The sequence below is a fragment of the Chlorocebus sabaeus genome, chromosome 11 (assembly GCF_047675955.1).
Source record: "Chlorocebus sabaeus isolate Y175 chromosome 11, mChlSab1.0.hap1, whole genome shotgun sequence".
In the NCBI taxonomy this organism is placed as follows: domain Eukaryota; kingdom Metazoa; phylum Chordata; class Mammalia; order Primates; family Cercopithecidae; genus Chlorocebus; species Chlorocebus sabaeus.
Window position 1 is genome coordinate 81,217,369 of NC_132914.1, and position 144,179 is coordinate 81,361,547.

Genomic DNA, 144,179 nt, shown 5'->3' on the forward strand with positions numbered 1-144,179 from the left:
TCGATATACAGACTTTCTTTGGAGTGTATACCTAACAGTGAGATTGCTGAATAATATGGTAGTTCTATTTTCAGTTTTTCAAGGAACCTCTAAACTATTCTCCATAGTGGTTGTACTAATTTACATTCCTTTTTTTTCTACATCATTGCCAGCATTTGCTATTGGCTGTCTTTCAGATAAAAGCCATTTTAACTGGGGTAAAATTATATTTCATTGTAGTTTTGATTAGCATTTATCTGATGATCAGTGATGTTAAGCACCTTTTCATATACTTGTTTGCCATTTGTTTGTCTTTTTTGGGAGAAATGTCTATTCAGATCTTTTGCACATTTTCAATCAGACTATTTTTTTTTTCCTATTGAGTTGCCTGAGCTCCTTATGTATTCTGTTCATTAATCCCTTGTAAGATGAATTGTTTGCAAATATTTTCTCCCATTATGTAGCTTTTCTCTTCACTTTGTTGGTTTTTTCCTTCTCTGTGAAGAAAGTATTTAAATTGTTGTTACCCCATTGTTTATTTTTTCTTTGGTTGCTTGCAATTGTGGGGTATTATTCAAAACATCTTTTCCCATTCCAATGTCCTGGAGAGTTTCCCCAAAGTTTTCCATTAGCAGTTTCAGTTTGAGATCTTAGATTTAAATATCAAATCCAATTTGATTTGTTTTTTGTATATGGTGAGAGATACGGGTCTAATTTTATTCTTTTGCATATGGGTAAGTCCAATTTTCCCAGCACTATTTATTGAAGAGACAGTCCTTTGTCCAATATATGTTCCTGGCAGCTTTATTGAAAATGAGTTCACTGTGGATGTGTGGATTTGTTTCTGAGTTCTCTAATCTGTTCCATTGATCTATGTGACTGCTTTTATGCGAGTACCATGCTATATTTGTAACTATAACTCGATAGTATAATTTAAAGTTGGATAATGTGATTCCTCCAGTTTTGTTTTGACTGTTCTGGGTCTTTTGGGTTTTCATGCAAATTTTAATACTACTTTCTTCTATTTCTTTGAAGAATGTCATTGGGTTTCTGTATAAATTTCAATATAACATTTTCCTATTTCTTTGAAGAATGTCATTGGTATTTTGATAGACATTACACTGAATCTGTAGATTGCTTTTGATACTATGGACATTTTAACATTAATGGATTCTTTCAACCGTGAACATGGAATATCTTTCAAATTTTTGTGTCCTCTTCGATTTCTTGCACCAGTGTTTTATAGTTTTCATTGTTGAGATCTTTCACTTCTTTGGTTAAGTGTGTCCCTAGGTATTTTATTTTATTTGTACCTATTAAATAGGATTACAGACAGATCAACGAGACAGAAAGTTAACAAGGATATCCAGGAATTGAACTCCACTCTACACCAAGTGGACCTAATAGACATCTACAGGACTCTCTACCCCAAATCAACAGAATATACATTCTTCTCAGCACCACATCGCACTTATTCCAAAATTAACCACATAGTTGGAAGTAAAGCACTCCTCAGCAAATGTAAAAGAACAGAAATTATACCAAACTGTCTCCCAGACCACAGTGCAACCAAACTAGAGCTCAGGACTAAGAAAGACAATCAAAACTGCTCAACTACATGGAAACTGAACAAAATGCTCCTGAATGACTACTGGGTACATAATGAAATGAAGGCAGAAATAAAGATATTCTTTGAAACCAATGAGAACAAAGATACAATATACTAGAATCTCTGGGACACATTTAAAGCAATGTGTAGTGGGGAATTTATAGCACTAAATGCCCACAAGAGAAAGCTGGAAAGATCTAAATTTGACACCCTAACATCACAATTAAAAGAACTAGAGAAGCAAGAGCAAAAATATTCAAAAGCTACCAGAAGGCAAGAAATAACTAAGATCAGAGAAGAACTGAAGGAGATAGAGACACAAAAAACCCTCCAAAAAATCAATGAAACCAGAAGCTGTTTTTTTGAAAAGATCAACAAAACTGATAGACCGCTAGCAAGACTAATAAAGACGAAAAGAGAGAAGAATCCAAATAGACGCAATAAAAAAATGATAAAGGCGATATCACCACCGACCCCACAGAAATACAAACTACCATCAGAGAATACTATAAACACCTCTATGTAAATAAAACTAGAAAACCTAGAAGAAATGGATAATTTCCTGGACACTTACACTCTCCCAAGACTAAACCAGGAAGAAGTGGAATCCCTGAATAGACCAATAGCAGGCTCTGAAATTGAGACAATAATTAATAGCCTACCAACCAAAAAAAGTCCAGGACCAGACGGATTCATAGCTGAATTCAACCAGAAGTACAACGAGGAGCTGGTACCATTTATTCTGAAACTATTCCAATCAATAGAAAAAGAGGGAATCCTCCCTAACTCATTTTATGAGGCCAACATCATCCTGATACCAAAGCCTGGCAGAGACACACACAAAAAAAAGAGAATTTTAGACCAATATCCCTGATGAACATCGATGCAAAAGTCCTCAATAAAATACTGGCAAACCTAATCCAGCAGCACATCGAAAAGCTTATCCACCATGATCAGGTGGGCTTCATCCCTAGGATGCAAGGCTGGTTCAACATACGCAAATCAATAAACGTAATACAGTATATAAACAGAACCAAAGACAAAAACCACATGATTATCTCAATAGATGCAGAAAAGGCCTTTGACAAAATTCAACAGCCCTTCATGCTAAAAGCTCTCAATAAATTCGGTATTGATGGAACATATCTCAAAGTAATAAGAGCTACTTATGACAAACCCACAGTCAATATCATACTGAATGGGCAAAAACTGGAAGCATTCCCTTTGAAAACTGGCACAAGACAGGGATACCCTCTCTCACCACTCCTATTCAACATAGTGTTGAAAGTTATGGCTAGGGCAATCAGGCAAGAGAAAGAAATCAAGGGGATTCAGTTAGGAAAAGAAGAAGTCAAATTATCCCTGTTTGCAGATGACATGATTGTATATTTAGAAAACCCCATAGTCTTAGCCTAAAATCTCCTTAGACTGATAAGCAGCTTCAGCAAAGTCTCAGGATACAAAATCAATGTGCAAAAATCACAAGCATTCTTATACACCAGTAACAGAGAGCCAAATCATGAATGAACTCCCATTCACAATAGCTTCAAAGAGAATAAAATACCTAGGAATCCAACTTACAAGGGATGTAAAGGACCTCTTCAAGGAGAACTACAAACCACTGCTCAGTGAAATAAAAGAGGACACAAACAAATGGAAGAACATACCATGCTCATGGATAGGAAGAATCAATATCGTGAAAATGGCCATACTGCCCAAGGTAATTTATAGATTCAATGCCATCCCCATTATGCTACCAATGACTTTCTTCACAAAATTGGAAAAAACTGTTTTTAAAGTTCATATGGAACCACAAAAGACACTGCATTGCCAAGACAATCCTAAGCCAAAAGAACAAAGCTGGAGGCATCACACTACCTGACTTCAAACAATACTACAAGGCTACGGTAACCAAAACAGCATGGTACTGGTACCAAAACAGAGATATAGATCAATGGAACAGAACACAGCCCTCAGAAATAACACCACACATCTACAGTCATCTGATCTTTGACAAACCTGACAAAAACAAGAAATGGGGAAAGGATTCCCTATTGAATAAATGGTGCTAGGAAAATTGGCTAGCCAAATGTAGAAAGCTGAAACTGAATCCTTTCCTTACTCCTTATACGAAAATTAATTCAAGATGGATTAGAGGCTTAAATGTTAGACCTAAAACCATAAAAACCATAGAAGAAAACCTAGGTAATACCATTCAGGACATATGCATGGGCAAGGACTTCATGTCTAAAACATCAAAAGAAATGGCAACAAAAGCCAAAATTGACAAATGGGATCTCATTAAACTAAAGAGCTTCTGCACAGCTATAGAAACTACCATCAGAATGAATAGGCAACCTACAGAATGGGAGAAAATTTTTGCAATCTACTCATCTGACAAATGGCTAATATCCAGAACCTACAAAGGACTCAAACACATTTACAAGAAAAAACCAACAGCCCCATCAAAAAGTAGGCAAAGGATATGAACAGACACTTCTCAAAAGAAGACATTCATACAGCCAACAGACACATGAAAAAATGCTCATCATCACTCACCATCAGAGAAATGCACATCAAAACCACAATGGGATACCATCTCACACCAATTAGAATGGCAATCATTAAAAAATCAGGAAACAACAGGTGCTGAAGAGGTTGTGGAGAAATAGGAACACTTTTACACTGTTGGTGGGACTGCAAACTAGTTCAACCATAGTGGAAAACAGTGTGGCAATTCCTCAAGGGTCTAGAACTAGAAATACCATTTGATCCAGCCATCCCATTACTGGGTATATACCCAAAGGATTATAAGTCATGCTGCTATAAAGACACGTGCACTCGTATGTTTATTGCAGCACTATTCACAATAGCAAAGACTTCGAATCAACTCAAATGTCCATCAGTGACAGACTGGATTAAGAAAATGTGGCACATGTGCACCATGGAATACTACACAGCCATAAAAAATGATAATTTTGTGTCCTTTGTAGAGACATGGATGCAGCTGGAAACCATCATTCTCAGCAAACTATCACAAAAACAGAAAACCAAACACTGCATGTTCTCACTCATAGGTGGGAACTGAACAATGAGATCACTTGGACACAGGAAGGGGAACATCACACACTGGGGCCTATTGTGGGGAGGGGAGAGGGGGGAGAGATAGCATTAGGAGATATACCTAATGTAAATGACGAATTAATGGGTGCAGCACACCAACATGGCACATGTATACGTATGTAACAAAACTGCACGTTGTGTACTTGTACCCTAGAACTTAAAGTATAATAAAAAAAAATAGGATTACTTCTTTGAATTCTTTTTCAGATTGTTCAGTGTTGGCATATTGAAATGTTACTGACTTGTGTGTGCTAATTTTGTATCTTGCAAATTTACTTAATTCATTTATCAGTTCTAATATTTTTTTGTGTGTGTTGTCTTAAGATTTTTCCAAATATGAGATTATATAATCTGTAAACAAGAATAACTTGACTTCTTTCTTTCTAATTTGGAGACCCTTTATTCTTCTTTCTTATCAGATAGATCTAGATAGGAATTTGAGTACTTTGTTGAATAACAGTGGTGAAAGTGGGCATACTTTTGTTGTTCCAGATCTTAGAGGGAAGACTTTCAGATATTTCCCATTTATTATGATACTATCTATGGGTCTGTTAGATATGGATTTTATTGTTTTGAGGAATTTCCTTCTATTCCCAGGTTTTTGAGAATTTTTATCATAATTGTGTTGAATTTTATCTAATATCTTTCTAGCATTGATTAAAATGATCATATGTGTTTGCCCTTCATTTTGTTGCTGTGATGTATTATGTTGATTAATTTGTGTATGTTGAACCATCCTTTAATCCCTGGGATATATCCCTCTTGGTCATGATGAAGAATCATTTTAAATGATTTTGCCTTTTCTAGTATTTTATTGAGGCTTTTGCATCAATATTAATCAGATATATTGGCCTGTAGTTTTCTTTGTTCTTCTTTTTTCTTTTTTGATTTATTTTTCTGGTTCGGTATCAGGGTAACACCGGCCTTACAGAATGAATTTAAAAGTTGTCTCTCCTCTATTTTCTGGAAAAGTTTGAGGAGGATTGTTATTAGTTCTTTAAATATTTAGTAAAATTCAGCAGTGAAGCCATCTGGCCCCAGGGTTTTCTTTGCTGGGAGAATTTTGTTATTTCTTTGATCTCATTAGTTGTAACAGCTCTGTTCAGGTTTTAGATTTCTTCATGGCTAAATCTTTCTAGGTTGTATGTGTCTAGAAATTTATCCATTTCTTCCATGTTTTCTGATTTACTGGCGTACAGTTGCTCATATTAATCTCTAACAATCCATTGAATTTCTACAGTATTGGTTGTAATGTCTGCTTTTTCATCTGTGATTTTATTTATTTGGATCCTCTTTTATTCTTAGTTTGGCTAAAGGTTTGTTAATTTTGTTTGTCTTTTCAAAACGACTCTTTGTTTCATTGATGTTTTGTATTTTTTCATTTTAATTTCATTTATTTCTGCACTGATATTTATTATTTACTTTCTTCTACTAATTTGGGATTATATTTGCTCTTTCTTTACTAGTTCTTTAAGATGCAACATTAGTTTCTTTAAGTTTTTCTACTTTTTTGATGTAGTGCTTATTGCTATAAACTTTTTTTATTACTGCTTTTGCTGTATGCCATATATTTTTTGGTATGTTGTGTGATATGGTTTGGTTCTGTGTCCCCATCCTAATCTCATCTCGAATTGTAATCTCTACATGTCATGGGAGGGGCCTGGTGGAAGGTGACTGAATCATGGGGACGAATATCCCCCTTGCTGTTCTTGTGATGGTGAGTCCTCAGGAGATTCGGGTGTTCGAAAGTGTGTGGCACTTCCCACTTTGCTCTCTCACTCCTGCTCCACCATGGTAAGACAAGCTGGCTTCCTCTTCACCTTTCACCATGATTGTATGTTTCCTGAGGCATCTTAGTCATGCTTCCTGTTAAGCCTGTGGAACTGTGAGTTAATTAAATCTCTTTTCTTCATTAATTACCCAGCCTTAGGTAGTTCTTTATAGTAGTGTGAGAACGTAATGTCTAATTTTATTCCATTGTGGTCAGATAGGATATTTGATATAATTTTAATTCTTTGAAATTTTTAAGACTTATCCTGTGGCCTAATACATGGTCTGTCTTTGAGAATGATTTATGTGCTAAGGTGAAGAATGTGTACTCTGCAGCCATTGAGTGATATGTCTTAAAAGTATCTATTGGGCTCATTTGGTCTACAGTGCACATTAAGTTTCTGTGTTAATTTTCTGTGTGGATGACCTATCCAATGTTGAAAGTGGGGTGTTGTAGTCTTCAGTTATTATTGTATTGGGTTGCATCTCTAACTTTATTAATATTTGCTTGAGATAACTGGGTGCTCCAGTGATGGGTGGATATATATTTACAATTGTTATATGCTCATGTTGAATTGACCCCTTTATTATTATAGAGTTACCTTATATTTTATTCTTATAGTTATTATCTTAAAATCTATTTTTTTCTGATATAACTATGGTTATTTTTTATTTTATTTTTTTGGTTTCTATTTGCATGGAATATTTTTTTCCATTCCTTTATTTTTGGTCTATGGTGTTTTTATAGGTGAAATATGCTTCTCAGAGGCAATAGATCATTGGACCTTATTTTTTCCTTTTTTTTTTTTTTAAACCGATTGTATATTTTCTTTTTTTTTTTTATTTTTTTTATTATTATTATTTTTTGATGTAGTTTCTCTCTCCCTTATTGCCAAGGCTGGAGTGGAGTGGAGTGGTACAATCTCATTGGCTACAACCTCTGCTTCCCAGGTTCACGCCATTCTCCTGCCTCAGCCTCCTGAGTAGCTGGAATTACAGGCACCTGCCACGATATCCAACTAATTTTTTGTACTTTTAGTGGAGATGGGTTTCGCCATGTTAGCCAGGATGGTCTCGAACTCCTGAGTTGTTATCTGCCTGCCTTGGCCTCCCAAAGTGCTGGGATTACAGACGTGAGTCACTGTGCTGGCCCCCCAATTGTATATTTTCAAATAGCGTATCTTTAAGCTTGCTAATTCTTCCTTCTGCTCTATCAATTCTGCTGTTTAGAAACTCTAATACAATTGTCAGTATGTCAGTTGCATTTTTCAGCTCCAGAATTTCTTCTTGTTTTTAATTATTTCAATCTCTGTTAAATTTCTCTGATAGAATCCTAAATTTCTTCTCTGTGTTATCTTCAATTTCATAGCATTTCCTAGAAACAGTTATTTTTAATTCTCTGAAAAGTCACATGTCTCCATCTCTCCTAGATTAGTCACTGGTGCCTTATTTATTTTGTTTGGTGAGGTCATGTTTTCTGGATAGCACTGATGCCTGTGAATTTTTATCAATATCTGAACATCGAAGATTTAGGTATTTGTTGTACTACTCACAGTTTGCACTTGTTTGTATCTGTCCTTCTTGGGAAGACTTTTCCATGTATTCACAGGGATTTGGATGTTGTGATCTAAGTCTTTGATCACTGCAGCCATGTCTGTTTTAGGAGGCACTGTAAAACCAGTTATGCTGTGGATCTTCCAGGCTTGTAGAGGAACTACCTTGTTGGTCTGGAATAAGATTTTGGAAAGTTGCCTGGATTACCAGGCAGAGACTCTTCTTATCTTCCCTTATTTTGTCTCAAATTAATGGAGTCTCTCTCTCTCTCTGTGTGTGCTAAGCTTCATGGAGCTAGAGAATTGCATCTTTGTAGACAATACTACTGGAACTGTAGTTGGTCAGTCCTAAATTCAGCATAGCACTGGGTCTCCCTAAAGGCTCACAATGACCACTGCCTGGCTCCTGCTGATGTTCACTCAAGGCCCAATGGCTCTACAATCAGCAGGTGGCATATTCAGCCATTCTTTCATCCTTTCCTTAAGGGCAGTGAGTTTCCTCTGGTCCTGGGCTGGTTCAAAGATGCCATCCAGGAGCGAGGGCCTGGAGTCAGAAACCCTTGGAATCTACTTGGTCCTTTATTCTACTACAGCTGAGCTGGCATCCATGCTACATGACAAAGTTCTTTCCACTTTCCCTTCCCCTTTTCTTAATCAGAAGAGTCTCTCCCCATGGCCACCACCAGTCCAGACATATGACAAGTACTACCTGGCTACTGCTTATATCCACTCAAGAACCAAGTTCCTTTAGTTAGCTTTTGGTGAATGCTGCCAGGCTTAAGTCTCTACCTTCTGGGTAGTGGGCTTCCTTCTGGCCCAGAGTGTGTTCAGAAATGCTATCCAGTAGCCAACGCTTGAAAGTGGCAACCCCTAAGACTCCCTACCCCACTTTGGCCAAGCCAGTGCCCAAGCTGCAAGACAATATCCTCTTTATACTTTTCTCTCATTTCCTCAAGCATAATTGGTTTCTTCCTGTAGCTACTATGCTGGTGATGTGCTGGGTCACACCTTAAGACAGCATAGCTCTGAGTCTCATCCAGGACCCACGGCAAGTACTGCCTGGTTACTACTACTGATTATTCAGGGACCCTAGGGCTCTTTATTCAGCAGGTGATAAATTCTATCAGGACCAGGTCCCTCCCTTCAAGTCAGCTTGTTCTCTTCTGACCCAGGGTGTATTTAGAAATATTGTCCAGGAGCTAGGTCCTGGAATAGGGTCCTCTGAACTCTACCTGGTACCTTATTCTACTGTGGGTAATCTGGTATCCACACTTCAAGTCAAAGTTCTCTTTACTCTCTTCTCTTGTCTCCTCATTCAGAGGGAATGGGTCTCTCCAGGAGCCAGGACCTGTGCTGCCTGGCATTGAGGAAAGGTTGATGCAGGCACCCCCTGGCTGTTCCACCTAATATCTCACTAGTTTATATGCACCCCAGGTCCACTGGCTCTCAGCCCAGCACAAGAGGACTTGCTCAGCAATTGCAATCTTTGTGGCCCAGACTACTTTTCAAATTTATTTAGAAACCCAGAACACTTTAGCCTAGAGTGGCAGGACTTGCCAGAACTCGGGTTCCAACCTCTGGATGGACAATGAACAATTCCCTTCTAGCTAGAGTTGATCTAAGTGCTCCCTCTGTCAGCACTGGCTGAATTCTTCCTTGTATCACTTTCTGATATGTTTGGCAGCACAATGCAAAGTCCCCAGTCACTGTATTCTTTCTCACCCATGTGCACAGATTCTCTCTCCATGCTACTGGGCCATTGGTAGGGGATATGGAAAATAAGTAATGTGCATGGTTCAAGAGTACTTTTCCTACCATCTTCAGTGCCTATTCCCTCAATATGATAAAACCTGATAGTGTGGGCCAGGCTTGGTGGCTCACACCTGTAATCCCAGCACTTTGGGAGGCCAAGGTGGGCAGATCACGAGGTCAAGAGATCAAGACCATCCTGGCCAACATGGTGAAACCCTATCTCTACTAAAAACACAAAAATTAGCTGGGCATGGTGGCATGTGCCTGCCTGTAGTCCTAGCTACTTGGGAGGCTGAAGCAGGACAATCACTTGAACCTGGGAGGTGGAGGTTGTAGTGAGCCAAGATCACACCACTGCACTCCAGCTTGGTGACAGAGTGAGACTTCGGGAAAAAAAAAAAAAAAAAAAAAAAAAAAAAAAGAAAGAAGGAAGGAAGGAAGGAAGGAAGGAAGGAAGGAAGGAAGGAAGGAAGGAAGGAAAAAACAAAAACAAAAACGCATTTTGGTTCTAATGAAGGTGTTTTTTGTTTGGATAGTTGTTCTATTTGGTGTCCTTATAAGTGTTATAACCACTAGAGGCTTATCTTCAGCCTTTCTCTGTCTCCTCTCTGCAGAAAATTTTGTTTAATTAGGTCCCATTTATATATCTTGGTTTTACTTGTATTTACTTTTGGGGTCTTAGTCATAAATTATTTGCCTAGGCCAATGTCCTGGAGAGGTTTTCTTCTGAAATTTTTATAATTTCGAGTCCTAGATTTAAGTCTTTTATTCATCTTGTGTTAATTTTTGTATATGGTGAGAGATAATGCTCCCATTTTATTCTTCTATTTGTGACTATCCAATTTTCCCAGCACCATTACTGAATAGAGTGTCCTTTCCCCAGAGTAGATTTCCATCTGCTTTGCTGAAAATCGGTTGGTTCTAAATATTTGGCTTTATTTCTGGGTTCTCTGTTATGTTTCATAGGTCTATGTGTCTACTTTTTTACCAGTACCAGGCTGTTTTGGTTTCTATAACTCTGTATCAATTGAAGTCAGGAAATGTGGTGCCTCCATGTTTGTTCTTTTTGCTTTGGATTGCTTTGGCTCTTCAGGCTCTTTTTTAGTTCCATATAAATGTTAAGATTTTATTTTCTAGTTCATTAAAATGGCATTGGTATATTTATAGCAGTTGTGAATCTGTTGACTGCTTTGGACCACAGAGTCATTTTCACAATATCGATTATTGTAATCCATGAGCATTGGATATTTTTTTCCTTTTTTTGTGTGTCATGTGTGATTTATTTTATCAGTGTTTTGTACTTCTCTTTGTAGAGATCTTTTATCTCCTGAATTAAGTTATATCATTTTTTGTAGTCCTTTTAAAAAGACTTGAAAACTGCTATTTTTTTTTTAATGTAACAGTGTTCAATACCTAATGCTGGTGAAGATGGAGAAAAATTGGATCTCTCATACAATTGTGGTTGGAATGTAAAATGTTACAGCAGCTGTCAAAAATAATCTGTTAATTTATTTAAAAAGAAAAAAACTAGGCCAGGTTGAGTGGCTCCTACTGATAATTCCAACACTTTGGGAGGCTGAGTCAAGAGAATCACTTGAGCCCAGGAGTTCAAGATCAGCCTGGGCAACATAGTAAGATACCATCACTACAAAATTTTTAAAAAATAATTACCCAGGCATGGTGACATATGCCTGTAATACCAGTTACTTGAGAGGCTGAGGTGGAGGGATTGCTTAAGCACATGAGTTTGAGGCTGTAGTGAGCTATGATCATGTCACTTCACTCCATCCTGGACAACAGAGAAAGACCCTGTCTTTAATCAAACACACAAGCAAACAAACAAACAAAAAAACCCAGCTAAACATATATTCAACATGTGATCCAGAAACTGCATTTCTGCCCATTATCCCAAAGAAATAGAAACTTAATTCCACTGAAAAAAGCTATATGTGAATGTGCATAGTAGCATATATCTCCAACCTGAAAACAACTAAAATATCCCTCTATAGGTGAATGGTTAAACAAATTATAGTACTTCTATATCATGTAATACTACTCAGCAATAAAAATAAATGAACTATTGATAAACAGAATTACTCGAAAGAGTCTCAAGGGCATTATTTTGAGAAGAAAAATGCCAATATCAAAACATCGCACACTGTATTATTTATTTTTAATCACATTCTTTTTTTTTTTTTTTTTTTTTGAGGCGGAGTTTCGCTCTGTCGCCCAAGCTGGAGTGCAGTGGCCGGATCTCAGCTCACTGCAAGCTCCGCCTCCCGGGTTCACGCCATTCTCCTGCCTCGAGACTCCCGAGTAGCTGGGACTACAGGCGCCTGCCACCTCGCCCGGCTAGATTTTTGTATTTTTTAGTAGAGACGGGGTTTCACCGGGTTAGCCAGGATGGTCTTGATCTCCTGACCTCGTGATCCGCCCGTCTCGGCCTCCCAAAGTGCTGGGATTACAGGCTTGAGCCACCGCGCCCGGCCTAATCACATTCTTGAAATTACAAAATTATAGGGAAGAAAGACAAATTAGTAATTGCTATGCATTGAGGATATTGGGAGGAAGGGTAACAAAGGTGACTATAAAAAGCAATTTGAGAAAGATCTTGCTGGTGATTAATTAGTTATTCACCTTGATTGAATGGTGACTATACAATTTACACATATTAAATGACATGAAAATATACACACAGTTTGTACCAACAACAAATTCCTGATCTTGATATTGTACCATAATTGCAAAATATAAGTTTCTCTCATAGGAGAAACTGAGTGAAGAGTACCCTGATCCTTTCTATACTGTCTCTGTGAATCGATGACTATTTCAAAATAAAAAGCTAAAACACAAACACCCACAGAAATATATGCACACAAATTATAATCTTGTTGAACATGAGTATAGATTTAGGGTAAATAAAGCCAGTAAGAGGATGGAGTGAAGTTACATCAAAATATCTAAGTCTCTTTTTATGTATATTCTCCTTTTTCAAATTATATACACACACACACACACACACATATATATATACACACACACACACACACACCCCTTAATGAAGAATTTGGTAGAAAATGAGATTTTGTATTCGAGCACAAACTTGAAGCTGGGGATCAAAGGCAATGCTGAAACCTGTGAAATCCCACAGATGGTGGATTACATAAAGGGAACATCTTGGAAGGGGATTTATGTATGTGTGTATGGGCACACAACACAGATTTGTCTACTCCCCACCAGCTGCCACTGGGAGTAGTACTTTATTAAGGTATGAACCAGCTGGGCAGATGTCTGGCACCAGTCTAAAAGCAGGATAAGCCTTCACTAGAATATATTTAAAATATGAAGCTGGTAATTAATTTCTCATAGTCTCTCATTAACATAACTGGCAGAAAGTATTTTTTTTTTTTGCTCCAATTAAAGTAGCAACTTAAAAGTTGGTGAGGAGTACTATATTTCTAAGTATTTGAGGAATCAGCAGCTTCATATTGTGTTTTATAATGGAAGGCTATATCACTAACTTAAAAATAAGCCTGATTGTGGTATGATCTTGGCAATCACAAGCAACTGTAAATTGTGCAATAAGTTTTAAAATGCATGGCATAATACTATTTATGGGAAATGGGTAATTTATTTTTAAAAATCTAACTTTTATATAAATTAGTATTCTTCTTAAAATATTGTCACATTGAGAAAGCTAAAATTGAAAAGAGAAAGGACTACCTAAGAGTAGAAAATATTTTGTCAAATTGAAAATCTGAAAAATATGTTTTAAGCATATTTCATTCCCATATATTCCAGACTACAAGTAGGTATGCATCTAAATGATTTTCTATTATTTTATAGGAAAAAATAATCAGCAGTCCAATATTAATTTGAAATGCTACATTTTTCTTTCTTGCTGGTTTTATATACATGGTATATAAAAGAAGGCACAAGACAAGGATGCCCTCTCTCATCGCTCCTATTCAACAAAGTATTGGAAGTTCTGTCCAGGGCAATCAGGCAAGAGAAAGAAAGAAAGTCCATCAGACTAACAGCAGATCTCTCAGCAGAAATCCTACAGGCAAGAAGAGGGGAGGGGGGGGAATATTCAACATTCTTAAAGAAAAGAATTTTCAATCCATAATTTCATATCCAGCCAAACTAAGCATCATAAGCAACAGAGAAATAAAATCCTTTCCAAACAAGCAAATGCTGAGGGATTTCGTTACAACCAGGCCTGCTGGGAAGAACTCCTAAAAGAAGCACTAAATATGGAATGGAAAAACTGGTACTGGCCACTGCAAAAACACATGAAAACATAAAGATCAATGACACTATGAAGAAACTGCATCAATTAGTGTGCAAAATAACCAAATAGCATCATGATGACAGGATCAAACACACACAAAACGATACTAACCTTAAATTCAAATGGGCTAAATGCCCATATTAGAAGACATAGATGGAAAAACTGGATAAGGAGTTAAGACCCATCAGTGTGCTGTATTCAAAAGACTCATCTTACGTGCAAAGACACACATAAACTCAAAATAAAGGGGTGGAGGAATATTTACCAAGCAAACGGAAAGTTAAAAAAAGGAGGGGTTGCAATCCTAGTCTCTTATCAAACAGTCTTTAAACAAACAAAGATCAAAAATCAAAGAAGGGCGTTACATAATGGTAAAAGGAACAATTCAACAAGAAGAGCTAACTATTCTAAATATTTATGTACCCAATACAGGAGCAGCAAGTTTCAGAAAACAAGTTCTTAGAGACTTACAAAGAGACTTAGGCTCCCACACAATAATAATGGGAGACTTTAACACCCCAATGTCAGTATTAGACAGGCCAATGAAACAGAAAATTAACAAGGATATTCAGTCCTTGAACTCAGCTCTGGATCAAGTGGACCTAGTAGACGTCTATAGAATTTTCTACTCCAAATCAATAGAATATACATTCTTCTCAGTGCCACATGACGCTTTTTCTAAAATTGGCCACATAACTGGAAGTAAAACACTCCTCAGCCAATGCAAAAGAACTGAAATCATACCAAACAGTCTCTCAGACCACAATACAATCAAATTAGAATTCAGGATTAAGAAACTCACTCAAAACCACATAATTTCATGGAAATTGAACAACCTGCTCCTGAATGACTCTTGGGTAAATAATGAAGTTAAGGCAGAAATCAAGAAATTCTTTGAAACCAATGAAAACAAAGAGACAAAGTACCAGAATCTCTGGGACTCAGTTAAAGCAGGGTTCAGAAGGAAATTTGTAGCACTAAATGCCACATCAGAAAGCTACAAAGATCTCAAATAGATACCCTAACATCACAATTAAAAGAGCTAGAGAGACAAGAGCAAACTAATCCAAAAGCTAGTAGAAGACAAGAAATAACTAATATCAGAAGAGAATTGAAAGTGATAGAGACATGAAGAACCCTTCAAAAATCAATAAATGCAGGAGCTGGTTTTTGAAAAAAATAACAAAATAGATAGACTGCTCTATAGACTAATAAAGAAGAAGAAGAGAGAAAAATCAAATAGACAATAAAAATTGATAAAGAGGATATCACCACTGACTCCACAGAAATACAAACTACCATCAGAGAATACTATAAACACCTCTACAAAAATAAACTAGAAAATCTAGAACAAATGGATAAATTCCTGGACACATACACCTACCAAGTATAAATCAGGAAGAAGTTTAATCCCTGACTAGACCAATAATAAGTTATGAAATTGAGGCAGTAATTAATAGCCTACCAACCAAAAAAAGTCCAGGACCAGAGAGATTCAAAACTGAATTCTACCAGAAATACAAAGAAGAGCTGGTACCATTCCTTCTGAAACTATTCCAAACAATTGAAATGGAGAGACTCCATCCTAACTCATTTTATGAAGCCAGCATCATCCTGATACCAAAAACAGGAGACACACCACAAAAAAGAAAACTTCAGGCCAATATTCCTGATGAACACCAATGTGAAAATCTTCAGTATACTACTGGCAAACTGGGTGCGAATCCAGCAACACATCAAAAACGTATCCACCATGATCAAGTTGGCTTCATACCTGGGCTGCAAAGCTGGTTCAACATGTGCAACTCAATAAATGTAATCCATCACATAAACGGAACCAAGGACAAAAACCACATGATTATCTCAATAGATGCAGACAAGGCCTTCAATAAAATTCAACATCCCTTTGTGTTAAAAACTCTCAATAAACTAGGTATTGATGGAACATCTCAAAATAATAAGTGCTGTTTATGACAAACCCACAGCCAATATTATATTGAGTACGCAAAAGCTGGAAGCATTCCCTCTGAAAACCAGTACATGACAAGGATGCCCTCTCTCACCACTTCGATTCAACATAGTATAGGAAGTTCTGGCAAGGGCAATCAGGCAAGAGAAAGACATAAAGGGTATTCAGATAAGAAGAGAGAAAGTAAAATTGTCCTGTTTATGGATGACATGATTTTATATTTACAAAAAGCCATCATCTCAGGCCAAAAACTCCTTGAACTGATAAGCAACTTCAGCAAAGTCTCAGGATACAAAATCAATGTGCAAAAATCGCAAGCATTTCTTTACACCAACAATAAGCAAGCAGTGAGCCAAATCATGAATGACCTCCCATTCACAATCACTACGAAGATAATAAAATACCTAGGAATACAGCTAAAAAGGGATGTGAAGGATCTCTTCAAGGAGAACTACAAACCACTGCTCAAGGAAATAAGAGAGGACACAAACAAATAGAAAAACAGTCCATGCTCATGGATAAGAAGAATCAATATCATGAAAATGGCCATACTGCCCAAAGAAATTTATAGATTAGATGCTATTCCTACCAAACTACCATTGACATTTTTCACAGAATTATAAAACACTACTTTAAATTTCGTATGGAACCAAATAAGAGCCCATATAGCCAAGACAATTCTAAGCAAAAAGAACAAAGCTGGAGGCATCACGCTACCTGACTTCAAACTGTACTATAATGCTACAGTAACCAAAACAGCATGGTGCTGGTACCAAAACACATATATAGACCCATGGAACGGAATAGAGGCCTCAGAAATAACACCACACATCTACAACCATCTGAACTTTGACAAACCTGACAAAAATAAGCAATGGGGAAAGAATTCCCTATTTAATAAATGGTGTTGGAAAAACTGGCTAGCCATATGCAGAAAACTGAAACTGGATACTTTTCCTTACACATTATACAAAAATTAACTGAAGATGGATTAAAGACTTAAACATAACACCTAAAACCATAAAACTCTAAAAGAAAACCTAGACAATACCATTCAGGACATAGGCATGGGCAAAGACTTCAAGACAAAAATGCCAAAAGCAATGGCAACAAAAGCCAAAATTAACAAATTTGATCTAATTAAACTGAAGAACTTCTGCACAGCAAAAGAAACTATTGGCATAGTGAATGAGCAACCTACAGAATGGCAGAAAATCTTTGTAATCTGTCCATCTGACAAAGGTCTAATACCCAAAATTTACAAAGAAGTTAAAGATATTTACAAGAACAAATCAACCCCATAAAAAAGTGGGCAAAGGATATGAGCAGACACTTCTCAAAATAAGCCATTTACATGGCCAAAAAAGCTGAAAAAAAGCTCAACATCACTGAACAGAGAAATGCAAATCAAAACCAACATGAGATACCATCTTACACCAGTCAGAATGGTGATTATTAAAAAGTCAGGAAACAACAGGTGGCAGGGCTATGGAGAAATAGGAAAGCTTTTACACTGTTGTTGGGAATGTAAGTTAGTTTAACCATTGTGGAAGACAGTATGGCGATTCCTCAAGAATCTGGAACCAGAAATACCATTTGACTCAGTAATCCCATTAGTGGGTATATACCCAAAGGAATATAAATGATTCGACTATAAAGACACATGCACATATGTGTTTACTGCAGCACTATTTACCATAGCAAAGACATAGAACCAACTGAAATGCCCATCAATGATAGATTGGATAAAGCAAATGTGATACATATACACCATGGAATACTATGCAGCCATAAAAAGAAATGAGATAATCTCATTTTCAGGGACATGGATGAAGCTGGAAGCCATTATCCTCAGCAAACTAACACAGGAATAGAAAACCGAATACCATGTGTTCTCACTCATAAATGGGAGTTGAACATTGAGAACACATGGACACAGAGAGGGGTACAACACACACCAGGGGCTGTTGGGTGGTGGGCAGTGATGGGATGGTACTTAGAGGATGGGTTGCTAGGAGCAGGAAACTACCATGGCACACTTATACCTATGTAATAAGCCTGCACATTTTGTACATGTATCTCATTTTCTGTTTTTTAGAAAAAATGAAGAAAAAAATTCCACTTTATGTTTAATTATTGAATAGTAATAAAATCAGTCTGGTTACTAACGAGGGCATGATATTTTAGACATATTTTTCTGAGTCAGGAATGGCAATATTAGAATTGGCTCAATCTAGCTGATGAAAGATAAATAAACATGTCAATAATAAACACAATACTTTTTATTATAGTGGCAATAAACTTCTTCCATTAGAGAATCTGAAAGGACTAGTTATATATTTAAATAGATCTTTTAGATTTTCTGAGAGTTTGAGTGTTTAAAATTATATTAATTTTTATTATCTTAACAATAAGCACAAATAAATTGAATTTACAATAAATGAATTAGTTTTGGTAGGTATTAGATCCTGATTAAATATCAAGGAAATTTGGTAAGCTCATACACACTGTATATTCCTTTTACTCCATGTGCCCTCATGTGTATGTGTGTGTATGTGCATTGCTTATGTGTTTTTATCACAGTGCACTGTACTTGGTTCTTAGAAAAATGTGCTCTTTGGTCACCTGGTGCCTCAGAAAGAGAATTCTGAGATGGGTATAAATCTATAGGCTATGGTAGTAACATTAAGTTGCTTATCCTACATGAGTTTTTTTTTTAAGCTATATTTTACAACTTTGTTAAAGTCTATATATAATATAAATAGGCAAATGGAAGACTTAAAAGATATATAGTTATTATTATATATTTATTGTTATAATAAATACTCAAACCTTGCAAAAGAGTAAAACAGAATTCTCTGAGCCCACTTTCTATTAATGTATCAGAAAACGGTATGTGCTGTGGCCTATGTTTTCATACAGACCTTCTGGGAATGTACATCTAGATGAACTTATATTTTATTCTAAGTTTTCATCATCTCAATCAAAAATAAAATTCTAAATGTTTTGTGGGAAGCATGAGTAAATGTAGCAGTGTATACAATCTATCTCCGAAATGCAATTCCCGCTGGCCACCCCACAAAAAGTGTTTATAGACTGAACTCTCATAACTTGGAACACATAAATAACGCTATTCACGGTGGTTTGCTTTCAGGCTAGTCTTCAAATCCACTTAACCAAAAATGTAATTTAAAAATTGATTCTAATCTCCATATATAACTACTTTTTATGGGAAAATGTATCACTATGTCTTTCTCATAGAAGCACTAATGTCGAACTAGTTATTATTTTACTTTTTTAGTCTTTTAACTTTTGAAAAGAGGTTGCAAACACTCTACTTGGTGTGGTATTTAGATTCTTTTTCAGCAAATACTCACTACTTAACCTGTCTCCATCCATGGGAAGAGTATACTTCCTTATTCCATTGATGCTAGTTTTTGGTCTCTCCTTAAGAGGAGTGCACTTCCTCCCTCCTTGACTCACGGCTTGCCCCTGTGACTTGCTTTGGTAAGTGCATGGGATCCCTGTAGAACCTTTAAAGGTGCTTGCCATCCTGGATGTTTGTCATTGTCTTGCGAGACCACAACCACACCTTCAGCAGACCCTATCTTTCTATCCTTGGCCCCAGAATGAAATATATGGAGCAAAGGCACCCAGGAACCCATAGATGTGAGAGTAAAAAATAAATTATTCATGTAACTTGTCACTGGTCTTTTGTGGCTGTTTGTTATGAAGAATTACTGAAACACATACAACCACTTACAAACCTATGCAGGATGCTTCAAAGTGAATAAGAGTTTGAAACAAACAAACAAACAAACAAAATCTATGTGAAAGTTGAGGGCATAAAATTTTGCTTGTAGAGGGAATGATGCTCAAAATTTTATCACTTAAATTGGTTCCGATTCTTCATAAAAGAAAAAAGTAGTGAATTAAAACCAAGGCAACCATGCATTCTTGGAAAATGCTTCTTTCTTTCCCATTTCCTTGCTATAATTGGTTCTAACACAAATGACCAAGGGGAAGATGTATAATGAAAGAAAATGAATGATGGTCATTTTAAAATATTAACCAGTGAGAATAAAACTAATGAAGGAAATAATGGTATATTTGTATAATAAAGAAACGGGGTCTCTGAAAACAAAATAAAAAGATGGAAAGTCAATTTAGTAGTCAAGAAATAAAAGAAAAAATGGTAACATGAAGTTTAGATAGAAATCAAGGGCAAAAACAATTAAGGAAATACATTAAATTATAAAGGCACATGCAATAATAGTGCTGGGAAAACAAGAAAAATATTACAAGTCAAAGTTTCATGCCAAATGACTCTGAAGAAGAGACCCCCTTATAAGTAAGCTTAAGAAGGGTTTACCGTCATCAGAGGCGAACATCCTTGCTCACCACTGGAAAGTTTTTTATAATGAAGATAGAGAGATAAGGTATATTGGGGTATCCCTGATAGCACATAAGGAATATCCAGAAAAACAAGATGTCTAAGTCTTGGGCTCCTTATTTATATCATACTACTTTTCTAAGAATGATTTTGCTCCAAACCATACTCTGACTACTAAGAAAGAATTGGCATTTGATTTCCATGAGCAAGTCAACTATTTCATTGGTTGCTAGGGAGGAAACAACAATCAATAATAAGCACCAACATTTAGTGCATTTAAAGGCATACTGATGAATTAAGCACATTCATTTTTAAAGCTTGATGCTGACAGTTATTCAGATGCTATAGAAAGCATCTGTTCAGAAAGCCAAACAAGTATAAAACAAAACATCCCTAAGAGATTTGCAGGGAAATGTGATTGTCTATAGTTTTATTAATTTTGACATGATGCATCAAAAATTTCCCCAGGTAATTTGTCTAAATCTTTGTTTTGGCCAGGAAAAAAAAAAAAATGCACGGATTTTTATTCATTAGACAAAATCTTCTCAAGAGAAATCACACTAAAAAAATTACACTTGATTGTTGCTTTTTTTTTTTTTATCACAAACTAGAATCTGCTTCAAGATTCAGGTATTCTTCGAAATAAAAATTCACACTTCAAGTATTCCCTAGCTCTTCCACAAATTTATGTATTTTAGACTAGAATTGACAAAATGAGGAACACATTCAATTTGCATAGACGAATGTACAAAACTTTGGAATGTTGTAATCTTTCTAAATGAAGTAAAAATTGTGAATAATTGTAAATAAATCCCCAAGTTTTAACTTTTCTGAAAAACACATAAGTAGTAGAAACAACTATTAATCTAGATACAGAATTATCTTCCCAATTATTATGATGTCAATAGTTAGAGATAAATGCAGTGATTTGTAGTTATGGTACTTAATTGGTCAGATATCATTGTACTTCCCTGAATGATTTTCTCATCTGTATGTTGAAAGGCCAGAAATTGTAGCATTTATATCTACTAATTAGGGATTTCCTCAAAAGTTACTATTGTTGCTGTTGCTAATTTTTTCTGTCAAATGTCTGATTTTTTTTTTTTTTTTTTTTTTTTTTTTCTTGAGACGGAGTTTTGCTCCTGTTTCTTGGCTGGAGTGTAATGGCGCTATCTCGGTTCTATGCAACCTCTGCCTCCCAGGTTCAAGCAATTATCCTGCATCAGCCTCCCAAGTAGCTAGGATTGCAGGCGCCCACCACCACACCTAGCTAATTTTTGTATTTTCAGTAGACATGGGGTTTCAACACTTGGCCAAGCTGGTCTTGAACTCCTGACCTAAGGTGATCTGCCTGCCTCAGCCTCCTAAAGTGTAGGGACTATAGGCATGAGTCATCATGCCTGGCCAAATGACTGATTTTTAAACAGTTCCATTGAGGTATAATTGATATAAGATAAACAATATATTTAAATATACATGTTGATGAGTTTTGACATATATATGGACCCATAATCCCATCACCATAAATTATAAAATTAACATATGCAAAACATTCAAGTTTACTTATATCACTTTTTAATCCAGATTCTTTTCCACCTCTACCCCTTCCCCAGAGAAACACTGCTTTGCTTAATGTAACCATAAATTAGTGTGCATTTTCTAGAATATTATATAAACAGAAGATAGTTGTCATTTAGTATGTGCAGGTAATTAGTTTCAGAACCACCAAAGGGACTAACATCCATAAATAATCAAACCCTTTATATAAACCAGTGTAGTATTTCAATATATCCTACGCACCTCCTCCTGTATACCTCAAATCCTCTCTAGTTTACTTATAATACCGAATACAGTGTAAGTGCTATGTAAATAGTTGTCATCCTGTATTTTAAAATTTGCATTATTTTCTATTATTGTATTGTTTTTTATTTTCTTTTTCGAAATATTTTTCGTCTTCAGTTGGTTGAATCCACAGATGTAGAACTTATGCATACAATAGGGTAATTGTAATAAATTATATATTATTTATTATTATCAGCATTACTATTTTGAGAATCATTTGTTATGTGTATTGACAAATTGTTCTTGGTATTGATGAGTTACTCCTTCATAAGGATATATGACACTGTGTGTATCAATTTCCATTTGATGTACATTCAAATTGTTTCTCATGTGGGGTATTATAAATAATGCTGCTATGAACATTCATGGACAAACCTTTGTATAATCACCTGCCTTCATTTCTCTTTGAAGTACCCAAGAGGTTAATGGTTGGATCATATTACTAGCATATGTTTAACCTTTTAAGAAACTGTCATCTGGTTTTCCAAAATAGTTAGGCCATTTGACATTCCCACCAGAAGTGTATGACAAGAAATATATGACCTTAGTTTAGGAAAATATTTATCAGACATAACATCAAAAGTATGACCCATTTTTTAATGATGATTTGGAGTTAATCTCAATTTTTAAATTGTGTGTGTGTGTGTGTGTGTGTGTGTGTTTTGAAAGACAGTGTTAAGAGAACCAGAAGATATAAGCTGAAAGAAAATATTTGAAAATAACAGATAAAGGACCTATATCCAGAATATATAGTGAATTCTCAAGACTTAATGAGAGAACATAAACAAGGCAAGTTAAAACAAAATGGACAAAAGGACTAAGACATTTCACCAAAAGGGCATATGGATGCCAATTACACACACAAAAAGTTATTAAACATTATTGGTTATTAGGGAATTTCAAATTAAAGTTGTAATGAGATATCATGTACATCTACATTTTTAATATAGCCAATGTATTAAAATGGCTATATGAAAAAAAAAAAAACCTGAGAATACCAAGTGCTAATATTGTTATAGAATAATTGAAACTGTTTTGCATTATTTGTAGTAATTATTTGTGAGAAAGCAAAATGGCACAGCCACTGTGGAATACTGTTGTGGTTTCTAAAATTTTTAAGCATGTACTTACTTGATGACTCAATTATCTTATACCTTAGATATTTACTCAACAGAAAAGAAAACTCATGTTTATTAAAAACCTTGTATGTGACTATATATAGCAGTTTAGTACACTATTTCCCAAATCTAGAAACAACCCAAATGTTCTTTCAATGATGTTTGGATAAAGAAACTATGCTATGTCCATAAAATGTATTACTGTGTATTAAGCAATAGAAAGAAACAAGTTTGATACACAGAAAAACAGGTCTGAATTGTACCTATGTTAAGCTAAATGAAAGGAGTCAGATTCAAAGGATGTATATTGAATGATTCCGGAAAGGGAAAAATTATAAGAACAGATAATTAGTTGCCAGAGGTTAGGGGAGGAGGAAAGATCTGACTGCCAAGGGAGTAGCTAGCATAGGTGAGTATTTCCGGAGGCTGTTGTAGCTGTTCTGTATCTCAATTATGATGGTGATTACATGACTCTGACTTTGTCAAAACTCATAAAACTACACATCAAAAAGTAAATTCTACCATAAGGAAATTTTAAAATCTATTTTTAAAATCCTGTCTCTTGACCCATGGATTTAAAAAATATAATGTAAATGGGCGACAGAGCGAGACTCTGTCTCAAAAATATATATATATATATATATAATGCAATAAAAGTTTATCTCAGGTTTATAAGTACATTTAAAATTTCTGTTGTTTTGTGTTGTTTTTCACATGTAAAGCTTTCACTGAAGGATTTAATTTTAATTTTTATTTTATTTATTTATTTTTTTGAGACAGGGTCACACTCTGTCACCCAGTCTGGAATGCAGTGGTACAATCTTGGCTCACTGCAGCCTCAACCTCCTGGGTTCAAGTGATCCTTCCCACTTCACCTTCTGAGTAGCTGGGAACACAGGCATACCACCATGCCTAGTTAATTTTTTGATTTTCTTGTAGAGACAGGGATTTTGCCATGCTGCCCAGGCTGGTCTCGAGCTCCTGGGCTCAAGTGATCAGCCTGCCTCAGCCTCCCAAAGTGCTGGGATTACCGGTATGGACCTCCTAACTTGGCCTTGTTTCTTAAATATTAAAAATTTCAACCAATTAAAAGATTTGAATCATAGTTAGAACGTGTAGTAAAATAGTTCTACTTTCTAAATGTTTTGGTTACTTCACAGTCGATTCTTTAATGTACTTATTAGATGACAGACTATCTTCTTATGTGGTTTGTATATTTTTCCATTGTATTTTTGATTGGTTATTTCCCTTATATAGAAAAATTCAGCTACATGTACACATTTGCTCACTTATATTTGCAGGATTGAGACATTCTATCAAGGATCTTAATACCTATTTGGAAGGTATTTGCTTTCTACTAACCTTTGGGTTGCACTATCACTTTTAAACCTCAGTGCAAACTTGCTAAATGTATATTATTTCCCTCTGTTCTTCAGGTGAATAAACTGATGCCCATTAGAAGTAAATGACTTTCATACCAATGACTTTCTTCACAGAATTGGAAAAAAAACTACTTTAAAGTTCATATGGAACCAAAAAAGAGCCCGCATTGCCAAGACAGTCCTAAGCCAAAAGAACAAAGCTGTAGGCATCATGCTACCTGACTTCAAACTATACTACAAGGCTGCAGTAACCAAAACAGCATGGTACTGTTACCAAAACAGATATATAGACCAATGGAACAGAACACAGCCCTCAGAAATATCACACATCTACAACCATGTGATCTTTGACAAACTTGACAAAAACAAGAAATGGGGAAAGGATTCCGTATTTAATAAATAGTGCTGAGAAAACTGGCTAGCCATATGTAGAAAGTTGAAACTGGATCCCTTCCTTATACCTTGTACAAAATTAATTCAAGATGGATTACAGACTTAAATGTGAGACCCAAAACCATAAAACCAAATGTCCATCAACGATAGACTAAATTGAGAAAATGTGGCACATATACACCATTGAATACTATGCAGCCATAAAAAAGGATGAGTTCTTGTCTTTTGTAGGGACATGGATGAAGCTAGAAACCATCATTCTCAGCAAACTATCGCAAGGACAAAAAAACAAACACTGCATGTTCTCATTCATAGATGGGAATTGAACAATGAGAACACTTGGACACAGGAAGGGGAACATCACACACTGGGGCCTGTTGTGGGGTGGGGGGAGTGGGGAGGGATAGCATTAGGAGATAAACCTATTACAAATGATGAGTTAATGGGTGCAGCACACCAACATGGCACATGTATACATAGTTAACAAACTTGCACATTCTGCACATGTACCCTAGAACTTAAAGTACAATTAAAAAAAAAAAAAAAAAAAAAAAAAAAAAAAAAAAAAAAGAAGTAAATACCTTTCAAAAGATCCTATTCTGTAAACAATGCTTCTCAGGCTAAACCCAGTCTTATCTGTTTTCAAAGTTTGTTTTTTTCCTTCCATGACTATTACTATTTCAATTACTTATTACTGATTCTAGCTGTGTTTTTATTTGTACTTTAAAAACTGATGCCATAAGCATGTGAAATTAATTTTGTAACTTGTATTTTATTTAACATTTTTTCTTTCATGTCATATTACATTATTAGAACTTTGAAAACTATATCAACCCCTGGACAAGCAAACTTCTTTATATTTTATAGATATGGATGGATTATGCTACACCAGTGCTTACCACTCACTAAATATTTTTCTTTTTTTATAATAAAATATAAATGTCTTACTTTTTAGGCCCTACATAAAGAAACTGCATTTCCCTGATCCAATGGACTATTATTAAGTAATTGAAATGAAAGAACTATTGATTCATATAATACGTCTGCCTTTCATATGTGCAATTCTCAATGAAGGAAGCCACATATGGCTTATATATTTCTTGTTCTCTGGCATCTCTCTCATCTTTTCCCTTTGTCCACTCTGCTGAACACTTACTGTCCTCTTTTAACCTGCTTTACCCAAGATGCTTTTTCACGAAGCTGGGCCTACAGATGGGCAGTGTCTGCAGCCTCAAAATTCTAGCCACTGTTCTTTTATGCTTTATTTCTTCTTTTTTCCAAACTTAGTTTAAATATTACACCCTTAGAAAGGTCCTTTATGACCACACCAGTCCAATCTATTCCATCATATTACTCTCCATTACAGTCTATCTACATCCTGCTCATTCCTTCTGCCATTTTTCATTAATGAAAACTAAACATAAAGCTATCAAAATACTCTATGTTACATGAATTTAAAAAAGTATATTATATTAAGATTATTTTTCTAAGTAACAGATAATTTTTATCTTCTTTTGAATACAGTTTTCTGTCAGGCCACAGAATCACTTGAAAAATACCAGGCTAGGCAATTAAGCAATATCTAGAGGGATTTCAGAAATAAGTAAAATAGTTTCATTAAGCATGGTGACAGAGAGAATGCCATGGACCCTGTAAACTGAATAATTTGAATGTAAGCCTCTGGCAAGTGACTTTCAGGTATGGTAAAGAAAGCCATATAAAGTGATTCTCAGATGTTAGCATGCATCAGAATTAAAACCTCAAATCTTAGTTTGAGCTCAAAAGACAGAGTTTCTAATTACGTGGGTCTGGTTTAAGAGCTGAAACTTTGCTTTTGTAACAAGTGCCCAGGTATATTGGTTTTTCTAGTCTGTGGATCACACATCGAAAATCACTATAATATCAATAGTGGCAGAAGGCAGACAAATTTCTAGGCAGAAAGGGGTGGGTCCCCGGTGAAACTTGACCTTCAAGCCAAAAACAGCCTCAAAACCAAGCTACTGGTATGGGATAAAGACCCCAACCAGAGTCATAACTTCCTGGATGCCTTTTATCCAATGTAATGGTTCTTTTCCCAGGCTCAAGGATGGACCAATCAGCACACACTCCCTCTTTCTGATCCCATAAATACCCCCGCCCCAACTTAGCCACACTTTGAAATTACCTCCCTTTAGTGGGGACTACCCACTTCAGGTCCCCTCTCTACTAAGAGCTGCACTGTTGCTCAGTAAAACTCTTCTCTGCCTTGCTCACTCTTTGATTGTACAGATAACCTCATTCGTCTTGGATGTGGGACAACCACCTGGGAGGTCCACCAAACAGCTGGTACCAAAGGAGCTGCTGGAACACTGTAGCCTTCCTGTCCCAGCTCTCCCGCCCCACGCAATGAGAAGCTGCAGGTAGGGCGCGGCCAGCCCAGGAGCAATGGACCAGAATGGGCAATGGGACCAACACAGCTGGGATATGCCCCCACTTACCAAAGCGTGTGGACAGCAGAAACAAATGATCTGTAACACAAATGAGCTTTAATGCTTCCTGGGGGCCCAGACCTCAGGGCTGTCGAAGACAGACTTGTAACATGTTGTAACACCTCCTTTGGAGCACCACGACTTCTGGGGGCTCAGAGTTTTTTTGGACACCACCACGTTCTGCTTGTCCAGACAATAGCATCCAAGGTTGAAGCTGCTTGTGGTCCAGGCTGGTCCATCCACAGCCTCTCACGGAGCCAGAACCTGTACCGGCCTGGAGTTGTCCACCAAACTGAAGCAGCCAGTACTCCTGACTTGCCCTTGGCAGGTGTGAGATCAGGGCCAGTAGTGTGACACAAGCGCAGCCTGCCAGGCCAAGTGGGTAGAGCAAGCCCAGAGAGCCTGAGTGAAACTCCAGCAAGAGGCGCCTCCTGCTGCAGAGGTTTCTGGCTGGCAAAGTGGCACCGAAAATATCCTACATCATTTAAGAGTAAACACTAGAGAAGAGGGAGGAAAATACTAGCTTCCGACTTCATATCAGAGGGAGAGGAAGCCAGAAACTGGCACTTAAGGGAGCAGCAATATGCTTTAAAAATACGCATTGGCCAGGCACAATGGCTCATGCCTGTAATCCCAGCACTTTGGGAGGCCAAGGAGGGCGGATCACGAGGTCAGGAAATCGAGACCATCCTGGCTAATATGATGGAACCCTGTCTCTACTAAAAATACAAAACATTAGCTGGGTATGGTGGTGGGCACCTGCAGTCCCAGCTACCCGGGGGGCTGAGGCAGGAGAATGGCGTGAACTCGGGGGGCGGAGCTTGCAGTGAGCGGAGATTGCACCCCTGCACTCCAGCCTGGGTGACAGAACGAGACAAGAAAGAAAGAAAAAAAAGAAAGAGAGAAAGAGAGAGAGAGAGAGAGAGAGAGAGAGAGAGAGAGAGAGAGAGAGAGAAAGAGAGAGAGACAGAGAGAGAGAGAGAGAGAGACAGAGAGAGAGAGAGAGAGAGAGAGACTTGTTCTCTAGCATCTACATACCAGAGTATACTTGACTTAAAATGTTGAGCAAAATGCTTCTTCACCAATATTAGATTTCACCAATTTGCAATACATTTCAAAAAATTGTATAATGATTAATGCTTGCCTTCATGTGCAAAATACTCTAAAGAATCCTTTCAAAATTTAATTTAAATCCAATTTTTGAGCAATTCTGATTTTAACAATTTTTCTGTGAATAAGAGACAGCTTTTTTCTTTTTTTTTTTTTTCCCCTCCACCTTTGTGTAAGTGTCGTTATTTAAAAGCTTTACTTCTTTCCCAGTAAGGTAGAATGGAAAATCTATGAAATTAGAGTAGAAAAGCCTGACCTCTACTTTTTCTCACCGGGATATTTTGAAGGTTAATGAGATTTTCACTTGTTGCATGTTTGATATCTTTTGATGAAGGAAACTATATAAACATCAAATATTACTCTAGACAAAGTGTTCATTAGCACTTTATTTTTCATTAATGTTTGCCAAAACCAAATTGGCACTGATTGAACTCTACAGAAAGTTTGGAAACTGTGTGTTTTCTGTCAAAGTCATGTCAATATACAGATGAATTCCATTTTCACAAGAACCCCAATAAAGTTACAGGCAAGATTAAAATTTGGGTATGAAATAACTATTAATGTATAAAATACCTTCAGGAATTTATACAGTAATGCAAAACTGTGATGAAATGCAATAAAAGCTAACAAAATTATAAAACTACTCAGAAAAATAGACAGAGTTGGATACATTATTATGATGACCGTTGGCAATCTCATGTAATTGTACTATACCAATAGCAAAGGGAATATTCTCCATTGCACAATGTATAATTTTTAGAATGAGGGAATCTGGCCAGGAAGAACTTTTAATGTTTATATTTCCTTCGGGAAAGGTGGTGTTTCTTATTGTTAAAGCACATAGTAAAAGTCTAATGACAGATTGTGAAAAACTGTGTGTGTGTGTGTGTGTGTGTGTACGTACACGCATGCCTAAGGGTGAAAGTAACGAGAGTCATGAAAGAGATGCTGTGTAGATGAACTGAGCTAGCAATCTAGGACATTACATGCTTGGTCTTTCACAAGGCTGAGTGTGAGTTAATCTATGCATTAAAATTGATTTAAGATTAACGATTTTAAATCCATTTTTAAAAAGAAAATTAATTGCAGATTCTATAAAAACATAAACTGCCTTTACTCATTCTCTCAAAATCTCTTTATTGATGGTAAGCCATGAAGGTTAAAGATCTTAGGAACTAAAGAGGTAGCAACAAACAACACAATATCTGTGCATCCATAAGGCTTTGCTTATATTCTTTTAGAGGAGTAGATAATGTTTTTAAAAATGTTTGTTAGGGTACACATTTTATTACCCTAAAATTTTAATATAAAATGGAAAGATTTAGATAGTAGAGACTGAGAAAGTGTCATTTTAAAAATTAATTAATTCATTAATTCTAATAGCTTTTGGCGTACAAGTATTTTTTGGTTAAATGGATGAATTCTATAGTGGTGAATTATGAGATTTAGTGCAACTGTCACCCAAGCAGTGTACACTGTACCCAATATGTAGTCTTTTATCCCACACACTCCTCCCATCCTTTCCCCACCAAGTCCTCGAAGTTCAGTATATCATTCTGTATATGTTTGTGTTCTCACAGCTTAGCTCTTGCTTATAAGTGACAGTACACAGTATGTGGTTTTCCATTCCTGAGTTATTTCACTTAGAATGATGGCCTCCAGCTCCATCCAAGTTGCTGCAAAAGACATTATTTCATTTAAGAAGGTGTCATTTAAAGAGAATGATAAAGGCAGGTGTCCTTGAGACAGTGGTATCTGAGTGGAGATCTGAAAATGGGTGACAACCTAATTATAAACAGAAATATTTAGTCTGAGAAGACAGAGGAACGTGAGTGTAAAAATACTTGTTTCTTTCAAAGAATGGTAATACGGCCTAGGTGATCAGAGGAGTGCCTGGAGGGAATGATGGCATAGGCCAGGTCATGTAGGCACATAACACATACTGTTGGCCATAAAAAATTTAGATTTTCATCTGTATTAAATGTAAACCCATTAAAGGGTTTTGAGCAACAACATGACATTATTTGACTTATTTACATGTAAGAAAAGAAATAAAATATTTTAAATGAGTATGGAAAGTTACAGATTTAAGTAACTTTCTTGGAATATAGATATACACTTTTGAACCTACTAAGGTGGTAATGTAATCCTGATGAAATATTAATTCAAAATATTACTTAAATGCATTTTACCTAGAGGGACTAATAACTTTGTATATGCCAAGTATGTCCTCTAAATATTTTATTCTTTCTGTAAAACATACTTATAAGATCTATGTACAGTTTTAATGGTCACAGTGAAATGAACACATATGTATTCCCTACCCAGCTTATATTAAACCCCCAATGTCCCATTTTAGAAATCTTTTATGGCTTTGGGTAAATATCTTTCTAAGAATATTATATTGTGTGATGTTATACACAGAACATTTAACACTTATTTTAATATTGTGACACTTGTACATAAAATTGAATTTTATAATTGAACTTCCTATCCCATGATTTTGAAAAATTGATTTATTAGTTCTAGTCATTTTTCTAGCTTGCTTATGAAGTCTATATGAAGAATACCATTATCTGCAAATGGATACAGTTTTACTTTTATGCTCTAATCTTCATGCATTTTATTATTTCTCTTATCTTCTTGTGATGACTGTTACTTCCAGAAAATGTTGATAAGTAGTAGTATGATCAGCCACTCTTTTCTGCTTTCCTGATGTTAGGTGGAATTTGTTCATTTTTCAGTATTAACTATCTTCCGAGTGTAGTTTTATAGATATCTTTTATCAGACTGAAAAATTTCCTTCTATTGTTATGTTTCTGAGGATATTTATCATGAAAAAATATTTAATTTAATCCCATTTTTCTCTTCATCTCTTGAGATAATCCAAATGGATGTTTCCTTTGACCGTCTTTTCCCTTAATTGTGGGTCACATTTGTCTGGTTCTTTTATCCCAAGTTGCATTCTGTACACCATGAATGTTGTTAAAATGACTCTAAATTCAATTTTGTATTGTACATTCTTCTATGATGACTATTGTTTTTGGTTGGTCCATTTGTCTTAGCATGCAATTTCTTGGCTATACACAAAGGAAAAACTCTGTCTCTTGGGCAGAAGCTTAAGTTATTTTATTTTATTTTATTCAGTTATTTGATTTCCAGAAAGAGTGTGCTTAGTACATTTGTAATTCACAGATCAGTCAAATATTTGGAAAAAATTTGTGCACAGCATACGGTGTTTCCAATATATATTTCTTCTTTTATTTTGATTTAAACTTCATTTTCTTTTTTCTTTTTTCTTTTTTTTTTTCTGTCCCTATTTGCCATGCCTGCACTGGCAGTCAACTTTCACAAGACTTTTTTTTTTAAATTATACTTTAAGTTCTGCGGTATATGTGCAGAATGTGCATGTTTGTTACATAGGTATAATACACGTGCCATGGTGGTTTGCTGCTCCAATCAACCTGTCATCTACATTAGGTATTTCTCCTAATGCTATTCCTCCCCTAAACCCCAACCCCCTGACAGCCTCAGGTGTGTGATATTCCCCTCCCTGTGTCCATGTGTTCTCATGGATCAACTCCCACTTATATGTGAGAACGTGTGGTATTTGGTATTCTGTTCTTGCGTTAGTTTGCTGAGAATGATGGTTTCCAGCATCACCCATGTTCCTGAAAAAGAAATGAACTCATCCTTGCTTATGGCTGCATAGTATTCCATGGTGTATATCTGCCACATTTTCTTCATCCAGTCTATCACTGATAGGCATTTGGGTTGATTCTAAGTCTTTGCTATTGTGAACATATTTTCATATGTTTGTTGGCTGCATAAATATCTTCTTTTGAGAAGTATCTGTTCATAACCTTTGCCTGCCTAATGAGGTTGTTTATTTTTTTCTTGTACATTCTATTAGGTTCTGTAGATTGGTCAGAGTGGTAGGAGAAATTGTAGGAAAAACACAAACCTTCTTGGAAGGCCGGGGGCTTTGCAAAGCATCAGGGAAGAACGAGTTGAAGGCAGTAGTTCTTACCCTGGGGGAAAGAGCGAGAAGTAGGTACAAAAGAACGCAGGAGAGTTTATCTGAATAGCTTGTTTACTCGTGTCTCCAGAAACCTGGCCTTTAATCACAGGAGCTCAGGACTACTCTCTTTCCAGGAGGGGCGGAGGGGTGGCAGCGACCGTGTGAATTGCCCACAGTGTGTTGACTCAAAGCCTTTGTCATTAATTAAATCTGTGCTGAATAAATGCCCATAGGGTAAGCTTGTCAGGGCTGTGGCTGCTGACTCTTTACAGCACCTCCTCAGAGTCTGTAAGTGGTCTGGTCTCCTAGCCCTCTCATTCACTGGTTATCTATGTCTGAGTGCATTCCTTCATCCATTATTCTGCCAGGGTCTGCAGGTCGGACGCGGCAAAGTTCCTTGTAGATTCTGGATATTAGCCCTTTGTCAGATGGATAGATTGCCAAAATTTTCTCCCATTCTGTCAGTTGCCTGTTCACTCTTATGATAGTTACTTTGCTATGCAGAAGCTCTTTGGTTTAATTGGATCACCTTTTTCAATTTTGGCTTTTGTTGCCATTGCTTTTGGTGTTTTAGTCATGAAGTCTTTGCCTATGCCTATGTCCTGAATGGTATTGCCTAGGTTTTCTTCTAGGGTTTTTAAAGTTTTAGGTCTTATGCTTAAATCCTTAATCCAGCCAGAGTTAAGTTTTATATAAGGTGTAAGAAAGGGGTCCAGGTTCAGTTTTCTGCATCTGGCTAGCCAGTTTTTCAACATCATTTATTAAATAGGGAATCCTTTCCTCATTGCTTGTTTTTGTCAGGTTTGTCAAAATAAGATTGTTGTGGATGTATGCCATGATTTCTGAGGCCTCTGTTCTATTCCATTGGTCTACATAACTGCTTTGGTATGAGTACCCTGCTATTTGGGTTACTGTAGCCTTGTAGTATAGTTTGAAGTCAAGTAGGGTGATGCCTCCAGCTTTGTTCTTTTTGCTTAGGATTGTCTTGGCTATGCAGGCTCTTTTTTGGTTCCATATGAAATTTAAAGTAGTTTTTTCTAGTTCTGTGAAGAAAGTCAATGGTAGCTTGATGGGGATATAAATGAATGTATAAATTACTTCGGGCAGTATGACCATTTTCATGATACTGATTCTTCCCATCCATGAGCATGGAATGTTTTTCCATTTGTTTGTGTCCTCTCTTATCTCCTTGAGCAGTATTTCGTAGTTCTCCTTGAAGAGGTCCTTCACATCCCTTGTAAGTTGTATTCCTAGGTATTTTATTCTCTTTGTAGCAATTGTGGATGGGAATTCACTCATGATTTGGCTCTCTGCTTTTCTATGATTGGTGTATAGGAATGCTTGTTATTTTTGCACACTGATTTTGCATCCTGAAATTTTGCTGAAGTTGTTTATCAACTTCTGAAGATTTTGTGCTGAGACAATGGGGTTTTCTAAATATACAATCATGTCATCTGCAAACAGAGACAATTTGACTTCATCTGTTTTCATGTGAATAGCCTTTATTTCTTTTGCTTGTCTGATTTGCCTGGCCAGAACTTCCAATACTACGTTCAATAATAGTGGTGAGAGAGAGCATCCTTGTCTTGTGCCAGTTTTCAGAGGGAATGCTTCCAGCTTTTGCCCATTAAGTGTGATATTGGCTGTCAGTTTGTCATAAATAGCTCTTACTATTTTGAGATACGTTCCATTGATACCTAGTTTACTGAGAGTTTTTAGCATGAAGGGGTGCTGGATTTTATCAAAGGCCATTTCTGCATCTGTTGAGATAATCATGTGGTTTTTGACATTGGTTTTGTTTGTGTGATGTATTCTGTTTATTGGTTTGCATATGTTGAACCAGCCTTGTATCCCAGGGATGAAGCCAACTTGATTGTGGTGGATACGCTTTTTTGATATGCTTCTGGATTTGCTTTGCCAGTATTAAATTGAGGATTTTCACATTGATGCTCATCAGAGATACTGGTCTGAAATTTTCTTTTTTTGTTGTGTCTCTGACGGTTTTCGTTATCAGAATGATGCTGGCCTCACAAAATGAAATAGGGAGGAGTCCCTCTTTTCCTATTGTTTGGAATAGTTTCAGAAGGAATGGTACTAGATCCTCTTTGTACCTCTGGAAGAATTTGGCTGTGAATATGCCTAGTCCTGGGCTTTTTTGGTTGGTAGGTTATTAATTACTGCCTCATTTTCAGAACTTATTATTGGTCTATTCAGGGATTGGACTTCCTCCTGATTTAGTCTTGGTAGGGTATATGTGTCCAGGAATTTATCCATTTTTTTCCTAGATTTTCTGGTTTATTTGCATAGAGGTGTTAGTAGTATTCTCTGATGATAGTTTGTATTTCTGTGGGATCAATAGTGATATCCCCTTCATCATTTTTTATTGTGTCTATTTGATTCTTCTCTCTTTTCTTCTTTATTAGTCTTCCAGTGGTCTATTTTATTAATCTCTTCAAAATAGCAGCTCCTAAATTTATTGATTTTTTGAAGAGTTTTTTGTGTCTCTATCTGCTTCAGTTCTGCTCTGATCTTAGTGATTTCTTGACTTCTGCTAGCTTTTGAATTTGTTTACTCTTGCTTCTCTAGCTTTTTTAATTGTGATGTTAGACTGGCAATGTGAGATATTTCTAGCTTTCTGATGTGGGCATTTAGTGCTATAAATTTTCCTCTAAACACTGCTTTAGCTCTGTCCCAGAGATTCTGGTACATTGCGTCATTGTTCTCAATGGTTTCAAAGAACTTATTTATTTCTGTGTTAATTTTGTTATTTACCCAGTAGTCATTCAGGAGATGGTTGTTCAGATTCCATGTAGTTGTGCAGTTTTAAGTGAGTTTCTTAATCTTGAGTTCTAATATGATTGCACTGCAGTCTGAGAGACCATTTGGTATGATTTCCATTCTTTCGCATTTGCTGAGGCGTGTGTTACTTTCAATTTTGTGGTCAATTTTAACATAAGTGTGATGTGGTGCTGAGAAGAATGTACATTCTGTTGATTTGGGGTGGAGAGTTCTGTAGATGTCTATTAGGTCTGCTTGGTCCAGAACCGAGTTCAAGTCCTGTCTTGTTGATCTAATATTGACATTGGGGTGTCAAATTCTCCCACTATTATTATGTGGGACTCTAAGTCTCTTTGTAGGTCTCTAAAAACTTGCTTTATAAATCTGGGTGCCCCTGTATTGGGTACATATATATTTAGGATAGTTAGCTCTTCTTGTTGCATTGATCCGTTTACCATTATGTAATGCCCTTCTTTGTCTCTTTTGATCTTTGTTGGTTTAAAGTCTATTCTAACCAGAGATTAGGACTGCAATTCATGCTGTTCTTTTGCTTTCCATTTGCATGGTAAATATTCTTCCATCTTGTTATTTTGAGCCTATCTGTGTCTTTGTACATGAGATGGGTCTCCTCAACACAGCACACTGATGACCCTTGACTCTATCCATTTTGCCACTCTGTGTCTTTTAATTGGAGCATTTAGCCCATTTATATTTAAGGTTAATATTGTTATGTGTGAATTTAATCCTGTCATTATGATGCTAGTTGGTTATTTTGCCCATTAGTTGATGTAGTTTCTTCATGGTGTTGATGGTCTTTACAATTCAGTATGTTTTTGCAGTGGTTGGTAACCTTTTTTCCTCTCCATATACAGTGCTTCCTTCAGGAGTTCTAAGGCATGGCCGGTGGTTACAAAGCCTCTCAGCATTTGCTTGTCTGTAAAGGATTTTATTTTTCCTTTGCTTATGAAGCTTAGTTCGTTTGGATATGAAGTTATAGGTTGAAAATTCTTTTCTTTAAGATTGTTGAACATTAGACCCCACTCCCCTCTGGCTTGTAGGGTTTCTGCAGAGACACACACTGTTAGTCTGATGGACTTCCCTTTGTGGGTAACCCAGCCTTTTTCTCTGTCTGCCCTTAACATTTTCTCCTTCATTTCAACCTTGGTGATTATGACAATTATGTGTTTTGGTGTTGCTCTTCTCGAGGAGTATCTTTATGGTGTTCTCTGTATTTTCTGAATTTAAATGTTGGCCTGTCTTGCTAGGTTTTGGGAATTTCTCCTGCATAATATCCTGATGATTGTTTTCCAACTTGCTTCCATTCTCCCTATCACTTTCAGGTACATCAGTCAAACATTTGGTCTCTTTCACATAGTCTCATATTTCTTGGAGGCTTTGTTTGTTCCTTTTCATTCTTTTTTCTCCAATATTAGCTTCATGCTTTATTTCATTAAGTGGATCTTCAATCTCTGATATCCTTTCTTCTGCTTGATCAATTCAGCTTGATACTAGTGTATGCTTCACGAAGTTCTCATGCAGTGTTTTTCAGTTCCAACAGGTCATTTGTGTTCTTCTCTAAACAGGTTATTCTAGTTAGCAATTCCTCTAACATTTTTCCATGTTCTTAGCTTCCTTGCATTGGGTGAGAACATGCTCCTTTAGCGAGTTTGTTATTACCCACCTTCTGAAGCCTACTTCTATCAATTCATCAAACTCATTCTCCGTCCAGTTTTGTTCCCTTGCTGGTGAGTAATTGTGATCTTTGGAGGAGAAGAGGCATTCTGGTTTTTGAAATTTTCAGCCTTTTTGCGTTATTTTTTCCTCATCTCCCTGGATTTATCTACCTTTGGTGTTTGATGCTGGTGACTTTTAAATGGGATTTGTGTGTGAACATCCTTTTTGTTGATGTTGATGTTATTCCTCTCTGTTTGTTAGTTTTCCTTCTAACAGTCAGGACTCTCTGCTGCAGGTCTGCTGGAATTTGCTGCAGGTCCACTCCAGACCCTGTTTGCCTGGGTATCCCCAGCAAAGGTTATGGAACAGCAAAGATTGCTTCCTGTTCCTTCCTCTGGAAGTTTTGTTCCAGAGTGGCATCAGCCAGATGCCAGCTGGAGCTCTCCTGTATGAGGTGTCTGTCAACCCCTCCTAGGAGGTGTCACAGAGTCAGGAGGCATGGAGATCAGGGACCCACTTGAGATGGCAGTCTGTCCTTTAGCAAAACTCTAGCATTGTGCTGGGAGATCTGCTGCTCTCTTCAGAGCTGTCAGGCAGGAACGTTTAAGTCTGCTGAAGTTCCACCTACAGCCATCCCTTCCCCCAGGTGCTCTGTCCCAGGGAAATGGGAGGTTTATCTATAAGCCCCTGACTGTGGCTGCTGCCTTTCTTTCAGAGATGCCCTGCCTAGAGAGGAGGAATCCAATGAGTCTGTCTGGCTACAGCGGCTTTGCTGAGCTGCAGTAGGCACCACCCAGTTCAAACGTCAGTGACTTTGTTTACACTGTGAAGGGAAAGCTGCCTACTCAAGCCTCAGTCATGGCAGATGCCCCTCCCTACACCAAATTGGAGCATCCCAGGTTGACTTCAGCCTGTTGTGCTGGCAGTGAGAATTTCAAGCCAGTAGATCTAAACTTGCTGGGCTCCGAGTGGGTGGGATCCACTGAGCTAGACCACTTGGCTCCCTGGCTTCAGACCCATTTCCAGGGGAGTCAATGGTTCTGTCTCGCTGGCATTCCAGTCACTACTAGGGAATGAGAAAACAAAACAAAACAAAAACTCCTGCAGCTAGCTCAATGTCTGCTCAAATGGCCACCTAGTTTTGTGCTTGAAACTCGGGGCCCTGGTGGTGTAGGCACCTGAGGGAATCTCCTGGTCTGTGGGATATGAAGACCTTGGGAAAAGTGTAGTATCTGGGCTGGAATGCACCATTCCTCAGGGCACAGTCCCTCACGGCTTCCCTTGGCTATGGGAGGAAGTTCTCCAACCTCTTGCATTTCCCAAGTGAGGTGACAGAAGGAGTCAAGAAAGAGCCAAGGGGCAGGAAAGGAAGTGACTTCTTCTTGACTTCCAAGAAGAAGCCAAGGGGCAGGAAAGGAAGTGATTTTAAGTCAAGGACAATTTAACACAAAATTAAGATATAATTTTAAAAATCTAAAGCAGGAAATGTTTCCTCAACTATAAGACCAAGGACCAGACCATTGGAAGTTAAGTGAAATAAACATTGAGAGTTATTTTATGGCTCTTACCAGATGAAAAAAATTATATATTTCAAACTGGCTCAGGAAAAGACAGAAAAAAAAAAAAAAAAAAAAAAAAAAACAATAGAAAAACAGCAGCCAAAAATATAAGCAAACTAATATGGTATTTAATATTGCCAACATTAGTTATAGATGGTTTGTAAGAAAAAGTCTGGGAGAATTCCACAAGAGAATACTAAAAATATAATTAGGGAAAGAGTCTAGGTTTGTTGGCCATTCTCTCTTTGTGAATTCTCATCTGAATCTTCATTCTAAACTGGAAATTCCTACAGAATGGTTTATTTATGCAGCTTTTATAGTCAGAAAGTTAGAGGAAAAATGAAAAAACTGAGGTAAAAACCAATGACACACAAGGTGATGGTAAAAGAAAGGAGCATGCCAAATTCTTGGAGGCTGCAAGATGCTAGGCAAGAATATAAGTAGACAGAAATAAATTGATTACAAATTAGCCAACCAGAATAATTTTGCAGTGATTTAAAAGCAATTAGAGTGGCATCATCACGTTAAAATTGCTTTAATATTCAACTTATCTGTTACCCGTCAAAACAAGTTTTTTAAAATAGTTTTCATGTAAAATATTTGGTTGGAAATTCAAGAAGATTCAATCTTCGATTTTATTTTAATGAATAAAGGATATGAATAAAATAAATCCTACCAACAATTGGATTGATTTTTATAATAATATATACTGATGATTGAAATTTGCAGGGATAATTTTATGATTAAAATTTATGTGCTTGGATATTCCGGAAACCAGATAATAAATGCACAGAGAAATGACTCACCTCCAGTTTGGTGCATTAGATTTATTGATTTTGAGAGTGATTTATGTTAAGGACTTTCTAAAGTTGTGTTTTTAAATGACCCCCAACACCAAAAGTTTGACCTTATATAGAAAGAATTATTGGTCATTTAAAAATAATTTCTCCTGACCAATATCCAATTCAATCTATTATAAACAAGAGGAGAAGTTTGTTTGAATGAATAACAATATTTCACAGGAAGAATTTATGAGTGATTATCTTAGAAAATATGGTTTTCTCATTTCCTCACCTCACTTCCTCCTAAAACATTTTGGATAGTTCCTAAGTGTTATTTCATATACTTAAATCCAAGGTGTAATAGGTTACTCTATTTCTCTGTTGATTTTAACTCTAAAATGTGGATTCAGGATTAAACTCCACTACTCTATTACTAGTTTAGTTTTTTGGCGTGTTATCTTCTTTTCAAATTTTATTCTATTGTAACAAAATTGCTCTCTAACAATTCACAGAATGAAACAAATTGATGTTTTGCTGAATTCTTTAATTTTTTTACTTATTTTTACTGCTATATACAGACAAGTTCAAAGCTATGTCTTATATCTGAGAAAATAAACCCTGCATGCCAGACACCAATAAATTTTCTTATTCAATTTGTAGTAGCTGAAAACTGTATTCTGAATGTTAGGATATTCTTTTATTATTGTTATTATTATGTTATTATAGTTCAAGAAAGTTATCTCAATTTACCTGTTCAGGTAAAATATTATCCCTTCGGTAGGTTTTATTATAGCAAGACATGAGTTTTTAAATATTTTTATTAAAATGATATACAGTGTATATATATACATATATATATATATATATTTTTTTTTTTTTTGACAGAGTCTTGTTCTGTCACAAGGCTAGAGTGCAATGGCACAATCTTGGATCTCGGCTCACTGCAAACTCTGCCTCCCAGGTTCAAGCAATTCTTGTGCCTCAGCCTCCCAAGTAGCTTGGATTACAAGCATGTACCACCTTGTCCAGCTAATTTTTGTATTTTTAGTAGAGACAGGGTTTCACCATGTTACCCAGGCTACTCTTGAACTCCTGACCTCAGGTGATCTACCTGCCCTCGCCTCCGAAAGTGCTGGGATTACAGGTGTGAGCCACGGTGCCCAGCCTCACAGTCCTTTTGTTAATAGGCTATTTGAAGAGTTTTCACACAGTTATTATTACAACATAAATCAGCAGCATGTAATCTATATTTGAAATCTTAAATCTATTGCACAATTATTTCTGTATTTCACTTATTTTTTTACGAAAAATGTATTTCTTTCTCTGACATTTTTTATTTCAATATTTAAGAGGTACAAGTGCAGCTTTGTTACATTGATATACTGCACAGTGCTGACATCTGGGCTTTTAGTGTACCCACCATCCGAATAGTAAACACTGTACCCAATAGGTAGTTTTCCAACTTTCCCACCCTCTCACCCACCTTTGGAAGGCTCCAGTGACTACCTTTTTAACTTTGTATGTCCATGTGTACCCATTGTTTAACTCTCACTTACACATGAGAACATGCAGCATTTGACTTACTGTTTCTGAGTTTTTTCACTCAAGATAATGGCCATCAGTTTCATTCATGTTGCAACAAAACAAACAAACAAAAAAACCTGATTTCATATTTTTAATAGTTGAGTAGCATTCCATGGTGTGTGTGTGTGTGGATACACACCACCTTTCCTTTATCCAATCCTCCACTGTTGGACACAGGTTGGGTCCATGAGTTTGCTATTAAAAATAGTATTGCAATAAACACACAAGTGCAAGTGTCTTTTTATGTAATGATTTCTTTTCCCTTTGGTAGATATCTCGTGGTTGGATTGCTGGATCAAATAGCAGTTTTAGTTCTAGTTCTTTGAGAAATCTTGATACTGCTTTTCATAGAAGTACTAGTTCATATTCTCACCAACAATGTTTAAGTGGTTACTTTTCTTCTTATTCTTGTGATATCTGTTGTCTTTTGACTCATTAGTAATAGCCATTCTGACTGGTATAAGATGGTATCTTATTGTGGTTTTAATATGCCTTTCTCTGATGATTAGTGATGCTAAGCATTTTTTTCATGTACTTTTTGACCACATCCATGTATTCTTTTGAAAAACGTCAATCTGTGATCTTTGCCCACTTTATAATGGAGTTATAGGTGTTTTTTCTTGTTGAGTTGTTGGAGGCCCTTGTGGAATCTAGATATTAAATTTTTGTCAGATGCACAGTTTGCAAATGTTTTCTCTCATTCTGTACATTTTCTGTTTACTCTGTTGATTATTTCTTTTGCTATATAGCACATTCAAAAGATAACATAACAGAAGTAAGTGGGATTCACTCCTGGTATACAAGGATGGTTCACGAGAAATATCTTTCTAATAAACTCTACTATTCTTCAATGCAAATATTCAAATTTGAAAAAAACAACGTTTATTTCCCATGTGGCTCCAATTAATTATTATATTTAATTTGCAAATATATTTGTGTACCACATGCAGTCACTACTCTAAGCATTGAAAGTGAAAGGGCAAGTCAAATGAAAGTTGCTTCAGCCTCTAGGGTGAGTATAGATTTCATTAGGAAAATGGACATTCTGATATAAATTAAAGAAACATAATTTCAAAGTAAGGAAAAGTACAGGGTGCCGTGAAATTTTAAAAGGTAAAAGGTGAACTGCTACATTATGGATGTAAAGTAATGGATGAATTTCCTGAATAGGTGAACATTTAGTTGACATCTAAAGAAAAAGTAAGAGTTAATAAAGCTAATAAATGAAGAAATACCACATATTAGAAATAGATAAAGTTCCAAGGGAAAGAGGGAGAACAGTGGTGTCAGATAACTGAAAGAAGGTGATTGTTATCCCCATTTGGAGTTAAGGCTTAGAATGACATTATCTTACAGTAGCCTAGAGTGACTTTATCAATATCTCTCTGCTAAGCAGATGGAAGTATATCTAAATTCAAACTGATTTTTCTTACGATCAAATCTCCTGATGGTATAGTGAAATCCAAAATTGTAATCACAATATGGAAGAACTGTCACGGTTTGGCCTGTCTTACAATCTAATTTTCTATTCCATTTTATCATATGATGTATATTCCAGCCAAAATAAAATGGTAAGAGCTTAGAAATCACAAACCAAACCTTATTTATATTTCTAGTCCCTCAGGACCTGGCAAAATATCTTGCTGTTGTAGAAACTCAATAAGTCTCTATTGAATTGTCATTGAAATTTCTATTGCCATGAAAGTGTGGTTTCAACTGTAAAAAAGAAAATGCATAGTGTATATCAAACAAAATGCAGAAGTAATTTTGTTCATTGTTGCAATTATTTGTTTTGAGTAGAAAAACGAACTTTGGCGACATAATATGATAAATGAATATATGACAACTGTTGCCCAACATAGAGTAGGTCATTTTCAGTAAAGGATTAATGAACCCCTTAGGAAAAGAAGTACGGTCTCAAATATATAAAATTATATAAAATGTTTTAAAGTGTTTTCCATAAAAAATAATTTATGTCATTTTGCTTCATTTTACACTTTTAAAGGGGGCTTAAATGTTAAATTTTTTTGAAATGTAGTGGGCTATGAAAAACCGTGATTAATATTTCTTATCTCAGTAACCCAGTTCATTGTTGCCTGCAATTCTGTGACCTGCTTTGTACAGTCAATTTAGAATGGAGAATTGTCATATGAATTAATAAACTGATAAGTTCACTTTTCAATTATACTTACAAAGTGACACTACTAAATAAACTCATTTTCTAATTCTAAAATACAATTGAGGTATTATTTTAGTTACATTATTTAATAAAGTTTCTAATTCATTTCTAAAGCTTGATGGTTGGCATTTTATTATGATGACTTACATTCTTGGTATATGGTGGTTTTGTTATATTATTCCCTTTTTTGTGTGTGTCCCTATTGCACTTAGGCCTTCTAACCAATTATCTGACTCTAAGCTCTATCTGTTTAGGGAGAAACCTGTAACAAAGCCCAAGACAACAACTTTGAGTGAATACGTCTCCATGACGAAGCATGAGTTTTTATTACCCCTCTCCTGGTAGATGTGGTAGGGTGAGAGATCCACAGAGATGGTGTGCCGAATATTTTAAATACATTTCTTATTTAAATCTCACAGCCATCTTTTCAGGAATAAATACTTCCTGGGCTGTTTTCCTCCTATAATTAGGGTCCATATAGTTGTAACCTCCTCAGTTATCCATGAAGCTATGCTGCTTCCTAGGTGGTAAACCCAAAGGCTGTGTTTTTGCTTGAGTGTTTTGCTTGAGAGAGCTTAACAGAGCTCTCACTCTTCAGGGTTCTGTCTGTATGAGCTTGGGAAATTTATTTAAGCTTCCTAAGCTCCAGTGTATTTCTATGTAAAATAAAGATAATAATAACACTCATATTTTAGGGTTATTGGGATAAGTAAATAGCATAAAGTGTGTAAAAACACAGCCTGCTGTCTGGCACTGAATCACTTTTGCTGATATTATTATTTTCAAAATTAGTTAATTCATTCATATTTTTAATTGACAAATAAAATTGAATATATATTATGGTGGGCAACATGATATTTTAAAATATGTATACATTACAGAATAGCTAAATCAAGCAAATTCCCCTCAGGACCATTTATTGAATTTTCATTAAAAGTTCCATTGCCAATTAAGTGTTACTTCAACTATAAAAAACATATTTGGTAGTGTATATCAAATAGAAAAGCAGAAGAGATTTTGTTGGTTGCATTTATTTTGAGAATAAACATTATTTTATCCAAAATAATATGATAAATAATATGCACTAATTTACATTCTTATTTTTCTGTGTTTGGTGAAAACGCTTAAAATGTATTCTTGTGGCAATTTTCAACTATGTAATGTATGTTATTAACTACAGTCTCCATGCTGTACAATAGATCTCAAATTTATTCTTCCTATCTAACTGAAATTGTGTATCCTTTGACCAGCTGTTATTATTCTTAATTGCAGAAGCATTAGAAACTGTAACCTAATCAGGATTTGAGGCTCTTTCTTAGCCTCTTGTGTTTAAATGAGTTGCCTCTAATCCAGGCATCTGTATAATTAGAACAGGCTTACTATCTCTAAGGACTTTTTTAAAGATAAAAATGATATGTATAAGGTGCTCCTAGCACAGTGCCTGACATATTATAAGACCTTCACATACAAGTATTTCTTACTAGTCATTGTATGAATTATCTTGGTTACAACTTTAATGAAAAGGGAATAGTGCCATCAGCAGATGCAAGGACCACCAGCTGAATTTTAAAATTTTATGAGTTTTTAAATCTTTATGGCACACTATTTGTGTAACAGTATTTGGGTTGGGAGACATCCTCAAAGGTGCCAAGTTACAAGTGTATGATTTATGTGGCTGTTCAGAGTAATAGGTTATAAAGAGACTTGGCTATTAACATGGCAAATCTGCTTTTAAAAGTTTAACAGCATTACATGATTAAATCAGAACTTATGTTTTTAAGGTATAATAAGGCAAATTTTGCAACCTTTTAGAATATAGGTTTTTAAATTACTTTTGCCAGAGCAAATACCTTAAAATATGTAGACTTGTTTCAGAAACTCTTTAAGCACATTAAGCAGCTACCTTATTGCTATTAAAGTAGCCTCAATGAAATGAAAAGTATGGTCTTATTAAAATACTTTAATTTGAAATATGAAATTTATTTTTTTTTTGTTTCTGTGAAAAGGCTTTCCTAATTACCAAGAGACATCTGTGGAAACACTGTAAGCTTTAAACGACCCACCACGAAAAAATCAATTTGGTGATCAGCTGTAAAAATTTGGTGATAAGAATCAACCATTATATAATTAAAAACTTAAAATTTATTATTTCTATAAAATTAGCTACTAAATACTTTTTATTATTTTAGAATATTACTATTTAGCAACATTTACCTTATAACTGTTTTGACTTTACTAAGTTTTATATTATCTTATTAAATCATATCCAGAGATGAGTCATTTCTAAAATTTCTAGGAGAAGATCTAAGGGTTACAGATGATAAATACTGTGTATCTGAACGTGGATATTCCCATACATGCTTCTTTAACTAAATTCAACTATATGTGATCACTTGCATATATAAATAAATATATACATACATATATCTAAGAATTTGAAATGTATTCTGGTAAATATGAAAGGTTTATGTATTATTTATTTATATTGATGTAATTCAATAGGTTAAGAACATATACAGGCAACTTACAAAATTATAAAAGGAGATTTTAACTATATGTGTCATACATATTCATTTTAGAACCTGGCTCAAAAAAAATGAGGCACCTCTGCACATGTTTTCAACATCTGTGCAAAACCACATGATTTTAATTAACATTTTACTCAGTGTGCTATACTGCAAAAAAAATATGAAATGTATCAGTGAGATAAAAATAAATCATTAAGTTTTTAGTTACGTGATTATTTTCCATTATTTGTTTTACTTTTAGCTTTATAGAGGTACAATTGACAAATAATAATTGTATATATTTAAAGTGTACAAGATGATATTTTGATAAACATATGAACTGATTACCACTCTAACACTCTAAAATAATTAATATAGCCATCCCCTCACATTGTTACTGTTTTGCGTGTGCTGAGAACATTTAAGCTCTCTTAGCAAATTTCAAGTGTACAATATAGCTTACTGACTCTGGCCAGCAGGATGTGCATTAGATCTCCTTCCCTTAAATGGAAACTTTGTACTCTTTGATCAATATCTTTGACCAACAAAGATTAACCCTGGTAACCACCTTCCTATTCTCTGCTTCTATTCGTTAGACGTTATTAGATTCCACATGTAATGAGATCATCTAGTATTTGTCTTTTCATGCCTGGCTTATTTCACTTTGCATAATGTCCTCCACATTCATTCATGTTGTCACAAATGACACAATTTTCTGCCTTTTTTTTTTTTTTTTTTTTTTTTGGAGGGCGGGGGTTCTCACTCTGTTCCTCAGACTGGAGTACAGTGGCTTCATCTCAGCTCACCACAACCTTCGCCTCCCAGGCTCAGGTGATTCTCCTGCCTCAGCCTCCTGAGTAGCTGGGATTATAGGCACGTGCTACCACCATTCAGCTAATTTTTGTATTTTTAGTAGAGATGGGGTTTCACCATGTTGGCTAGGCTGGTCTTGAACTCCTGACCTCAAATAATCCACCTCTCTGGGCTTCCCAAAGTGCTGGGATTACAGGCATGTGGCACTAGGCCCTGTCAATTTTCTGCAGAAGAAAATATTTTAGAAGCATATTTTATTGTATATTTATATTACCATATTTTTTAATCCATTGATCCATCAATTAGCTTCATTCTGTATCTTGGCTATTGTGAATAATACTGCAGTGAACATTGGGATGTAGGTATCTCTTCAAGATACTAATGTCATTTCCTTTTGGTATATAACTGGAAGTAAGACTGCTGGATCATATGGTGGTTATATTTTTACGTTTTTGAAGAACTTCCATACTATTTTTAACAATGGCTGTATCAATTTGCATCCCTACCAATAATATAAACATTTCCCTTTTCTGCACATTCTCACCAACACTATTCTCTTTTTATATTTTCTTTTCTTGTTTTTTTTTTTTTTTTTTTCAGTTTTTGTATGTACATAGTAGGTACGTATATTCATGGGATACGTGAGATATTTTGGTACAGACACAAAATGTGTAATAATCACATCATGGAGAATGAGGTATCCAGCCCCTGAAGCTTTTATTCTTTGTGTTACAAATGATCCAATTACACTCCTTTAGTTATTTTTTTAATGTGCAACTAAATTATTATTAATTATAGCCACCCCGTTGTGCTAGCAAATATTGTCTTATTCCTTTCTTCTAACTTTATTTTGTACTCATTACCCATCCACACCTCTCCCCTGACCCCCACTATACTTCTCAGTTTCTGATAACGATCCTTCTGTTCTTTATCTCAATGAGTTCAATTATTTTGACACTTTAGATTCCACAAATAAGTGAAAACATGCGATTTTTTTTTTTCCGTACATGGCTTACTTCACTTAACCTAATGACTTCAAGTTCCATTTATGCTTCATTCCATTTATGTTTTTGCAAATGACAGACTCTTAATCTTTTTTATGGCTGAGTAGTACTCTACTGTGTGTAACTACAATATTGTCATCATTTATTTGATTTTTTCCAACACTTTTTATCTTTTTTCCAACACTTAGGTTTTTTTCTAACACTTTTTATCTTTTACCTTTTTGATAATAGCCATTCTAAGAAATGTGAAGTGATATTGTCATTTTGATTTGCATTTCACTGATTATAAGTGAGGTTGAACTTTTTTTTCATATACCTGTTGCCATTTGTCTTCCTTCTTTTGAGAAATGTCCACTCAGGTCTTTTGCTCATTTTTTTGTTTTTTAATTGGGCTATTTGTTTTCTTGCTATTGAGTTGTTTAAGTTTCTTCCTTTCTTTCCTTCCTTCCTTTCCTTCCTTCTTTTCTTTCCTTCCTTTCTTTCCTTCCTTCCTTCCTTTCCTTCCTTCTTTCCTCTCCTTCTTTTCTCTCTTTCTCTTTCTTTCTCTTTCTCTCGTTCTCTCTTTCTCTCTTTCTTTCTTTTCTTCACAGTCTCACTCTGTCGGCCAGGCTGGAGTACAGTGTCATGATCTCGACTCACTGCAGCCGCCATCTCCAGGGCTCAAGCAATTCTCCTGCCTCAGCCTTCTGAGTAGCTGGAATTACAGGCGAGAGCCACTGCACCTGGCTGAGTTTCTTGTATATTTTAGGTATTAACTCCTTGTTGTATATGACTTGCAAATATTTCCTCCCATTCCATTGATTTTCTCTTCACTCTGGTAATGTATTCTTTGCCGTGCAGATGTTTAGTTTGATGAAATCCAATTTGTCTGTTTTTTCATTTTGTTGCCTGTGTTTTGGGGATCATAACCAAAATAATATTACCAAGATCAATATCAAGAAGTATTTTTTCTATTTTTTTTTTTCTGGTAGTTTTATAGCTGCAGGTCTTATATTCAAGTCTTTTATTTTGAATTGATTTTTGTATGTTGTCTGAGATAAGCATCCGATTTCATTCTTCTGCATGTAGAAATACAGTTTTATTTAAATCATTCATATTTCTCTATTGTGTGTTCTTGGAACTTTGTCAAATTATCAATTGACTGTTAATGTGTGGATTTATTTATGATACCTTTGTTATTGGTCTATATGTCTGTTTTATGACAATGCTATATTGTTTTTATTAGTATAACATTGAAGTAGATTTTGCAACCAAATAGTGTGACACCTCCAGCTTTGTTTTCTGTTATTAGTTTGTTTGTTTGTTTTTTTCTCTAGATTGCTTCAGCTATTCTGGGTTCTTACTAATTTTATATGAGTTTTAGCTTTTCTTTGCCTATTTTTGTGAAAAATGCCATGGAATTTTGATAGGAATTGCACTGGATATGTATATTACTTTGAGAAATATAAATAAAATTAAATTAATTATTCTAAACCATAAATATATCTTTCTATTAATTTGTGGCATCAATTTCCTTCATCAGTGTTTTATTGTTTACAGTATACAAATCTTTCAAATTCTTTGCTATATTTATCTTTAGGAGTTTTAACTTTTTGATGCTATTATTAATGGGATTGTTTCCTTAATTTTTTTTTAATAGTTTGACATTTATTTCTACACAACTGTTTCTTTTTATGTTGACTCTGTATCCTGGAACCTTACTGCATTAGTTTATTAGTTTAAACAGTTTTTGGTGTAATATTTAGGGTTTTTTATATATAAGAAAATGTTATCTGCAAACAGAGGCAAGGCAATTTTACTACTTATGTTTTGTTTAGATCATTTTATTTCTTTTTCTTGCCTTATTGTTCTGGCTAGAACTTCCAGAACTATATTAAATACAAGTGATGAGAGCGGCAATTTTTGTCTTTTTCCTGATCTTAGAAGACAAGCTTTTAGCTTTTCACGATTGTTGTGGTTTGGCAATGTGTCCCCAGCTAAATTTCATCTGGAATCATAATTTATAATCCCCATGTGTCAAGGGAGGGAGGTAATTGGATAATGGGGCAGTTTCCTCAACGATGTTCTTGTGAGTTGATGTTCTCGTCAGACCTCTTGATAGTGAGTTCTCAGAAGATCCGATGGTTTTATAAGTATTTAGAAGGTCTTCATTTACTCTTCTCTTTACTGCTGCCTTGTGAAGAAGGTCTTTGTTTCCCCTTCACCTTCCACCATGATTGTAGTTTTCTGAATCCTCCCTAGCCATGTGGAACTTGATGTCAAATCTCTTTCCTTTATAAATTACCCAGTCTTGGGTATTTCTTTACAGCAAAGTGAAAACGAACTAACACAACCATTGAGTATGTTAGCTGTGGGCTTGGCATATATGGTTTTCATTATTTTGAATGCCATCATTTTATTCCCAGTATGATGAGAATTTTTATCTTAAAAGTGTATTAATTTTTATCTCAAGTATTTTCTGCACCTATTAAGATGATCACATCATTTTTATCCTTTATTATGATAATATGATGTATTTCTGTTATTTTATAAGTTTGGTTTCAATGGTTAACACATCAAGGACCTTTTGGCCAGGCAAGGTGGCTCACGCCTGTAATCCCAGCACTTTGGGAGGCTAAGCCTGGTGGATTACCTGAGGTCAGGAGCTCGAGACCAGCCTGGCCAATATGGTGAAACCCCACCTGTACTAAAAATACAAAAATTAGTCGGGCATGGTGTATGCCTGTAATCCAAGCTAGTCGGGAGGCTGAGGCAGGAGAATTGCTTGAACCTGGGAGACAGAGGTTGCAGTGAGCCAAGATCATGCCACTGTACTCCAGCCTGGCCGACAGAGCGAGACTCTGTCTCAAAAAAAAAAAAAAAAAAAAAAGCTTTTAGGTTTTATTTCTTAATAATTAATTAGTTAATTGCAAGCTGATGTAACATTATAAGCTATTTATTGATAAGGTTAATCAATTATTCTTTGTCTTTAAATTCAAATATCCATATACACTCTAAAATCAAATATAATAAATTAAGTAAAATTTGAGGAAATCATCCTGGCACAGTTAAAAATAATTACATTCAGGATAAATCATTAAGTCAGTCAGCACAAATGAGGGTCATATAGCAAGCAATGTTCTAGGCACTAGAGATACAACAATGAATAAACAGAAAGATAAAAGAAAAACATTGAGCATAAGAGTTTTCCTTCAGTGAGAAAATCAGCAAGAAGTAAGGTAAATAATTAAAATAATTATATGGTAAACGGTGATACTTGCTGAAGAGAGAAATAAAGGATGTTATAGAAGGTGGTTGTTGGAGAGTTGCATAGCAAGAAGTATTGGAATTTTCAAGATTAAATATAATGGATGGAAAGAGTTTCATTGAGAAAGTGACAATTTGTTAAACATTTGAATGTGGAGAGGGAGTAAGCCATGTAGGTAAAGGAGGGAAGAACATTTTAGGTAGAGGAAACAGAAATACAGATGACCTGAGGTAGAAGCATGCCTAGTATGTTTAGGAAAGAGTTAGGAGATCAGTATGAGAAAAAAGACAGCAACAGGCAAAGAAGTCAGAAAGATAAAGGGGACTTAAAATGTGTAGAGCCTTTCGAATATTATAAGAAATTTGATTTTTACTCTGTGATGGGAATCCACTAGGTGTTTCACTATAAGAATGATATGGTCTGACTTCTGTTTTGATTGAATCATTCTGATGATTGTGTCGGGAAAAGACTGGAGGTGCTTAAGGGTGGAAGCCAAGGCACTAGTTGGAAGACTGGTGAATATAAATCAGGAAAAAGATGATAGTGGTTTAGGCAAGGATGGAAGCAGTAGAAATAGTGAGAAGTGGTCAAGATTGCTGAAGGCCTTTGTTTAGGCTAGGGTGCAATATAAAGAGAGGAGTCAGGTAAGACACTCAGTTTTTTGGCCTGCGCAGCTTGAAAATAAAATTGTCCTTTGCAGAGACGGTGAAGAAACAAACTTATAGGGATAGAAAGCATCAGGAGCTCAGTTTTCAGTATGCTGATCTGATATTCTTATTATACATGCAGATGAAAACAAAACACCAAATAAGAAGTTCATTATGAGTAAAGTGAGGAGAGAGTTGTGGTCTCAAGACACCAACATAAAAGTTGTTGGAATATTTAAAGAAATTAAGTATTCTCTAAGTATTTAACAAAACTTAAAAAATAAATGAAAAGGAAATTCAAAGAGATACATTTGGGACAACTCTTAGGGTTTCGGGAGGATGAGCTCATAAACCAAAGATGAGCAAAAACCCCAATAAATATGGAAGATAAACTGTGTAATGGTGGATTACAGGAAACCATATGAAAACACGAGGTGGGAATGAGGGATGAACTTTGACAGTAGAATGAGTATTGAGAATTGATTTTAATCTAAACTTTTAGTTAGAATTCTCAAATTCAAAGGAATCTTAGTTTATTCAAAACAATATAATAATTTTATGAATTAGAAAGTGAAGATAATTTTTAATTATGTTTCAACACTGACCAGATAACTATATTAATAGAAAGTTGTAACCATATTCACGAATAAGTGACCATATTCAAGAACAACAAATAACTGATTCTCAAATTACACATATAGAAATCTATGCGTACGGAAATGAAGTTTTCTGGAACTAAAAGCACGTAAAACAAGGGAAAGAAGACATAATTCTTGACTCTTTAAAAAAATAACTCTGAGACAAAAATATCCACTCTTAGATTTGCGTTATTTTTTCTTCATCCTCTGCTCATTACCTCCTTTGCTTTTCATGTCTCTAATTGTTTTTCCTTTGGACACGCCTTACTTGACTGGACATTTGCTGCCACACTCAAAAGTGTAGAGCTTGGCGGCATACTGAAAATTTTCTGCTTGCCTCTGAATTAAATATGAAATTCACTGACCTGCTTCTAATTATTTGACCTCCTTTATTTCTCCTTGCTGCAGTTTTACTGAGCCCCTTATTTTGACAGGTATGATTGATGTTCTTATAATATGTTTATAATCTCTAGTCAAGTGGTATTTAAACCATAGACTTCTGGGCACTTTCTTAAACTTCCTAATTTTTAATATACTTTTGTGTAGGAAGGAAAAATCCCTTTAGTCACTTCTCGGACCCCTTTATGGTTTAGTCTCACCATGTGACTAGTTCTGGCCAATGAACTGTTAAAGAATGTATGGTAACACTCCCAGGCCAGGGCACTTAATTGGCAATAATAAGATCCTCTGGAGTTTCCTCCACTCTTGCACATTGATGGCAATTGGAGATTGGTGTTGCTCCAGCAGTCAGCATTCGTGAGAACTGTGATAAGCAGAGCATGCTCTCCCCTCTCTGCTGACCTGTGATAAGCATGGTGAAAAAAATAATGTCCTTGTTGTTTTAAACCCAGTAGTTTGATGTAGTTTTGGTTTTTGTTTGTTTGTGTGTTTTAGCACAGCAAATCTAGCTAATCCTCCCTGAAACAGACTTGTAAGAAATTTGTTTCCAAAATTCCTCAAACAAATTAGGAATCAGCATTAGTTTGACCAGGCATAGTGGAGCTGGCTTCCTTTTTTTTTTTTGGCATTTAAAGTATGTGTTTCTTAAGCACATTTTCACATTGCTAACTTTTATTGTAAACTATTAGTATATTTGTAAAAATATTTAAGAAATTTTAAATTTTAAAAATATAAAGACAAATTTTAGATAAAACCATCATTGATAATCTCAACATGTTATCTTTTATTAATTATTTTTCAATATTTTAGTCTTATTTAAAAACCATTAAGATATTATTAATGAAAATTACAAAAAATTACAATAAAATACTCATCATAGCTTTTTTTGGCATTAATTACCTTCCAAGCACTGTTCAAAAAGCTTAATATGTATTAATTTGTCAAATGTTTACAACATCCCCTGAGGTAGTTATTATCTCCATTAAATGGTTGAGAAAACAGAGACAAAGAGAGAACAGCTTGCCCAAGACCACTCAATTAGTAGTTTGTGGAAGACGTTTTTTGAGCATAGTAGCAGAAAGTCTGTACTCTTAGTAACTACTTTTCTGTGTGATTAAATGTTTCTTATCCACATTGTTTTAGATGTTTCATAATGCAATTCACATTTTACTGGTGCTGGATATTGATACTGTTTCCAATATTTTACACCACTCATTTTGAAATCAATACTGTTTGGCAAACTTTGCTCCTTGTATTTTAGATTATTCAAAACTTACCTGCCTAGAAGTATATATCTTGTTGTAAAGAACATAAATATTTGTTGGCATTTGAGTAAAAATTGCATATCCATACTTTTAAAAATTATTACATTAGCTTAAACAACTGCTAGTGGTATATGAAAGACTGCCCTTTGTAAGGACTTGGGTGATGATTCTAGCCCAGAATTATGAGATAATATAAGGTAGATGGATGAAGCCTCTCTCATCTTTGAGACAAGAAATATCTGAAGGACAATATTATATTATACAATTCTTTTAATCTGCCTTTCTAGTAACTTGCCCAAAATCTACTTTCCAAGCACCTATCCATAAAATAGTCATATTCTGAATTCACATTGTTTTGAACAAATGTAAAATAATACAGTGTCCAATATTAGGAAATAAGCTGATAAACTAAAGAAATCCAGTGCAATGTTGTATTAGAACTAATGGAACTGTCACACTGAAACTTTAAATTAAGAGGACAATATAAATTCATAATATGGTAGATCAGTGCAAGCACATAAAATGTTTACCAGATTGAAATAACAAAGAAAAACAAATGAATCTAATCAACGACTGGATAACAAAATTACCATGCTTTTTTTGTTAAACATTAATTTTTCATAGGCTTTAAAAGGATTTGACTTTTGTAGTTATAGAGTATATAAAATTCATCACTAGTGACACCCGTTATTATGTATAGTGAACTCGATGTGTTAGCAATGAAATGAAGCATACTTAAATGTAGGGAGTGATGCTGATGCTGACAGAATCCTCTGAACCCTTTTAATTTGCATTGTAAGTAGATTTTGAAAGGTAAGTGGTTTACTAGAAGAAAGAATATTCTTTGTTTTTCCCTATTACCTTATGTTTGAGTTGAGCATGGGCTCTGAGTTTCAACAGTTCTAGAAGAGTCCTTACCTTCAAAGTTACACCTTTGTTTAACAACTCTTATGACCCTGCTTAGTTTCTATGGTTTATTCAGAAACCATAGAGAAAAAGAAAAAATAACTGAAATATTAAAATAGCTTTGTAGCCTTTATTTCTAAGAGGAAAATATGGCCCCATCAGTGTCTAAAATAAAACCTTAGCTGTTTAACTGTGACAAGTTACTCAAATTTTCTAATTCTTAGTTATTTATTTTAGAAACTTAGTAACCACTCTGTCTACTCAAAAGGTTGTTGTAAGGTGGTGAACTTTGAATGAGCAAGAGTAGGTATAATTGTGTAAATCATAAAAATTACATCAGATAGAAAAATATTACGTACTATGAGAAATCTAATATTTAACAAATGTTTACTAAGCAATTTTCTTCTTACTACTAATTGCTATGTGATTAGATTTTTAAAATCCCATTCCTAGCATGATCTAAATGGCTTTTCACAATGTTTTAGATCACTTTGCTTTTGTTTATTTTGTGACCTCAGTGGTTACTGAGTGGAAGCACCAAGTAATAGTTGAAGTACTGAAGTGACATCCCACTGATTCAGGTTAAAAGTGGATTTCTCAGACTTACATTCAAGATATCTCATTATTGGTATCCAACATCATATTCAATATTCAGTAATAATAATATTTTGACTTAGTCACCTAACATCTGTCATCTATTTCTATTTCTGTTTTCCTTAACTCAATATGACTATGAACAAAAGAAAATTTATGATAATTCACCTTTAACAAACCTCTCAACTGCTATGTCAATTAAACCAAATGGTATTGTGTGACCCAATGGAAAATATCACTCTCCTTTCTGAATATCTTTAGCATGTATTATACCCTTTGGAATTTGATATTAATTACCTTGTTAAGTTGTCTGGAGATATTTCCTCAATTCAATTGTAAGTTCTTCAGTGTCAGAGATTGTGTCTTATGCTATACATAATTTTCCTTTGCAGCACCTATGATAAAACCATAGAAATAACATATAATAATCAATAATTATTTTATGTATTAATCATTTTTAAATGTTATGCTCTGAGTTCCATGATTTCAAAAATTCTTTTCTCATTTTCACAGTGCTTAAAAAAGAATATACTTCTATTATAACTCTATATTGTATTTAATGTATATTTTTAATGTAATATGAGGTAAAATAAGTTCTTGAATGGAAGAGCCATGCTAAATTTCCTCCTTGAGACATTAATAAGGAACCACAGAGAGCATTCTTTGGAACCCTCAGATTTGCATGAATGCTTAGCCAGGCTTAATAAGTTGTAGATATTTAAGATGATCTATCATCTTCTAATTCCAAAGATAGTATTTAAGATGATCTACTACCTTCCAAAAGAGGAATCAGCAAGACAATTAAGAAAACCCATCATAGGGTTTATAGACAATCTTGTTAAAAGGTTTGGTGATATTAATTTTTTGTAGAATTCCCTTGAAATTGAAAAGGACCACTGGCATTCTTGGTAATCTGAGAAGAGACAGTTATGTGCTAGATGGGACAAAAAGAGCTATCATATGAATTGGTTCTATACATAAATAATAATAAAAATACACTTCTTTTTTTCAAAATGTTATTTTCATAGGATTTCTAAGTATGAGCTGTGCATGTTTTCTTTTATTATTGGATATAAAATGAATAGGTAACTATATAACTGTATGGCATTTAAAAATTGCTTGAGCCCAGATTTTAGGCCCTATATCTCAATCAAATATAGTTATTTAAGAATATACTGATTGGTAATCCCAAATCCCAAAACTGATCTGGGACTAGAGACTTAAAGGCCACGGCCATAATGCATGTTGAATGGTGCTCAGGCAACTTGCTATAAGGAGTGTTAGTAATGATCTCTGTCATGTGATGGAAGGCATTTCCACTTCACATATTGACATTTCCTTTGATATTTACATAATGTATATTTCAAAAATGATCAAACAAAGTGTTGGTTTATAGCACAGAGAGTAAAATTTGAATTTTGATGTTTACTTAGCCGATGCAGAATATTAGAAATGTATTATAGTGTATTGAATTCCGTATTTATTCAAACTTTGTAGAAAGTCCCCAAGTAGTAAGATTTGTGGGCTTCTATGCACTCCTTCAAGGACCTGCATGAGAAGAAAGGGAACATTCCTTTATGTAGGTAAATCATAATGTGATATGATTTTTAGCTTGAAATGCTGAATCCTACACTAACATAGTTCATTTAGTGAAAAAAGAACTTTTTTCTTAATATTTAATTGTCTTCACTTTTCTCAAACTATATAGTATTTTTATATAAAGAAAGTTCCTCTAGTAACACTCCATGTTTAAAGAAACACAAGCCCTAAGTGCAAATTAAACAAGAATTTTTGTTGCTAGATTTCATGACTTTTATGTAGAAAAACAGGTTAGAATTGAACTCTGTTGTTGGAATTTTCCTGTTTCACAGATGTCCCTGCTCAAAATGTTAGTACACTTTTTTCTAATGCTAATTATTCTTATAATACACAATTTGAGAAGAAAAATAAAATTTCACATCTCTGGCTAAGTATTATACTATTATTTCCTTAGGTAAATGGGTCAATCTCAACATTAAGTACAAAAAGCAAATTAAAGGTGTCTGTAATATACTGATTGTCAAACAAATAATGAGATGAATTTTACAAGAAGCTAGTTCAAAGTGACGTGGAACCATTTAAAGCACACAAACATACAGACACAGACACACACACATACACCTGGGCCCCCAAATTTAATCTGTTTTTCCAAAAGTGGAATTGAGAACTTATAACTTATACATTGAACTATGCTCTTATAAAAATGCAATATAAAAATTAGGCATCTGTTTATCTGGAAATCAAGCTGCCTTCAGACATTAAAACAACACTTACTTGCTTCTAAAGTGAATAGAAAATAAGTCCTAACTGTTATTTAATAGTTTTATGTGGCCATGAACCTTCTGCAGGTGGGCTGTTGAATTGTCTTGTTGCTTGATGTTAAGGTGGATATTTTCAAAATAAATCTTGTATGGTTGTCATTAAAATAATATGACCTGGGACTTTGGTTAGGTGATTACTTTGATGTGTTTATTCAACAATTTTCTGAAAAGGGGAAGTTAAATTGTCCTATGCATTATTCGTAGGTTGGTTATTGTAACTATATTTCTGTTTGTCTTTGACTCTGTCAAAATAATGGCAAATCTCAAATGGAATGTATAGGATTGATTTAAATTGGAAAACGACATTTATTTATTTATTTATTTATTTATTTATTTATTTATAATATCCACTGCATGGTGTTTTAGACTGGACTAAATTTTAAAAGTTTTGAATAAGGGATGGCAAGAAATAATTCAAAATGATATATTTGTTCTCTCTGATTAGTATTCTCCATTTACAATCATGTGTCACTTAATGATAGAAATATGAGAAATGCATCATTAGGCAATTCTGTGATGTGCAGACACCACAGAGTGTACTCACAAAGCTTGATGGTAAGTCTATATACTCCTAGGCTATGGGGTATAGCCTATGGCTCCTAGTATATAAAACTGTAGTATTAGTTTGTTTTCACACTGCTATAAAGAACTTCTTGAGTCTGGGTAATTTATAAAGGAAAGAGGTTTACTTGATTCACAATTCTGCATGTTTGGGGAGGCCTCAGGAAACTTACAATCATGATGAAAGGGGAAGAAGGCACGTCTTGTATGATGGAAGGTGAGAGAGACAGCATGTGAGACTACAGAAAAAAACCACGGTTTATAAAACCATCAGATCACGTGATAACTCATGAGAACAGCATGGGGGAATCGGCCCCCGTGATCCAATCACCTCCCTCCCTCTATGGTGGAGATTACATTTCTAAATGAGGTTTGGCTGCGGACACAGAGCCAAACAATATCAGCATGTTACTGTAGTAAATACTGTAGGTAATTATAACACAATGGTAAATAGCACCTAAACATATCTAAGTGTGGGGAAAAAAAAACAGTAAAAATGAACATCATAATCTTATGAGATCAGCATCATATAGCACTGAAACATTGCTATACAGCATGTGATTGTATTTACACATAAGGAGTCTCTGAGTATAAAGATTTTTGTTTTGTTTTAGTTATTTAATTTTTTACTACTATTTTAAGAACACAGTAAAATTAAAAAGAGAAGAATATTAGGCAAGTGGAAAAATATGAAGAATAAGCAAATTGCTTTTCAGACTATTCATCAAATTTATAACATGGTAAAATAAAGAAGTTCCTTATTATGGGCTAAATGTTTGTGTCTCCTCAAACTTCACATGTTAAAACCCTAACCCCTATGGTGATGGTATTAGAAAGTGGAGCCTTTGGTAGATAATTATGTGGGAGTCTCCATGAATAGAATTAGTGCCTTTATATACCGAGACAAAACAGTTTGTGCTTTCTCTATTCTCCACCAGGCGAAGCTACAAGGAAACCAAGAAATAGGCCCTCACTAGACACTAGATCTGTTGGTGTCTTGATCTTCAACTTTCCAGCTCCCAGAACTGTGAGAAATAAATTGAACCACACAGACTATGGTAATTTGTTACAGCAGCTTTAATTGAGAAAGACACCCCCTCTTTGTTATTTATAAGATTGTCCTCAAAATGTGAAGGAAACTATTCTTAAGTCATGCAGGAGATACTATCAAGCAAACACAGTATCATCTACCTTATCTTACTTGGGACATCAGGGACTGTGAGTGATATTTCTGGCCATTGATCGAGGCCAGAAGTCAAAGTTTAGAATTGTCTCAGAAGCCAGGGAGAAGGTTTAATACAAGGAAGTAAATATCAATCACAGAACCTATTACTTGAGCTATTAAATCAAAACAAACAAAATGTTATGAAAGCCAAATCCTAAGAGATTCACCTCAAAGCCACGAATGAATTCAGAATAAAACAGATAGAAGATAGACGACTATATCCTTCCTGCCTCTGTGATGCTAAAAACCAGATGAGAGACAGGCTGGCCAGGGCTTCATGCCTTAAAAAGTCCAGAACATGTTTTTGGACCAAGAGCAACTTGAAGAATCTAGTGTGTAAAATAATATCAGCAATGTTCTAAATGCTTTTGATCACAATTAGAATATCAACAAAGATGGCTAACAGTGAGTTATTATAAAACAATTTCCCTCGGTGTTGATCTTGAGTCTCAATTACTGTTGTCAGCAGAATGGAGTAGTTTATATGTATTGTAAATAAAACTGAATATATTTCAATAACTCACTCACTTTTATAATTATTTTTCTTGTGTTGATACTAAAATCCAATTTCATCTAGATATATGCAAAGATGTTTGGTGATAATTGTCATCGGCAGTACTGGTCACAGGCAGTAGTCAATTATGGGGGAAATTTACAGAAATAGATTGGGGAAGAAAATGGCCCAAACAGGGAATTACATTTAAAAGCCTATGTTGAAGCTAAGTGTGCATATCAAGAGATGAGAAACCTTTATATAAATTCGAGTGAAAAATATGAATGAAATTAAAAATCAGGAAATATAATCTACGTATCGATACGTAGATTCCACATAATTCTACGTATCAAGGGAACATAATCAGAAGACAGAATGGCACGATTGAATGGGTGTGGGCATAAGCTATAAAAATAGGAGTTCAAAACTTAGCTCCACTTCTTACTGTCTACAGTATATAAATCTCAGTTTCATCATCTAAAATATGAGATTAATAATCCATAACTTACTGATTTGATATGAACATTAAATTGGAAAATGTATATGAAACTTATAGCAAAATATCTTAATAAATTAAACAAGCAATTGTCTGGCAAACAGTCACTGAATGAGAGAGTCAAGAATGAGACTGAGCTGCTATATCCTCTTTAAAGAACTGTCTATTCATGTCCTTAGCCCACTTTTTCATGGGATTATTTGTTTTTTTTCTTGCTGATTTGTTTGGGTTCATTGCAGATTCTGGATATTACTCCTTTGTCAGATGTATCGATTGTGAAGGTATTCTCCCACTCTGTGGGTTGTCTGTTTACTCTGCTGACTGCTCCTTTTGCTATGCAAAAGCTCTTTAGTTTAATTAAGTCCCAGTTATATATCTTTATTTTTTTTGTATTTGCTTTTGGGTTCTTGGTCATGAGATTTTTGCCTAAGCCAATGTCTAGGAGGGTTATTCCAATGTAATCTTTTAGAATTTTTATAGTTTCAGTTCTTAGATTTAAGTCCTTAATTGTCATGAAATTTTTGCCTAAGCCAATGTCTAGGAGGGTTATTCCAATGTAATCTTCTAGAATTTTTATAGGTTCAGTTCTTAGATTTAAGTCCTTAATTAATCTCGAGTTGATTTTTGTATAAGGTGAGAGATGAGGATCTAGTTTCATTCTCCCACATGTGGCAATGGCCAACAAGTATATGAAAAAATGCTCAACTTTACTAATGCTCAGGGAAATGCAAATCAAAACCACAATGTAATCCAATCTTATTCCTGCAAGAATGGCCATAATCAAACAATAAAAAAGTAATAGATGTTGGTGTGGATGCAGTGAACAGGGAACACTTCTACACTGCCGGTGGGAATGTAAACGAGTACAATCACTATGGAAAACAGTTTGACGATTCCTTAAAGAACTAAAAGTAGAACTACCATTTAGTCCAGCAATCCCACTACTGGGTATCTAACCAGAGGAAAAGAGGTCATTATACGAAAAAGATACTTGCACACTCATGTTTATAGCAGCACAATTCACAATTGCAAAAACACAGAACCAACCCAAATGTCCATCAATCAATGAGGGGATAAGGAAACCGTGATATATATATAATGATATATATATAGATAGATCATGAACATTTAAAACATGTGGGATTTTAAAGGAAATATACATGATATTAACATTACCTACATTGTGTATTATCCCCTCTGATTGGGAAACTTGAGAATGGATTGGGCAATCAATAATTGGGAGAGATTACTTTTACACATACATATATACAATGATAATCATCACTGCCTGTATAATCAACCACTGTATGGCTAAAGACAAATGATAATATCTGCCAGTATTTTTCAACCTTGCTCAGATTATATTATGGCCAGAAAACTTTCTATGTTAAGAAAGACATCAATGGTTACAGAGGAATTAGAATATAGACATTTTAGAACATTAGGTCATGGTTGTAGTGCCATATGGCCACATTTTTTTGTTATCCATTTGTTAAACAAATATTTATTAAGCAGCTACTATGTTATCGGCCATATTGGGAACATGGTCTAGTGATATAGGGAAAATGATACAGACATGGTCCCTAAAGCCTTCATTCCCATAAGTCAGGCAAGCAGGCAAACATTAGACAAACACATAAATAAATTCTAACCAAACAGCAATTAGTAGAATGTACACACAATTAAAATAAAGTTGTGTAATTGAGAGTATTTGATTGTTTTCTTAGATTATGTGACCAGGGAAGGTTTCTTGGGCTTCTATGTGAAGAATGAGTTATAAACAACAGAATAAAAGCAGTGATCACTAGTAAAAAACAATTGCAGTGGTCAATTGTAGGAGAGTGGTGGTTTGAAATAGTTTCAGATTAGTGAAAATGGAGAAAATTAAAATTAAAATATTGTTGACATATTTTACAATAGTATCGACAGGACTAACTCATAAGTTGCATGAGGGAAATGAGGAAAGAGGGAAATCAGAGTAACAATGTAATATTTGGCTTAAGCTTTTGGGTCAACAGATATAATAGCAGAGCTGGGAAAGTCTGAGGGACAGGAGATTTGGAGAAGAAAACAGAGGGCTTCCTAGGGGAAGATGCGTTAAAGTCTGATGGATTTTTTCTATACATCATGGAGAAGTTCAAGAGACAGTTGGATTCTAAAATCCAGAATTGGAGATGTAGATTTTAGAGTAGCCAATATATATTAATAATTCTGCTTATCTTGATCGCCATTGCTTTATACAGCTCCCTTTGGTTTTTACTTTTATAGCCAAAAACTTCTTTGATTTTACATTTTTAAACTATGAATTCCAGGACCTTTCTCACCACCTTCATTGGCTCTGTATCATTAACCTCAGGAAATCTGCAGAACCTTTTTATATTTTAGACTATAGTATAAAAAATGGTTTCATGCATGAATAAAACAAAAGAACATTTGCGCCTGAATCATTGCGCTCTCTCTACTCTGGAATATTTGTTCTTTCTGTAAAGAATAAAAGTTAGTAGTGTTTTTAATTTTTAAAAATTTCTTTAAAATTCTGGTTTTAAAAAAGTCTCCAATGGAACCCTGGGAAATAGAAAAGGTAAATCAGATATATTCTGTGTAAAGGACACTGGGAGAGTTCAGTTTTTCAAGCTAACATGCTCTACCCCTTGCTGGTACTGAGAGCTATACGCTTAGGGCTCTGTTTGTATGTCAGAGGATTAGATAATATCTAAGTCCCCCTCAAAGACTAGCTTATGATTTTATTAAGATATTGCCTCAGGAAGGAACGATCTCCTATGAATTCTGCTGGGTCTGAATTACTTTTAGACTGTTGCCAATTCCAGAATCTGCAGGTGGTAACCTACTCATGTGGGAGCACCTGGATAGTCAGAGGTTAGGGATGGAGACAGAATCTGACACTCAGAAACGTTCTGCATCGTGCAGGGGAGTTGCTCTATGATTTGAAACACATGGTACATAATACACAGAGTGGAAAAACTACATATTGATAATTGAGATTTTACAGTGTGATATTGTGCATCTCTTCTTTATTTTCACAGGCAAAGGAGCTGATTTACATCAGTATTTTCTGAATACCTGAAAGATTAACCATTTATGCTTTTTAACATTCAAAATGTCTTCAATTTACAAAGTAATTAATGAATACATATATTATCTTCTTCTCCAAATTTTAAAGCACACATGGAATGTATTTTAACGGCATTTCCTTTATCAGTGTCAAGTCATCACAATGAGCAATAATATTTATGTTGTGCTATAGATAGAGAAGATAGTAGATGTTAATGAAGTTCCAGAGGACTAATTTAACACATCATTGATTTACAAGTGTATCAATTTATCCTCGCATACTTTTGAATTGCTTGTCTCACTATGGTTAACAGATATGCTTAGGGATTATTAAGATGTATGTAACTATTTTTCAATCCTCCCTTTACTACTTTGCTGGAACAAAAGACTATCATTTCAAAGGCATTTGTAATCAAAGTGGTGGTTGCTCTTTCCTTCCAATTCTTTCTAGAAAATTTATTGAGCACCTAATATATGCCAAAAATTTTTCTAGGCACTTGGGACATATTTATGAACAAAACAAAGAGTTTCGCCTTATATTCTAGCAGTGAGGGGAAACAAAAATATCAAAATACTTAAACATAGATAAGATATTGTATATATTAAACATATGCTATTTTTATAAATGAAATTAATGGAGAATAAGAGACTGAGAGCATTGGGTGTGAGGGATGATGGTGGAAAAGAACAGGTGGATCTCATTAAGAAGATGACTTGCAGCAAATATTTAAAGGAAGTAAGAGAATTAGTCATGGAGACATCTGGGAGAAGAGGCTTCCAGGCAGCAGGGAAATTAGCTAAGGCCCTGTTTGGGGAGCCTTCCTGGAACAGCATCGAGGCCAGTGTGACTGGAATGAATAGTGATGGGGAAATAGCACAAAATGAGGTCAGACAGAGGACAGAGGACAGATTATGTAAATCCTTGTAAGTGATTGTGAGAACTTTCATTTTTACTCAGTTTGTAATGCAAAGAAACAGCCTTTAAGTTGGAGGTGATGTCCTGGCATCCTGAAGCTCACTGAATTTTCTAATCCTTCACTGATATACATAGCGGGCTTCTGAAACTTAATAGGGTTTATCTTCCTTTCTTTGAAGTATATATGTTTTATTAAAGCTTCAATTTATTTTCCATTACTGGCTCATCAGATTCTATTGAGATATCATTGATAAAATCAATATTGGAATAATGTAATATTCTACAGAATGTCCAGTTCGTGTAGGGCTGTTTTGAGTATATAACAGAGGGCAGAAAAGTTAACATAGCCTTATGCAAAACTATAAATGTTTATGACATTTTCTATCCTCGGCGATTGTGGACTGCTTCTGATTCTTGTTGAGAAGTGGGGAGAAAAAACATTCTCCAGATCAATGACCCCATACTATGTACCTGAGACTTTGTTCATTTGTTCTAGTAAAGATTCCACATCTGACATAGTGGCCTCAACTGGTGTTATCATATAGTTAATCTTGTAGTAGTCCACTGGTGTCTTCCATGATTCATCTGCTTTTTTATAGGAGCAGAATTTGTAAATTAAAAGAAGATACAGTGGGTCCATTGAGGAATTTGCATCTTTAAATTGGTACTAATCTTTGCCATTCCTCCTTGGATGCAATATTGTATTTTATTTTCTGTGTTGGCTGAGAGTTGGTGTCCTTGTTTGAAAGGTGTCATTCTACTTGGCTTCTGCCACTGTGATAGCTTTTATCTCAAGAAAAGCAAAACAAAACAAAACTGAACTAAACTAAACTAGTGTTCTTCTAGCTATCAGGTGTGGGTGTTCTAACTAGGAATGGAGAAATGGTCACAAGATTTGTCTGGAAGTCCAGGAGTCCCAAAGCAGACCTGACCTGAGGCTGACTCAGTGTATTATCCAGCATCTACATTTTTTCCATTCTAACTAAATGGCAATGATAATGCTTTTGGCAATTGTCATCAGTGTAAGCTTGAAACCTATAGACAAGAGTTCTTTAACTGTCTCCCTTATGCTTTCCCAGTGAATTGTACCTGAGTAAATAGCTTTAGGGAAGGCCTGAGAGTTTGTTTACATCATATACTTGTCATGAGATTGCTGGATCCTTCCTCCTAAAGACATAAACCCTTTTCAGTGAGTGAGTTCTTCATCTGAGAACTACCTCAGATCTGAAAACTGGGGGAAAAAGAAAAGTCCATACTTGCTTGGTCCATCCTCTCTCATAACCCCAAAGATCTACCCTTGATTTTTTTGTTGAATTACTACAGTGATAAACTTTTTGGCTGCCCATCTAGCTTGCCTTAGGTTTTATTAACTATCTCCATAGGTCTCTGTAGTTAGGCCTACTGGCCTGCTCTCAACTGTTCCATTCTTTAATATCATTGTGCCTGACTCTATAGTTACATATGCACATCTAGCCTCTATTATGGTCACTACTGTCAGTGAGCTCAGGGCAGTAACAGCATCTTCTCCACAGATTCTGCTATCCACAGGGACAATCTTACTGATTTAGAAAATCTTATACTGTGGGACCTCACACAAGAGATGATTGCCTAGAATGTTTTGGTTTTATGTAGTAAATACATACTAGTATGAACACTTCTCTGAGGCTTTTGATCTCTTGCCACAACATTTTGGCATTTCTACTTCACTTAAAGTGGAAAACACTTTCAGCATGCTTCTAGTGTTCAAGTTCCAACATAGTAGTAATATAACTTCATTCTTCCAGGGTACTTTTCACAGAGTTAAATACTCCTTCACGGAAGAGTGCACCCATATTGATAAACTGATAAATTCTCCTTTGTCCAACCTTTTCTCTTCAATTCAGTATTTTCAATATCTATTTCCATAAATATATACCATATTTCTTCTTGTACATGTTAGCTTGGTCCAGCACTTTTACTGAGTATAAGCTTTTCACTTTCAGAATCCCAGTACTCCCTGAGATATATTGTGATTTGAACCTAATGACTGGTCTGAGGACCAAGAAAGAAGTAGGGGCTATATCCTGGGGGAGCTTGTATTCTCTTGCAAGGCAGAGACTCCTGCATCATCTTTAAACAAGGGCTGGGAATTGGATCACATCTCTAGGTTTTCAAGTGCACTGAGCCACATGTACACGTCCCAAGTCTCAGGTTCTCTTCTTCCCTAATTAGAGCTTGGATTGAAAATCAAACCTTCCCTGGAATTCTACTACCCTTAAAATTACATCCTGTGCCTGATCCTTGACTTCATCTGTCCTTTAGCTCTAGGAGAAGAGAATCTCTTTAGAAACTGCCAAGAAAGCACTCTGTTTTTCATATTTTACCCTAAATTAATGATTAATTACACTTAACCCTTTATTGTTTTCCTCCAATGCGTTAGTAAAATCTAGCAACATTCATCCGATTTTGTCATCCTATGTAATTAGTATTTACTCTAAACCTCTAAAATGGCTGATATATTATAGACACAACCACATTTCCTTTTACTAAGGCATTTTTACATCTGTGAAATGTATAACAATGGCACCACTAGGTTTTGCCAGAGGCTGTCAGTACTCTATCTAACACTATTGATAGTATTCTCATTGCCAGCCAGCTGGCTGGTGATTCGGCTCCAAAATCCCACGTTAGAGTCTGCTTGCTAGGAACATGCTTAGAACAAATTCTCCTCAGTGGAAATCTCCAGCAAACTGAATTTGAAATGGATATTGTACCCAGGAGGTTTACTGGAGGAGAGTAATAGAGTAAGAGAAGCCGGATAGAGTAGAGGTAGAAGTTGAAATAAGATTCAGTTGCAACGGAGATCTTAGCCGATCCTACTAGATATTCTAGAGGTCAGATGTGCCCTCACAGTAGTCCAAAGTTTAGGCAAGAAAGCTGGGCCTTTGTATCCCTGTGAATAATTTTTACTGGATACAAACTACCTCTTGAGGAGGGGTATAATTTTGGTACTTCAACTCCCATCCATTTTGATCAGGGAAATTCTTGGAGAAGGTTTAGGTGTGAGCTCTAAGCATCTAATACTCCTGGCATGTAGGGAAACAAGTAGCTCACTACCTATGAAGAGATCTTGGCAGAAGTACAACATCTAGTTTATCAGCAGAGTGAATGAAACTGATTTGAGGAGAAGTGAGAATTTAGCTTTAGATGTATCCCCCCAAGTAAGAAAGGTTTATTTGACATTCAAATGGAGATTTAAGTAGGCAGTTTGAAAGAGTTTGGGGCTTAGGAGAGGAGTCTTGGGCTAAAAAGAGAGAGATTTTTTCCATGTGTGTAATTTCAAGAGCTACAGGATTAATGCTAATATATATTCTAACTCTCAAACTGTGTTCCATTGTGTGCCTGTTTGCTATTGTATCCTTCTCCACTGCCAGAGTGTCCAATACTCATCTCAGCCTCCTGCAAATTATAACATTTTTTCTGCTGTCTATCATCATCTTGTTTTTGTTCATCTTTCCCTTTTGATTTTCTGTGTTTCTGTGCCTCTCAAGTATTTTAAATTTCTCATATGCTAATCACTAGCAAGTGCCATTGAGTTATTCTTCAACTAATCAAGTCCAGCCCTAGGACTCTGAATGTCGTTAGTCCTGCAGCAAAGGATTTCTACAGAGCAGGGCTAGAATTCTGAATAATAAGGGCCTTCAGTGAAAGGAAAAAAAAAGAACAGATGCTCAGTTGGTAACCAACATTGTACACTGTACCTTTCTTATATTTCTTGCATTCCACTCCATAAATCAGTTCTTCAGTTAGAGATTCTCATTTCATGACTTAAAATTTTTATAACATTATGTTATATATAGTTATTTAATTTTGGTCTCTCAGATTAGAATATAAACTCCACAAGTTTTGGGTTCACTATCCTCTCCCTAGTGTTTGGCACATAGAAAATGCCCAGTGTAATTTTGCTCGGAACCCTGCCCAGTCAGAACCCACCATTAATTCTGTCATCAATTAATTTAATTAGACTATTTAAAGATAAAATCTTTTGATCTTGCTTTCTTTACATTATCCTTGGATGTAGAGGATTAGCTTTAAAAAAATACTTTATAACTCAAACTTCTTACAGAAACTTGAGGCTTTTGGCTTAGAGTTAACCAAGAATTGTCTCTAACTCAATATATGTTTTAAATCATTCTTGATATGATTTAGTAGTTTTTACTTTATTTTTAATTGTTTTATTCCATATATGCATGCATGCATAATAAGCATGTTGAAAGAAGCTACAATATTTCTTACTAACTGGGAAAGCCTGTTGATGTGCTTTAGTGAATCTGGAAAAAAGATATGAATGATTCATTATTTGTAGCAATAATTTGTTAGAAAAGTATAATCAAGCTTTGGAAAAAATTTGTAGCTTACCCGTTTTTGCAGAAGAGATCTTTATCAAATTTCATGACTTGATTCGTTTAAGTCTACTGTAATAAGAATTGGGATATCTTACTGTTCTTTCTAAAAATTATACATGCCTTTATTTCAATTAAGTTAAATTCAAAGAAATTGGAATATCCTCCAAGATATGTAATAAAAGGAAATAGGGCATGCTTTTTATCAGTCACTTCAAAAGTTATTAATTTTCCATTTTTAAAGATATCTTTGGAATTACAGCTCAAATAATCAGCATACCACTCTCCAAGATCAACGAATTAACGAGAAAATAACTTTAAAATTAAACTTGTATGTATTGTAAAGTGCTGATTATTGGTGCAAAAATTTGGGGTATGACCATTTACTTGATTGTAACAATATTACAGATGTGATAATAGTCAATAACCCAAACTCAATATTGAATCATTTAAAATGTGACTGTAGTATGAGAAATGTACATAAATGTAAATACAGAGCAAAGTTAGACATAATATAAAATACAGTAGCCTGAGATATATAAAAGGTAAAGGATTTCTATTAGGAAACAATCCTCCCAACTGGATCTGGTAAGAATTACATGAATAATTTCAGAAATTTATTATTCACTGGAATTTGTGAGACCTTTATTTCACTTTTAATGAACTGACATTGGAAAGAAGGATCTATTTAAACATAGGTGGGTGTTTGTCTTTAATGAGTGAGAGATTATCAGATTTCTTACATAGAGTTATATTATTATTAACTGGAAGCACTGTCTTATGATCAGAAATTTAAGGAATATTGCCCAGACAGTGATGTAACAATCTCTGTTCTTTTTTTTTTTTTTTTTTTTTTTTTAATTTATTTATTATTATTAAACTTCAAGTTGTAGGGTACATGTGCACAACGTGCAGGTTTGCTACATATGTATACTTGTGCCATGTTGGTGTGCTGCACCCATCAACTCGTCATTTACATCAGGTATAACTCCCAATGCAATCCCTCCCCCCTCCCCCCTCCCCATGATAGGCCCCGGTGTGTGATGTTCCCCTTCCCGAGTCCAAGTGATCTCATTGTTCAGTTCCCACCTACTAGTGAGAACATGCGGTGTTTGGTTTTCTGTTCTTGTGATAGTTTGCTAAGAATGATGGTTTCCAGCTGCATCCATGTCCCTACAAAGGACACAAACTCATCCTTTTTTATGGCTGCATAGTATTCCATGGTGTATATGTGCCACATTTTCTTAATCCAATCTGTCACTGATGGACATTTGGGTTGATTCCAAGTCTTTGCTATTGTGAATAGTGCTGCAATAAACATACGTGTGCATGTGTCCTTATAGCAGCATAATTTATAATCCTTTGGGTATATACCCAGTAATGGGATGGCTGGGTCATATGGTACATCTAGTTCTAGATCCTTGAGGAATCGCCATACTGTCTTCCATAATGGTTGAACTAGTTTACAATCCCACCAACAGTGTAAAAGTGTTCCTATTTCTCCACATCCTCTCCAGCACCTGTTGTTTCCTGACTTTTGAATGATCGCCATTCTAACTGGTGTGAGATGGTATCTCATTGTGGTTTTGATTTGCATTTCTCTGATGGCCAGTGATGATGAGCATTTTTTCATGTGTCTGTTGGCTGTATGAATGTCTTCTTTTGAGAAATGTCTGTTCATATCCTTTGCCCACTTTTGGATGGGGTTGTTTGTTTTTTTCTTGTAAATTTGTTTGAGTTCTTTGTAGGTTCTGGATATTAGCCCTTTGTCAGATGAGTAGAATGCAAAAATTTTCTCCCATTCTGTACGTTGCCTGCTCACTCTGATGGTAGTTTCTTCAGGATACAAAATTAATGTGCAAAAATCGCAAGCATTCTTATACACCAGTGACAGTCAAACAGAGAGCCAAATCAGGAATGAACTTCCATTCACAATTGCTTCAAAGAGAATAAAATACCTAGGAATCCAACTTACAAGGGATGTAAAGGACCTCTTCAAGGAGAACTACAAACCACTGCTCAGTGAAATCAAAGAGGACACAAACAAATGGAAGAACATACCATGCTCATGGATAGGAAGAATCAATATCGTGAAAATGGCCATACTGCCCAAGGTAATTTATAGATTCAATGCCATCCCCATCAAGCTACCAATGAGCTTCTTCACAGAATTGGAAAAAACTGCTTTAAAGTTCATATGGAACCAAAAAAGAGCCCGCATCTCCAAGACAATCCTAAGTCAAAAGAACAAAGCTGGAGGCATCACGCTACCTGACTTCAAACTATACTACAAGGCTACAGTAACCAAAACAGCATGGTACTGGTACCAAAACAGAGATATAGACCAATGGAACAGAACAGAGTCCTCAGAAATAATACCACACATCTACAGCCATCTGATCTTTGACAAACCTGAGAGAAACAAGAAATGGGGAAAGGATTCCCTATTTAATAAATGGTGCTGGGAAAACTGGCTAGCCATAAGTAGAAAGCTGAAACTGGATCCTTTCCTTACTCCTTATACGAAAATTAATTCAAGATGGATTCGAGACTTAAATGTTAGACCTAATACCATAAAAATCCTAGAGGAAAACCTAGGTAGTACCATTCAGGACATAGGCATGGGCAAAGACTTCATGTCTAAAACACCAAAAGCAACGGCAGCAAAAGCCAAAATTGACAAATGGGATCTCATCAAACAATCTCTGTTCTTATAAGTCTTTTGGAAAGTGTTATGACACAAAAATAATATACAAAGGAGGAAAAAGAAAACACAAAAACTTTTCTTTTTCATAATCTAAAATGCTTTATAAACAATTGCGTATTAGATAAAAAGTGCATTTTTGTTCAACATTTGTCTTTTGAATGTCTACATGTAACATTTTACGAGTTTATGGATAAATGGAACCTGACATGTAATTCCAGAAGGCATACAGGCAAGAAGAAGAGACAGATTTCTAAATAAACAACCATTAAAGCGTGAGTGCTGATAGGCTGTGAGGCAATCTGTAATGTAGGTAGAAAGTGTTCTGTAGATTTATAAAGGTTTGTTCTATTTGCGAATATCATTAATGGCTTTTTAAAGGAGGAGAGTTATTTGAGTTAGCTTTAAAGAACAGAATAAAAAGAACTAGTAAGAGAAAAGGAGGATTCTAGATAGAAGGACTTTTAGAAAGATAAAAATTTGGAAAGAAATATAAACATGATTATAAGTCATTTGTAGCCTGCCATTTGAACTACTAGAGACATACTCTGGTGGTATCATGTCCACTTTGCTTTCTGTTCTAAATGGAGATATTTAAAAGTCATTTAGTGACTTCCAAGTTTCCACTGAATCTGCTTTTTTATATTTCTAGACCATTGCTTATTTAAAAAGAGAGAGAGAGAGAGATTTATGTCCTTTCTATAAGTAGGCCTGCTCCAGGAAAATCAGAATTTCAATTTTCTGTCAGAATATTTCAAAAAATGTGGTCTATTTTACCATGGCTTTCTGCCTATATTGACAATCCCAGGCCTAGGACCCTGGAATACCATGTAACAAAGGCTATCTTCTGATATTTACTTTAAAGCTATCTCCATTCTTTGGACTTGCCCTACCCAAAAGTGTGTTATTTTAACTTGTGAATTGGATCATCCAAATGTATATAATTCTTTTTGAAACTCAAATGAATTTGGCTGTTACACTATCAGATGAAAGGGAGACATCAGGATCTGTTTCATCTTTGCAGAGAGTCTAAAGATTTTTGTAAAAAAAGAATATAAAGGTTAATCCAGATGTATTTTGGCTTCAGTGAAGCCAAAGTTCATGACCATTACTTCTGCTTATTCACTGCTCCTGTTTATTCAGTGTCTACTGCTTAGAAGGAGCAAGTTCGCAGAAGGAGACAGTGAATTCAGGTTTGAGTATGATAGAATTTAGGTGCTCATTGAATATCTATTATAAATACTACTGCTACTAATAGCTACCATGAATCAATTGCTAGTTTTATAACAAGTATCTATGTTCTTTACATGAATTGACTAGTTGTTTGTATAAATAATACCATGTATTTATAGATAGGAAAATTAAAATTTAAAAAAGAATCAAAAGAAAAGTTTAAAATGTTCCATATATTTGAAAGTCATCTAAAAAGATGATAGATGAGGGTTCTAAAGTAAATATAATTGCTAAGAGAGAGTATATACAGTGAGAAAAAAGAGCTGTTAAGCCTGACTAAATCCTTATTCATATACAGATGAATTGTTTCTACATTTGGCTCAATTCTGCTGCTTATGTCAAGAGGCTAAGGTGATTAAGAGTCATTTAATGGTCCAGAAGCTTGGTAAAGAGAAAGCGATAATTTGCTTATCTTTCAGGGTTAGGTGCCAAAGAAAATGACATGACTGAAAATGAAAATTCATAGATACATACAAAGTGCTTTATCTGTCAGTGCCCTGAGGGGAAACAGGTGGCATACTTTAACTGGATAATTAGAAAACACTTTAATAAAGAGTTTATGAAAACTGTATGAGATACTCACGACAGGGTTAGTAATGCTGGACCCTACCAACACCACTAACTCTAAAGCGGAGAAAATTGCTGGCAGATTCAGAATGGAAGAATTGTGTGAAGAAAACCTATTGATACAAACTATGCCATTCAGTCTAGGGTTACATCCAGCCTTTGGGAATCCCACCGAAAGAAACACAGTACAGTACAGAATTGTCTTTACTTTCTCCTCTCCTTTACCTTCAGTCAGTAGTCTGCACTGGCCAAAGCCAATCATATGCTGAAGGTTAAGAGAGTACATTGATGTAGATCAAGTAAGTCAGCTTCCTGAGACAATACAGCAAGGTGGAGAAGGGCAAATAATCATAAGATTATGTAAGTTTGCACACAAAAACCAGATGTTTATCAGCAACTTGTTAAGGGTCTATGAAGACCCTTCCCCAGGCTAATACACAAAAGATGCACCTTAAGAGGATAAGAAATATACAAATATAAGAATTCTGAGGAGAAAACTGAAAAGAATACCAAACCTTAAGAGGCAAGAGAAACTCTCTTTTATGTTGTTACTTTTCCTCATAGGATTCCAAACAACCATTTCTTTCTGTTCCTCATTCTATCCCCTGTCCCTTTTTTAGTATTTAGGGACAAGTTATGAATATAAAAATACAGATGGCATTATCAGTTGTATCACATACTTCAGTGTCAGTATGCACAAAAAAGGACACTTTATTTTGTTAATATTCGGTCACTAGTGATATGAAAGATAATTTGCAATAGAGAAATTGAGTAGAAGCAATATTTCAGAAGAATGGAGGCATAAATACTTCCAGAAATATTAGAAGACATGAGTTTAAATTATCCATTCAGGAAATTTGATGGTTAATACACAATACCTTAAGGTAAAAATATCAGACAAAAAAAATTCTTCCTTAGGATGCAAAAGAATAGAATATGTTTCTAAAATAAAGGAATACTAAAATAAGACATTCAAGTGTGGAAGAATAATAAAGTAGGTTTTTAGCGGAGATGCCTTGCAGGAATTCAGATGACAATAGAGTTGACTCCTCAGTGAAGAAATGGCATATTTTTTTCTTCAAATCAAAAGATTTGGTGATGAGTCAGAAAATCTATGAACCGAAACCAAAACCAAAAACAAAAAAGTTAAGATATCCCATCACAGTTTACACCCAACTAATATAAGAAGTGTGGTCATCTGCGTAAGTGCGAGTTCCATGCTAGAGTATTTTAATTAAGAGCTTCTTAAAAGGAACAGAGATTCACTCAAATCATTTTAAATTTTATATATATATAAAATATATTATTTGGAGCTACACAGATTGTAAGGCCATGAGTCACACAAAATATAAAAGAATGATTAGGCCTTGGAAAGAGTCAAAAGATTGTAGTAGCTTCAGATTTTTTCAGGAATTAAAACAGATTACTCTGAATCTAATGCTACAGGTTATGGATATGCATTTTAGGCATTTTATTGCTTTGTCATGAATATAACTCATCTATATTCTTTGTGTCTCTTTCCCTCACTATACACTAGATGTTAGTTTCCATGCTACTCGGTTAAAATATTCTGACCAGCCTTGTTCAGAAATGGCAAGTTTCTGAACTTTGCACTAAACTGCTGGCAGCGTAGCTTGTCTATCCTTTGATGAAATGCTAACCTGTGATTTAATTAGTTTTGTAGAGGATTTGGAGTCACAGAGCATTGTTACATATGACTACTTTTCAGTGGGAAATATGAGCATAGCATAGCAGGAAGAAGTAGTCATCTGGACTGATATATCTAGTATGATGTGTGAGATATTAAGATTCCAGATATTCCACCACAAAAAAGAAGAGGTAACTATGTGAGTGATGAATATGTTAGTTCTCTTGATTGTGGTAATCATTTCACAATGTATATCTATATGAAATATCATGTTGTACACTTTAAATATATATAATTCCTGTATTAGTTTGTTCTCACGCTGCTATGAAAATAACACCGAAGACTGGGTAATTTATAAAGAAAAGAGGTTTAATTGACTCACAGTTCTGCTGGCCGGGGAAGCCTCAGGAAACTTACAATCATAGAGGAAGATACCTCTTCACAGAGTTGCAGAAGAGAGAATGAGAGCCAAGCAAAGGGAGGAACCCCTAATAAAATCATCAGATCTCGTGAGAACTCACTCACTATAATGAGAACAGTATGGGGGAAACTGTTCCCATGATTCAATTATCTGCACCTGGTCCCACCCTTGACACGTGAGGATTGTTACAGTCCTAGATGAAATTTGGGTGGGGACACAGAGCCAAGTCATATCAATTCATATTTGTCAATTACATCTCGATAAAGCTAGAAGGAAAAAAAAAAAGAAACTAAAGCTAACGCCAGTCACAAAAAGTCTTCTCTAAATTGCTCAAATTTGCACACTTAAAGATATTGACAGTTCTTAAGACTAGAGAAGTAGTTATCCATGGAGCACCTTCTATTTTTTGAGAGAAAACTGATAATATATCTAAACCACATAGGTATCCTTTATGCAAAATAGAATAATATTGGACATGTAATCTAGTTTGCTGAAAATTTAAGATCCTAAATCAGTTTCTGACCTCAAGAACTGTAATTAATACTACCACCCTCCTCCCCTTAATTTGTACCCAGAGGGAGTGCTGTGAAAAAAGAGGGCAAGGATATGTTTCTTCTAAGTCATTATTTTTAAAAAATGCTTTGTTCTACTGATGTTTATGGAGTGACTGCTATTGGTTGCTATAAATTAGGAACTATTCTAGGCACTAGGGATAGAGTTACAAGCAAAAAGATACTAGCTTATTTAGTATTCTTGTATTTCTCTATTAACTTTGATCACAACACACTGTATTTTACTGTTCTGTGTACTCATCAGGAAGTTGCCTGACAAATAGTAATTTGATAAGTTATATATTTAGATAAATTAAAAGAACTAAGACCTTCTTATATGATTACTGGGAACATTCAATGCATTTTAAATTAGGTTTGTGTCTATATGGCAACAAAAAAATTAACTAGAGCTGTGTCAAGCCAGGCTCAATGTCAAGTTAATATCAGAAAAATTTATGTGCAGTGGTAAAGTTTTATCCTCCAAGTCCTAGCAAAAAAATTAGCAATTTCTTTTAAAGAATTACAGAATATCTAGGTTTATTTATATATTTATTACTTTTATAAATTGCTTGTGGTGATTTCTTTTCCCCTAAAATAATTATTTGAGCTTTTTGCTTTGTTTTCTTCTCATTTATTAAACATACTACTTTGTTTTCTTCTCATATCTTAAACATACTGTCTTCATTTTATTCTTGTGCCTTCTGAATTCAGCCAAATTCCTCTAGGAGTACTTGTAGAATAGTCTCATTCTCTGTGTTATTCATAGTATGTGCCCTACATTTCTAAATTTTCAATTATAATTTTTTAGGATTGCAATATGATTATTTTAAATTGGTATTTCTGCAGGCACTAGCTTTGGCAAGTGATGGTGAAGAACTTCTGATTTTCACACCTGAATTTTAGTCATCAATTCTCATCTACCAGAGAAATATCCTTGGTTTTTTAGTTCTTTACTAGACTTCAAATAATTCATATTTGATGATGGTCTTCTTGAAGTAATCTTAATATAGTCAAGAACAACTTCCTCTTCATATCTTAATTTGTTTACTGTTGGTGCTGAGAAAATGAACAGTTGTCTAATAGTTGAAATAACCACATTAAAAATTATGTTGGAGTAATGACAGAAAATCTTATAGGCCTAACACTCCTAGAAGTAACAATTATAAACAACAAAATAACAATGACAAACATATTTGAAAGCACTGAAGAGACTCAAAAACTAGAAGAAACTGAAGGGGATATGACCCTTGAAAGAAAGATGTTACCCTCACTAATTAATTGAGACTCACCTTTAGATAGTTTTTTTAAATTTAGGACATTCCACAGCCCTTCTAGTAGGCTTTAGAATTTAAGGAGAAAGTCACAGTCATTTTGGATTGAGATATCAGAATGGAGTTCAGGACTTCCAAAGTGGCTGTAAACTGAGAAAGCTAATTCTGGATGCGGCCACAAAATCTGTCAGTACCCTTCCTATGAATGGTTCCTAAATTTTGCCTTCCTATAGGAGACATCAAGGAGTCCGGTAGAAATCCAAAGCTATAAAGTTGAAAGAATTAACAGAGATGTCAACTTCTTCCCACTAGAGAGGAGAAAGAGTTTGGAGTTAGGATTAGCCAAGTTAGAAGGACTTGATATGTGCCTGGGCTTTTCACAAATCTGGGTAATCTAAGTATCAAAGCCATTCTCCACGAATTCAAGGAATCAGTTAGTAATTTAACTCTTCCTGCCAGAATAATATTCAAGCGTCTTCAGAAGAAATCAACAGCAACCAGAGTCTCTAAAATGGGTCATATATAATATCAGTACACATTCAAAATTACTAGATATACAGAGAAATGGTGAAATGACTCACAGTCAAGCAAAATGTAGTCCATGAGGACAGAACCCAAGATAAACCAGATCTGTTAGTAATAGACAAGGTCTTAAAGCAGATACTACAAATATGTTCAATGAAGTGTGTAGAAGACGATAATGAGGGAACAGATGAGTAACATTGGCAGTTAAATAGCAACTATTAAAAAGAGCAAACTGAAAATAATAGAACTGAAAATTGCAATACCTAAACTGAAAAAAAAAGTTGGATTACCTTAAAAATGATTAGATATTGCAGAAGAAAAATCAACGAATTTGACAGGTCATTATAAAATTATTCAATTTGAAGAAAGGAAAAAAATATCAAGTATTCTAACAAAACTGTAATTAGAATTCCAAAGAAAAGGAGAAAAAGGCAAATAAAATAAAATAAAAACATGAAAACCTAAGTCAAGGCATTTCTGAAATTCGGTGAAAAAGTTTAAATTTCAGATTTAAAAATTTCAACAAACCTCTCTTCTAAATACTTACTCAAAAGAAAGAAAGACAATGTCCACATAAAACTTGCGTCTGAATGTTGGTAACATCTATATTCATAACAGCCCCCAAAAGGATTTAAAAACAACAAATATTTGTAAAGTTGAGGACTGAAAAAAACCACAGTGTATTTATACAATTGAGCACTACAGAGCAATATTGACAATGGTATAGTTAGAGGAACCAGTTTATATAGAACTGCTGTAACTTCTGATACCAATCACAAGTTTAGGGGTTTCCAAAATGACCCTGGAGGTTGATAATCCTCTAGACAGAATTACTGAATGCACTGAAAGCTCTTATATCCATATTTAATGCTTTTTTTTTAACTGGGAAAATATAAAGATTAAAATAAAACAGGGAAAAAAAGTGCATAAGATTAGAGTCTAAGAAAGGTTCAAACATGGAGATTGTGTTTTCTGTTCCAGAGAAATTATGGATACATTACTTTCCAAGTATTGATGTTTTATAAAACATAGAGTATTCCCAACCAGTGAAGCTCACCCAAGCCTGGATGCCCAGACATTTTACTGGGGCTCTGTCACATCCTGCTAGTTTGGCAGGCCTTTAGCCTTTCTGAAGGCTGGGACAATACATTTAGTCTCCAGTTTCTCTTAAAAAAGAATTGATACTTGAAAGTTCAATACTCCAACTATAAATCATGTTGTTAGACAATATGGTAGCCAAAGCCCGCATGCAAACAAAAATACTCCTGTTAGACGTAACATCCCAAGGGCTTAGGTATCACCTTAAGTTAGCCAAGAGCAAAGGCCAGAGGTTAATTCTTCATTACACAAAGCAAAAGGAAGAAACTACTGGTACAAGTTACAAGCTGGTTGTATCTTGAAACATTTTATGGCATGAGAATAACCAGACAAAACATAAGTGTTATATGATATTATTTATATGAAGTTCAAAAGCAGGCAAAATGTAGCTATAGTGACAGAACTAGGACTTGGGATAGAACTAAAAGGCACAAAGACACTTTCAGGGTGTTGTAAATGATCTATATTTTAGTTGTAGGGGCAGTAATCACACAGATGTATACACTATATATCTGTCAAAACAAATTGAACAAATCTTTCATATCCAAATTTTTTCTTGATCAAAAAAATAGGCTGGATATTCAAGATTGTTATTAAATCTGTATGATATAACTAGATTGGATATGGAAGAACACATTTAAACGGTCTGATTTCCCAGAAAATTGATCTAATGCTTTCAGATCATATTAAAATGTGCAGCCATGAAATATTTGCTGAAGCTTGATCTGATACATTTCAACTGCTATAATATAGACATGGTCTCTTTCTTTTTCTAGAAATTTAGTGAGGCAAAAATAATAGTCTCATTTTCAACCATTCCACTCCAAAGCATTACTAAATTGGTTTATTAACATGATATATGCGTACTAACTTAAACACTTTCCAGAAAGGGAGAATTATGTCATGTGGAACAAAATTTCAATACTTTTATTAATATAAGTTATAACAAAAATTTTGTGGCTGTGGTAATTATAAAATGAGAATACCAAGAGCAATATCAATTCTTTTCAGAATAGCTTTGATACAATAGAAAGCAAATACATTGGTAATATCTTTTATGTTATATATTTAAACTGGTTGAACATATGATAGTCTGCATATAGTTTGTATAAATTAGTTCAGGTCCCTAGATAGTTTTTTTTATTTCTTAATAATCAGAATCTTTTTTATACTGCTCAGTTTAATTGAGGAATATACAACTTTCATCTATATTGTTTATATAATTTTCACTTAAATTAATAGGAGTGAATTCAGAGATCCTGGACTATTCCAGATATAATAATTATGGCAACATCTTCCAGTGCTTTTTCACAAAAATCATTATTCTATTAATCTCCTGATATATATATACATTTATAACAACAGATGAATGAAAACTCCATTCACAAAATAATTTTCTTCCCATAATAAATATTTACTTGGATACATTATACAAATGATTTTAATAAATGAGTAATTATAAATCAAAAATTTAGGTGAGAGTAGAAAATTGTCAGACATCAAATAAAGAAGTGGACGATAACTAGGAATGTGGAGGTACTTCTAAAAAATAGAAAAAATATTTTCCTATTTATAATCAACTACAAGCAAAAAGAATGATATAGTTAGAGGTGCCAACAAAATGAACAGCATGTATTGCATAAAACCACTTTATATTAATGTTGAATAAAAATTGGGAAATAACAAAATAAAACAGGCCATTTCAAATACAGTAAACACATTGATTATGCATGAGCTCTGGAAAAAAAAAGTTTCTACCTCAGTTTTGTGATAATCAGATTGGACTTTTCCATAAGCTTTTATTTTCATTCTTCAAATATATCTCAGCCATGGGTAGCTGCCAGCTTATGAATATTTATAGAACATTTCCTAGTTTTTCATGCAAGATAAACTCTAAAGAATTTCATGGAAAGAGAGCTGGATTTTGCATGAGTCCCAACTGCATATTTCTTAAAAGTTAAGAGATATTAAATTGAAATCACAACATCGCATGTGTCTAAAAGGAAATTTAGATTATATGTAATTCGAAAAAGGATTGACTGAGGTATGAAAGTATGCTTTTATATTATTCTATTTCTATTACGTACTTCAATATTTCCTCTGTGAATCTTAAAAAAAAAATCATTGATGATATTTTTACTAGTGAAAATTTGGGAGAATGAATGGGGGAATAATTATGTGCCAGCCAAGTGTGGCTGAGGTAGAGTTGCTTTTATTTTTTCCTTCCTCCCTTAGATATGTCTAGAAAGAATCTGGGGTTCCATGAACGCAGACAAACATGATTTGAATTTTATTATTAATTTTTTTCATAGAGCATGTTCAGAAACTGTTTGGGGTTCTATATATGTACAAGCTCTATTTCTGTTCACAAAGTCACATTTTTAATATTTTTTCTGTTTAAAATTAAGATCGGCCTTTTAAATGGCTATTCTCACATCTTAAAAGCAATGACATAATTTTAAAAATTAAAACTTTCATACCTTAATATTTAGGAAACCATTTTAAACAGAATAGCTAAATAATAAATAATAAAAAGTTGATTATAAAAATATGATGGGAATACCTCGTCTTTGTAGTTGAAAATTTATGAAGTGAACACATAGAAGAGTAAACATTAAACAGGAGCACAGATAGTTGACCTCTTGTGTCAAACAGGACAGCCAAATGAGTGGGTGGATGTGATAGTGAGAATCTCTAGGAGTTTGCCTTTGATCATCTCTCTTTTGTTTTTCAGTAAAGTAGGAGTTAGGTCATCAGCTGAGTATTTCTGTTGAGAAGGAGTGACTGGAGGTTTCAAGGAGAAAAGAGATTAAGTAGTTACATCTCATATGAAAGAGTGAAAAGTGCGACGTCTGAGCATCATTAAGAATACAGTAGAACTTTGTTGGTTGCCATTACTTTAAAGTGCAGCTAGTAAAAATGACACCATTTAAAGCTCATGCTTTAATAATTAAATAATTTGGCCTTCAATGAAAAAAGAAATCAAATCTCAAGTTAGGTCCATGTCCTGGCTAGGCAGCATGTGGCTTCCAATTTCACATTAGTGAGAAGGTGCTAGGTAATAATTTCTACAGCGTCAAGTCATTGAATAACTCCATTAAATAGAATGAATTGAGTAGATCTACCTTACGTTTTCTACAATAGCTAGAGTTCAGCTAATCATCAGGATGTGCTTTGTTCATTTTTCTTTATAGTTTTAGTACAGTAAATAACTTCATTTAGCAGCTTTCATATATGGAAATCTTACTATTTCTAAGCTTTCCAGATTTTTCTCAAATGAATCTTTGGACCATTTTTAGAAGATAGTAGTAGAGACATTATGATGATTTCATTGTACAGAAGACAAAAACTAAGGTTCAAAGAGAGAAAATGCAGTGAGTTCAGAGCTGGGAATTCATAGCAGGTTGGTGAGGGGCCACAGGTAGCTTCTACTACAGAAGGGCAAGAAAATTCACCCTGACCTACGGATTGTATATCTTTCCAAATGTTTGTTTTTAATTTTACTTTCAGCATTGTTTTCCAAATTTTTAGTGTGATAAAATACATGTAACATAAAATTTACTCTCAACCATTTGGAATCATACATTTCAGTGGTACTAATGACATTCTTATTGCTGTACAACTCTAAACACTATCCATCTCCAGAACCCTTCATATTGCAGAACTGAAACTCCGTAATTATTAAAAAATACCTCCTTATTTCCCCCTTCTTACAACACCTGGAATCCACTATTCTGCTTTCTATATTTATAATTTTGACTACTCTAAGTACCTCATATAAGCAATCATACAGCATTTTGATTTTTGTGACTGGCTTATTTTATATAGTATAATGTCCTCAAGGTTCATCAATGTTGTACCATATTTTAGATTTTATTTAAGATTGAATATTTCATTATATGTGTATACTACATTTTGCTTAGCCATTCATTAAACAATGGACACTTGAATTTCTTGCTATTATAAATAATACTTCTATGAACTTCAGTGTACATATATCTCTTTGGGGCCCTGCATTCAAATCTTTTGGATATTTACCCAGAAAAGAAATGACACAATCAGATGGTAATTCAATATTTATTTGTTTGAGGAACTACCATACTATTTTCACAGCGGCTGTACCATTTTTACATTTCTAACAGCAGTGCACAAAAGTTCCAATTTATTCACCTCCTCACCAACATTTATTTTGGTGTTTGATAGTGGCCATTATAATGGGTCTATTGTGGTATCTCACTTTAGTTTTGATTTGCGTATTTACAAGATTAGTGATTTTCTGTGTCTTTTATGCACTTTTTGACCATTTGTATATCTTCTTTAGATAAATAACCATTCAAGTATTTTTGATGTTGTTGTTAAGATTTAGCAGTTCTCTGTATTTTCTGGATATTAATTCCTTATCAGATATATAATTTGCAAATATTTTCCCCTATTATGTGAGGTGCCTCTATTCTGCTGATAGTGTCTTTTGATGGACAAAATTTTAAATTATTATTGAAGTCCAATTTGCCCACTTATTCTTTACTTGTTTGTGCCTTTGATGTCAAATTATTGTCAAATCCTAAGTCATGAAGCTTTTGCTCTATATTTTCTTGTAAGAGTTTTAGAGTTTTAGGTCTTACATTTAAGCTATGGATCCATTCTCTGCTACTTATTTAATGTGATGTTAGGTAAGGATCCAATTTGATTATTTGATTATTTTGCATGTGACTATCTCATGTCCCCAGCACCATTTGTTGAAAATATTTTTTTTCCATAGACTATTCTTGACAACATTGTTGGAAATAATTTGGACATATGTAAGAGGGTATATTCCTGGACTTCATTATATTTAGTTAGTCTATATGTCTTTCTTTATACCAGTACTACACTGTTTTAAGTACTGTAGTTTTGTGAGTTTGAAATCAGGAAATGTGAGTCCTCCAGCTTTGTTTTTGTTTTTTCTCTTCCAGAATTGTCTATTTAGGGTTCATTAAAATTCTGTGAGATGAAATTCAGGTTTTTCTATTTCTGTAAACAATGTCACTGGAATTTTGATAAGGATTACATTAAATATTACAGATTACTTTCATTATTACTCTCACATATATGGCTAAATTATTTTTAACAATGTTGCCAAGGCTATTTAATGGAACAAAGTCTTTTCAACAAATGGTGCTGGAAAACCAGATAGTGACATGCAAAATAATCCAATTTGACTCTTCCCTAATCCTATATTAAAAAATTATCTCAAAATGGATCCATACCCTAAATTTTCATAATATTGTCTTCCAATCCAGGAGCATGGAATATCTTTCCATTTATTTATATCTTCTTTAATTTCTTTCAGAAATACTTTGTAGTTTTCATGGCACACATCTTTTATCTTTTTGACTAAACTAATTTCTAAGTATTCTTTTCATTTTATTGAAAATAATGATTTCTTATTTTTCAGATTGTAAATTGTTAGTGGATCAAAACACAACTGATTTTTGTGTGTTGATTTTGTATCCTGTTGCTTTACTGAAACTTACCAGTTAACTTTAAAAAATATTTAATATTTTCTGCATGTTAGATCGAACCATCTGTAAACAGAAATAATTCACTTCTTTTCCAATTCGAACTCCATTATTTCTTTTTCCTTTCTAGTTACTCTGACTAGGACTTCCAATGCTATGTTGACTAGAAGTAATGAAGGTGGACATACTTGCGTTGTTCCTGATCTTAAGGGTAAAGCTTTCAGTATTTCACCACTGAGTATGATGTCCACTGGAAGTTCTTATACATAGTTTCCATTATGTTCAAGTATTTTCTTCTATTCTTACTATGTTGAGTGTTTCCATCATGAAAGTGTGTTGAATTTTATACAATTATTTTTCTGCACTGAGATGATCATGTGGTTTTGTTCCATTAATTCTTTCAATATGGTGTATTATATTGATCATTTTTCACATGTTAACCATTTTTACATTCAGGAATAAATTTAATTTAGTCATAGTGCATAACTTTTTAATATGCTGCTGAATTTGGTTTACTAAGATTTTGTTGAAGAGTTTTGCATCAATTTTCGTGAGGAGTATTGGCCTGTAGTTTTATTTTATCATTGTTTGGCTTTGGTTTTAGGTTAATGCATGCCTCACAGAAAGTGTGAGGGTGTGTTCCCTCCTCTTTACTTTTTTGGTAAAGTTTCAGAAGGATTGGTGTTATTTCTTCTTTAAATATTTGGAAGAATTTACTGGTGAAGCTTTCGCATCCAGGATTTTTTTGTTGTGTTCGTGGGATATTTTTGATTACTAATTCAATGTTCTTACTAGTTAGAAATCTAGTCATATTTTCTGGTTCCAATGGTTGAATCTTGATAGGTTTGTGCTTCCAGGAATTGGTTCATTTCGTCTGTGTTATCCAAATTATTGGCATAAAATTGCTCACAGTATTGCATATATTTTTTATTTCTGTAGAATCAGCAGTAATGTCTACATTTTAAACTTTTGAGTACTTGAGCCTTCTCTTTTTTATTTGAGTCCATATAAAGGTTTGTCTATTTTGAAGAAAACAACTTTTTATTTTAATGATTTTCTCTATTATTTTTTCATCACTATATATCTATGCTCTTTATTATTTTCTTTCTTCTAGTACATTCGGACTTTGTTTTTATTTTTCTAGTTACTTAAATTCTAAAGTCAGGTTTTTGACTTGAAATCTTTCTTACATTTTAATGTAGACATTTATAATTAAATTTTCTCTCTTAGCACTACCTATGTCCCCATTGTTTTACTATGTTGTGTCTTCATTTTTGTTTCTACATATTTTCTAATTTTTCTTGGGACTTATTCTTTAATATGCTGGTTGTTTTATAGTATATTGTTTAATTTCCATCAAATTCTGAATTTTTCTGTTTCCTTCTGTTATTGATTTTTAACTTTATATCATTGTGGTCACAGAAGATATCTTGTATAAAGTATATCTTTTTCAAATTATTAAGACTTAATCTGTGGCCTAATGTATAATCTATCCTGGAATATGTCCCATGTTCCTATGTGCACTTGGGAAGAATGTATATTCTATTGTTGGATACAGTGTTTTCTGTGTCTATTAGATTTACATGGTTTATTATTTTGTCTAAAGTTTCTATTTCCTTATTTATCTTATGTCTGGTTATTCTTTCCATTATTGAGAGTGGGTTATTGAAATAGCTATCTCTTATTATGGGGTTTTCTGTTTCTTCCTTCAGTTTCATCAGTTTTTGCCTTATATATTTTGATGATTTCTTACTATGCACATAAGTGTATGTAAGTGTTATATCTTCTTGCTATATTGGAAATGTTATTAATATATAATGTCCTTTTTTGTCTTGTAACTTTTTAAAAATTTTAAATCTATTTTATTTGACATTAATGCAGCTACCCCTGCTCTCTGGTGACTAATATTTCCATGGAATATTCATTTTCTCTTTGTTTTTTTTAACTTTCAAGCTATATCTAAGATCAATCTTTTATAGACAGTATATAGTTGGATAATTTTTAAATTCATTCTGCCAGTCTCTGTCTTTTGACTGAATAGTTTAATTGCTGTTTAAAAGTAATTGTTGATAAGGAGGGAGTTACTTCTGTCATTATGCTGTTTGTTTTCTATATGCCTTATAGCTTTTTGTCCCTTGTGTCTTGCATTACTGCCTTCTTTTGTGTTTGATTTTTTGTAGTGAAACATTTACATTTATTTCTCATTTCATTTTCTGTATATTATTTGTCTGCTTTCTTTGTGAGTACCATGAAGATTGCATTTAATGTTCTGAAGTTATAATACTTTAATTTGAGTTTATAGCAGTTTAACTTCAAAGCCTCTGATTGTGTTTATAAGCTCTTTTTTCAAGATCTTTTAGCTGTTGATGTCACAAAGTTACATCTTTATATATTGCATGCCCAAAACCTTAAACTATTTTGTGTGTGTGTATTAGTCTCCTGAATATTGTGAAAATCATAATGTGAAGTTACAACCCAAAGTTACAATAATACTGTTACAGGATTCCTTTGGGGTCACTTCAACAAGTGAAAATCCCTGTGGACAAAGTGTTCTCTGCCCAGGGTCTTGCTCATGGCTACCAAGCTTTCTCTGCCTGCTTGGCCAGGCAGGCTGCGCTTGGCTCATTCCCCAGTCCGGATCCCATGCCCACCACAGTTTCCACATCCAGCCCACAGCTGAACTGGGTGTGCTATGAGCAGCTTCCCTGTTGGGCACTGGTGTCTAGATGAGTGTATGTGGCTGCACCAGAGAACTTGGAGATGTCAGAAATCACAGAGCCCCAAGGGGTGTTACAGCTGTTGCTAGGGTGTCCTGAGGTTGGAGCCTCAGAAATGTCACAGCTCTTTTGTTCCCTTAGCTCAGCATGCAGGAGTATGTGGTGGCCAGCGGCTGGCTTTTTCACTCCCATAGTTGGTGAGCAAGAGTGTATGTACAGCTCTTTTTGCATCTGCTGCTCACAGCTCAGTGAATTGGGGCATGCCACAGCTCTGTCCTTCCTGTTGCCTGCAGTTTGGTTAGTTGGCAAGAAGCCTCACAGCTCTTTTCACACCTGTGCAGGTTCTGGGTTCTTGCCCTGCAACCAAGAAGATTGAGGTACATGGACACTAGACAGTGAGCAAGGCAGAGAAGAATTTTATTAAGTGACAGAAAAACTCTTCACAATGAGAGAGAAACCAGAGTGGGTAGCCCTTTGCTGTGAGAGGGGGTCCAAAAGCAGTAGCCTTCTGTAAGGCTGAGTCCAGGGTTTTTATGGGCTTAGAATGGGGAAGTGTGTGCTGATTGATCCATGGGTGAGCTTGGAAAAAGCACCATTCAATTGGTTAAAAGGTGTCATGGGCTCTGCTTGGAATTGGCTACTCAGTTTTCAGACTTTAAACTCTTCAGCTTGAAGGTTGGATTTCACCAGGGACCTGTCCCTGTCTGCCTACAAATTTTTCTGTCTTCTGTCATTACCAATACCGGTTTTTAGTACTAGTTTTACTACTAGTTTCTATTTTTCTTACTTGACGTCAAGTGATGGAAACATCTGTTTGATTTATGTAGAACAAATCTATCTACATGCATTTATTAACTCAAAAATATGTATTAAGTACATTATTAGGGTTAGGTACTCTATAGAGTTTTTAGAGTACATCAGTAAGCAAAATTGGGGCTACAGTCTTTATCTCTATATAGCTTGGTATATGATGTAAAACAGACAGTACTTGGTATTCGACAAGTTATAAATGAGGTGGAAGCAGTGGGAGATATTGTTCTTACTTGAGTGGATAGATATTTGTACAACTGCTCAGAAAGTAATGTTGCAACATGATCAGGTTTAGTAAGGGAATATATTGAGATTTATTTTGTTTTGTTTTGAAAAGTTTAATTTTTGGTGCCTTTGAAATATGAAAATATCCAAAGAGAGTTGAGAAGTAGGCGGATGGAATAGTCAAAACTAGAGATAAATAGTAAGTAGTCACTTATAGATAACAAAAATTAGAATTTTTGAGAAGAAATAAGATTGTTACACACACATAAAAAACATAGAGAGGCAAAGATGGATTTCTAGAAATGCATAAAACCCAAACTATAGACTTAAAAATAGCTCAAATAAAAATATTTCTACTATTTGTTTATAAATTCATTGTTCCTGAAAATCTAAGAACAAAGCAACCTTACAATTTCATCAAAACATATAGTTGATTTTTAAAATATAGCTTTCCTGTATGAGTGCTTGTTTGTGAAGTAAACCTATTAATATTACTCCCCAGATATTGGGCTGTAAGTGATACATAAAATATAAAGGTAACTTTCCCACCCAACCCCAACCACGAACAAAAAAAATACAGAGAATTATGAGGAAACAAGTTTCACAGATACCACATTTTTTGCCTGATGCTTTTTTCTTATTTAAATAATAGCTATTTTTCAAGTATAGATATTAATGAAAATGCTGTCCTAATTCAATAATAAAAGTTAATTTGGAGGCAAATAATTGCCAACCTTTTTAAATGCTGAAAAAATGTTTTATTGTTCTAGTGCAGAGTAGGATTCTATGATATATCTCATTCACTATAAAATACAAAAAGGTTGCTAAGGTTAAACAAAGATTTTCACTTTTTAATTTAATTTTGTAAGTTTTTGATTAATACAGAACATACAGGATGTTCTTTAAATAAGCATATTCACCTTATAATTAATTAATTATATCTTCCTGAATAAAACTGTATTGTATATTATTACTACTCCGATTACATACGTATACATAAATATTTGTCATAATTTCCAAAACCAGTATTGTCATAGATGCCTACATACAAATCCATACACACATATATATACACATCCATACACATATATGTATACACACAAATATACCTATAAAATGCCAAGTATTATACTAAGTTATTTTTACCAATTATGAAATTTAATCATACAATATCCTGTAATGTTATTTGTATTATGTGTCAGTTTTCATATCAGTGAGCTGAGTGAAAAAATAAGTAAAAGTGTATTGATTAGAAGTCTGTGTGTTATGCGCCTCATTATTTCTTGTGAATCAATTTCTAAAACTTGAAATTACAGAGACAGAGTCAGTGCCATTTTTAATGACACATACAGCTATTTGTTACCTGTTGATAATTCTGCTAATACATACTCCCTACCAGTGGTATATGAGAAAGCCCTCTTTCTGAATCCTTTACACTCTTGAATGAGAGCAAGTTTTTAAAGAACTTGATGTCAGTTGGCTCTAAGGAGTAACTTCATCACTGACTGAGATATTAAGAATTCTCTCAGAACCTTTAAAATAAAAGAATGCAGTGGATTCTTTTGAAAGTTCCACCAGTTTTACAACTCTAGAGTGGTACCATTCAAATGACAGGCCTGAATGTACTTGAAATCAGGAAATCCGTCTTTTGTTTTAGCAGCTACACGTGTCTTCGTCTAAATCTCTACAACTAAAACCAAGCATAGAGTAAATATGATGGAAGATTATTATCTGATTCCTACCTCCACATGAAATTGTGTGAAGTTATGTAATTAATGTTTTCAAAGTGTGGGAACTCTTTCTTTTCATTAGTTAACTATATATAATTTTATAATCATAATACATCATTTTGAAAAAATGTGATGTGGGAAAATTAGTTTCAAGAAATATAAATTTTATATTGCTTAAAAAGTTCTGTAGTCAACCAGGCATGGTGGCTCATGCCTGTATTCCCAGCACTTTGGGAGGCCAAGACAGGTGGATCACCTGAGGTCAAGAGTTTGAGACCAGCCTGGCCAACATGATGAAACCTCATCTGTCCTAAAAATGCAAAACAAAATTAGCTGGGCATGGTGGCATGTGCCTATAGTTCCAGACACTTGGGGAGGCTGAGGCAGGAGAACCGCTTGAACCCAGGGGGAGGAGGTTGCAGTGAGCCAAGATCGGCACCACTGCATTCCAGCCTGGGTGACAGAAGGAGACTCCATCTAAAAAAAAATAAAAATAAAAATAAAGTTCTGTAGTCAAATAATAATTTAATAATTTTATAAAAGAATAGTAAGAAAAATTTGAAGACATTTTGGAATTGCACACTCAAGCAGTACATCTCTTCGGCTCCAAAGACATAACACTGGTAGGTAATCTCACTAGAAAATCCGTAAATAACAAAAACATTTAGTTTTGTATAAAAGTGAAGCTAAAATGTACTCATACATCATAAGGGAAATCAATCATCTATAGATTGTTTATAACATCAGAAAGCTCAGTCAGGTTTTGTGGAAATAAAATCTGGAACAATTAGTTTAGTTTTGTCTTCATTACTTCTGACAAGCTAACAAATGAATAATTTGTAACTTTGAATTGGCTGACTGCATCATTGGACAAAACAATTTCACTTATGTATATAATTTTTCTAAGGAATATAGTTATTTTAGTTGTGGATTATACTTGGTATTTTTGTGTAATGGCTGCTAGTAACCTTATATTGGCATTTATACTTTTATTATGATAGAATTGCAACATTTTCCTTTTATAATTCTATTACATACACTTTACATTCTCTTTATATATTAAAGACATTGTTACATTAGAAGAATAATGCATACAAACATGTATGTATATTTTTATTTATCAATTTAAAAATATAATGGTAAGAAATTATGAAACTTATGTAAATTGGACCTAACAAAGTAAGCGGACTATAATGATATGAAGGAGAATTAATGTCGTATATGTTCTTGGTGTTATAAAATATAGATTTCTTTAATACAAAATTAGGAATTGAATTATATACACCTATAAAATATAAAATTGACTCATAGCAAATATTATTTTTATCAATCCAAGAGTCATTGGAGAAGAATATGTATTAAATTGGCATAAGAGTAGAAAACAAACTATGTGGATCAATGGAAATTCCCTCAGTTGGAGATGTATACGGAACTAGATGTTTAAATTATTGTTAAAGGCACTATCTTCTCTCTCTCTGTCTCTTTCTGCCTTTGTCTTGCCCTACTTACCTATCTGTGTATTTATTCTTTAAAAATGCTGTTATATTGTCTTCTGGCTTTTAATATTTTTTGCTGACTGCTGAGCCTTACTAGTGCTCTTTTCACACTGACATATATTGTTGGCTATTTAACAAGATATTCCTGTTTATAGAAATTTTATTATATGCTAATGGTAATTTTCTTTGTGTTTATTATATGTTAACTTTGTAGAGGTTCTTAAATTTGTAAGTTAATACATTTTTGTCAGGTTCAGCAAAATTTTGTTCACTATCTGTTCAAACATTGCTTGTATCTAATTTCTTTCTCTTTTTCTAATACTCCAATTACACTTATATGTGACCTTGACATAGTATTCTACAAGTCTATTATGTATTGTTTTATTCTCTTTTTCATGACTCAGTTTGGATAATTTCTATTACTCTACTAAAATTTGTGTTAAAACGGTTAATTTGAAAAATTTGGATTGTTTTTCACCTTTAGAAACTCTACCTGACTCATTTTAAAGTATTTGATTTTTTCATTTATTTTCAAAAACATAGTTATATTTATATGAAAATCTTTGATTGCTAAATAGAAACACCTATCATCTGAACCAATTTTTGGTCTGTTAACAGATTTTTTTTCTAGATATATAGTTCTATGATCTTTAAAACATGTCATAATTTTTTAATGCATGTTAGTATTGCCTTTATAAAACAACATTTTAGACATCACAGATGTCTAAATGATCATCCTCTGGAAAGAACTCACACTTTTCTCCTTTAGTTTAGGATGCATTGTTAGCTACTGAACTCTGAATCCAATACGAGGCTGAGCTTAGCCAAACCTGGATATAGTTTTGGTAAGGCTCTGCTACCTCTATTCTCCCACCTTTTTAAGTGTGTGGCCATCTGACCTTTCACATAAGAGCCTTTGCTTATTGTCAGTTTATTTAGCAACAAAGGGCTTCTCCCCTGCTGTATCTGTATCATCCTTACCATTAAAAGACTAAAAAGAAAAACTGGGGGCAGCTGGCAAGATGGATACGAACAGCTCCAGTCTGCAGCTCGCAGTGAGATCGAAGCAGAAAGTGGGTTATTTCTGCATTTCAACTCCTCTCATTGGGACTGGTTGGACCGTGGGTGCAGCCCACAGAGGGCGAGCTGAAGCAGGGTGGGTTATCGCCTCACCCAGAAGTTCAAGGGGTCAGTGAACTCCCTCTGCTAGCCAAGGGAAGCCATTAGGGACTGTACTGTGCATCCAGCCCAGATGCTGCACTTTTCCCATGGTCTTCACAACCCACAGACCAGGAGATTCCCCCCAGTGTTTACATCACCAGGGCCCTGGGTTTCAAGCACAAAACTGGGCATCTGTTTGGGCAGACACCGAGCTAGTCATAGCAGGAGTCTTTCTTCATACCCCAATGGCACCCGGAATGCCAGCAAGACACAACTGTTCACTCCTCTGGAAAGGGGGCTGAAGCCAGGGAGCCAAGTGGTCTGGCTTGGTGGGTTCCACCCCAAAGAGCCCAGCAACCTAAGATCCACTGGGTTGAAATTCTTGCTGCTGGCACAGCAGTCTAAGCTCGACCTGGGACATTTAAGCTTGGTGTAGGGAGGGACATCTGCCATTGCTGAGGCTTGAGTAGGTGGTTTTACCCTTATAGTGTAAACAAAGCCACCAGGAAGTTTGAACTGGGCGGAGCCCAGTGCAGTTCAGTGTGGCCCCCATGGCCAGACTGCATCTCTAGATTACTCATCTCTTAGCAGGGCATCTCTGAAAAAATAAAGGCAGCAGCCCCAATCAGGGGCTTATAAATTATGCCACCATCTCCCTGGGACAGAGCACCTGGGGGAAGGGGTGGTTGTGGGTGCAACTTCAGCAGACTTAAACGTCCCTGCCTGATGGCTCTGAAAAGAGCAGTGGATCTCCCAGCACAGAGTTTGAGCTCTGCTAAGGGTCAGACTGCTTTCTCAAGTGAGTCTCTGACCCCCGTGTCTCCTGATTGGGAGACACCTCCCAGTAGGGGCCGACAGACACCTCATACAGGAGAGCCCTGGCTGGCATTTGGCCGGTGCCCCTCTGGGACGAAACTTCCAGACGAAGGAACAGGCAGCAATCTTTGCTGTTCTGCATCCTCCACTAGTGATACCCAGACAAACAGGATCAGGAGTGAACCTCCAGCAAACTCTAGCAGACCGACAGGAGAGTGGCCTGTTAGAAGGAAAACTAACAAACAGAAAGGAATAGGATAAACATCAACAAAACGGACGTCTGCTCAGAGACCCCATCCGAAGGTCACCTATATCAAAGGCCAAAGGTAGATAAATCCACAAAGATGGAAAGAAACCAGAACAAAAAGGCTAAAAATTCCAAAAACAAGAACACCTCTTCTTCTCCAAAGGATTACAACTCCTTGCCAGAAAGGGAACAAAACTGGACAGAGAATGAGTTTGATGAATTGACAGAACTAGGCTTCAGAAGGTGAGTAATAATAAACTCCTCTGAGCTAAAGAAGCGTGTTCTAACCCAATGCAAGGAAGCTAAGAATCTTGAAAAAATGTTAGATGAATAGCTAACTAGAATAAACAGTTTAGAGAAGAACATAAATGACCTGATGGAGCTGAAAAAGAAAACACGAGAACTTTGTGAAGCATAAACAAGTATCAATAGCTGAACTGATCAAGTAGAAAAAAAGGGTATCAGAGATTGAAGATCAACTTAATGAAATAAAGCATAAAGACAAAATTCGAGAAAAAAGAATGAAAAGGAATGAACAAAGCCTCCAGGAAATATGGGACTATGTGAAAGAGATCAAATTTACATTTGATTGGTGTACCTGAAAGTGACAGGGAGAATGAAACAAAGTTGGAAAACCCTCTTTGGGGTATTATCCAGGAAAACTTCCCCAACTTAGTAAGACAACCCAACATTCAAATTCAGGAAATACAAAGAACACCACAAAGATACTCCTGGAGAACAGCAACCCCAAGACACATATTCATCTGATTCACCAAGATTGATATGAAGGAAAAAATGTTAAGGGCAGCCAGAGAGAAAGGTCATGTTACCCACAAAAGGAAGCCCATCGGACTAACAAAAGATCTCTCTGCAGAAACCCTACAAACCAGAAGAGAGTGGGGGCGAATATTGAACATTCTTAAAGAAAAGAATTTTCAACCCAGAATTTCATATCCAGCCAAACTAAGCTTCAAAAGTGAAGGGGAAATGGAGTCCATTAGAGACAAACAAATGCTGACAGATTTTGTCACCACCAGGCCTGCTTTACAAGAGTTCCTGAAGGAAGCACTGAATATGGAAAGGAATAACCAGTATCAGTCACTGCAAAAACACATCAAATTGTAAAGACCATTGATGCTATGAAGAAACTACACCAACTAACGGGCAAAATAAACAACTAGCATCATAATGACAAGATCAGATTCAAACATAACAATATTAACCTTAAATGTAAATGGGCTAAATGCCCAAATTAAAAGACTCAGATTGGGAAATTGGATGAAGACTCAAGACCCATCAGTGTGCTATATTCAGGAGACCCATCTTATGCACAGAGACACACATATGGTCAAAATAAAGGGATGGAGGAAGATCTACCAATCAAATGGAAAGAAAAAAAAAAAAAACAGGGCTTGCAATCCTAGTCTCTGATAAAACAGACTTTAAACCAACAAAAATCAAAAGAGACAAAGATTGGCATTACATAATTGTAAAGGGATGAATGCAACAAAAAGAGCCTAACTATCCTAAATATATATGCACTCAATACAGGAGCACCCACATTCATAAAACAAGTTTTTAAGAGACCTACAAAGAGACTTAGATTCCCATACAATAATAATGGGAGACTTCAACACCCCACTGTCAATATTAGACAGATCAACGAGACAGAAAATTAACAAGAATATTCAGGACTTGAACTCAGCTCTGGACCAAGCAAACCTAATAGACATCTACAGAACCCTCCACCCCAAATCAACAGAATATACATTCTTCTCAGTACCACATCACACTTACTCTAAAATTGACCACATAATTGGAAGTAAAACACTCCTCAGCAAATGCAAAGGAACAAAAATCATAACAAACAGTTTCTCAGACCACAGTGCAATCAAATTGGAACTCAGAATTAAGAAACTCACTCAAAATCACACACCTATGTGGAAACTGAACAACTTGCTCCTGAATGACTACTGGATGGATACATAACGAAATGAAGGCAGAAATAAAGAAGTTCTTTGAAGCCAATAAGAACAAAGACACAATGTACCAGAATATGTGGGACACATTTAAAGTAGTGTTTAGAGGGAAATTTATAGCACTTAATGCCCACAAGAGAAAGCAGGAAAGATCTAAAATTGCCCTAATATCACAATTAAAAGAACTTGGGAAGCAAGTACAAATAAATTTAAAAGCGAGCAAAAGACAAAAAATAACTAAGATCAGAGCAGAACTGAAGGAGATAGAGACATGAAAAACCCTTCAAAAAATTTTTGAATCCAGATATTTGTTCTTTGAAAAGATCAACAAAATTGATAGACCACTAGCCATATCAATAGAGACGAAAAGGGAGAAGAATCAAATAGACACAATAAAAAATGATAAAGGGGATATCACCACTGATGCCACAGAAATGCAAACTACCATCAGAGAATACTATAAATACCTCTATGCAAATAAACTAGAAAATTTAGAAGAAGCAGATAAATTCCTGGACACATACCCCCTCCCAAGACTAAACCAGGAAGAAGTCGAATCCCTGAATAGATCAAGAGCAAGTTCTGAAACTGAGGCAGTAATTAATAGCCTACCAACTAACAAAAGTCCAGGACCAGATGGATTCACAGACAAATTCAACTAGTGGTTAAAAGAGGAGCTGAGAGCATTCCTTCTGAAACTATTTCAAACAATTGAAAAAGAGCGAATTCTTCCTAACTCATTTTATGAGGCCAACATCATCCTGATACAAAAACCTGACAGAGACACAACAAAAAGAAGAAAATTTAGGCCAATATACTGGATGAACATCGATGCGAAATCCTCAGTAAAATACTGGCAAACTGAATCCAGCAGCACATCAAAAAGCTTATCCACCACGATCAAGTTGGCTTTCTCCCTGGGATGCAAGGCTGGTTCTACATACGTAAATCAATAAACGTAATCCATCACATAAACAGAATCAATGACAAAACATGATTCAGAAAAGACCTTCAACAAAATTCAACAGCCCTTCATGCTAAAAACTCTCAATGAACTAGGTATTTGTGGAACGTATCTCAAAATAACAAGAGCTATTTATGATAAACTCACAGTCAATATCATACTTAATTGGCAAAAACTGGAAGCACTCCTGTTGAAAACCAGCACAAGTCAAGGATGTCCTCTTTCACCAATCCTATTCAACATAGTACTGAAAGTTCTTGCCAAGGCAATCAAGCAAGAAAAAGAAATTAAAAGTATTCAAATAGAAAGAGAGGAACTCAAATTGTCTCAATTTGCAGGTGACATGATTGTATATTTAGAAAATCCCATCATTTCAGCCCAAAATCTTAAGCTGATAAGCAACTTCAGCAAATCCTCAGGATACAAAATCAATGTGCAAAAATCACAAGCATTCCTACACAACCATAACAGACAAACAGAGAGCCAAATCATGAGTGAACTCCCATTCACAATTACTACAAAGAAAATAAAGTATCTAGGAATACAACTTACAAGGGATGTGAAGGACCTCTTCAAGGGGAACTAAAAACCACTGCTCAAGGAAATAAGAGAGGACACAAACAAATGGAAAAACTTTCCAGGCTCATGGATAGGAAGAATCAATACCATGAAAATAGCCATACTGCACAAAGTAATTTGTAGATTTAATGCTATTCCCATCAGGCTACCATTTACTTTCTTCACATAATTAGAAAAAAAAAAACAACACAATTTAAATTTCATATGGAACCAAAAAAGAGTCCACATAGCCAAGGCAATCTTAAGCAAATAGAACAAAGCTGTAGGCATCACGCTACCTGACTTCAAACTATACTACAAGGATACAATAACCAAAACAGCATGGTACTTTTTACCAAAACAGATATATAGATTAATGGAACAGAAGAGAGGCCTCAGAAATAACACCATAGATGGTGTTAATAGCACATCAGATGTAGATTCAACTATCTGATCTTGGGCAAACCTGACAGAAACAAGCAATGGGGAAAGGATTCCCTATTTAATAAATGGTGTTGGGAAAACTGGCTAGCCATATGCAGAACACTGAAATTGGACCTCTTCCTTAAACCTTATACAAAAATTAACTCAAGATGGATTAAAGACTTAAACATAATACCTAAAACCATGAAAACTCTAGAAGAAAACCTAGGCAATACCATTCTGGACATAGGTATGGGCAAAGACTTCATGACTAAAACACCGAAAGCAATGGCAACAAAAGCCAAAATTGACAAATGAGATCTAATTAAACTAAAGAGCTTCTGCACAGCATAAGAAACTATCATCAGAGTGAACAGGTAACTTACAGAATTGGAGAAAAGCTTTGCAGTCTATCCATCTGACAAGAGGCTAATATCCAGAATCTGTAAAGAACTTAAACAAATTTACAAGGAAAAAAAAAAAAATCCCATCACAAAGTGGGCAATGGATATGAACAGATACTTCTCAAAAGAAGACATTTATGCAGCCAAGAAACATGAAAAAAAGATCATTATCATTGATCATTAGAGATATGCAAATCAAAACAATAATGAGATACCATCTCATGCCAGTTTGAATGGCTGTCATTAAAAAGTCAGGAAACAACAGATGCTGGACAGGATGTGCAGAAATAGGAATGCTTTTACACTGTTGGTGGGAGTGTAAATTAGTTCAAACATTGTGGAAGACAGTGGCGATTCCTCAAGGATCTAGAACTAGAAATACCATTTGACCCAGAAATCCCATTACTGGGTATATACTCAAAGGATTATAAATTATTCTACTATAAAGACACATGCACACATATGTTTATTGTGGCACTGTTCTCAATATCAAAGACTTGGAAAAACCTGAAATGTCCATCAAGGATAGACTGGATAAAGAAAATGTGGCACATATGCACCATGGAATATTATGAAGCCATAAAAAAGGATGAGTTAATGTCCTTTGCAGGTACATGGATGACTCTGGAAACAATCATTCTCAGCAAATTAACACAAGAACAGAAAACGAAACACCACATGTTCTCACTCATAAGTGGGAGTTGACAATGAGAACACATGGACACAGGGAGGGAAACATCACACACTGGGGTGAGAGGTTAGGGGAGGGATAGCATTAGGAGAAATACCTAATGTGATGACCAGGTTGATGGGTGCAGCAAATCACCATGGCACGTGTATATCTACGTAACAAACCTGCACATTCTGCACATGTACCCCAGAACTTAAGTATAATAAAAATAAGAAGAGAAAAAAATTGTCCTACAATTCAGACTTTTCTTAAATTTTTGGCACCCTGCTGCATACACATTAGAATTTGTCAAATATCTCCAGTGGAAACTACCCACATGTGTTAGGTTTCTTGAGTTTCAGCCATATTGCCATAGCCCTGCCTAATCTTAATGAAAGTTCCCTGATTTGTGTAACCTGAACACACAGCCCTCTGTCCAGGTGTAACCTGTATTCTTGGTCTCTGACCAATGCCCTCAATCAGCAAGTACTTCAGAATAAAAAGCAGCTTCAGATAATCACCTTTTGCCTTCAGTTTTTTCTTTTCGAAAATCTTATCCCATCTAGTCCTCCCTGATTCTGCAGCTTTCTTAATGCTTTAAATTATTCGCTTTACTTGGCTTTTACATTAGTGGCTATGTGACCATTGATTTGCTACAAATTATTTCATTGTCGCTAGAAGCAGAAATGCCCCATACTTTTAAGACTTGTTTATTTTTATACACAAATTATCTGAAGTTAGAATGCCTGATTTTGAATCTTGAATTAATTCACCCATTGCTGTACACTTAATGAAGAAAAATTAATTTAATCTCATATCATTTCCATTTCTAATTGTGTAAAAAAGAAAAAAAACAACCAACTCAATATGTTGGTTATGAGGATTAATTTAGTTAAAACCTAAAAAGTCCTTAAAAGAGTGCCTGGCGCATGTTAAGTATTGAATATTAGCTATTTTTATAGTTATTGCCTCTATTTTTGCAGTTATAGAATAATAAACTTAGCATTTATCCATTAATGTTTAGGGTATAAAAATCAGAAATCTAATTCAATTCTATAAGCATTTATTAAAATGTGTGCAAGACCATGTGCAAGGCCTTGCATAAAGATGCATGGTGATGGCAAAAATGGAAGTGAATATTATTTCAAGTTGTACATGTATTATATGTGTGCAAAAATCAGGAACTTCCGCAACAAAAGCAAAAATAAAGATAAGTTTGGAGGCAGAGCAGAGAGAGCTGTCCTTCCTACCTCCCCACCAGATACTGGATTAGCATAGGTATTGGCAGCTCAGAAAATAAGTACAAATCGTTCTACCTGCTTAAGCCACTTAAAGCACTCTTCCTAATAAGTTCCACTTGTGAAGAATAGCAGTTTTAATTACTAAAATGCTTACCCTAAGCACAAACTAGGTTCCTGAAATAACTCTGGAACTGGCTTATTGACTACACCGAATGTGCTGTAAGAACTGATAGAGAAGCTGCCAGGGATGAAGTTCGCTATAAAGCAAATTACATTAAAAAAAAAAAAAAGTTCTGGAAATGTGTATTGAGTTCCAACCTGTTTAAAAGTGTCTTTCTTACTTATCTTCACCTGAAAGCAAGTCTTAGTACACTACATGGGAATATTCAGCATTTTAATACAATGAATTTCCAGTCTTTCCTTAATCATAGCCCCATAAAATTTATATTTGAAATAAACTTGCCTAGCATTAGTTTAAATTGGGTTCGATATATTAAGCAAATCGTTGTGAGCAATTTAATGTTTTTCTTATTTTAGCAAACTATAGGCCTGCAAATTTTATTTGTTGTTTTTCAAAAAAGCAGAAGAAAAGAAGTAAAAGGAAAGGAAAAAAGAATGAGTTGAAACAAGTTGAGCCAGAAATCTGTGTTATGTCTTCAAAATATTCTTTTAATTCATTTCATTCAAAAGCATTTATTGTCACCTACTCTGTGCCACAAATAAGAGAAAAGAAAGATCACAAAATCAGTGTTGGTTCATTACTTTTTTCACCACTAGTCTCATTCTTCCCAAATGCACATGTAAATCAAAAAGTGTTAACAACTTTAATGCTCTAAATAAATACAGTGTTAATATAGCTAATATGTTCCAGAAATTTAATACAAACCTATTTTTATAGTAACATAAAATAGCTGAGTATGATAGTGTGCACTTGTAATCCCAGCTATTCAGGAAGCTGAAATGGGAGGATCACCTGGAAGCCATGAGTTGGAGACCAGTCTGGGTAACACAGTGAGACCTCATCTCAAAAACAACAAGACAAAAAAACAAAACAAAACAGAAAACCATGATGAGTCTGTGAACAAAAACTACTTTCATAATGAACCATTTAAATTGCCAGTGAAAAACTTGCCTATATTTCATGAAATGTTTTAAAACTATGAAAAGTGTCTTTTAAAACATCCGATGATTATTATTTTGAAATGTTTGTCATACTTTTAAGCAACTATCAGTATATTCAACAATATACTGAATAAATGGGAAAACTATTGAATTTAATCATTGCCCATGTAATTGGACAAAAAAGTAGAAATTCAAGCTAGGCACAATAGCTTTGATATGTGATTCTATGTGTAAATTGCAATGTTCAGATTTGTAGAACGGGTACTTGTTTCGTGGCTTCAGCATCCTAGAACATGCTCTTCACTGCAACTACCCAGTTAGAAAATATAAAAAGGATGACCGAGGAGAATAGATTTTTTATGGATAGGATGTCTTTAAGGAATACGTCTTTTTCCTTCCACTTCAATTGGGATAGTACCTACCCTTCAAAGATTGTGATGATGGGAATTCTACTAAAGTCTTGGAATATTTACTATGAGACCCATGTAGATTACAGATGTATTGCACTGGGCCAGGTGTAATGGCTCACGCTTGTAATCCCAGCACTTTGGGGAGCCAAGGTGAGAGGACTGCTCGAGGCCAGGAGTTTCAGACCAGACTGGGCAACATAGTGAGAGCCTGTCTCTTAAAAAAAATAAAAATACAAAAATTAGCTGGGTGTGGCAGCATGAGCCTATAGTCCTAGGTACTCAGGAGGTTGAGACAAGAGGGTTGATGGAGCCCAGGAATTGAAGGCTACACCGAGCTTTGATTATATCACTGTACTCTAATCTGGGCAACAAAGCTAGACCCTCTCTCTGAAAAAAAAATAAATAAATTAAAATATATATATATATATGTATGTATGTATGTGTATGTGTATGCAAATGCACTGCACTGAAGATTTCACTCCTGCTAAAGAATTTTAAGGTGACTAGACACTGTGTGAAGAATTGCTTTAGTTTGGAGCCGGTGGAAGGCTACTTTGCTGGGATCAAATGGCCTGAACTCCCAGAACTGGTAGCAAACAAGCATGCATGACTATTTCTCATGGCAGAGAAATTAGTCCCATGTGGATGGTCATGGATCCTTCAGTGCTGCCTGCAAGGGTGAAGGTCCACCACTAGAAATCCTAGATGTGACCTCTTTGAGCCTAAAAAATGAGTCAAAGTGAGTACCAGAAAAAAATACATAAAAGCATGTGAGATGTGAAAGAATTTAAGAATAGAGAGACATAGCAGAGACCTTCTGAAGGCCAATTGAAAATACTCCACAAGAATATCATCTTGCAGTACTTATCAACTCCACAAGGTTATAACTCCATCTTAAAATAACACTAATTTAAATAAGGCTGCTCCTGTTCCCATAGAATAATTACAGAAGAAATCAACCACATATACCCTTTTCTATAGTGAGTTTCTAACCAAAAGCAGGCCCAAGCTACACAAAAGGAGAACATTTGACTATAAAGAAAGCTCAGAGTTTTGATTCATATTATAGATTCAATATTTTCATTAATAATTTAAGAATTTACGATTTAAAAAAGCAAATTGGGCAAAACATAAAAAAAAAATATTTAAGTATGAATGATAGTAAGTTCAGGAGTCACATAATTGACCAAATTTCTCAATTTTACCCAAGAGATTGGTAAGGGTGGTGAACTAGATTGTTGTCTTACTAACACTTCCCCCATGGTGTTTCATTTGTTGGTCACACCAATAGCTCAGGGGATGGGCCTGTGACAATAATCTTTCCACATCCGACACCTAAAGGGATAGGGAATAGACAGTGCCATGAACTTAACTTAAGCAATGCTGCACATTTCCCAAACCAAGGAGATTTGCTTGGGTGTGGTTCCTCAGTCCAGTTCTCAGGGCATTTGATAGTGGTGGATGAAAAATATTTTCCCTCTCCATGAATTTGAATGAAAAGAAATCTACTCTCCCATATTTAATATCCACTTTCAAACCTGAGGCAGAAACACTTGGGAAAACCTATATGTAGAACGTTCATAACAGAGAATTACAGAAAATTAAACTTAGATCCAACTGAGCTGACCTGAAGTCTTACCTTCTATTGGGTTAACTAAACTCCTTGTTTTGTGTGTTTGAGATGGATTTTCTCTTACTTGCATTCCAAACCACTATATATATATACACACACACACATATTTTATATATATATATACACACACACACATTATGTATATATATATATGTATGTGTGTGTGAGAGAGTATATATGTACACATATATATGTATGTATACTTATATACTTACAAAATAAAGTCAAAATTATTTCAGGCAATTATGCATGAAGAGAGAGAGAGGATTTTATGTATAACTGCTTCTTAAGAAGGCAAAATAACAATGTGGTCTAGGCATGTAATTCTGATCCTGAATTTAAACATGTTTTCCAACAGCTAGCATCTGCATATCCTTAGAAAAGTCATTTGTTAACTCTAAGTCACTGTTTTGTTATTTGTAAAATGAGGATAATTCCATTATCTGCACTTTGCTATAGTTGTGAATATTAAAGAAGACATATGTATTGGCTACAGTGCCTGGCTCTTATAGATAAGCACTCACAAAGTATTGGTAGAAATAATTACGATACAGTATCATTGAAGAGTACTTATAAAAAAGAAATGTTTACTGCTTTGTTAGTTATTCGGCCATAATTAGTATTTTAGTTTCTGCTATTTATATGTCTGGCCTAAGTGATAAAAAGGGTGCAAATAAAATCTAAACTATTATTGTTGCCTTCCATAGATGTATAGTCTATTTAAGAACACTTCATATGCTAAGTAAATAATTAAGCACAAATGGCACTCTATATATACAAGTGACAAAAAAGAACGATAATTATAATGTAAGAAAGTTAAGAAAAAGGAAATGGTGATTGAAGTGTTCAGATAGACCTCATGGAAGAGTTGGAAATTGACCTAGATAGAATAATATAATCGAATGCTTTAAATTTTTAAATGAATCTTTTGGCAGTAAAACACTCTCTCTCTCTCTCTCTCTCTGTCACACACACACACATACACACTCTCTCTCTCTCTCGCTGTCTCTCTCTCACATACACACTCTCTCTCGCTGTCTCTCACACACACACACACTCTCTCTGTCTCACACACACACACTCTCTCTCTCGCTGTCTCTCTCTCACACACACACACTCTCTCTCGCTGTCTCTCACACACACACACACTCTCTCTGTCTCACACACACACTCTCGCTGTCTCTCTCACACACACACACACTCTCTCTCTCGCTGTCTCTCACACACACACACTCTCTCTCGCTGTCTCTCACACACACACACACTCTCTCTCTCTTGCTGTCTCTCACACACACACTCTCTCTCTCTCTCTCTCTCTCGCTGTCTCTCTCACACACACACACACACTCTCTCTCTTTCTCTTCTCTCTCCAAGGCTTACAGGAAAAAACACATCTTAGAGAAAGTAAAATGTGTACTTTTTGTCCCAATCCCTTTTTCCATAAACATACTCTGAAAAATATTTAAGAACATAATGCGAAAAGATGACTTTGACATGCAGAGATATTAATTAAAAAGCAAGTCATACTTTTCTACACTAATACAGGTCATTCATTCTTATGAGTGCCAGACCTGTATAGTAACTGTTTACTTAGATGATTCAAATACAACAGAGGATCCACACTCATTCATTACCAACAAAAACAAACATAACAATTTAAATCTCTCATATTTTCTTTCAAGGGAATGGAAAGCTATGCTTTTGTTATAAGTGTAAAAATAGAGAAATCATTTTTGTATCTCCTTACCATTCCCCATCCATGCTACCACCAAGCTCAGCCAAACTGGCACCATCTGACTTTTGGGGAGCCTGAGGTGGAGGGAAAATTAGAAGGCCATAGATGAACACTAACACTTAAATTATATAAATAGTTACAAAACTGTACATATTTTGTACTCATACCTTAACAAATATACCACCATGAGAACAAAATTTGAAAAATATAAACCTGTGTTTTTTTACAGATAACAGTAAGCAAAATGTCAGAAAACTGTATGTAATTACTGCCTGTGTTTATGTGTTCCTTATTTTAGTTAATTCATTTGGAGGTGGGAGTTCTTATTTATTTATATATGGATAAATTTTTATGACATATATTGAAATATTTTTCATTTCATAGCTTTGCTTTTTAATTTTTTTTTCATTAGGAAAGATTTGTCATTAGGGAAGGTTTATTATTATTTTTAGGAAACAAATTTTGGCAACCACGGAGAGGTCCTATTTGGATCTCCCTTCCAGAAATAAACTATTAGAAGAAATATAGTTCACTGATATCCTGCAGTACCTTTGAGATCCACCACTGTATTCAAGCCAACGACACACTCTGTCATGACAATTCTTAGCCATGACTTAGCACAGCAGAGATAGTGCCTGGACGTTGCTGCCTAACAAAGGACACTTCCATAGATCATCTGTGAACCATATCTATTTGGGGCTGGCCAAGTAGTTATCAGAGATGCACTCAGTCTGCAACTTTTCTTGCCCATTCTTGCCTATAGAAAAGAATAATGTTCTTTTCTACCCATTCTTCTTTCACAGGTGTCAGACTTCCATTATGGCCTGGAATTTTCTCAGACTTCCTCTGCTCCCTCTTTCATTTACTTTTCATAGGGACTTCTCCAAATAAATTTCTTGACTTTTATCTCTCTTTTGATGCCTGCTTGCCTAAAGATCCACAGTGACCAGCTGGTATTAGGAGACATTCCAAATAGAGGTGCTAAGATGGGATTTGGGGACTGGATCACTCAGCACTCAGCTGACAAGAAAGCACATCTTCCAAATGACATGTAAGAAACTGATAGTACATGGTACAAGCTGGAAGATCAATTGCTAAAAATTTCATGAACACGAGTTTGTGAAAACCTCCCTGTAGAAGGAATGATCTGACAGGTGCAATGACTGAGGCATGTAAAAGATATGAGTAACATAGTACATGTAAGAAAGCTGAAGTGGCCTAGTTATTGCAAAACTGCATTAAATCTAACAGATATATCAAGAAACTCATCATGGTAAATAAACAAATACTGAAAGCTTGAGGGTCTCACTGGTAGCTTACAAAGAGGTCCTTAATTCCTGTGGGGAGAGAGCACACCCAGCTGAGGAATAAACTCAAGATTTGATAGTTAATCTCATGGAGCTTCAAACATTATTGAATGTTCAACCAAGCAAGTCTGCTATGCTAAGATCAGATCTTTGGTTCATAAAACCTGAGACCTTTGAATTGTGGAATATGAATATATGTCAAGATGGACCTCAAGTATTATGGTTCTGCAGACTTCCCTAAAACTTCAGAATCTGCAGACCTAGACTTCCCTTTCCTAGTACAGGAAGATAATACAGAGGTCCTACAAGCCTATAAATGTTCCCTCAAGATTTCCTCTAACCTCTTTTCCTGAATGTTAGGTTGATAACTAGAACTAAATCCCAGCAAAATATGGCTGGAGGTTTTCTTCATCAGAAAAAAAAAAAAAAAGAGAGAGAGAGAGAGAGATTGCAATTATAAAGGAGCTGTAAGAATAGTTAGCATGTACAGACATTGAACCGGAGGATTATCTGTGGGACTGGATTTTGAGAGTGCTTGATTGTGAACACGCACACTACTTTGCAGTGAAGGAAGACTTACTTGAGCAGTGGAAGCAAAAAGATAAGAAGAGAATAAATTAATCAACTTGTCAAACCTTTATCCTAATATAGCAAAATAATAATACACACTATGTATCACTGAATTTGGATGGACTGAATTATTTATATCTGCAATAGTAAAAACAGTAATCTTTAGCAGAAAAGTCATCAATGTCGGGGAAACATAGCCATACCCTAAGAAAACAGTGAATGATCCAATAATATTGTGAGCTAAGTGAGGCAGTAGTAGTGCCCAGAAAACATGATGACAGTGAATATAATAATATGCCAAAAAAGCAGAACTAGCTGTGGGAAAGTACTAACAGAAGCAACACACATTCTCTACAGAGGTAGAGATGTTGATTTTTGCCAAGAAATTTTAGGTGAACTGAATATCATATCACTTACTGAATTGACAATCTCTGTCTCATAAGAAAGTAACTACAAGGGAAGAAAACTTTTTTCACTTGCACTATCAAAAGGAGCGTAATAAACCACATTTTTAAATGGAAATATTAATACAAATCTCCAAACTCAGTAGCTATGTAATTTTGCTGTCATAAAGTTTTAAATGGAAATTCCAAAGCTATCTAAATTCAGCCTCCCTTTTTCTTAACTACAGTGGTCCACCAAAAACTACCAAAATATTTTATAAATATTATTTTGGGCCTTTTTCCCATTTGTTATTGATTTATTTTGACCTTTTTAAGATTATTTTATCTTTTTCAATTACACATCAGTTTATCCAATGTTTTCTTTATAAACCATTTTAGTTTTAGGCTTGGGAGAAAGTCAGTCTTCAACTGATGTTTTTCTAGAATTGATCTAAGAGTGGGATGCTATTAGAACTGAGAGAGGCAAATCGTTTGATATAAATGGTGTACGTCCACCATCCATGTTCATTAACTCATGCTAGCCTCCCTCTACATATGTTCTTTTACACTTGAGAAATCATCTATGTTGTTTATTTTAAAGATTATTTTTTAACCATAAGCAGGGCCTATATCATAGAATCGATTCATTTTTAAGCCACTGTAAGAATTAGAGAGCTAGATTAAATTCATTTTAATCATTTATAAAAGAAATAGCTTATTGGTTTGATTTGGAAACAAAGGAAATTAGCCAAACTCATCTATGTAAACAATTTTCCTTTTTGGCTTAAAATATTTATTTTTCTTGTGAAATGTTATGAAACCATGGAGAAAATATACACAATAAAACTTAAATTAGGTGTCATCAGTTCTTAGCCTAGAAAATACCAGGAATTATTTATAAAGGGGGGTAGATCAATTTTTCTCCACAGGAAATGCCTAAAGGGCATTGGTTCAATCCAGTAGGTAAGCTGTGATATACGCGCTAGGTTCCTATCAACCAGCCAGAAGTGAAGGTTTCATTTTACCTTCAGGATTTAACATTAGCCCACCAGTTTTCATATGCTTTTGTTCTTAAATATAGTTATAAATAAGGTTAAATACTACAAAATACATAACTGTAAATACCACTATTTGGCAAGAAATAAATTTGAAGTGTAATATTAAGATCAATAATATATTGAATTTTTGTTTAATTAAAATGCCCACAATGAAAAAGATAATGTTTTAATTATATGAATTGTGTATTCCCAACCATGGTTTATTTCTCATGGTAAGATATATTTTTCACTATGTCATTACAATTTTCTGCATGGTCTCTCATGGAACATGAGATTTAACTGTTTGCATAGTTAATATTTTAAAAATAATTTGAACTAATTCAATATTTAGAAAATTAACAGGTAGGCCATCAACAGTTCCAGGTCTATAACTTGGAAAATGAGGAATATCTTCCTGAGTTGACCTGAGGGATCAAAAACAGTGAAATCAAGGAGCTAAGCACTTCTTGTCCTATGTTACTTTCTACCCAAGATTTGCAAAGCTTGTCCTTTGCCAACTGCATAATATCTCCTGATGGCTTTTAATGACCTTTACAATACTGTTCTGTATTATTGAGTGAAATAATTTCCTACTTAAATTATCCATCAAAACAGACTCCATTCTTCTTTTTCATGTTTTGTACTTCCTCTACAGTAAGGACCCTTAATTATTTAGTTTCTTATTTCTAGAATAGATTTCTTCTCTAGTGGAATTCAAATGGTATTCTGCTTGCCCTTATGTTTTTGGTGTGTCTACCACAGGGCACGTGTAGAAGAAATTGGAGGCAATGTTCCCAAAAGTTATTATTATTATTATTATTTTGAGTTAGCTCCAAATTCCTCACTGTCACTTCAGTCCAAGCATTTATCTGTGTCTCTCTCTCTCTCTCTCTCTTTTCCCCTCTCTATTTTTAAACTTGGTTTTGGTAATTGAGATTCTGCATAATATTTTGGAAGATCGAGTTTGCCATTAGACTTTTTACAAAACAATGTGTTATGTTATTTGTTTCTAAATGTTCCCTAAATTTATGCTTGCTTTTAAAATTCATATTGTATAATTTTCAGGCAAGAATTAGTTAATAATGTTTAGCACAGTATTGGAGATGTAATAGACTGATTGACTGGAATCTAGTTTATCTGAGGGTTGCTTAAATGCCTTTCAATTGACAATGACTCATATTGTCCATTTGTAATTTAAATATTTTCTTATTTCTCTAAAACTGTGGTAATATTCATTACTAGAATGGTATTTAATAGGGATTTTGGTTGTAAAAAATTAAGGGTGATTTTTCCAGATCTTTTTGCTGGAACCATAGAAACCCTAAACACTTTCAAATTCCCCCTTCATCCATATTCAGTCATCAAAAATGGATGGTTTCATATACTTAAAAATAAGCCCTGTCAAAATTTAGTATTTTTAAATTTTAGTATTGCACAGCATATTCTAATTTTTTTTTTTTGAGATGCATATATCACCAATACTATTTTCACCTTTAATTCAATTAACTCACTTTTAAATTTTAAATATTTACTTAAATTTTGAGCTACACAAATAAATTTTGGTATTATTCAGTCAGCAAAGGCAACAAAAACCCATTAAGGTTCCATTTAGTAATTTAAAATGACAGGGAAAAACAGAGCTACCTCGGTAACTCCAAGTATTAATATGAAAGAGAGAGTTAGTAACATTATCTCAGGGAGTTATTGTTATCTGTGATAGATCTGGATGTGAATACATTGCATTTCGTCATATAAATATTTTTCCACAGGGCTGCTGAATTAGAATACACTAAAGCTCTCCTTTTTCTCCATTCTCTTGCCATTACACACAAAACCAAAATCACTTAGAAACTCACATTAACTTAATATGTTATTTCATTCTGACGATTGCATTTTTGGATTTTCCATTTCATGGAAGAATTGAATGCTGATGAAAAAAACATTATAAATATCTTAGAATTGTGTGTATTAATAGTTCTTTATATTTAACATTATTTTTGAAAGTAAATCTTATAAAGTTTCTACTTTGTTCATATTAGTCAGATGCAAGCAATAATCAGTGACATATGTATACTCTTATTTATAAGTTATAATTGTTGTTTGACTAAAACATCACATGTATATATGAAAAAGTGACTAAAAGATAAAGATTATAATAATAAACTTTAAGGAATAAATTTAAATGTAATATGATTTATTTTATTTTTAAACACTATATTGTTTATCTTAAAATATTACAATTTTATTTTAGGAGAGGAGAAAGAAATCAAATTTAGAATATCTACTATGTAACAAGGAGGGGTGTTGTACATTTCATATTTAATGAGACTGGTATAGTACATACACTATGAGATTGGTGCAGTGGTAATAATAATTGCAATAGCAAGAATTATGACAATGTATTTAAGGCTTACATTTTTTTCAGATGTTTTTCCAAATATTTTACATGCATTAAATTATTTTTCCTCATAATCAACCTCTGAGGTGAGGTTTATTAATATCTCCTTTTATTTTCATTTATTTCTTCCATTTATTTTGTTTATTTTTTAAAGTATTTTACCCTATTCTGATAAAATAGTTAGTACTTCCTCTCTCAAGTTCCGTAAGAAATTTTTTTGATGTTTATTTTTTAACTGAGGTTTTAAGAGCTGGAGCCTCTATTTGATTAAAAGCATCTTGTTATCAAATATTGAATATGTGCTGTTACATGAATGGTCTGACTTCCATTTCTAGCTGTACTATTATCTTTAAAATATAATTTCAACTTTCTAAGCCTCAGTTTACTTAAGAGCAAAATAAAGTCAATAATAGTTCGTAACTCATCAGTGCATAGAAATATCTCAGATTTCATGCATATGCAGTTATATCTGGATCCTAACACTTTGGGAGGCCAAAGCAGGCGGATCACCTGAGGTCAGGAGTTCGAGCCTAACTTGGCCAATACGGCAAAACCCTTTGTCTACTAAAAATACAAAAATTAGCCGACCACGGTGGTGTGTACCTGTAGTCTCAACTACTCAGGAGGCTGAGGCAGAAGCATTACTTAAATCTGGGAGGTAGAGGTTGCAGTCAGCCGAGATCATGCCATTGCACTCCAGCTTGGTTGACAAAGCAAGACTGTGTCTCAAAAAAAAAAAAAAAAAATCTGGAACATGAAATGGATTAATACAGATGATCAGTCATCTTAAATATAAGAAAATTTTCTTACTGTAATAAGTGGTTCAATTAAAATTTTAGATTGTTTTATGGAATATGTGACTTCCTATTCAGATGAAATGTGAAAACATCAAAAAGTTCATTCAAACAGGACAACAGGGCTATTTATATGAAACAAAAAAATCTTAAAAAATACTTCATATATAAGGAATATATGGAAAAGGTCTGGAACTATTTTTTTTTAAATTGTTTTTATTTGGTTCTTCAGATGATATAGAATAGTAATTGGGAGATAGAATTCTAGGTTTTGATACATGTGATTGTTTGACCATTTATAGACTACTTTAAAGCTTTATAAAAGCAATCATGGTATAGTGGCTGACTGTGGTTATTCAAATAGTTAGATCTCAGTCTGCCTGGAGTCCAATCCTTAGTATAAATAATGATTCTGAAATTGTACCTTAGGAGACATCATAATTCTATGCATGCCCTTGCTTAAGTGAGAGGACATTTTTAGCAGGATTGTTCTAAACTGTAAAGAAATATTTCACCCATATAATGGAATTTAAGCAGCACTTTTTAAACTTTATTGTGTATACATCACTTGAAAATTTTATTAAAATACGAGATTCTGACTCAGTTGTTCTGAGCTAGAGACTGGGATTTGGCATTTCTAACATGTTTCCAGATGCTGCTCATGTTGCTGGTCCATAAACCACACTTTGAGTAATTTAAGACATTTTGGAAATTATCCACCCATCCTATAGTATCTTTTTCATCTGTTTATCAAAATGATGGAATTTTCACCATTTCAGATTTATTACTTTTCATCTGTCTATTCTTGTATACAAATTTGAAATGGAAATGCCAGTGGGGAAGTCTAAAAAGCATTTCCAACCTACAGAATCTCTAGCATCCGCCAGACTTAAAGAAAAAGGAAATTTTGCTTGACGTGATTTGGAACAGGTGCATTCATCTTGAAAAAGCTGTCTTTGGTAGAGGTCTATCATAGATAGCTGTCCTTGGATGGCTTCACAAAGACAGGAAACAAGAAGCGGCAGAAACATAGACAAAAGAAATGTAGAAATAAGTCAAACTTCACCCACCTTTCCATTTTCCTTATGCAAGGTCAAGAGGACAAGTATTATATTAGTTTGTATTGCTGCCATTACAACAATTTACAAAACATAAGTATCTTAAAACAATACCTGTTTATAATCTCACAGTTCTGAAGGTCTGAATCTGAAGGTCTGAAGTCTAAAGCACCTTGACTGGATTCTCTTCTCCGGGTCTCGTTAAACTTGAATCAGTGTATTATATCTGCTGGGGTTGTCAGCTGAGTCTTGGGGTCCACCTCCAAACTCACTGATTGTTAGCAGAAGTGATTTTCTTCTAATACTTTCCCCACATTGTCCTCTCTACCATGAAGCCAGCAATAATGTGTCAGTGGGTTGAGTCTTTCTCATGCTTTTAATCTCTTTTTCCTTCTGCTACCAGCCAGAGAAAGCGCTATGCTTTTAAATGGCAGCTGTGGCCCATCTAGAGCAGCTGCTGTCATGACGCAGACTGCAGTGTGGGAGGCGTGCAGGGGCTCCACAGAGCCACCTGGAGCCAGAAACAGGAGGGAGCCCCGCCCTTTTCTGAATTGGAGGGTCGGGAGGCCAGCCCTCCCAGCTGCAGCCAACTAGTCTCGGCTACAGACCTGGACATCCCTGCCCTAGGGGGCCCGGAAAGCCCCCTGTGCCTGCAGGCTCTGAAGTGCCTGCTCCTACTGCCTGGCCTCTCCCGGCTCCCAGTGCCCCCTCCGATTTTGGAGCAAAGTTGAGGCTGTCACGATCCTATTTGGTGTGCACGCACTCGAGCCAGTGCTGACATTCCAGTGCCCCTGACGCCTTGCACCATTCTAGGATTCTGGGCACCAATGAGCATGAGAAGGAGCTGAGGTGGGGACTGAGGGCAGCTCAGCATGGGCCTGCAGGCACTCCTCAGGGGGAACAGCCTGGGAAATATAGGCACCATGGAGGGTAGGTTGATGGCAGCAGGAGACAGATAGGCTCCTGGGTGGGAAGGTGTGAGTCCCCAGTTAAGTAAGCCCCACCTTCAAACTAGTGAGGGTCAGAAGCCTGGAGGCTGAGCTGCCAGTTCCACTGCCCCGAGTGAGAACTTGTGGCTTTTTCCGGGACAGCCCATGGCCACCCATGGACCAATCAGCAGGCACCTCTTCCCCTATAAAAACCCCAGATTTAGACTCTGGCAGACGATGGGACCACCTGCCTGCTGATAGGAGCTACCCACCCTGGGTCTCCTGAGAACTCTTCTGGCGTTCAATGAAACTCCTCTCCACTTTGCTAACCCTCCAGTTTTCTGTGTACCTCATTCTTCCTGGACAGGGAACAAGAACTTGGATTCGATGAAAGGCAAAACTAAAAGAGCTGTAAAACAAACAAGTCTGAACCCATCCCCCTCACCGTCTCCCTCCACTCAACCAAGCTGCAGTTATGAGAAGGATAGAAGAGCTATGGCCCTTTGGGGACCCCAGACCTAGGGACTTCCTGAACCAGGGCTGTGACACCCTCATTGAGGCTCTGTGGTTCCTGGAGTCTCCCAGCTTCCAGGCGCCACTGCATTCTCCTTATCCAGATGTGGGTGCATGCGGCTTCTGTTCCCTTATGCTTTCCCCACATGGTCCTCTTTACCATCAAGTCAGCAACGGTGGATCTGTGGGTTGAGTCTTTCTCATGCTTTTAATCTCTCATTTCACTTCTGCTACTAGTCAGAAAAAGAGCTATACTTTTGATGGCAGCAGTGACCTGTTTGGAGCGGCTCGCCACTCTGCACTTGATTCACACTTGGCAGCTGTGGGATCCAGGCCGTAGCACGACCCTAGTGTAGTCTGCAGGGCTGACTGGGCATAATGAGCCCAGCAGGCATGAGCAATACGCAGGCTGACCAATACTCAGGCGGAAGGTGCTGCTGGCCACAGAGGTTTCTGGCTGGCGAAGCAACACCTGAAGGATTTTGTGACACTTTTAAGGGCTTATGTGATTACATTGAGGACATTGAATAATCCATAAGAATCTCCCTAATTTGTGTAATATTAATTAGATTGTAATATTAATTACATTTTCAAAGCCTCTTTGCGATGTAACATAACATATTTATGAGAGTAACACCACGTACCAAAGGTCATAGGGACAACCACAGTAACATAATATTTTTTAAGAGGAAGTATTAACATGCTAGCATGAAAAGTTTACTAATTTGGATTCTCAACTGGGTTTAATTACATACTAATCCTTTTATATAAGAAAAATAAACACTCCAAGTATTATTTCTTTCACACTTTTTGAAAAAAAAAAGTGTGGCTTGATTTATTAATGCTGTACAATACCAGATTTATAAAAAAGCTTAAGATGTTATTATTGAACATTCTAACTAATGCCAATCACAAGATTTTGCAAACATCAACTAAATAAATTAATAACTTGCCACATCTGAAGGCCATCAAATAAGTAATGCATTTCAAAGCCAACAATATAGTGCATGACATCTGCTTGGAACTTTACATCAGTCTTATAATTAAAAATGTATGAGATCTGCTATTTCTAATAAATGCCTTTTGCAAATTGCGATCGCATTCATCAGAGTGGTTTACAAAGACTGATTGTTACAAACAATTAAAAATATTTAATGCCTCAAGAAATGTCATTGTAACTGGCAAAAAATAGCAGTTATTTAAAATAGAAGATCTCATAAATTTTAAATTATAAGGCTGATGTAAAGTTCCAAGCAGATGTCATCTACTAAATAAAATTTCATTACACTTTTGATTATAATACAGAGAAGACTATAGCAACATAAACTGTTTTTGAAGAAAAAAGATTATGTTGCTCCAAACAAAGCATAATTTCTTTCATTTTTTTATAATTCATTCTAGTCTTTATACAATTCCATGCACGTTTTTCAGTTATAATCACAGTATTCACAGAATTGTGTATTTGTTTATTTCCACCAAATGTTACATGATAAACACTTTTGTATTTTTCTACATGGCTTTAATAGCATAATTATGATAGATGGCTGAACAAGAATCTATCAGTTTGATGAAATGTAAATTTCTTAACTATTCCCCTATTCTAGGACACTCAGATGACTGTGTGTTTTTAATAATATGATTAACGCTGGATTTTTAATAAGTCATTTGTTTTCAAAAATAATAATATTACATACATCAAATTATTTTGAAAGTGAATGAGACATCATAAATAAAGCAGACAATTATTTTGAGAAATATCCTTGGAATATCATTTTTGTTGTTACAGAAGAGTTATTGGATACATATCTCTCATCCATGTATGTGGATTGTTTTGACTGTAATGATAAGGCCACCCACGGCAAAGGTTTGTTTTTACACTCCATCTGTTTGATATGTACTGTTTAGATTCAAAAACATTTGGACCCCAGTGAGACACCGTGTTTGGTAATACTTTTATCATATTCTTCAGTTACTCTGTGAGTCACTCTCTCCATATGCCTAACAGGATGTGATCTTTGCAAAAAACCTTTGAGAAATGGAATCTAATTCTCAGAAATGAATGAAGACTAATGAACACATCACATTCATCACAAAAAGTGCTTCTTAAATATCAAATAGTGGTTGGTGTGCAAAAGTGTGGAGAAGCAGAAGACATATGGACTATGTTTACTGTCTGAGGCTATGATAAAAGTGAAAATCCCCGAATGGAAGTGTTTGTGTGAAAGACTTTTCAATATTGTTGTACAAATTTTTTACCTGCACTAAATCTTTGTATTTGTGGTATAAGTTTTAACTAAGTCTGATTTAATGATATACCCATTCCATTCTATTACATTTAAAGAATTAAATTAACATTCCATTTAAGTTTCATACACAAATAAACAACAAACATTAATAATTTTGAAAGGTATGATGGGATATTTCATCTAACTCAAAAATCACAGAAACCTATACCTTTATCAGTGCACTGATGTTTTTGTATTTGGGGTTTATTTTTTCTTTAAAAATTTTTTTTTCCTTTCCTAAACTGACAGCACTGATTCTCTATATTATTAGTTTAGAAATTAATTATGTGTCACCTCAGAATAGATATATTGTTATTTTTAGCAATATTAGTAATATTAACTTCTACAATTTTGGTTTTGAAGACCTACTGAAAAGGTAGTGCATCTAAAAAATAAGCATGATTCTACTAATAATTAAGGAACTACTTAAAATTCCTGAGACTGTAGATAAGAATGTCAATAATGTTCACAATCTATGTATCAACAAGCAAAAAACAACTCCATTAAAATGTAGGCAAAGGACATGCATAGACACTCTTCAAAAGAAAACATACATGTAACCAACAAGATGTGAAAAAAAATGCCCAGTATCCCTCATCATTAGAGAAATGCAAATCGAAATGACGTGGAGATACCATCTCACACCAATGAGAATGGCTTTTATTAAAAAGTCAAAAAATAACAGATGCTGGGAAGGTTACAGAGAAAAGGGAATGCTTATTCACTGCTGGTAAGAATGTAAATTAATTCAGCCCCTGTGGAAAGCAGTTTGTCAATTTCTCAAAGAACTTAAAACAGAACTAACATTTGACCCAGCAATCCCATTCTTAGATATGTACTCAAAGTAATATAAATTGTTCTACCATAAAGACACACGCATCCATATGCTTATTGCAGCACTATTCACAATAGTAAAAACATGGAATGAACCTAATGTCCATCAACGGTAGACTGGATAAAGAAAATATGGTACTTATAAACCATTGAATATTATGCAGCCATAAAAAAACGCTAGAACTTTCTTTCTCCAGGGCAATTTTTAATTTTTTTTTAAACAGGTTAATGTGTTATGTAACATTGAAACACCCATTTTGCAGTTTATTTTAATACAGAATTAGTATTTAAATATACAAATACAGACTTGAGGAGTGAATGTAAGGGATAGATTTTATCACTTTCATCTCCAGAATTTAGAATGCATTTACAGATATCTCCATATATTGTAACTACTACCAAATGTGTTTTAGAGACCTGCTAATTATGAAAGATTAGCAGTTATTCAGGATTGAAATGTTTGTAGTTAACAGTTGGGGGAAAAGTCATTATCTTAGGGAAAACTAGCAATATCCAAAAAGCAGAGCTTCCCAAAATTAATAGGGAGTTTGAGGAAGTTCTAAGTTTGTTATGATTAGGGCAAAAATTATATGTAGATGTTTGACTAAGGAAGATATTGGAGAAACAAACCAAGGCCAGATTATGAGGACTGTTATCATAGCCTGGATTTTATCCTTGTTGGTAACTTCGAAACTGGAGAAACTGCAAGATTTGACAATGAAAATTGCAGAATAACGTGCCATTTTATTTTTTTTCTAGCAAATTAGAAAAAATGCTATAAAGGTAGGTTTTACTGGGAGATTAGAAAACCATATGTAAAAATAATTCTAAGCATCCAGGTAAAAGGGAGAAATAATATAAATGATAACTAGAGGGCAGAAAAGGAAGATTTCAAAGAAGGAGATACAATTGACTGAGAATTGAGACCACCTGTATCAACATGACTTAACCATTTATTCCAGGAAATTCTTTACAAGGAAAGTAATGCTCTAAACCAATAATGACTTTAACAATTTGCCTCTTCGCATCAGGAAATCCTTGCAAACAAATGTATTTGATCAGTTTTCTAATGTGGGCAAATCCCTCTTCCATTTAGATAACATCTTTCTTACATTGGCAGTCATCGTGCTTTATTCTTGCCCCATGAAGTCCACCAATCTTAAAATATAAAATTAATTTTGCCCAATTTCAACCAGTTCAAGGACTTTCAAAAACTAATGCCTATTTAGCCAGTTCCAGAAGGGTTAATTAAAATGCAAGTTTGCGAAGTATAACAGAAGAAAAGATGAGAGCTCTGTTTTATTTATACTTGGCATAATATCTTTCCACTATGCTATATGTTACATGTGCTATATGCTAGATGAGAGATGGCAGAGAGAAAAGTTCAAGGCACACCTCACACACACACACACGCGCACACACACAAAATCCCTCATTTTATAAAGGATTATAACCACATTAAATTTCTACAATTTAGGTCACACCTTTCTTACTACATGCATTTTGCCCTTTCACAATTCAGTCGGCCCCTGGCTTAAAATACATTTACTTGTGGTATTTTTTCCTTATGCTGGTGCAAAAGGAATACATATTCAATAGGCTCCTTAATATACAATCAAATTACATGAGGATGTACCCATCATCAATTTAAAATATGGTAACTGGCTTTGATAATATTTTCAACTTACAACGGGTTTATTGATTGTAACTCCATCATACATCAGGGAGCATCTGAAGAAGCCACTTAACCTCACTTAAGCCTAGACCCAGACTCTATACATCTCTTTCCCTAACTTCTAAGACATTATGGAAATTCTTTCAAGATGGCATTCTTCCTTGTTGCAATAAGTTTAACAAAACTCAACTTAATAAAAATATTTTCTGGTGATCTTTGTGGGAGAGTTGACAATCTAGGTCATGTTTCTTGATGTCTTAGACGTTACAGGTGAGGGGGAAGAAATAAGAAATTATGTATATAAATTAAAAGAAAAAAGAGAAGTAAAAGATATTCTATTTATTTTTATTTATTTATGTATTTTTATTTATTTATTTATTTATTTATTTTTGAGAAGGAGTCTCGCTCTATCGCCCAGGCTGGAGCGCAGTGGCTGGATCTCAGCTCACTGCAAGCTCCGCCTCCCGGGTTCACGCCATTCTCCTGCCTCAGCCTCCCAAGTAACTGGGACTACAGGCGCCCGCCACCTCGCCCGGCTAATTCTTTGTAATTTTAGTAGAGACGGGGTTTCACCATGTTAGCCAGGGTGGTCTCAATCACCTGACCTCGTGATCCGCCCGTCTCGGCCTCCCAAAGTGCTGGGATTACAGGCTTGAGTCACCGCGCCTGGCCTATGTTTTATTTATTTATTTTTTTTAGCTCAGTGAGTGATAGTTGGTGATCTCAATTAAGATGGAGGGGAAACCTGCAGAAGAAAAATTGTGAGTTGACCTATCAACTAGTTCAATGTAAAATTAATTAATTCTTTGTGTATTAAGTATCTGATAACTTTTTTCACTGGGTGAGATTTCATGCACTCTGTCTATAATGTAGCACACTAACAATGCCAACTTTACCATCTTATTATTCCGCCGGTTTATGGGATTTGGTTAGTTTATTCTACTTTCAACTATTTCTATTCCAACTAATTTCTTCTCCAGCTAAACATAAAGATATTTACCAAATAGCTATGTCTTTCTTTTTATTTACATTATTTAAAAGACAATATTATTCATTATATGTTAAAATTGTTTCATGAAGCATATCAAGGACATTACTTATATTACATAATTTAATCATCAAAACTAAGCAATGGGTACGGTAAGTACCATTATTTTGCCTTATTTTCATGTGAGAAAGTGGGGAAGTATTAGGTTAATTTAACTGAAGATCATAGAGATAGAATGTGGAACAAAAAGAACTGACCCTAGGTTGTGTGAGTCAGAGTGTATGTTCTTAACCTGTATGTCATACTTCAGACTACTAATTGAAATTACCTGTATACAGCTCTCTAGGAATATCAAGGCAAACACCACAGAATATAGTGGAAAGATATCATGCCAAGTGTCAATAAAATAGAGCTCTCATCATTTCTTCTGATATACTTTGCAAACTTGCATTTTAATTAACCCTTTTGGAATTGGCTAAATAGGCACTATTTTTTGAAAGTCCTTGAATAATTTTATGAAAATCCAGATATTTAAAGTATCTTGATTCAGCAATTTATACACTGCAGTTTTTGTTGTTTTTTATATCTGGAAATTAGGTGTTAAAAGTAGAAAAACCTGTTTGATATTATGCTACATAATTTTTAAACCATAACGTTTCCTTATTTAAACATAAATTAATAGACCAGTTGACTTTACAATGATTTGGTGATGACATTGTAGGTTACTAGGAAGAGTTCAGTTGCTATTCCAGTTTCTGATTTATCCTATTAATATTCTCCACTTTTATTTTTATATTTTATAAAATGATTTTTAAGTGTCCTTAATCCTTTAATTCTGGGGAAAGGAGGTTCAGAAATCCTTTCAAAGATTGCACATGTGGCAAACATAAGCTTTAATTTTAGATTATAAAGCATTTTTGGAATTATTTAAACATTCCATTTAAAACCACCTAGTAGCCCATATTGAGTTAGAATTCTCTCCTCTATAACAACTTAATTCCAACTGTTTAAGATTAACTCACATGTCATGAAATCTCAGTGACTATTATTTAACATTTACTTTGTAAGACTGAATATTAACACATGTGCTTGCATTTGTATTATTATTTTACTATCATCTATAGTCTGGAGTTTAGCATTAAATGTAAGACAGAAGAAAGAAATACACATGATTTAAGGACTTTTCATGCCTAAGTATATATATTAAAATGTATAGGCATTATTTTCTAGTTTGGTAAAGGGAATACTTTTATAAAAGGCTGATTAGATAATTTTATATTTATAGTCACTAAAAGAGAAAATTATGCTTTACGCATGGTTATATCAGTGAATGTACTATGAGAAAAAATGAATTGAAGAAAATGAAAACCACCTATTTGCCTGCTGTAAATAAAGTGTTGTTCATGGAAACCCATAAACTAGAGCAGTTTATAACAGCTACCTAGGTTTGTAGAGGCTGGAAATATATAGGCTTTTGAGGATAACAATACATTTTAAAAAGAGGGTACACATGTGATAAAGAATAGATTATTTGTCATAAATATGCTACAAGGCTATATCTCTTTTTTCACATCTGCCAGTTCCTTCTAGCCTTTCTCCACTTTCTTATTCTGTAGATTTTTTTTCAGTATCAGATATTTCCTTGATTTATTAATTAGTTATTTACAATAAGTGTGACCTAAAATGAAATTGTTTTCTGAGAGATTATGTCCTCAGTGTTATTATTTACACATACAACTATTCAGTCTAGCTTGCAGCTTCTAAATGGGTTAAAATAATTTAACTCATTTAAATATGATTAGAAAATGATTAATTTCTGTTAGTACTGGATTGTGAAGTTTTAAAATAATTTCAATCATTTATTTAATTCTGATTTTTTGAAGATAATTTTTTCATCTTATATGTGTCTCCTGTGACACCTTCCACAGATTTTTTTTCACAACATAATTTAATGTATTATGCTTTTAGATACATTACATTTGGAGCCTCAGCTATAAAATGTTTAGCCGTGTATATTCTTGAAAGTCATCAGCTGCTCAAATGTCCTAGCCATTTTAAAGAGATAACACTTGTCTGAGGCATCATTGTCAGGTATCCAAAGAGTGGTGATGAGGATATCGGTATGACTGTGCATCTGAAATGCAATTAGCACAACCAAGACAAAGAGCATACGCAAAACTCCAGACTTTCTTTAGCCCTTCGGTAATGCTTCCCTTGCACTCTTTCTCTCACCAGCTGCACCCTTCCCCTTTCCTAGCAGACACTGATCTGTTTTCTGTCAGTAAATATTAGTTTGCATCTATGGAGGTCTGAGCAGATAATGTACTCTCTTTTGTGACTGGCTTCTTTCACTCAACGTAATTATTTTGAGATCTTATTGTAGCATATATCATTCCTTATTATAACCAAGTAGTATTCCATTGCATGACTATATCATAGTTTGCTTATGATTCACCCATTGGTGAGCAAACAGCTTGCTTTTACTTTTTGCTATTGCAAATAAATCTTCTATGAGCAATTGTCTACAGATCTTTGTATGAACATATGTATTCCTTTTGTTTGGGTAAATACATCAGAATACAATGGCTGGATCAAATGGTAACTGCACGTTTGAACTTTTTAAGAAGCTGCCAAACCATATGCAAAAGTGAGTATTTGGATCAGCAGTTCAGATTCCTCTATATACCCAATTAAATTTAAGTTCAATATTTTTAGTTTTAGTCATTCAAATAGATGTGTAGTGGTACATCATGCAATTTGAGTTGACATTTTTCTAATGACAAATGATATCAAACATCTTTTCTTGTGTGTATTCATATACCTTCTTTTGTCCTTTGAGTGACTCCAAATTTTTAGCATTTTTTCTGGGTTGTTTTCTTATTATTGAATTTTGAGAGTTCTTTATATATTTGTATAAAAGTATTTTGTATGACATGTGCCTTAAAATATTTTATCCAGTCTGTGGCAGAAAAGCACTTGATAAATGCAACATTTGTTCAGGCTAATAAATTTCAGCATACTAGAATAGAAGATTCTTCCTCAATCCTAAAAAAAAATAGCATTTAAAAAGAAAACTAGAAATAGCATCATATTGTTGACAAAATATTGAAATATTTTTCTCTAAGATCAGGAACAATATAGGGAAGTCTATTGTCATCACTTCTATTTAACATTCTTCAGAGATTTCACATAATGCAATAAAGCAAAAATAAAAAATAAAAAAACCTTTATACTGAAAAGGAAGTGTAAAACCATCTTTATTTATGGAAGACATGGTCATCTATATAGAAAATCATATGGAATCTGCATGAAAACTTTTATGGGCTGAAAAGTTCATTGATTAAGGATACAGGCTATAAATATTAATTCACAAAAAATCAATTAAATTTCTTTATATTAGCAATAAACACTTACAAATTGACATTAAAATTTTACATTTTGAGAGGTCAAGATGGGAGGATTGCTTGACACCAGGAGTTTGAGGACAGGAGTTCAAGGTCCGCTAGGGCAACATAGCAAGATCTGTCTTTCATAAATTTTTAAAAAAATTAGCCAAGTGTGATGATGCATGCCTGTAGCTCCAGCTACTCAGGAGGCTGAGGCAGAAAAATCACTTGAACTCAGGACGTCAAGGCTCCTATGAACCACGATTGTGCCATTGAACTTCAACGTGGGCAACGGAGTGAGACCCTGTCTCAAAAATAAATAAGTAAATAAAATTCCATAACATTGTCCAAAACATCATAGTATTAATTACTTAGGGATAAATCTGAATAAGACATGCAAAACCTGTACACTGAAAAATAAGAAACATTGTTGATGTTTCTAAATTTTTTAAAAGCCTAAGTAATGGAAAAATATACTGTGATCATGAACTGGAAGATGCAATATTGTTAGGATACCATTTCTCTCAAATTTGATCTCTAGATTCAAGACAAAAACAATCAAAATTCCTGAAAGCATTTTTTTCTGAAATTTAAACTGATTTAAAATGCACAAGGAAATTCAAAGTACCCATAAACTCAGATGTTAAAAAAGAAGGACAAAGTTGGAAGCCATACACTACTTCCTTTTAAGACTTATTATAAAGCTGCAGTAACCCAGCCTATGTGGTATTGGCATGAAGAAAAACAAACAGATGAATGGGACAGAATAAGGAGTTTAAAAATAGTCCCAGATGGTTTTCTAAACAGTGTAAAAGCAAGTCATTGAAGAAATAGTAGTCTTCAAAAAATGTTGATAGGAAAATTGCTCATTCATATTAAATATAAAATACATTTATACCTTATACCACATAAAAATCAAATCAAAATTAATAATTTAATGGAAAACCTACAGCTATGAAACTTCTAGAAGAAAACATATAGTGATTATTTTTGTGAAATTGGGTTAGGCAAAGACTTCTTAGACATAATAACAAAATTATATCATACTATCAAAAATAATGACTCTTAGGCTACTCCACGATTAAAATTCTCTGCTCTCCCAAAGTCACTCTTAAGAGAATAAAAAGACAAGGATTTAAATTGAAAAAAAAAATTTACAAGTCAAATATTTGGAAAAAGAATTATACTGAGAATATATAAAAAACTCTAAAACTAAAAACCTCAAAAATTAGAAAAGGACACATTTGAAACATTTTAACAAATTATTTGAACAGATTTTCAAATTATTTTTGAACATATATATCAAATCATTTTTGAACATATATATCACATATGGCAGATGAAAACATGTTCAACATCATTAGTCATTAGGTAAATAAACTTTAAACCAAAGTAAGTTACCACTATATACTTATTGAAATAACTAAAATTAAAGTGATTGATTATACTAAATATTGTCAAAAGTAGAGCAGTGAAACTCTCATAGACTGTTGGCGAAAATGTGAAATGGTACAACTATTTTGGAAAACAGTGTGTCAGTTTCTTAGAAATTTAAATACATACCCATTATATGACCCAGCTGTCCAGCTCTCAGATAAGAAGAGTAGAAATATTGGAAGAGAAATGTAAACATCTGTTCATACAAAAGTTGTACATGAATGTTCAAAACATTTTGATCTGTTTAACAGGCAAAATTGGGGCCATCTCAGATTTCTATCAGCATTGGGATGGGTGATGAACAAAATCTTTGGCAATTCCATACGTGGAACATTATCCAGGAATACAATTGAATGAACTATTACCATAAACAACATCAAGGATGAAAATCAAAGTAATAGTGCGAAGTGAAATAAGTAGAAAATTAAGAAAAATAAAATAAAAAGACTATATTCTATATAATTCCATCTATGTAAATGCAAACTAATACATCGTGATAGATTAGTGGTTTCTAAGGGATATTGGAGGAGGCTGATAATTATAATATTACTTCCTGTGGTATAGGGAGGACAAGAGAAAGGGCTTAGATAGGGGCCGCAGGAACGTTTCAGATTTTTTGTGTTCACGTGTGTCAGCTGTACTTCACAAAATCCATTTTTAAAATCCATCCAATATTGCTTTTTCCAAGATTCTGATACAACATCCACAAACTAGGAATAACCCAAACTGGAACATACGGATAACTTACTGAGGAGGTGATAGTTAAGGCACAGCTCAGATGAAAATAAGGAATGATTCTGGAATTTTGACTTGGAGAGCATTCCAGTCATAGAGAAAAGCCAATCAATGGTATTAAGTTACAAAATAACTTGAGATATTTGAAGGAAAACAGAGTCAAATCTGGCCAGAATAGCTCTGACATTCAGACAGAGTGTTCGAAAATCAGGTGAGAGAAAAAACAGGACACATGGTCATTCCAATAAGCCTAATGAAGAGGTTACAGTTCATTCTCTAATAATTAGTAAACCGCTGAAGAGGTGAGAGCAAGGAAGTGGCGTGATCAAATTTATGTTTGAAACTGAAATCTGACTGCAGTATAGGGAAAATATTCTGAGATCAAGCCAGATTTATAAGACTATCACCGAGTTAAAATGAATCTGGATTTAGCAAGATATAGTTGATGTGGTAACAAGTGTAATGTCAGCATATCTTCTTATAATAAAGGCAGTAAGATTTTGGGTCAATAAGGTATAGTATATGAAAGGACAGGTCACGAATTATTCAAGGTTTCTTGGACTGAGCAACTGAGTGAATGCCACTACTATTTTCTGAGATGCAAATCATTAGGAAAGAAGAAAGTTTGGAAGGTATTTAACAAAAACAAAACAAAATAAAAGCTCTGCAAGCATTTCATTGTAGACATCAGGATGATAACACAGCATCATCAGTTAAGATATGAGTCTAGAGTTCAGAAAAGAAGTTGGGTTGGGATTGATCCCCAATGGTATTTGAAACCAGATTCAAAAAGAACAATAGGAAATAAGCCAAGGGAAGATGATAGGCCTTAGTTTTGAGCCCTAGAACAATACATGATTTATTAAGATCAGACAGAATAAATGAATCTATCAAAGGATGATAAGAATGAGAGGAAGTTTAGGAAGAAATCTAGAAGAAAATATGATACCAAAAGCAAAGTTAAGGAATTATTAAGAAAAAAAGAAATATTAATGGAGGCAAATGCACATATCCACTTTAGGTTTTTCTGGAAATGGATTCTTCCATTTAAATTACTGGTATCCAAACACACATAAGAATAAACATCAAATTAAATAAATGATAATTAGATACATAGGCATGTGTGACTTATTTCTATCCACTTTGGAGTCACTCTAATGTATTGAATTCGGTTTTTTACCCCAACCCAGATCTGCTCAACAATGCTACATTCTCTCCTCTCTCCACGAACTCCTTACTTGTCCATCTAAGACAGCTTATTTTTCTAGCTGAATGGGACAGCCTAATCCTAGAACAGGAAGCCCCCTGTGAACAGGAATGAAACCAAATCCTGAAACAGGGAGTCTCCTATGAACAATCTAGCCTGCTTCCATTGACAACAAAACAAAATAAAAAGTTCCCACACAAAGCCCCAGTTAATAAGAAGAAACTTCCCTGCTGGCATATGGGCATTGGACTGTAGAACTATATCTTCCCCAAGGCTTGTAAGGAAAGACTGCATACAAATTTGAAATGCATAGGAATTCATGCCACATAAGGAAAGATTTTGCTCAAGGAAAGACAGAGATGGGAAGGAGTTGGTAGTTTAAATTGCCTAACTTTTCTCCTTCTCCATATCGCAGACTATTTGAGCTATAGTACTAGCTCTGACAGGACTGATAAGTAGGTTCTTTGTGATATGGTGGCCAGCCAAGAAATGCAGTCCTTTGGATTTGCTCTCCATTTTTTAGAATCTGTATTCCTTGTTCACTTCATGTCTCTACAGTTGTGCTACCCATCTCCACAAGTGATACTATTTCAGTTTTTGCCTTAACCTCTTGTATTCTTGGTAACCTAAGCTAAGAGACCTGAGAGAAAATAGTGATTTTTTTTTCCTTTGACCTGTCATGTGTATGCCACCAAAATACAGTGTTAAAATATCACCTGAGCTTTCTCGTGTCTGAGATACTAGAGGCTCCCACAAACTACTTCTCCTTCATTTTTGTTAGGTCAATGGAAACAGTAAATCATGTGGTTGTATATCCTCCCTGTTAGGCTACCTCTGGTCCATAACAGTTACTTAAAAGAAAAACCCACACGTAAAAAACTTGAACTGAAAAAGCACTTTTCCCTGCTGCATGGATAAGAGTTCTGCAAAATCTGGGAGCCTCATACTTTGATTATTCTCCTTGTCCTAATCATTGCAAAGAATGTAACATCTTAGTTCTGAAGCCTCCATAGTATACATTGTGACTAGATGTCTCTATAAAAACTGGCCTCACTTGCCTAAGAAATGTATGTGAGTCTTATTCCAGATATATGTTTACCATTTCTGGTCATTCTTTTCACTTTGTCCTTTCTTTGCCTTATGAATTCTCATACCTTCCACTTAAAACTATGAACCTATACCTAAACCCCAGGGGATATCAGGCATATTAAATTGTATGGCCATGAGTACAAAACTAAGTTTTAATCTTGAGTTATTTCTGTAAAATAGAGAAAACTGACTCATATTATTTTGAGAACACAGATATAGTTTTAACACTATTATCTCCTTTAAGATACATAGGACAATATTAATATAACCTGTCAAAAGATAACTTTGTTATTTTTATCATAACATGTACAATCAATAAAGGATCAAATTTTATTTTCTAAGCCATACCTTAGACTTGCTCTGCTTTAAAAGAACCTTGAGTTTCAGGGAGCATGACTGTGTCATAGCTCTAGGAAATTTTATATTAGGGTTTATGACACAGCATAATGAGAAAAGCATAATTTCAGGTATATTAAAATCATTCCAGCATGGTTCAAGACACTATTTCAATCTGTGTGATTTATTCAAAGATTGTAATTTAATCTTTTTGGGGGACATTATACCACTTCAGTGTTCGCTTATAAAATATTAGCATTTGGTTAATAGCAGTGAACTAGATTTATAGCATAGAAAATATCCCAACTGATGACAAATAATAGAAAAAAGAGATTAGATATAGGTAGTTAAACTTTATGAAGTTTTTCATTTGAAACCTTGGATTGATTTTTAGAAGAATATTAAAAAGTAGAGCAAAGACCCTCTATAACTTTTACGTTGGGTTTAAAAATAATTATTTTTTCTTAATAAAATTTGACAGACTTGGCTATGAGTTCACTAAATCTTGATCAATAAAATTAAATATATGTATGTGTATGTATATATATATAGTGTGTGTGTGTGTTTCTGTGTGCGTGTATTTTTTCTTTGCGAGTGTTTATTCAATCATTTTAGCTTAGTGTATAATAACAAATTTTATTGACATTTCTGACTTTTCTATTTTTTAATGCCATAAAATAGTTTGATAGCATGAGTTAGGAGTCAGCTTGATACCTGAGAAATATAATGTGGCACAAGAGGACATCAATATAAGACAGAATGAAAATATAATTAAATCAACACGCCTTCCTTCCTTAGGTTATGTGAAGTTGGAAGATGCATAGTGGTTTTTTTTTTTTTTACATTTCTTTAAAAAGTTACATTGAGATAATTGTAGATTCAAATGCAATTATAATAAATAATACATATAGTACCCATATGCCATACACTCAGTTTCCCCGGTGGTACCTGTAATAACTTGCACAGTAATAAAACAGTTGGGAAATTGACATTGATAAAATCTACCAAGCATATTCAGATTTTACTAGTTTTATATGCACTCATTTTATTATGTGCAGATAACTTAGTTTTATGCATTTTGCTACATGTGTAGTGTCTTGTATCCACCACTACAGTTAAGATACAGAAAGTCCTCTCACAAGAGCCCTCATGCTACTGTTTCATAGCCATAATCACCTTCTTCCCGTTCTTCAGCAAACCTTGTCAACCACTAATCTCTTCTCCATCTCTATAATTTTGTCATTTCTAGATTGCTATATAAATGGAATCATAAAATATGTAGCCTTTTGAGATTGTTTTTTATAATCATTATAGTTTAGCTCATTTGTAATCAATCCAAGTTGTGTGTCTTAGTACTTTTTTCCATGGTGTGGATGTACCACAGTTTGTTTCATCATTCATCTACTGAAGGACATTTCAATTGTTTCCAGGGTTTGGTTATCATGAATAAAGCTGCTATGAACATACATGTACAGGTTTTTGTTTGAATATAAGTTACCATTACCTGGGATATATTTACAAAAGTGTAGTTGCTGGGTCTAAGGTAAGTACATATTTACTTTTGTAAGAAATTATAATGTTCTTTTTCTGAGTAGCTGTACAAATTTACCTTTCCATCAGAAAAAGATGACTGATTCAATTTCTCCAAATTATTATCAACATTTGATGCTTTTGCCATTTAAAAATTGTAGCGATTCTGATAAATGTGTAGTAATATCTCTTCGTGGCTTTAATTTAGCTTTCCCTGAGAGATCATTACGTTAAATATATTTTCATGGGCTTATTTGTGACCAATATATGCTCTTTAGTGAAATTTGCTTTTTTTCCTCCATTTTTAATTGAATTGCTTGTTTTTTTTTTTTTAATCATTGAATTGGAGAAGTATTTGTGTAACATACATTCTACTTCTTTGTCTAATATGTGGTTTGAAAATATTGCCTCTCACCCTGTAGCTTGTCTTCCAATCTTCTTAAAATCTTTTGCAGAGCCAAAGTTTTTTTTTAATTTCAATAAGATCCAGTTTATTAATATCTGCTTTTATGTTTTATGCTTTGGGTGTCAAATCTAAAAACTCTTCTCCTAGTCCTAGATCCTGATGATTTCCTTCTATGTTATTGTCTAGAAGTTTTGTAGTTTTATGCTTTATATTTAAATCCATGATCCATTTTGAGTTGATTTTTGTATAACAGGGAAGGTTCCTATATTAAAAAGTCCGTATTTTTTTTAATTTTTACTTTAAAGCTTTAATTTTAAAGAAATATTTTAAAATTTCCAATGAAAGGGCTTTAAATTTTTTATTAATTTCTAGATTTATCATATGGTGATCAAAGAGTGATATTTACATTTTTAACTTATGTACCTTAATTTTATTTTTAGTATAATTTTTGCCTAATTTTGTGATTGCTTCCTGTATACACAGCTAGGAAATGGTAGAATATAGATGAAATTCCAAGAAACATATCTGTAAAATCAGAGCTTTTAAGCATTATACCATGCTGCATACTAAAAAAATCCAAAAGTGTATTGTTCAACTATTTAAAAAATAAGATCTATATATCTACAGGTTGGTGCAAAAGTTAATTGTGGTTTTTGCCATTACTTTTAATTGCAAAACCTGGAAATACTTTTGCACCAATCTAAATCATCATCATCTATCTCTGTATTTATCTGTCAGTTGGGAGGAATGTATTCTGTATTACTGTCAGTAAAATTAAAAGAAAAGTGTAATGTGTATAGTTTTTTATTTTTATATAATAGGTAGACGCGTGTGTGTATGTATGTTTGCTTGAGCAGAGAAAAATGGTTTTAAAGATATATATTAAGGAATAAACAGGGATTACTTGGTTGAGTAGTAGAAATGGAAATTGGAGGATAAGAGGAAAAATGATTCATTTTTAAAAGAATTTTCTCATTTTAATGTATTATAGCATTGTCTGTTATAGTATTTATTTGATTTTTTTAAGAATCAATAAAGTGGAAAACAAAACAAATCACACTATCACTGATTTGTTTAAAATAACAGCATTAAACTGCCTTATCTACATATTTTTCCTAGAGTTAAACAATTTAGGGCCTGAAAAGAGTCTTATTGTGTTCTCTTCCTTACACATCTTAAAGTTAAAATGATAAGTTTTGAACCCTATCTTACATTTTACTCTGTCAACTAGATAATTTCTACACTAAATTATAATATGTGTTTTGTATTATATTTAATACAAACTACCACTGTTTATACTATAGTTAAAGCTTGGAAGGATACATAATTTGTACATTTAGAGTAGTTTCTTTTTTAAAAAAAATTAAGTTCAAGAATACATGTGCAGAATGGTGCAGGTTTGTTGCATAGATATACATGTGACATGGTGGTTTGCCGCACCTACTAACCCATCATCTAGGTTCCCACCCTCACCCCCTACCCTCCAACAGGCCCTGGTATGTGTTGTTTCACTCCCTGTGTCCATGTGTTTTCATTTTGGACTTCCCACTTATGAGTGAGAACATGTGGTATTTGGTTTTCTGTTCCTGTGTTAGTTTGCTAAGGATAACGGCTTCCAGCTTCATCCACATCCCTGAAAAGGACATTATCTCATGGCTACATAGTATTCCACGGAGTATATGTACTGCATTTTCTTTATCCAGCCTATCATTAATGGGCATTTGGGTTGGTTCCATGTCTTTACTATTGTAAATACTTCTACAATAGACATATGTGTGCATGTGTCTTTATAGCACAATGATTTATATTCCTTTAACCAACCCAGTGCCCTCAACCAATGAATGGATAAAGAAAAATATACATATATATATATTTATTTATTTTATTTTTCTATATATAGATATATGCCATGGTATACTACTCAGCCATAAAAAAGAATGAAATAATGTCTTCTGCAGAGACTTGCACGGAATTGGAGGTCATAATCCTAAGTGAACTAGCTCAGGAATGCAAAGCCAAATCCCACATGTACTCACTTGTAAGTGTGAGTTAAGCTATAGGTATGCAAAGACATAGAGTGGTATGATGAACATTGGAGACCCAGAAGGCAGGAGAATGAACGAGAGGAGGGTGAAGAATTTTTTTAACAAATTATACATCAGACAGAATGTACACTACTCGGGTGACAGGTGCAATAAAACCTCAGATTTAACCACTGTATGATTCAACAGATTTCACCACTGTATGATTCAACCACATTACCAAAAAACACTTGTGCCTCCAAAGCTATTGAAACAAACCAAAAAAAAAAAAAAAAAAATTAAAAACAGTCTCCTAGAGGTTCTTAAAAGCTTTTGCACATCCAATAGTACTTTGAAATGGTGTGTGTGCACACATACAGACACATACACACACATAAGATTTCATGTTCAACTAATCTTGGGAAATGGTGTATATTGTATTTCCACATTGACTCGCAATACTGTCTCCCATACCAAAAATTTTGAGAAGTCTTCTAGGAATGACATATTTTTTTTCCTTTTACTAAAATTGTATAAATCTGTTTTTTCTAAATATTCAATAGTAATCTTTTTAATAAAGTAACAAACTGAGCAAATGCCACAGTAAATATATTTTACAAAAGCTATATCAACCTTTTGAGCATGTTTTTATTTGGCATATATTTTTAATATACCTCTAAAATAAATTCAAACATTTGCTGAAATTATACTTTTGTTTTTTGAATAAAAAATGAAAATAAGGCCACTATATCATGGCCTTATACAAATGTGATATCATCTAGACTAATTTGCTCCATGATATTTATATGGTTGGAATTTATGTCCCCATATAAATCTTAGGACAAATTGTAATCTCCAATGTTAAACAGAGGGGCCTGCTTGGAGGTGATTCAATCATGGGGATAGATTTCCCCTTTGCTGTTCTCATGACAGTGAGTGAGCTCTCACAAGATCTGGTTGCTTAAAAGTATGTAGCACCTCCCTCTTTGCTCTCTCTCCCTCTTCCTTTGGCCATGTAAGATGTGCCTCCTTCTTCTTCACCTTGAACCATGATTGTGTTTCCTGAGGCCTCAGAAGTCATGCTTTCTGTTCAGCCTGTGCAACTATGAGTCAATTAAACCTCTTTTTTTTTTTTTTTTTTTAAACAAATTACCCAGTCTTAGGTAGTTCTTTATAGCAATGTGAGAATGGACTAATACAAAAAATTAGCACCAAGAAGTGGGGCATTGGTATAAAAATACCTGGAAATATGGAAGTGACTTTGGAACTGTGTAATAGGCAGAGAGGTTGGGAGAGTTTGGAGGCAGCAGACCAGGAAGATATGGGAAAGTTTGGAACTTCCTAGGACTTGTTAAATTGTTGTGATCAAAATGTTGATAGGTATATGGATAATGAAGTTCAGGGTGAGGTGGTCTCAGATGGAAATAGGGAATTTATTGGGAACTGGAGTAAAGGTCACTCTTGCTATGTTTTAGCAAAGAGACTTGCAGCATTGTTCTCCTGCTCTAGGATCTACAAAACTTTGTACTTGAGAGTGATGATTTAGAGTATCTGGTGGAATAAATTTCTAAGCAGAAAAGTGTTCAAGAGGTGGCCTTTCTGCTTCTAACAATGTATGCCCATATATATGAGCAAAGAGATTATTTGAAACTGGAACTTATATTTAAAGGGAAGCAGAGTATAAACGTTTAGAAAATTTGCAGCATGACCATGTGGTGGAAAAGAAAAACCCACTTTCTGGTGAGAAATTAAAGCTTGCTGCAGAAATTTGCATAAGAGGAACCAAATGTACATAGCCAAGACAAGAGGGGAAATGACTGGAATGTATTTCAGAGAACTTTGTGGTTGCTGCTTCCACCACAGGACCAGAGGACTAGGAGGAAAGAATGGTTTAGTGGGCTGGGCCCCAGACCCTGCTGTCCTGTGCAACCTTAGGACACTGCTGCCAGTATTCTAGCCACTCCAGCTCCAGCTGAGGCAAAAAGGACCCCAGATAAGTTTCAGGCTGCTGCTCCAGAGGATGCAAGATGTAAGCCTTGGTGGCTACCATAGTGGAAAGCCTGTGGGTGCACAGAGGGATAGAATTGAGGCTTGGAATCCTCTGCCTAGATTTCAGAGTATGTATGAAAATGCCTGGATGTCCAGGCAGATTTCTATTGCAAGGTCAGAGTCCTCGTGGAGAACCTCTACTAGTGAAGTATGGAGAAGAAATGTGAGGTTGGCACCAACAGAGTCCCCAATAGGGCACTGCCTTGTGGAGCTTTGAGAAAAGGGCCACCATCCTCCACATGCCAGAATGGTAGATGAACCAACATCTTGCACAGTGCACCTTGAAAAGCCACAGGAACTCAACGCCAGCCAGTGAAAGCAGCCAAGGGAGATTTTTCCTCCAGATCCACAGAGGCTGAGAGGCCCAAGGCCCTGGGAGGCCCCTCCTCTCATCAGTGTGGCCTGGATGTGAAACATGGAGTAAAAGGAGATGCTTTTCAGAGTTTTAAGAATTATTGACTGCCCTGCTGGGTTTCAGACTTGCATGGGGCCTGTAGCTCTTTTGTTTTGGCTGATTTCTCCCTTCTGGAACAGGTGTATTTATGCAATGCCTGTATCCCCATTGTATCTTGGAAGTAACTAACTTGTTTTTGATTTTACAAGCTCATAAGTGAAGGCCTTATCTCAGATGAGACTTTGGACTGTGGACTTTTAATTTAATGCTGAAATGAGTTGAGATTTGGGGTACTGTTGAGAAGGGATGATTGTATTTTGTAATATGAGAAGGACATGAGATTTTGGAGGGGCTGGGGCAGAATGATATGGTTTAGATTTGTGTCTCCACCCAAATCTCATATCAAATTGTAATCTCCAATGGTGAAGGAGTGGCCTGGTGGGAGGTGATTGAATCATGGGGTAGATTTCCCCCTTTCTGTTCTTATGATAGTGAATAAGTTCTCATGAGGGCTGGTTGTTCAAAAGTGTGCAGCAATTACCTCCCTCTGCTTTCTCACCCTCCTTCTCCAGCCATGTAAGATGTGCCTCCTTTCTATACCAGCATCTAATTTTATAGATTCTAGATAAATATTTAGGAAATGTGGACTTATCTCTGTATGTTTTAAGATCTTGTTATAATGCCAAAGTATGGTCATCTGCATAGAAGTATCATTTGGTATGATTCAGTTATGCAGTCTTTACTATATTTACTTATTTTGAAATCCGTCTACTTCTATCTATTTCTATCTATCTATCTACATACCTACCTATCTTCCCATCTGTCTGTCTACCTATCTATCTTGTTTTGTTGCCCAGGCTGGAGTTCAGCAGTGTCATTATAGCTGGTTGCAAATGGAAACTGCCAGGCTCAAGTGATCTTCCTAGCTCAGCCTTCTGAGTAGCTGTGACTACAGGCGTGAACCACCATGCCCAGCTAATTTCTTAATTTACTATCTTTTTTTTTTTTTTTTTTTTTTGGTACAGAGAGGATTCTGCTATGTTGTTCAAACTTGTCTCAGACCCCTGGGCTAAAGTGATCCTCCCACCTTGGCCTTCCAAAGTGTTAAGATTACAGGCATGAGCCACTGCATCTGGCTCTTGGTTTTATAAACTTTAGTATTGCTCTTTCAACTATTCAATAGTATGAAATTAGATTTTTTAAATGCAAATTATGAGAAAGTTCGTAATTTTTTTAAAAACCCACTGCCTCCTTCCTTTTTATTATTGTAAAAGCAGCCCCATACTTCTAAGATGTCAGCATATTATCTTAGCTGTGGATGGATAGTTCATACTTTTTTTGTCTAATTAGATGTTTTCATATTAGTGTTAAAGAACTGACTTGTCAAAAATGAAACTCAAAATTAGCACAAGAGAAAAAAAAACTATTTTAGACTGGTTTCTAAGAGAAGCTTGCTAATAATTAGAATTAAGGATGATTTTATAGATTAATTTTATTGTGTATAAAAATTCTAGTGTATATAGTAAATTACAGTTTGAAGCAATTAATCTATTTCTCCTTATCACAAGAGGTTATAACGTATCAAAAGCAAGCCATCTAAGTATGTGCTTTGAATAGATTGCAGAGGAATATTTTATTCAACAAAAACATTGAAAAGTACGTGGGTAAAGGATAAACATTGTCCTTGAAGATGTGTATTGGTCTATAAATTTAAATTATTTATTTCAGTTGGATTCATCTAATTCCTCTCTATCTCCTCTTTACCAACATTACAAATTTAAAGTGCATATAACTCTCTTTATGTGATGAATTACATTTATTGATTTATGTGTGTTGAACCACCTTGCATCCCAGGAATAAAGCCTACTTGCTCATGGTGAATTAACTTTTTGATGTGCTCCTGGATTTGAGTTGCTAGTATTTTGTTGAGGATGTTTGCATCTACACATCAGGGATATCGGCCTGTAGTTTTCATTTTGCGTGATGTCATTAGCAGATTTTGGTATCAGGATAAGGTTCGCTTCATAAAATTAGTTAGACAGGAGTCCCTCTTCCTCAATTTTTTAGAATAGTTTCAATAGGATTGGTACCAGCTCAGATGGAGAAAAAACTTTCAATGAAATCCAACATTTCTTCATGATAAAAACTGTCAATGAACTAGGCATGGAAGGAACATACCTCAAAATAGTAAGAGTAATCTATGACAAATTGCCATCCAATATCACGAGTGGGCATAAACTGAAAGCATTTCTGTTGAAAACTGGAAAAAGATAAGAATGCCCAGTATCACCACTCTTGTTCAACTTAGTACTAGAAATCCTAACCAGAACAATCAGGCAAGAGAAAGAAAGCAAAAGCATCTAAACAGGAAAATAAATCAAATGATCTCTCTTTGCTGATGATAAAATTCTATAACCAGAAAACCCTAAACACTTCATCAAAAGACTCCTAGAACTGAAAAATGACTTCAGCAAAGTTTCAGGATACAAAATCTACACACAAAAAGTAGCAGCATTTCTACACACCAATAACGTTCAAGCTGAAAGCCAAATTAAAAATGCAATTCCATTTACAATAACCACACACACACAAATAAAATACCTAGGAATATGTTTAATCCAGGAGGTGAAAAAAAAAATCTCTCAAAGGAGAACTATAAAACATTACTAAAAGAAATCAGAGATGACACAACAAATGGAAAACATCCATGCTCATGGGCAGTAAGAATCAATTCTGTTAGAACGACCATGATGCCCAAAGCGGTTCATATCCAACATAGTTCCCATCAAACTACCAATGATATTCTTCATAGAATTAGAAAAAAACTATTTTAAAATTCATATTGAGCCAAAGAGCCTGAATTATCAAAGCAATCCTAAGCAAAAAGAACAAAGCTAGAGGCATCCCGACATCTGATTTCAAACAATACTACAAGGCTATAGTAAGCAAAACTTCATGATAATGGTACAAAAACAGACACATGTTTCAATGGAGCAGAATAAAGAACCCAGAAACAAAGCCACACACCTACATCCATCTGATATATGACAAAATCAACAAACATATGCAACAAGATTCCCTATTCAATTAATGGTGCTGACAATACTTCCTAGCCACATGCAGAAGGATAAAACTGAGCCACAACATTTCACCATATGCAAAAATTAATTAGAATACATTAAATAATTTAAATATAAGACCTAAACTATAAAAATCCTTGATGAAAACCTATGAAGTGTCATTCTGGAAGTAGGCCTTGGGAAATCATTTATGACTAACACCTCAAAAGCAATTGCAACAAAAACAAAAATTGACAAGTGGTACCCAATTAAAATGAAGAGTTTCTGCACAGCAAAAGGAGCTCAACAAAGTAAACAGACAACCTAAAGAACAGTAGAAAATATTCACTAACTATGCATCAACAAGCAAAAAACAAATAACTCCATTCAAATGTAGGTAAAGGACATGAACAGACACTTCTCTAAGGAAGACATACCTGTGGCCAACAAACAAATGAAAAAATGCTCCACATCACTAATCATCAGAGAAATGCAAATAAAAACTACAATAAGATACCTGAGATGTCATACCAGTCAGAATGGCTATTATTAAAAAGTTAAAAACAATAGATGTTGTCAAGCTTGTGGAGATAAGGGAATGCTTATACACTGTTGATCAGACTGTAAATTAGGTCAGCCACTGTGGGAAGTAGTTTGGAGATTTCTCAAAGGACTAGAAACAGAACTACCATTTGACCCAGCCATCTTATTACTGGATATATACTAAAAAAATAGAAATTGTTCTACGAAAAGGACAAATGCAATGCTATGTTCATCGCAGTGCTTTTCACAATGTCAATGACTTGGAATTAACTCAGCTCCCCATTAACACTGTATTGTATAAAGAAAATATGGTATGTTCACACCATGGAATATATATGCATCCATGAAAAAGAAAACATGGCACATTTGCAACATGGAATACTATGCAGCCATAAAAACTCTGTTCTTTGCAGCAGCATAGATGCGGCTGGAGGCCATTATCATAAGCAATACAGAAACTGAAAACCAAATACTGCATGTTCTTATGTATAAGTGGGGGTCAAATATTGGATACACATGGACATAAAGTTGCGTACAATAGACACTGGGGACTACTATCAGGAGGAGGGAGATAGTGAGAGAAGGGCTGAAAACTACCTGGGTGATGGGATCAATCATAGCCCAAACCTCATGCAATAAACTTACGTGACAAACCTCCACATATAGCCCCAAATTTAAAATAAAAGTTGAATTTTCATTTTAAAAATAATGAAGTCCAAGGCTGGGTAGCTCACGCCTGCCCAGCACTTTGGGAAGCCGAGGTGGGTGAATCATTTGAGGCAGGAGTTTGAAACCAGTTTGGCCAACATGGCAAAACCCCATCTCTATAAAAAAATAAGCTGGGTGTGGTGGCACACGCCTGTAGTCCCAGCTACTCAGGAGGTTGAGACACGAGAATTGCTTGAATCCGGGAGGCAGAAGTAGCAGTGAGCCAAGATCGTGCCACTGCACTCCAGCCTAGGTGGCAAAGTGAAACCCTGTGTTAAATAATAATAACAATAAAGTCCATTTGACTGGAATAAAAAACGGGGAGAATGGGGAAAAATTAAATGGCTCCACCGATGGTGCTGATGCCTAACTGACAATAAAACCTTCCTTAGTTTCAATTCTGAACTAGTAACCCTTAGCTTAAAGCTCTTTTGAGAGACAACTCCAACCTACTTATTATTTTATTTGTTTTAAATGTTTTATTTTATTTTGAATGAAGGGATATATTTACTTAATGTCAGATACATTCATGTACCACATAATGATGTTTCGGTCAACATATACTACCGTGGATCTCATATACTACAGTAGTCTCATAAGATTATAATGGAACTAAAAAATTCCTATTGCCTAGTGACATTATGACATCATGACATCATAGCTGTCATAAGGTCATAGTGCAAAGCATTACTCACAAATTTGTGGTGATGCTGGTGTAAACAACCCTACAGCACTGCCAGTCCTATAAAAGCATTGTATACAACAATTATGTACAGTACATAGTACTCAAATATGATCATAAGTATGTTATGGGTTTGTGTATTTACTGTAGCATGCTTTTCATTGTTATATTAGAGTGTATTCCTACTTATACAAAATTAATTGTATAACACCTTCAGGTATATCCTCCAGGGGATATTCCAGAAGAATGCATTGTTGCTGTAGGAGATGACAACTCCAAGCTTGTTATTGCCCCTGAAAATCTTCCAGTAGAACAAGATGTGGAGGTGGAAGACAATGATATTGGTAATCCTGAACTTTTGTAGGCTTAGGCTGATGGGCATATTTGTGTCTTTGTTTTTAACAGGAATTGCTTAGAGAATAAGTATATAAAGAGTAAGTTACTTTTGTATGACTGAACAATGTTGTGTTTTGAGCTATATGTTATTACAGAAGAGTCAAAATATTCAAAAATCAAAATATTGCAAAGTAAAATTTGCAGTAAACTAATATCTACTTATTATTGGAGGAAACATTTTAAACACATATTTAGCATAGCCTAAGTGTACAGTGTTTATACAGTCTACAGTAGTGTATGGAAATGACCAAGGCCTTCACATTCATCTCTCACTCGCTGACTCACCCAGAGCAACTTCCAGTCCTGCAATCTCCATTCATGTTAAGCACCCTATAACAGGAATACTGTTTTTTAAAAAATTTATACTATTTTGTCATTGTATCTTTCAATGTTTAGATATATTTAGATACACTTACTTATTATTATGTTATAATTGCCTGCACTATTCAACAGAGTAACATGCTGTACAAGTTGTAGCCGTGGAACAATAGGTTATATCATCTAGGTTAGTATAAATTTATTCTGTAATGGTCACACAGTGATGAAATTGCCTAAGGATGCATTTCTGAGAATATATCCCCACTGTCAAGCAATGCCAGACTGTAGTGCAAAAGGTACGTAAGACTAAGCAATCTCTACAGCACCTTGCTATTTCCTCATCCTGAGTTCCAATTTTAGTGATTTTAGGACTTTCTTTCAGTTATCTCCATTTATCTTAATAATTGGCTTGTACTGTGACATTTATTAATTCTAAAATATACCTATTTGACTTTCTATTACAATGAGGAAAACTTACTATATTTGCATCTATTCCCCACCCATCTCATTTGATGTTCTGAAATTTTACAATCATGTTTATATTTGGAATATGCGAGTGTTTGCATTTTCATTAATTTTGTAAGAATCTTTCTTGGCACCCAGTCTAGAGTATCTCATTTCTCAGTTGCCAAGTTTTTAAAATATTAATATTTTATAATTTCCCCCTTCTTTTTCTCTTTTTAAAAAAATCTTAGAATTTGGATATTAAATCTTATGGCCTGATACATGCACACACACGCGTGCACACACACACACACACACACACAGTTTTTATCTGGTCAATGCATTTTTTTTTTTTTTTTTTTTTTTTTTACTTTTTATTTTTGGATTTTTGGTTTGGTTGCCTTGTCCCAGTTTTGTGTGAGTTACTTCTTTTGAAAGTCTAGTGATGATTTCCAGGCCCTTCACACTTAAATGAAAAGAACTAAAAAGCATTTAAGTAGATTCCTATCTGGTTATTTCCTGTGCCTGATTGACTTCCCTTTGCTAATATATTTCAGTCACTTTTGTCTGTTCTTCTGTTTTATTTATCTTGTAAGTTTATCCTTTAAAGATTTATTTTAATGCCATTGGTTTCAGGAGAAATAGAGATAATTTCACATGTTTAACTCACCATGTTTAACATGAAAGTCCCAAAGGACATTACAGCTTCATTTTATGCTATTTTTACACTTCTATTATTTTACAGAGTGTATATGAATATATATATATATATCACTCTTTATTTATATTTTTACGATGGAGCATATTATGCCCTACTTTGCAATATACAAAGAAGTATACTTGATTATATTTTGTCCTATTGAATCTCCTCTTTAGACAAAATTATATCTATTTTATTCTAAACTCTCTTAAAGAGATTAGTACAGATGCTAGCACACATAGGCATTCAAATGATAGATGAATTGATATACATTATAAAATACAGGAGGAAAAATGAATTATATGATTTCTTTTATAGAACAATTACTTCTAAATATATCACTTTGGAAAAGCAGGTGTTAACATTTTGGGGTTTTCCTAAAGAAGGTTATATTAACTGTACTTTTATTATTTAACAACCCAGTATAGATTTCTTTTATAATTTCTTATTAGAATTTTTAAAAATATGAATACACTTTTGGGCACCTGAATGCCCCCTGATAGAAGCTAGGCTAAGCCAAGGCAGCTCATTTAGAACATCTTTGTTTTATATGTCTCTTATCATCTTCCTAGGATCATGGATTAGCGAGTTGTGTTCTTCTTAATACCACATGTTTAGAAAGTTGTGGTACGTATTGCTGTCTCATCCATAATTTATAAAATATATTTTCTTATATAATTGTATTTTACATGTAAGTATTCTTACATGTCTGTACATACAGTGGTATTAACGTGACCAAACAGAATGAAAAAAATTATTAGATGATGAAAAAAACATATACATAAAGAATGATAAACAACATGAGGATTCTTCTTCAAGACATTAATGTTTTCCACTTTTCAAATTCCTCATTATCATAGCAATGTTAGTCATCTACAAAATACAAGATTCATGGACATTTTGAGTTTGGGCTAATGCACTACCATTTTTACTTGGCTGAATTTTTTTTAAAAAAGTATTTTTTAAGTACCTTCACATTAGAATCATAAGCCAGGAAATAAGTGTTCTGTAATTAGTATTCAGTTGAATTATAATCTACAAAAAAAATTGCAAATGGAAGGGATCATCACCTAGGACAATCCGCACATTTTTCAGTCAAAACAATTGGGATTCAGAAGCTGAGAGTTTAATCATTGTCAAGGCAGGAAGTAAAATTCCTCCTCTTGAGTCACACGGAAGCATTTATTGCAGCCAGAACATATTCTATTAAATTTTTTTTTGTTGTTTCAGTTTAAAACTTGGTTGACTTTTAATGATTAAAGCAATACAAGTTTATTGTAGAAAATCTGAAAACTCTCAAAAATGTGGAGGAGAAAAATTTAAAATTTCATAATTAAACCATTTTTTTCAAATGCGTCAAACCCTTATTTATATTATAATTTCCAAAAAATTCTGTATAATGCACTGGGGAAACATTTCATACAAAATAAATTCATTCATTAGTCAAAGTGCAGCACAGGGAGATTCATTTATCAGAAAAAATAGAGGCTTAATATCTCTAAATTAGAAAACATAAAAAGTAAGTTTTGTTGTTCTAAAATGTAGTCACAGGCTCCACTCAACTTACAGGACAGGTGAAACTCATTAACAAAAGTTTAAGACCAATGGATTATAAAGTAAAAGCAATTTTAAACTTCTTTTATAGTTTCTGATCTCCCATTCACTGAACATTGCATTTCATAAAAGACTTTAGTGCCTTTTATGGTAGGAATGTTTTAACACAGATTTATTTGTAAGGCTCGTGGGGACTTATAAACATTATGTTTTAATTGTTGTTTTAAGACTGATGTATTATGGCTGCTGCTTTCCTCTGTTTTAGTTCAATAAATCTCCAAGATCAAATCCCCCAGACTTGTGATTCACCATTTTTATACACAAACCACAATTTTTTCTCTCTGACTTTGTTTAGGAAGAAGGAACAAAGACATGGTACAAATTAAATAATTAAGGTTTTGAGATATTCCATGTATATTATAGATTTTTTAAAGTATTTTGAAATGTTAATCCTGATAAATCATGCTTATGAAAGACATATCATTTTAAACATTTAATTGTAGAAGTTGTAGCATTCTTTAGTATACTTTTCAATATTTCATAGTGATTACTTTTTATATGATTATTTCATACACATTAATATACTCATGAATATGCTAACAAATCATTTTTTAAAAATTTTAAAGAATTAAAATGCTCACATGCTCAGTTGCTGGATAACAACAAAGCTGGATTTATAATATCTTGATAAATTGAAGTTAGAGCATGGAATAAATTTCACATACTGGTATTTATTGACATACAATTTTCATTGACATATAATTCTCATCTGACTTTCTTAAACCCATACAATTTGTCCAACTATTTTCATGATTAGTATTGATTCCAATTTAATAAAAATAAATTGGAAGGCAGTATGGTTTTAATGTAGTACTTTGAGTGTAACACTGTTGTGAGATACATTATGAAACCATAACAAGTTGTGTACAATGCAACATTTCGTCTTAATTCACTGGCCACACACTCGTCCGGTTTTATTAAAAGGGCATATATTTATGCCTAGTATATACTTAAAGATGTGTGATCTTGAAACAATAATAGATTTTGATACTGAAAAAGTAAATCAGACATATAAGGAAAATATTTTAAAACCTAATACTGACAACTAATAATTTAGCTGAATTAAAAAGCAATTAATCTGGTTTATCACAAGGAAAGCTCTTTTTGGGCATGCAAAATCGTCTGAGTGGAGCTATAGTGCTTGGTCAAATAAGCATCTTTAGATAAAGGCATTGGTAACTATGAATTGACACTCCTGGTTCATGGAAATGATTCTTCAGCAAAGTCAATCGCCACAGTAAAATGACTAATTGATCTAACTACTTGGATCCATGAGATTATCAAGAGGGTGTGAATTTCCCACTAGTGAATTATGTAAAAGATGACCTTTGGAAATTGAGAACTCTATCTAGATGGCTTCTCGCCTCCCTCTTAGCTTCAAAATGATGTTTTCAATTTTTTAGTAAATGAGTTGTCTTTGCTTCCCAAAAGAATTGCTCATAATTTATATTGTAAGTATGGGGAAAAAAGACTTTTCAATTTCAAAGGAAAAGAAAATTAACTAATATTATGGGAATGTTAATTTATTTTTAGGATGAAAATAATTTTTGAAATCATGCAACTCATTAAAGGCAGCCCCAAATAATGTGTTATTAAGCGAAGTTTCCTGGTCTTTTTCACACTTTTTCATTACTTTGACA